Here is a 101935-nt window from a genome sequence, read left to right on the forward strand (position 1 = left end):
GTGAGAAAAGACTAGAGAGCAGCAAACCCTGCACCGAAAATAAAGGAAAAAAACACTCACACTTGAATGAGAACTGAAATCTTTTTCAAACTATAAATATTCCTCAAAAAATGTTTGAAAGTTGTTTTTGTCCGAATTCATGAGTTGTTTTTTTGCGTATTCTTTTTCCGCTACACAATAATCATTGTTAAATATTGAATATTCAAGACGGACCAACTCATTACGAAAAGTATTTGTCGAAAATACCTTGCAGTGGGTGTATATACATTTATCATATAATTCTTTGCCAAAAATGTTGCACATGAAATTTTGTAATTTTGCTTAAAATTATGAATAATTTCTGTGTCGGAATTTGACATCGTTGTAAGAGGGGAGACTATTTCAATTCTGTTGGCATTTATCATAATTCTCTTTGTCAGCATTATAGATTTGATAAATTCTCGACAAATCGCTACAACACGAATTTCATAATGCACTCGTATTTGCAATCGTATTTGTATTGGATTTTAGCATTGAAACCTAAAGATTTTCGCATCGCATTGCTCTGAAGGACGCCGACTACATTGATTTGATGTGGCATTTCTCTGTCTATCTATCTATATCTAAAGTATCTCTTCAACTATGTGTTTTATTTCGTTTTTTTTGCGTGCATTGCAATTGCTTGCATGTTCTAGCCCATCTATGTTATTTTGAAGTTCACATCATTACTTTTGGCGGACATGTGCTTGCTATGGCCGATCCTTAGGCTAGATAGATCATCAATCATTAACTCAAAGGATCGGGTTTTTTCGTTCTACAACTGAACGATGACCAAACGAATGTTTGTAGCCATTGATAGCATACGATCGGTCTTCTCGAACAGCTGTTTAGCCACTGATCGTAAAGTGATCGCAGATTAGGAGGAAAACCACATAGCGCCGCCTGATCGCAAGCATTCCCCCTGTATTCCACCCACATTGGTGCCAGATCGGATTGGCATTGAGGTGACCAAAAACCAAAACCAGAACAAAAAGCGAAAAATGATCACCGAGAAAAACAAATAAAGATCCCACCATGCCATGCCATACACACATGTGTGCGTCTAGAAATGATATGTGAAATAAGTAAAAAGAAAGCTCCCCTTGGAAAGAGCGAGGGATTCCGGCGGAGAAGAATTGCCTCACGGCGGAAAAGTTGTCATTGAAATGAATTTTACTATTTGACTAATGGGAGAATTGCGAGAGAGCCTACGCAATGGCAATCGTCGGAGAAGGAGCTTTCCGCTCTCGATTCCGCAACGATCCTGATTGCATCATATGCTCACACATATACCATATCCACCATCCCGCAATCCCCCATAGAAATGCCCACTTGCTAGAGAAGAGGAATAGGAATCAGAGCAGCCAAGTGCTAGACCGAAAAAGGGAGCAAGAAAAACCGAAACAGAAACAGCGCCACGCACACCGATCGTCGAATCGAAAAGCTTTCGGGGTCTTACGGGATCCATGGGTATCAAGTTGCCCCGTATAAAAGGCAAGTTTACCGGTTGCACGGTTCAGAACGGCTTTCGAGCGCGTAAGTGCAACACCTTTGATGTGCGATCTCTGATTTTTGGATATTACCACCCAGCAGCAGTAGCGGTAGCAGCAGCATCAGCGGCAGCAGCAACAATTTGACCTTTTGGTCAAAAAGCATAAAACTAAAATAATTATTACTACCTATATATATTTATATATGCAACAAAATCGAGAAATTTAAAAAAGTGTGTGTGTGGTGCTTTAACTACGATCCGAGCGAAAACGGATCTATTAAAACTCTGTGACAATCAGAACAGTGAACCGGAATACCTCGGATTATCGTATCGAATTGGATTACAAATAACAATCTTTTCTTAGGAAGTACATCAGTTACTTAACATAACCTATAGGCGTTAATTTGTTTTCTGAGAAGTATGCAACTATCTTCAACTTCTTGTGTAACAAATCTTTGACTTTCGATCATATCAGCGAAAAAATCTGAAAGTGAAGTAACAAGGATATAAGGAAACTTCTTTCTTACTTTTAGGACTCTCACAAAAAACTAGTTTATCCTTTCTCGCCCAAGAATTTTGGAATAAAAGACTTTCATCGTTCTAAATTTCGACTACTTAAAAAATTCTAAAGCAAATAGATCATTTAAATGTCAGAAAGAGACAGCCAGCTGTTACTTCATCAAATGAAAAATTCGTGTTTCGATGTGAGTTCGAAATGCTGTAATAGCCATTTCGAATTACTGGCGAAATGATTTCATACACAAATACCTGTGTGGCCGAGACATATGCGTATGCATACTATAGAAAATAGATTTAGAATACTCGAATTCGTTGTCGGCTCATATACATGGGCGAAATAATTTCGAATATGTTTTAAAAATAACCAAAGACATTAGAAAGAGATCGCCAATACTTATACATTATGTCTATGTGTGCCATGTGGTAGCATGAGCCAAAAAGCTTCTCGAAATTACGAATTACATATAGACGAATATGTATGTGACTTTAGTTTCGAAATAATTTCGAGAATTTTAAAAATAACGCATTCGTTAAAAGTTCGCGTCAATTCGAATCGAATTTTCGATTGTCGATTTAGTGTGGATTGTCGAAAATCGTTCCGCCTTCGAAGTTTACTGAAAGGAATCATTGCGATCTCGTGAATTGCTTGTATGAGAACACGCCACCATATCGAGATACCTGTTCAAAATATCGAAATCGCGTTCCAAACGGTAGTAGTTACCAGTTGAGTGAGTTGTGGTGACAGTTTAACCTCTCTACATTTGTAATAATAAGCATTGTTTTGGCGTATCAATAGTCTGTAGATTTTTTCACAAAGAAACCTGGAGAAATGTACACAAATATCTAAATGAAAATTGGCGTTACGTAACAAATACCAACGCCCCGAAAATCCGTATATATGCAAAGCATTCTGATATATATATATATAAGTGGTATACATATACATATTCGTATCGGATCCGTGATCTATATTTAGGCGACAACCCACACAATTCACTTGTTGTCTGTTTATAACAAAAACAACAACACAAGCACCGACCAGGCCTAATTAACTTTGAGGTGTGAGATAAAATCAAAGCCACACATAAATAAATATCCGGTTACGGTAACGGGAATTTCGAAAGCGCGAAACGGGAAAAATGTTCATATTTGGAAATCGAAATTAAATTTCGAAATCCTATCCACGCACACACGCGTAGAACTGTTATAGTGTCCGCTATTGCTGCTGCTGTCAAAATGGGTCAAAAGCATAAAATCCATAAAAGAATCAGACTTCGAAACAAAATTCCAAAAATAGTATGCTTTTCTGAGAACCATATAATAAATATTATTTTTCTTTTGTATATTTACAGGGAAGTTTTGGGCTCACGACGCGATTAACAAAGAAATTTTGAAAAGTCCCAATATTATTTTTCGAGTTTTTAAGTTTCTAAACGAAATTTAAGCAAGATGCCGAAGCCAGTCGCAAATCAGGAGGATGAGGATCCCACCCCATACCTGTTCGTGTCTTTGGAGCAAAGGCGTATCGATCAATCGAAACCCTATGACTCGAAGAAGTCTTGCTGGATCCCCGACGAGAAGGAGGGTTATCTCCTTGGTGAGATCAAGGCCACCAAGGGCGATATCGTCTCCGTTGGTCTGCAGGGTGGAGAGGTAAAGTCATCGTCTACACGAGGCTTCAGCATAAAAAAAAAAAAAAAAAAGCTATTGAAGAGTCTTATGGTCGACCTAAAGTGTTAGTCAATTGTTACCCAATGGGAAAATCTTCTTGGTACTACTACTACTACTACAAGAAGGGTTTTTCAATGGATAGCATAAGACTGGGACTTTGTCATGACCTCATACACTTCAATAGCTTATAATGTAGCCACAAAATTAGAATGAAACTATAGATTTCGCCTACATATACGATTAGGTACGAGATATCAAATCCGAGAAGGTGGAAAAAGTCAATCCACCAAAATTCGAAAAAATTGAAGATATGGCCGACATGACCGTGCTTAACACTCCTTGCGTTTTGCACAATCTGCGTCAGCGTTACTATGCTAAGCTCATCTACGTAAGTGTTGTACTGCCAGAAACTCACTAATGTATGGGTATCTCTTCTCTCTCTCTCTCAATCTCAAAAACGAACTGCTAACCCAACGTCTAACCAACAAATGTTGTACAAAAACTAAACATAACCAATCGAACTGAATCCGACAAACCGAACGAAAATGATAAACAGACACGAGACTTAAAGAAAGATCTGCTCCAGCAAGTGAACCCCCCGAAATACGAAAAAGCCGAGGATATGTCCAACTTGACATACCTTAACGATGCCTCTGTGCTCCATAACTTGAGACAGAGATACTACAACAAGCTGATCTACGTAAGTAATTGCCGATCAAGGGTGGCACACAAGTATGCGTTCTATGTTCTTACCCAACCGCTTATCTACCGCCAATCACTCACACTTATGAAAAAAAGAAAAACATCCCAAAATTTTTCAAAATTCGATTAGAGCTGCAACTAGTCTCCGAAGCTTTGAAGTATTTAACGCAATTGAGTAGACTGCTAACCTTAGTCATTCGCTCCTTTTTCGGACTTATGAAACTCATTTTATTAAGCCCTATGAAAAAAAAAACATAACCCCAGCTAATTCCTCATTTCCTGTGACGTATGCACTAATCCAGCTTGTATTAAAACGAATCTTGGCCGTCCAGTCGGATGAACCGCACAACTGGAAAGAAAACGGTTCTACACACAGCACACACACCACACAATCAAAGCCACAAGAATTGGTTCTCAACGCACAATGAAAGTCGAGCTGAAAACCCCCAAGCAGACCATCAATCATTACCCCAATCCAACCAGAAAAAAACTTTAAACAAGTATCCTGAAACATCGTAGTTAGTTTTTTTTTTTAAATTACTTATAACACAAAACCGAACACCAAAAAACTGGTAGACCAAAAGACAACCGAAACTGTTACTAAAAATCGTAATTATAAGAAAAACTTATTTGAAACTTTCCTCTGTCTATGGAGCGATTACGAGCACTCGGAAAACTGAAAACTTAAAACCGAAACAGTTGCTAAAAACTACAAAAGACAACTGGAGTGGCTCTGAATCGCCCGATACAAAAACTAACTTTCCAACGATTCTAACATATATGAATTTATGCAAAGATCTTCACGATATTAACAAGCAACTTCTCTCCCATCTTTCTTGGCCAAAAAAACAGACCTACTCCGGTCTTTTCTGCGTTGCCATCAATCCTTACAAGCGTTACCCCGTGTATACCAACCGTTGCGCTAAGATGTACCGTGGCAAGCGCCGTAATGAGGTGCCACCCCATATTTTCGCCATCTCTGACGGTGCCTACGTCGACATGTTGACCAACCACGTGAATCAATCTATGTTGATCACCGGTGAGTCTGGTGCCGGAAAGACTGAGAACACCAAGAAGGTCATTGCGTACTTCGCCACTGTTGGTGCCTCCAAGAAGACCGATGAGGCCGCCAAGAGCAAGGGCTCCCTGGAAGATCAGGTTGTGCAGACCAACCCTGTGCTTGAGGCCTTCGGTAACGCCAAGACCGTGCGTAACGATAACTCCTCTCGTTTCGTAAGTAGTCCCGCACTCGATAGATCACCATGTTGGAACTGAACTAATTTGAACTTATCCCCTTGCAAACCAGGGTAAATTCATCCGTATCCACTTCGGACCCACTGGTAAACTGGCTGGTGCTGATATTGAGACCTGTAAGTTGTCACTTTAATACGTTGTGAATATTGATCCGGATCCTAATGTCATACTCTTACCATTACAGATCTGCTGGAGAAGGCTCGTGTCATCTCCCAGCAGTCCCTGGAGCGTTCCTACCACATCTTCTACCAGATCATGTCTGGCTCCGTTCCCGGTGTTAAAGGTATACAATCGTCTCACTTACTCATCCATACATCCTTCATTCAGAGAATCATCGAACTATCTAGTTCTTTTTAAATCTCTTTTAGTTGTGGTTTAGGTTCAAGACACACACACGAACACAAAACACAACCCACACAAACCCATTCAAAATTGATTTCATAGATTAATCGATGTACTTTCTATATACACACTATCTGTCTAGACATTTGTCTGTTGACCGATAACATCTACGATTACCACATTGTCTCCCAGGGCAAGGTCACTGTAGCCAGTATCGATGATGCTGAGGAGTTCTCCCTCACCGATGTAATTGCCCTCTCCTTATTTGATTCTAAATTTCGTTTTTATATTGTTGATTGACACTTAGATACTTATAATTTATTTGGCTAAACTACTACTATTTGATCTATCGTAATCTATTTTAGAGCAATTTATAGCTAGTTGGTTAACTATTGCGTACCGCTATCGTATCGTAAATGGATTAGGCCACTCCCCTATATCCGCTTAGCTGTAGCCCAATACTATGCCATGAAACATCCCAAGGAACGGATATTTGGATACTCATAGTAGAAAGCTTTCACTGAGACCCCCAGCCCTCCCCCCACCCAACACCAAAGTAGTACTAACCCATTTCATATCCAACTAACTTAGATTCAAACCCCTTCAATAAGATCATTATTGAACAAATTTCTTTCTACCTCTTCCACATACCTTCCACCAAATACCTCAACATACAACTACACCCTTCATAACAATCGTACAATGTTGTTCGCATATATATCGTGTATATGACATATAAAGAATACTGTCTGCTCTCGAACAACATTTACGACTATCGCATTGTCTCGCAAGGCAAAACGACCATACCCAGCGTCAACGATGGCGAGGAATGGGTCGCCGTGGATGTAAGGCCATACAAAAATGGTTACTTATCTGCATTATCGTACTACCCACGAAAACATAACATAACCCACACAGTGCATAACTCCTAACTTCCTTCTGTGTTGTACACTCAATGTTGTCCAATATGATTATTCATGTACATATATATATATGTACGTTTTTCCATGTCCTAAATTTCATGTCCTGGTCTTATTCTAAATTCACAAAGCTTGCCAAGCTAGCAAAAAACTATAACTCTTAACCTTATATAGAACCTAATCAACTTAATCCAAATAATGTGACTTAGACCGATTTTATGATAATAGGTAGGGTTACTTTCACACAAAAACACATATCCCTTTACTTAAGTTATATGATGACATATCATCGAGTCTTTTTGTTCGCGTAAATTAGAGATGGTATTTCTGGGCCAACATATTGGTGATTATCCCGGCATTTGCCAGGGCAAAACACGGATACCCGGTGTCAACGATGGGGAAGAATTTGAGTTAACTGACGTAAGTTGAAGTGCAGGTCCAGTGTGTGTTCCCAAAGCAAATCCTACTCCAGCTCGGAACTGTTGTAAAAAGATATCTTCTTAACCAGTGTTACGTATTCAATTTTTTTTTTCTTTTTAAACTCCACTGATGATGTTTGATAATGATCCGAGCACGATCATATTGATCTTTCGCTCTATGTAGTGACGGCTATGACATCTGTGTACATATGGTTAACTTTCAAGTGTTATTCCGGAATTATCTTGAGTTACTGCTCTCTCTCTCTATCTCTCTCTCTCTCTATCTATATATTCTTATTAGTTTTTTTTTTCCCACGTAGTCTTGCATCATAATCCAAAATTCCGCTTGTACCATACACAAAACCGAAGCCACTTAATAGACCCGAATCCCTCAGCTGGGAGCAGGAATGATCTCTGTTGACCTAGCACTGAATCTGTACAGTTGAACCCTCTCTCTATTCGATTTCTCACTTGACACCGGGTTGTAATTGATTGTCATAAAATGATTGAACGAGATGAAAGCCTGCTCCTGGCAAAGAAAAAGTGCACAAAGATAATGCCCAAGTCGAAGACACATACACACACACACACACTGCAAACACTTCACACACCACAACACAAAGCATTAAGCATATGGCACATGTGCATTGAGGATGTGAAACCCTAGGCTTAGAGCATAAGTTATGTTCTTCTTGCTAAACCAAAGAAAAACCTCTTTTCCAACTATGTGTATGTAGAGATGTGCTTCCTCTCCGATAACATTTACGACTACTATAACGTATCCCAGGGTAAAGTAACTGTACCCAACATGGATGACGGTGAGGAATTCCAGCTTGCAGATGTAAGTGGTCGCCAAACCAAGCACACACTACCCCAAAAACCCACACAACAACTGCACCTCACCCACACACACACACACACACACACAGACACACTATATAGACACTTTTCGTATATATATATGCATCCAATATCGGTAATGTCTGAACGACAAGGAACCCACGAACCGATGAGCTATGCCAAACACACCGAAACCAACAAATATATTTTGAGTGTTTTGTGATTATCTTTTCTTCCATGTTTTTTTTTCCGTTACCCAAGTTCCGTTTCAAAATCCGATCCCAAAAATGGAACTTATAGAGAATAAGAATGATGGAATGGCGAATGTCGCAACCCTTGCCCGAAAAAGCATCCTAAGAATCGGTCTTTAAGCCGATGTCCTGTCAATTTCTTTGTACCTGTACCTAATACGAATGTCCTGACTACGACGATTCTGTTTTACTCGACTTTGACTTTTATGCCTGGAATGTCATTGCATCATGTTATCCTAAGATATTCATAATTATAGATAGAAAAAAGAGCGCGTGTGTGTGAATACCCCTGTAATTTGTACCTGCAAACGACACTTTGTACAAATTCAAGTTTGTATTCCTTGTGTCTATGATAGTTTAAGTGTGTAACGGCTAAAGACTGACCCAAAAGCCGTCCTCACCAACTGGTTGAGAAATATAGCACGTAAACCTCACAAAAAAAAAAAAAAACAACTAGTATGTCCCACAGAAAGTTTATATTTTCATCTGCCTTGTTTGAGTTTAAGCAACCCGGCAAATCACGCGTTTCCCAATGATTCCGGAATACTTAAGCCACCTGGTAAACCTAGCTATCCGTAGCACCCGTAGGTCTACTAACCATAACGCTGTTCGATACGAAATTATTTGTAGTCTATAGTAAAATCGTTAAAGCATGTTGTGCATGATCTACTAGATGTAAGCTACACTGATCCACAGAAAAAAATGCTCAAAAACAAACCCAAAAAAATAATGCCTATAAATGCTGATTAACCAAAGGATGTTAAATGACACCATACTAAAGCTCCGCAATTTTTCGCCCCGAAACCTTTATACCAACAGCAAGCCTTCGACATCTTGGGCTTCACCAAGCAGGAGAAGGAGGACGTGTACAGGATCACCGCCGCTGTCATGCACATGGGTGGCATGAAGTTCAAGCAACGTGGTCGCGAGGAGCAGGCTGAGCAGGACGGCGAGGAGGAGGGTGGCCGTGTGTCGAAGCTGTTCGGTTGCGATACCGCCGAGCTGTACAAGAACTTGCTGAAGCCCCGCATCAAGGTCGGCAACGAGTTCGTCACCCAGGGCCGTAACGTCCAGCAGGTCACCAACTCGATCGGTGCCCTCTGCAAGGGTGTGTTCGATCGTCTGTTCAAGTGGCTGGTGAAGAAGTGTAACGAGACTCTGGATACCCAGCAGAAGCGTCAGCACTTCATTGGTGTACTGGATATTGCTGGTTTTGAGATCTTCGAGGTGAGTATCGGACGGATCGGGGACTTGGTCTGAGTGAAATCCTCCCAGGGTGCTCACTTGTGGCTCACTCTGAGGGATTTTAGTCAGATGTAGCTGGTGATGACTTAGCCCAAATCATTTTTATGACTGGGTTACCCCATCACCAGTCGACCTGCTAACACACGTCTCTTAAAGATTTAGATAGGGATTCAGACTCCGATTCAGAATCACTCGGGGAACAACATATGTAGGTGCAACCTATCTTCGCACTAAAACGCCCACCAAACAACACAAAGATACACTGCAGCACTATCCGTAGAGTTACCTTGATAGATCACTATTATAAATTGTAAATATTCCCAACTCCAATGTAGTACAACGGCTTCGAGCAATTGTGTATTAACTTCACCAATGAGAAACTGCAGCAGTTCTTTAACCATATCATGTTCGTCATGGAGCAAGAGGAATACAAGAAGGAGGGTATTAACTGGGACTTTATCGATTTCGGTATGGACTTGCTGGCCTGTATCGATCTGATTGAAAAGGTGCTTAATAGATTCAAATTACTCCATGTTTTCTCTTTGCGTACTTTGAATTGTGTGCACATGAAAAATGCACTGAATTATTTTCGTTTGTTATGTCATGTCTTAGCACTTTCAATGTGAATCGAAATCTGCGGATGGGTTTCCGCCACAGTGATCTCAGGTAATCTGTAAAATGAGTGTGTTCTGAATGTCAGGGAATTTTGTTGGCATGCCCCATCCAAGCACTGGTTTTAAATATTTTGAATATATACTCATCCCATCAATCCGCACCATTTCCCCCTAAAAAAAATATGATATCTAGTACAACGGTTTCGAGCAACTGTGTATTAACTTCACCAACGAGAAGTTGCAACAATTCTTCAACCATCACATGTTCGTTTTGGAGCAAGAAGAATACAAGAGGGAAGGCATTGACTGGGCCTTCATCGATTTCGGTATGGACTTGTTGGCCTGTATCGATCTGATTGAAAAGGTTCGTCTCCTCCCAACCAACCTTCCTAGCCAAAAATTATCCGCCATCGCTCGTTGTTCTGTCAACATATATGAATAAGTTTATTTATAAAGTTTTCGGCACCCTGAATGGCAAATCATCTAAAACTGATGATCCCAGTTGGGGGTAGCGTATATATACAATATTTATTGTTTCAGTCATGCGGAGAAGTGCGCCCATAAGCGTTTTCTAGCTCCATTATATATATATATATATACTATAAGCACACAAACCCACATCCATGTCATGCCTCTCCAGAATGAAGAATCCCCAGAAAGAGTTCGAGGGAAAACCGAGAGTAACTAACCCAACGAAATCAAACATTGAAAGCCACATCCAAATTAACACCGCTTTATCTTTATGTTACATATTGTTCCGTTCCTCGATCTAGTACAACGGTTTCGAACAATTGTGCATCAATTTCACTAACGAAAAACTGCAACAATTCTTCAATCATCATATGTTCGTTTTGGAACAAGAAGAATACCAACGCGAGGGCATCGAATGGACCTTCATTGATTTCGGCATGGATCTGCAATTGTGTATTGATCTGATCGAAAAGGTACAGACACGGCCATAACTATCTATCAGAGCAGATAGCCCAAGCTGACCATTACACAATAATACACAATTGCGATTAAAGTGCACCTTGAAGAATGATCTAATATAATATAATCTAATCGATATTAATTTCCGTTAACCTAGTTATAAGATCGCCTTAAGCTAAACAAGCACCAACAGTTAATGCATTTGCAACTTTACGACTCACCACTAAAATTGTAAGGGGTAAGTCCTATGTACTAATGTGTTTTTGTAAGTCGTCTTAGTGAAGCGATATGCCGCTTACATAAAATGTTTAAAAGTTACTTTAGTTTAAATGCGTGCTTTTACTAGAAAACAAAAAAAATATGTAACTAGCCCCACAGATGCATCTTGGAAGAAACTAACGAGTGAATCTTCGCTTTTTCTTACCACTAGCCCATGGGTATCTTGTCCATCCTGGAGGAAGAGTCTATGTTCCCCAAGGCCACCGATCAGACCTTCTCGGAGAAGCTGACCAACACCCATTTGGGCAAGTCGGCTCCATTCCAGAAGCCCAAGCCTCCAAAGCCCGGTCAGCAGGCTGCCCACTTCGCCATTGCCCATTATGCTGGTTGTGTGTCCTACAACATCACCGGTTGGTTGGAGAAGAACAAGGATCCTCTGAACGACACCGTTGTCGACCAGTTCAAGAAGTCGCAGAACAAGCTGCTGATCGAAATCTTCGCCGATCACGCCGGTCAGTCGGGTGGCGGTGAACAGGCCAAGGGAGGTCGTGGCAAGAAGGGCGGTGGCTTCGCTACCGTCTCGTCGGCCTACAAGGAGCAGTTGAACAGCTTGATGACCACTCTGCGTTCGACCCAGCCTCACTTCGTCCGTTGCATCATTCCCAACGAAATGAAGCAGCCTGGCGTGGTTGATGCCCACTTGGTCATGCACCAGCTGACCTGTAACGGTGTGCTTGAAGGTATCCGTATTTGCCGTAAGGGCTTCCCCAACAGGATGATGTACCCTGACTTCAAGATGCGGTAAGTATCGGTTGCAATGGGTTCTTAGGTATTATATACAACATAATTAATACACTAGCACTTAGACACTTAGTTCAAGTTCAGTTAGAGTACAGCACTTTCGGTCACTTGTACATGCACCAGTTAGATTTATGAGTAATCTATTTATTATGATCGATTATTAACGTGTGAATTGTAATACTCAACTATAGTTACATGATTCTGGCTCCTGCCATCATGGCGGCCGAAAAGGTGGCCAAGAATGCTGCCGGAAAGTGCTTGGAAGCCGTCGGACTGGATCCCGATATGTACCGCATTGGTCACACCAAGGCACGCACGCAAAAAAATTTTCCTTTTTATATCCACCTTGTGTATGCAAGCGAATGTACTCACTCCAATTGTATGACTAGTGTATCTTTCAATTGAATCCCCACACGTTGATCCTCGTTGTATGTACCATGTACCGTACCAGAAATCAATTCCAGTTTCAGTGCTGTGTTTAGGTGTATCTCCGTCTTAAGGCTTACTGTGTGTATCACGATTTTTTCTGAGTATGGAATCAAAAACGAACTCTACATCCTGACAGGTACCAGATCCTGAACCCCCGTGGCATTAAGGACCTCGATTGTCCCAAGAAAGCCTCCAAGGTTCTGATTGAGTCCACCGAGCTGAACGAAGACCTTTACCGTCTGGGTCACACCAAGGCATGAGAAAGATATTTATTTAACTAAGCTTAATCTGGCACAAGAACTTCAAAATTTTTGCAAAAGCAGACACTTATGAGTGGATGGCTCAATAGAATTTTTATGTAGTCAATAATATTTGATACGGTGCTCAAGAAAACCTCAACGGGAGAGCTCCCCAATACAATATACCCATATATACATTCACACTTTACACACAGAAACCAGGTTGATAAGTCAAAAAATGTTCCGGGTGGGAACGATGGTATAAATATTTCCATATTGCAGCTATCAAATCCTGAACCCAGCTGGCATTGTTGGCGTCGATGATCCCAAAAAGTGTGGATCCATCATTTTGGAATCCACCGCATTGGATCCCGATATGTATCGCATTGGACACACCAAGGCATATAAACGTTTCAATCCGTTTAGAATTTTCATGCATTTTGGACTTATTTCTTTCTTCTGCTCCTTCCCACAATTAGTAGATTTGAAATATATCCCTTTCACACTTGACGAATACCACACAGCTCGTATTCGAATCCAATTCTTTCAATACAAAACAATTGAACTTCACTCGTATCTCAAATGCCAGTCAGAGGCGATACGAGTCAAAAGCATCCACAAATGAAATACAAAACCAATACAGCATCCAACAGATTTTAGGCGCCCTTTAGGTAAACAGCAACATAACTCTACTAAGGGCGCTCAGTTCAGCACTTCTCTCCCCAATCCCGGAAATGATATGATATGAAATCCCACTCCAACACGCACACACACATGTAGACACGAACACCTAAACACTCTTAAAACCCCAAAGCATGGGTTCGAAAGTATTATTGTAGAAGTTCCTTTTTGAAAGACTTTCTTGTTAAGATCAACTGTAACTAACACTAAGGTATAAGCTAGAAGTACTAAACCATAAATCGATACTTAGAATACTGTAGTATCATTTAATGTTGATTATCATCATCTATATGTGACCATATAGCTACCAAATCCTGAACCCCAAGGGTATCAAGGGTATTGAGGATCCCAAGAAATGCACGAAGGTTCTGATCGAGTCGACCGAACTGAACGATGATCAGTACCGTTTGGGTAACACAAAGGCACGCACAATCAAACATTCTATATACACTTGATTACTTCAAAAACTCCTTTTGTCAATGTCTCCAAAACTGATGTCCAGACATACATTTACACTTTGCATCAACAAACTGAAAACATCCATGGAGTCGGACCATGTCGAGATGGAAACTAAGCAAAAAGCTTAGACTCTTGACCGGGGACACTCTGTTCGCATGTCTTTTTTCTCTATCTCTCTGTCTGTATAAGTTAATAGAAGGACACACACACATACATCAATCCAGATCCTTCCCAAACACCCAAAAATCCTTCCCAAAAGATAATCCCAACCCCACAACCACCAAACCCAAAAGTTCATTGGTGTATCCGTATTAGTAGTAACTTACCTAGACGTAACTCTACTATTTCCTAGTCATTAGTTGATTAATCTAACCCCACCAAAACCAATACAAAATTAGTTAGTATGTATGCCATCTTACACTAACCAAATCGTTTGAAACTAATTAATACAATACCTTCAAACTACAAACCCCCATACAGCTACAAGATCATGTGCCCCAAGCTATTGCAGGGCGTTGAGAAAGACAAAAAGGCCACTGAAATTATCATTAAGTTTATCGATTTGCCCGAAGATCAGTACCGTTTGGGTAACACAAAGGTATATGACTGACAATATATCTTAAACATTCATTCACAAACTACATCATCTGCACTCTATTGTTTGAATCTGGACAATGTTTCCCAGTCCGCTTAACTTGACTCAAGCACCATCGAATTTCACAATTCGTCAGGGTTTGATTGAGGTTTAGGCCAATCGGTAGATATTATCAAGACTCACTTCACACTTCTGCACACTTGCACAAGATATATAACTTCCGGTTCTGCCATTCCTAGCCCAATCATGACTTTTCCAGCTGCTAGTACACAGCTTTAGTCAATGATTTGGCAAGGGATTGTTTGATCTGGACTTCTATATTGACTTTCTTGGTCTCATCTGAGTGTTTTCATCTGCCTGTATTCTAATCCCATTTGCATCCGTATACTAAATAAATATATGTTTTGTTTGTATGTGTGAGTTTATGTACCTTTCTGTTCTGTTCTTGTTTGTACCATCCATCCCTCTATCTATCCCAGTTCAACCTGTCCAAAAGTGTTTTTGAAGAACCGCTTAAGCATAAGCAAAAAAAGAAAAAATGAAAAAATGAATGAACCTACGCCGTCTGAATGAGTTTCCCCAGAAGCTCCCAGAACAGTGTTGGTTCCGCTTAGTGCACGCGCTCTTCAGTAGATGGAACCAACAGAAATCTAACCTATTTTCTTTCCCCCCACCCAATCCAAAATCTGAATACGGAAAAAAAACAGGTGTTCTTCCGCGCCGGTGTCCTGGGTCAGATGGAGGAGTTCCGTGATGAGCGTCTGGGCAAGATCATGTCCTGGATGCAGGCATGGGCCCGTGGTTACCTGTCCCGTAAGGGCTTCAAGAAGCTCCAGGAACAGCGCGTCGCCCTCAAGGTTGTCCAGCGCAATCTGCGCAAGTACCTGCAGCTCCGTACCTGGCCCTGGTACAAACTGTGGCAGAAGGTCAAGCCCCTCCTCAACGTCAGCCGCATCGAGGATGAGATTGCCGTGAGTATTCCCCCAGAACGAATGAGAACGAGACCAGCCTGGGTCTGGGGACTTAGTGGTCTTTGGTGATTCGATGCGGATGAACTTGGACAGTACAGTTGCTGGTGGCAATCATTTGGTGACCGCAACACGTTGATGTAGCCATAGCCCTGGTGTGTCCATTCCATTTGGTCACTGTCTGGGGTAATTGGATGAGCTGGGGCAGCTGCAAGCAGCAATCAAATCCCCAACTCAATCTTATTTTAGCCAATGGTCATAAACATTGTTTCGATGCGAAATTCTTGCGCTTAATTAAGCACACATCTTAAGCACCTGCAGCAGGGGCGAATGAGAGGGAGAACCACCACCCACCCACTACCAGCTGCCCAAACATATCGATACGATCTGATTCCAATCGCTGGGCTAGCCAAAAATAGACGCTGTCATAATCTTTTCGCACTTTCGGGCCAAATGTGGCCTCTATGTGTGTGCCCCAGGCGAATCATTTCGCTGGAATCCAACAACTCTTCACCTCTCACATTTTCATACACCCAAACCCTCCCCCCCATACGTACAATGTACATATGTATTTAGGTATGAATATTTTTCGAAAGTTATGACTTATAGTCTTGGGATCTATTCTTGGCACTGCCATATAGCTGGGGATTTTTTAAAGAGCCACAATTAGTTTGCCAATTAGCTTGCTAATTAAATAATAAAAAATGCCCGAGGATGCCCACGTATAGTTCCGATCCCCGATGAGTAATTTACCATGCATATGTACATCCATACGCACGATATTTCTAACCGATCTATATATACCTAAGATGGTACACCTGCTGGTCCCGCCGCACAAGTGCGACTTGATAGGCCCCATACCGACGCAATATAGCATTATAGCAATGCCAGCAATTCGTGAATTATGATGGCTACCTCCTAACCAAGGCGATTACACACATGCCAAGTGGCAGCAGCTGCCATTTCGCTGCTCTGCTCTGCTCTGCTCTGGTGCCGTTCTGCTCGCATCGGGGCGTTTTTGCTAATTTTATAGCCAAAGTGGCCCAGTGCATTTGCAGCAGCCATTCCAGTTGTATTTGACCAGTCGCCGTCGCGGTAACGCGTACCACAAAAAATCGAACCCCTAACGAAGAACCAATCGATCTGAGCAAAAGAGCCACATTGGGCCACAGAGCATCTTGACTGGCATCAAGATAACGAATTCAAATTGAAATTGTATTGTAGTTGACAATTGTGAAAAGCCCCTTTTCCGAGAGAGTTTCACATTTAATTAGGAGTTATTGAAAGTGATTTATCATCAATATGGCCGATGAAAAGAAAGCCAAGAAAACGAAAAAGTCCACCGAATCGACCACACCCAGTGCCACTGAGGAAGCAGCTCCAGCCGAAGCTGCTCCACCAGCAGAGACTGCAGAAGCTGCTCCTCAGCCCGAATCGACCGCCGTCGAACCACCACCAAATCCCCAACCAGCTGACGAGATCGGCTCCGGCAACAACCCTTCTAACCCATCAAATGCCTCTAATGACTTACAGCGTCTGGAGGAGAAGGCCAAGAAGGCTGAGGAACTGCATGCCGCTGAAGTGAAGGTGCGCAAGGAGCTCGAGGCCCTCAACGCCAAGCTTTTGGCTGAGAAGACCGCTCTGCTGGACTCCCTGTCCGGCGAGAAGGGTGCCCTGCAGGACTACCAGGAGCGCAACGCCAAGTTGACCGCCCAGAAGAACGACCTCGAGAACCAGCTGCGCGTAAGTATCCCATTAATCCCATACACTAAATCCCATTTATGCGATGGCATAAATCCAAGTGCCACGAAAGCGGAAAACGCGAAATTGATCAGAGGCAATCGAGCATGAAAGTTGCTCGGCTATTTCTGGGCTCTGGCGCACTTGGCTAAATTTAGGAGTGACCCATCGCCAACTTACTCAGCCACTTAACACGCCCACACAATTTTGTTCAATTCCAATAGGATATCCAAGAGCGCCTGACTCAGGAGGAGGATGCCCGCAACCAGCTGTTCCAGCAGAAGAAGAAGGCCGATCAGGAGATCTCTGGCCTGAAGAAGGACATCGAGGATCTGGAATTGAACGTCCAGAAGGCCGAGCAGGACAAGGCCACCAAGGATCACCAGATCCGCAACTTGAACGACGAGATCGCCCACCAGGATGAGCTCATCAACAAGTTGAACAAGGAGAAGAAGATGCAGGGAGAGACCAACCAGAAGACCGGTGAGGAGCTCCAGGCCGCCGAGGACAAGATCAACCACTTGAACAAGGTTAAGGCCAAGCTCGAGCAGACCCTCGATGAACTGGAGGATTCGCTGGAGCGCGAGAAGAAGGTGCGCGGCGATGTTGAGAAGTCCAAGCGCAAGGTTGAGGGCGACCTCAAGCTCACCCAGGAGGCTGTTGCCGATCTGGAGCGCAACAAGAAGGAGCTCGAGCAGACCATCCAGCGCAAGGACAAGGAGCTGTCCTCCATCACCGCCAAGCTCGAGGACGAGCAGGTCGTTGTTCTGAAGCACCAGCGCCAGATCAAGGAACTGCAGGCCCGCATCGAGGAGCTCGAGGAAGAGGTCGAGGCTGAGCGCCAGGCCCGCGCCAAGGCTGAGAAGCAGCGCGCCGATCTGGCCCGCGAACTCGAGGAATTGGGCGAGCGTCTGGAGGAGGCTGGCGGTGCCACCTCTGCCCAGATTGAGCTCAACAAGAAGCGTGAGGCTGAGTTGAGCAAACTGCGTCGCGATCTTGAGGAGGCCAACATCCAGCACGAGTCCACCCTGGCTAACCTGCGCAAGAAGCACAACGATGCCGTCGCCGAGATGGCCGAGCAGGTTGATCAGCTCAACAAGCTGAAGGCTAAGTAAGTATTGCGAATATTATTAGACTTCTGGCTAGCTTTTTCAGGTGCCAACGCTATCGAGATAGAGAGATCTTGAAGGATCTACAGTTTACAGTCTTCTTTCGAAGAGCTTTGGTTGCCGAACCCAACATAATAGATATTTTGCTCTTTTTTACCCATTTGCTAATCCAGGGCTGAACACGATCGCCAGACTTGCCACAACGAGCTGAATCAGACTCGTACCGCCTGCGATCAGCTGGGTCGCGATAAGGTAATATGTCGTGATAACTGGCGCCCGAGCAGGGACGTCCAGCGATTCATACATATACAGATCCATACACTGAACACAGCATGTTCCAACCAACAAATAAAAAAAAAATGCTACCACACAACTACGTACAAACGAACTACGTCTGTGTGTCCCTCTATCTCTCTCTCTCTCTGTCTAATGAAATTGAAGGTTATTTGGAAAAAAGGTTCAACGCAAGGAAAGCAATTCTCTCGCTTCTCGCCTCTGTATTTGTCTCTGTCTCTGTCTTTATCCCCCACAAAACATGAACTAACCCGTGAAATACGAACCTCTGTGTCTCTATCTATCTGTCTAAACCAGGGCTGAGAAGGAGAAGAACGAGTACTACGGCCAGTTGAACGATCTGCGCGCCGGTGTCGACCACATTACCAACGAGAAGGTATTGAATTTGATCTCTACACATATTATTGCTCTCATCGCGATGCTGTAAATTTATATGCTGAAAGTTCTAGTTTAGCCACGTCTACTACATCTGTGTATAGTATCAACGTAGTTGCAACGCAACCACACCGAAACTCCAAAAGAAAATTTGATTATGTAAAAACTAAAACGACCCACCACCACTAAAGTAATATCCAAGCTTGATCTACTAAACCCCAAATGCCTTGTACAGCCACTTGACACGAAACCAAAATGCCACACTTACAATCAATTATGAATGTTCCCAATCCCCATCGTGAAACTAATGAACATCCATTGCTTAAATCACTAATAGGCTGCCCAGGAGAAGATCGCCAAGCAGCTGCAGCACACCCTCAACGAGGTGCAGTCGAAACTGGACGAGACCAACAGGACTCTGAACGACTTCGATGCCAGCAAGAAGAAGCTGTCCATTGAGAACTCCGATCTGCTCCGCCAGCTGGAGGAGGCCGAGTCCCAGGTGTCTCAGCTGTCCAAGATCAAGATCTCTCTGACCACCCAGTTGGAGGACACCAAGCGTCTGGCCGACGAGGAGTCGCGCGAGCGTGCCACCCTTTTGGGCAAGTTCCGCAACTTGGAGCACGACCTGGACAATCTGCGCGAGCAGGTTGAGGAGGAGGCTGAGGGCAAGGCCGATCTGCAGCGCCAGCTGAGCAAGGCCAACGCTGAGGCCCAGGTGTGGCGCAGCAAGTACGAGTCCGATGGCGTTGCCCGCTCTGAGGAGCTGGAGGAAGCCAAGAGGAAGCTGCAGGCCCGTTTGGCCGAGGCCGAGGAGACCATCGAGTCCCTCAACCAGAAGTGCATTGGCCTGGAGAAGACCAAGCAGCGTCTGTCCACCGAGGTGGAGGATCTGCAGCTGGAGGTCGACCGTGCCAACGCCATTGCCAACGCTGCCGAGAAGAAGCAGAAGGCCTTCGACAAGATCATCGGCGAGTGGAAGCTCAAGGTCGACGATCTGGCTGCTGAGCTGGATGCCTCCCAGAAGGAGTGCCGCAACTACTCCACCGAGCTGTTCCGTCTTAAGGGCGCCTACGAGGAGGGCCAGGAGCAGTTGGAGGCTGTGCGTCGTGAGAACAAGAACCTGGCCGATGAGGTCAAGGATCTGCTCGACCAGATCGGTGAGGGTGGCCGCAACATCCATGAGATCGAGAAGGCCCGCAAGCGCCTGGAAGCCGAGAAGGACGAGCTCCAGGCTGCCCTCGAGGAGGCTGAGGCCGCTCTTGAGCAGGAGGAGAACAAGGTGCTCCGCGCTCAGCTTGAGCTGTCCCAGGTGCGCCAGGAGATCGACCGCCGCATCCAGGAGAAGGAGGAGGAGTTCGAGAACACCCGCAAGAACCACCAGCGTGCCCTCGACTCCATGCAGGCTTCCCTCGAAGCCGAGGCCAAGGGCAAGGCTGAGGCCCTGCGCATGAAGAAGAAGCTGGAGGCTGACATCAACGAGCTTGAGATTGCTCTGGATCACGCCAACAAGGTAGGTTCAACCACTGATGCCTAGGCACACCGAAACGACTAACCCTAATTCTTATCCTTTCCTTTAGGCTAACGCCGAGGCCCAGAAGAACATCAAGCGTTACCAGCAGCAGCTGAAGGACATCCAGACTGCCCTCGAGGAGGAGCAGCGCGCCCGCGACGATGCCCGCGAACAGCTGGGTATCTCCGAGCGTCGTGCAAACGCCCTCCAGAACGAACTGGAGGAGTCTCGCACTCTGCTGGAACAGGCCGACCGTGGCCGTCGCCAGGCCGAACAGGAGCTGGCCGATGCCCACGAGCAGCTGAACGAAGTGTCCGCCCAGAACGCCTCCATCTCCGCTGCCAAGAGGAAGCTGGAGTCCGAGCTGCAGACCCTGCACTCCGACCTGGACGAACTCCTGAACGAAGCCAAGAACTCCGAGGAGAAGGCCAAGAAGGCTATGGTCGATGCCGCCCGCCTGGCCGATGAGCTCCGCGCTGAGCAGGATCATGCCCAGACCCAGGAGAAATTGAGGAAGGCCCTCGAGCAGCAGATCAAGGAGCTGCAGGTCCGTCTGGACGAGGCTGAGGCCAACGCCCTCAAGGGAGGCAAGAAGGCCATTCAGAAGCTTGAGCAGCGCGTCCGCGAGCTCGAGAACGAGCTGGATGGTGAGCAGAGGAGGCACGCCGATGCCCAGAAGAACCTGCGCAAGTCCGAGCGTCGCGTCAAGGAGCTGAGCTTCCAGTCCGAGGAGGACCGCAAGAACCACGAGCGCATGCAGGATCTGGTCGACAAGCTGCAACAGAAGATCAAGACATACAAGAGGCAGATCGAGGAGGCTGAGGAAATCGCCGCCCTCAACTTGGCCAAATTCCGCAAGGCTCAGCAGGAGCTTGAGGAGGCCGAGGAGCGCGCCGATCTGGCCGAGCAGGCCATCAGCAAATTCCGCGCCAAGGGACGTGCCGGTTCTGTCGGTCGTGGTGCCAGCCCAGCGGTAAGTTATTGAACAATGGCATCAAATGCCTTCATCATCACTACCCTTTAGCCCTTAAGACCCCACAATGACCTTACCCACTCAGAGAAAAAAGTAAATATGAAAGCCCATTTGAACTTCTCTCAATCGAACACTTCTGAGCCTTCATTTTGCTGCATCAGCGCCATCTCCATTCACGTTATTTCTGGATCAGTTATTGAATAATGTGTATATTCTTCCCTTTCATATTGCTCGCGTATGCTCTGCTTCCACTTACGAAAACAGATCTAAGCCTGAGGCATCACCATCGAATAAAAAATCTATATAGCGATCCAATTATGGTTCATTTACGATAATGAGAGAACAAAAACCATGCAAAGAGAATTATAGCTTATAAGAATTATTATAAAATAAATACTAATAACAATAATATAGATGCATCACATGACATTCGCTAGCAGACAAAAATGTATAAATTAGAGGCCACCCCAATCAAAAATCAATGGATCAATTCATCGAATACCAACCAAGAATGCGTTCATTTTGACAGAAAACCAGACAAAAAGCCAAAAAAATATTGCAAATAAAAAAGCAAGCAACCAACGCAGCACCAGGCTAAATCAATCGAAATGCTTTCTTTACCACTATTTACAAAAAAGAGAAAAAACAATACTATTCTTCCACTATATTATTATAAACTGTATTTGTACATGTGTACTGCAGCCGACAGCGTCAAAGGGCCGCAAGAGCGCGCTGCTGGAGCAGTAGAAACTTTCTTGAAACATTTGTAAGTGGACGTGTTCGTGCACGTCTTGACCCGTTCTTGTTGTGTCGGAACTCATCCCTCCCACTCCCGCACACGCACACCAGTCAGTCAATCAACCGCAGCTCATCTAGTTGTCTCGCTCACTCGTTCGTTGTCGTTGCTCATAGTATCCGTATCGTCTCGCTGTCGTACTCGTCAAGCGTTCTCGCTCCACTCTCATTCGACACAAGCAAGACACTCTATCTCTCGCTCGAAGAGCATTTACGTACCTCAGTTACCGTTCTTTCACCGCGCCACTCGCTGGCACTACAAAACGTGTTCAGGGAGTGCTAGTCGTACTCGTTATCGTTCTATCCCGTGCAGTCGATCCAACATGGCGACTTGTCCCATCCCCGGCATGTTTAAATATACTAATTATTCTTGAACTAATTTTAATCAACCGATTTATCTCTCTTCCGCAGCCCCGTGCGACGTCCGTTAGGCCACAATTCGACGGATTGGCCTTCCCACCAAGATTCGACCTTGCTCCTGAAAACGAATTCTAAATGCCATTTCATTTTTTAATTTATTTTAAATGATATTTCATAATGATTATGTTTATGATTTTAATTTAATTTCTTAATTTAAAAACAAAATAATAAAACTATAACAAAATAAATATCGAAAACGACGGGAGGCAAACCACCAACAACGCCAGATGCACTTAGGCAAAAAAATAAAATCATATAACAACAATCGATCACCATCGATTAGCATACATAATACATAAGTGATCAGTAACAGGCTATTGTGTAAGCGCGACATTTGCCATGGGGACACTGCTCGCTGGACCTGTATTTGTATTTGTATTTATATATTTTTATACAACTTTCGAAATGCATTCAACCAACTAACTATGAAAGAACCATCGACTCTCAACCGAACAACATGAGAATAATCGCGAAACGTGAGCCCCGTCAAAATGAAGGCCCCGCGGAGGTGTCCGCCGGTAAATGTCGCCCGCAGTTCGAATATTTTGCTCTATATGTACTCCCAATATTGTTTGTCATGCAGACCAGACAAGACTTACGGACGACACGAGCTACACACTGCGCTTATGTTTATGTTTAACTCTGACTCTATCTAACAATGATAGGGAGATAAGATCATCACTTGACACTAAATGAAAAGTATACAAAAAAGGAACAAAATAAATGTAAATCAATTTAACAAATGTGTATTATTTTCCGTGATCAAATCATTCGACTGGGACATATTCATTCATATTTACTGGCCATACGTGTTAAGAAATTGTCACAGGTCTTTTGTAAACTAATAAGATGTTGTGGATATATTTATTTACTTTTACTTAAGCCCCATACAAATTAAGTCCTACTTTCCCGCCCCAGGAGCCCTGGGATTGGGCTCGATGCGCAATAGTTGCTTGTGCTGGCCAATCATGTGCTCGATGTGGTTGCACTCGCGGAGATGACCCTTGAACTCATCGAGAGTCTGGTAAAGCACCGGATAGAGGGCGGGCAGGAGGCCATGATCCAGGGTCGGGAAGAGATGGTGGAGCACATGGTCACCAAAGTGGGTGAGCACCAGGAACTGCGACCACTTGAGATCACCGCGGTCGATAATCGTGTCCACCTGGAAGAGACCCCAGTCACGATCCTCACGATTGGCATCACCCTCGTGATAGATTTCCGGATCGTGATGCGCCGCATTCAGACCAATCAAGCAGAAGCTAAAGCTGGCTATCGACGTCATCGCGAGCCACTGGCGCACGCAGATCCAAATGCCTAAAGATCCCCCGGTTCCCAGGTATATGGCAATGGGTATAGTCAGTGGCAGTAGGTCGTGCCAGTAGAGGATGTTGGTGTGGCGCAGCGAATAGAAAATACTGCAATATCAATCAATCAAAAGATCACTGATTAGACTTTGTTTACGATCACCGCCTCGATCACACACTCACCGAGTGCCCATTTGTATGAAGAAGGCGAGGGCATAGGCCACCGGCTCCGTGACCCAGGACACATAACGCATCAACTTGCTCTTGATGTGCGGATTGGGCACCCAGCACAGCAAGGGTTCGAACATCGAGAGTTCCAGATCGAAATACGAATTCGGATAGATGTGGTGGGACAGAGCATGGGACACACGCCAGGCGGCAAAGTTCATCATGCCCAGATTAAAGGCGTACATCTGCCAGTTGTCCCGACGATGAAAGTAGTTGTGGGACACGATCACCGTCCAGCAGAGGGCCACACTCGCCAAGACCAAAGCCAAAAGGCTGTTGTATTTGGCACTGGCAATGCCCAACAGGTAGAGCGACACAACGAGACCCAGGTGAATGAGCTAAAAGAAATGTATATTAATATATTATAAATATAATGATAAATTTTAAAGTTATCATATTAATTAGGGTTTCAGCGTGCAAATAATTAAATAATATAATCACACAGGCCGCCGAATACAAGTGGGGGCATAATATTAGGGCTGCGACACGTGAAATGTAAGATTAGATGTTTTTAGTTAGTAATAAATTTATTTATGAGCCGGCAGGTTCAACTTCCTATCAATAAGTAACTGATAAGAATTACTTAACTGATATGAAATGAAATCTAAGGCACGCCCATTTTCAATAAGGTATTTTTTTTTGCAGATTAACACTCACATCACTCTTCTTTTTCGGCCGCTTGTCTATGGTCTTTAGTTGCTCGCGGACTCGCTCCTTTAGCGTCTTGTAGAATCCGCCCTCCTCCAAGGTCAGTGTGTAGATTCTGGGTTCAGCCGCATCCCTCACCTTGTATTTGGCGATCATCTTTTCGGGAGCCGTGGTCAGATGATGTGCCTCAAAGGCTTCGGTGATGTCGGTGCCCTTGGTCTCACGAATCCAGAAGGGACCGCCAGGATGCTTGTCAATGAACGAGGTGAAGTCATAGATGCCATCGTTGATGCGCCACAGTCCTTCGGCTCCATCGTCCTGCCGTTTACCCTTTTGCCAGCTGTGTGTGGTGATTAGGGCCGAATTTCGGTATGTTGGAAACTTGGTGGCAATGCCACTCTTTTTCCACTCCTCGATTACCATATTGCCGAGTCCTTTTGATCCTTGACGTCTGTGGCACAAACTTTACCGATCCGAGCACCTTTCCGCTGGGATTCCAACGACTAACTGAAAGGCACCGGCAGTGGTCCGTTTATTTTATGTGTAGCGCAAATCTCTTTTGATTATATAAACCGAAAATCGAGATTTCCAAACAAAACGTTTCCATTTTGATAAGGCGCCGGTGTTATCAGGAGAGCAGCGCAGCTGCCGCCTTTTAACTATTACGTCTATTTAATTCTCACATATTTTTAGCAGTATGTTCTAATCGCTAATTCATTTGGTGAAATCTCAAGCAGTGGGCATGTCTAAGCACCACATGGGCGGTTCGAGCAGACTTCGGCGACAATAGGTCAGTGCGGTGGCCATAACAATGTTATGGTATCGCGGCAGTTTGAGGCTTCGCTTGGCTGGCGTGGGTCTAGCCGAAAGCAATCAGCTTTTGAGATTGTTGGGGGTAGTCTTATCTCTAAGAGCTCCAATAAAATAAAATAATTTGATAGGAATAAATTCAGCGATTTACTAGGGTTTATTAGCATGGCTACACGTTGAGTTCACTTTTCTTTTGCTTGGTAAGCATAGGTAATCCTTGTACAACTTACTTAATATGAAGCTAAGGATATAAGTATAAGTATAAGTAAGTAATATAAGTGTAAGTATTTATACTTATACTTTTCTTTTAAACAAAGTTCTGACTTATGGGAAAATAATGCAATGCACACACTACTCTAGATCGCAATGCTGGCGCCCTTCAATGTAAGTATGCTTTGAATCTCATTTACATACTGTTACTTTTTCCTGATAAGAAGTGAGAGCCACTGAGAGGAAAGCTTTCAATCGGCGATACTCTCAGAGCTTTACTAATTGATCGAGCGAGTGCGATACGAAAACAAAAGCCGAGCGCCGCTCCAATAAAAGTTCAGTTGGCGCTACGTAAACAAACTTTGCGGTTAGTCTGCATCTGGGGTGTCCAGAACGACCGGTTCTTTCGTTAGGCACTAAGATGAACTTGGGAATCAAACGGCTAGTTATCAGCAACGATTAAGCACTAGCGTTCAAGGTACTTCTGGGGTTAAAATAAACTCCATTTATCAGTGTACATCGATTAACAAACAGTGCACAAAATGACGCCCAATGTTAAGGACGATGGTGACTGGAGAGTATCCGGAATATCCAGAAATTACCCGAGCTATCGCCAGCATCGACCGATTACCAGTGAAAGGTTTGCATCGAATATACCCATAAATTTCAAATTAATTAAATAAAACTACATATTTACATTTTCTCTTGCTCAGCTGGCTGGAGGGGAAAAATGTAGATGACGAGGCCGAAGGTCTTTGGCGAATTAACGATACGCTCTACGACTTAAGCGACTTTGCCGCTCGCCATCCGGGTGGTTCATCTTGGATTGAGTGCACCAGGGGAACGGATATCACCGAGCCCTTCGAGTCACATCATATCGAGGAGCGAGCTCGAGGAATGCTAAGCAAATTCGAGGTGCGAAAGGCTGCAAGGCCAAGGAACTACAAGTTCACTCTTGAAGAGAATGGTTTCTATATGACACTGAAGCGGAGAGTGCGTGAAAAGCTGAGAAAGATCGATTACTCTCCCACTAAGAAAACCGAGGTATTGTTGCGATCTTGACAAGTTACTAAAGTTCCGTCGAACGTAATATGCTTGTTCCCTATGATATACTTATTGTTCTACAATATAATCTTGCAGTTTCTCCATCTTGGCATCTTGGTGTCCGTCTTCCTCTTCAGTTGGGCAGGCACCGTTCTGGACTCATTGATCTTCAAGGGTCTAGCTGGATTGGCACTTTGCTGGGTGGCAACCTCAACCCACAATTATTTTCATCAACGGGACAGTTGGCGGATGTACACTTTCAATCTGACCATGATGAACTTCCGAAACTGGCGAATTTCTCACGCCCTATCACACCATGTTTATGCTAATTCTCTGCACGACCTGGAGATGTCCATGTTTGAGCCGTTCCTATGCTGGATTCCGGATAGTCATTATGCCAGTAAACCTCAACGATTGATCTCAGTGGTTATCAGCCCCGTGGTATATGTGGTCTTGTTCCAAGGGCAGTTTCTCATACGGTGAGTGGCCAAAATAGTTTTCTCTGTATTGTACTAATAGGTTGCATTATATTTTAGCCTGGTCCTTTCCCTGACCAAAAGAAACGTTCTGTGCTGGGATGATCTCATTGGCTTCAGTCTGCCCATTTTTATATATTTATCCACTGGTGTTAGCCTGTTGAGTGCACTTTTAAGCTGGGAAATAATTATATCGGTTGGGAGCTTTATCTTCGGACTTGTTGGTCTCACTGCTGCCCACCATGATCCACGTATTCTACACGATGGAGATGCCCAGCGACAGGACTTCGATTGGGGTCTTTACCAGGTGGACACGATTATAGATCGCGGAGACATCAAGTGGTCGGATCTTCTGGTGCTCACACACTTTGGTGAGCATGCTTTGCATCACCTATTTCCCACACTGGATCATGGAGTGCTAAAGCATCTGTATCCTGAGTTAAGGAAAACCATGAAAGAGTTCGACGTGGAACTGCGGGAGATCAATCACTGGAGTCACATAAAGGGACAGAATCAGCAATTGCTAAGAACAGAGAAGAATCCAATTCCGCCGGGTAGTAAAAAGTTGATGTAGGTGGGTTTTGGAATTGTAGTGATAATTGGGGAGGGTAATGGTTATTCTGGAAAAAGGTTATAATAAAGAATAATATTGGGTAAATTATGCAAAAATGTATATATTAAATACAATGTGACTTAACAGACATTGGTTTTCTTTTATAAAGCATTTTGTTTACCTGTCTAAACAAAACGTGCTCTTAACAAAAGAGCTTTCTTCGATTCTCTTTTTGTTTGCAAAGGTTTGTTAAGAGCACTATAATCATTGTCGCTTTTTTAAGTCGTTTGTTACGCATAATTACAATTATATTTTATAGTTCGGCTTATGAGGTGCTTAAGCAGATCACTTAAAACTACATTAATATTTTAAGAGGTGAGAGTTTGGTGGGTGTTACGAAAATTGGTGAACTACACGAAATATATTTTGATAGTGGGTTTTTGCTGACTCATCTTGACAAAGCAATTGAAAAACGAAAATAGATTTTATAATTAAATTAATTATAAAACTGCTGCCACGGAGTAATCAGGATATGGATTGACCTTTAAAGAAAACTGTTTTAAAAGGAATACAATAAAGTTGCGTTTATGTAAATTAAATAAATTTTTTTATTACTTTCATTTTATTTTTTAATAACCTTTATATATTTCTCTGATAAAATTTATTTAATTTTTATTTTGAACGTTTGAAACGCGTTAGAAAAAAAGTTAGAAAAGAGCGGAGTTGTATATCAAAGAGCAGGTAAATAAGAGTATCAAGAGAATGAAATGTTACCGTCTCTCATCAAGGTATTTTTCGGAATCGAGGGGAGTTGATAAGCAAATCCAATGACTGGCACCAGTTTTTTCACCCATAAATAGGTTTCCGCTTGCCCATTTCTCTTTAGTTTCTATTTCGACAGTGGCCGGACAGGTCATACCAAAAACTAATCAAATGATCGGAGTTCACTTCGTGTTTTTGTTGCTTCTCGGCGTGGTTGCCTCCACCCAGGGAGCTAACATTTTGGGGCTCTTCAGCAGTCACAGTCCGTCGCATCTGATAATCCACATGTCGGTGGCCAAGGCACTGGTCAAAGCTGGACACAATGTGACCGTGGTGTCCATGCTGAAGCCCAAGGTGACGCACAAGGACATCCACCTGATTGTGGTGCCTATGAAGGAGGAGCAAGAACGCATCATGGAAGACCAAATGACCGAAATGGCCGGGCAAAAGAACTCACTGGTCAGCACTATGTATCGCCTTCTAACCAGCATGGATGTTATGATCAATGCCCAGGCGGAACTCCTATCCGACCCTCGGTTTCAGCGCATTTACGAGACCAAATTTGATTTGATGATTTTGGGTTACTTCATCAACGACTTTCAACTGGGTGTCGCCCATAAGCTAAAGGTGCCGGTAATTATTAATTGGATGTCGGCACCTGTTCCGGCAATCGATAAGTATACGGGTAATCCCTCGGAGTTATCCTATGTGCCCCTCATGGGAACTGTGGCCACGCAACCAATGGGCTTCCTCAAACGAACTGAAAACGCTCTCAAATCCCTGCTCTTCGAATTCATTTTTGTTGTGTTTGATTACAAATTGACACGCATTTATAATGACGTCTTTCCGGAACAAGATATGCCCACACTGAAGGAGTTGAGGAAGAATATCTCCATGGCCTTTGTCGGCTCCCACTTAATCAGTGAAGGACCTATTCGACCCCTGGTGCCAGCGCTAATCGAAATCGGAGGAATACAAGTAAAGGATAAGCCGGATCCTCTGCCCAAGGATATCGATCAGTTCATAAGCAATGCCAAGCAAGGTGCTGTCTTCCTGTCACTCGGCTCCAATGTCAAGAGTTCCACTGTAAGGCCAGAAATCGTACAGATCATCTTTAAGGTCCTGTCCGAACTGAAGGAGAACGTAATCTGGAAATGGGAGGATTTGGAGAACACACCCGGTAACTCCTCCAATATTCTTTATAAGAACTGGCTGCCCCAAGACGATATACTGGCCCATCCGAATACCAAACTCTTTATCACACACGCTGGAAAGGGCGGCATTACGGAGGCACAATACCACGGAGTGCCAATGGTGGCACTGCCGATATTCGGAGATCAGCCCGGAAACGCGGCACTGATGGAGAAATCTGGATATGGCCTGGCTCTGGATTTGCTGTCCATAACGGAGGACAGTCTAAGGGATGCCCTGAAAGAGGTTCTGGAAAATCAAAAGTACAAACAAGCTATTGGCCAATTCTCTACCCTGTACAGAGATCGACCCATGACCGCCAAGCAGTCGGTGGTTTTCTGGACTGAATACATCCTGAGACATCAAGGAGCACCCAACTTACAGAGTCCGTCGGTGCACATGAATTTCATTCAGCTTAACAATCTTGATATTTACGCATTAATTGTGACGATTCTGGTCTTATTTGTGCTCCTTACCCGACTGGTTGCGAAAATCGTATGGAACAAATTTGGGGGAAAGGCGAAGATTTCTCAGACCAAAAAGAAACAATAAATTAAGTTAAATTAAGAAATAAATATTACCAAATTGTATTTCATAACTCGCATTCCTGATTACGAAATTTCTCATGCTACTGTATGACGCATGCATTGAGTTATCGATAGCGCCAAAAGATTACTTATTGGCCTAGTTACTTGTTGTTTGGGACAACTTTGAAAAGCCATTAATAGTTTAGCTCATATATTTAAGAAATCAGAAAAAAACTGAAATATTAAAATATTTATATGAACAATTAAAAATGAAATATGTTTTGTTTTTGATTTATTTATAACGTTAATCGACGAGTCGGAGGGCGGATGAGAAATTTGAAAATTAATTTAAAAATTGGCAAAAAGTGGGTGCGTGATTGCTTTAAGATTGAAGGCTCAGCAGGAGCTCAAGATAAGGTTCAGTAGTCCAAAAATATTAAAAAATCAAATGTCATTAAACTATGCAAAACTATTACATAAAGTCTTCATATTCATAATGTATTTAGCAATTTTGTTTACTGATTAGACAATAAATTTATGCTTAATTCTTTTTACCATTTAATCGTGACTCCGGGCTGCAGATACGCTGTTTGACAAAAAAAACCTTTGCGATAGCGATAATCTTATAGCAATTGACCAGTGTGTTTGAACAAACTCTAGGCAGACTTCCCCTATATGCCAAGTCACTACCGCACAGCGAAAGGTATTTTAATATGTTCCCTATTGATATTGCGTTTGCTATATAAGCTAGAACGCTAGAAATATATTATCTTAGTCGTTTACACTCAGTTCAATTGAAAGGTTAATTCAAAATGATTGAATATACTAAAATCGGATTTTTGATTGCATTCCTTCTGAGCACGATGACCCAAAGCAGTGGTGGAGCCAATATATTGGGAGTTTTCGGAACACACAGTCCTTCGCACGTGATCGTGCATATGGCTGTGATGAAAGCCCTTGCTGATCGAGGTCACAACATTACAGTGGTGACCCAGATGAAACCGAAATTGGCGACACATGAAAATATTACCGTGATCATTGCACCGCCGACGGAGGAGAGACAGAGATATATCAAAGAATATATGGCTGAGGTATCTAATGAGAAACCTTCGTTCTGGGAGACCATGGTCAAGGCGATCGTCCAATCTTCCAATCAACTGGAAGGACAATATGAGTTTATGACGCATCCCAATGTCAAAGAGATCTACGAGAATCCAAAGATCAAATTCGATTTGGTGTTTTTGGGATTGATGGCCAACACCTATCAGTTGGGCATTGCTGCCAAGTTGAAATGTCCGGTCATTATATCGTGGGTGGGCATTCCGCTGCCCTTCATGGACACCATTGTGGGTAATGTCAACGATCCATCGTATGTCCCGACCGTAAATGTAGCCCTTAATGCGGGTCAAAAGACCATGGACTTTGGCCTAAGATTTGTGAACTTTTTTAAATATGCCATCATGTGCGTTTTTGAGACAGTATTGGACTATAAGATGAACCAGTTTTACGAGTAAGTATACAACAAAAAACAGAGCTAGAAACAGCAATTGATTTATGAATTCTTTACAGGCGAGCTTTTGCTAATGAATTGGAGTTTCCAAACTATCATGAGATGAAGCGACGAGTTTCCTTGTTGTTCTATAATTACCATTCCGCCAGCGAAGGACCCATCAGACCGACAGTACCTCAATCGATTGAAATTGGCGGAATACAAGTAAAGGAGCAGGCCGATCCTCTGCCCAAGGAGTTGGCCAAGTTTCTTGATAAGGCTGATGAGGGCGCGATATTTTTCAGTCTAGGAACTAATGTGAATACGAATACCTTTCGACCCGATACCGTTGATATCCTGTACAAAGTGCTATCCAAGTTGCCACAGAGAGTTATTTGGAAGTGGGAGGACCTGAAAAACAAGCCAGGAAATGCCTCCAACATATTCTTCGGCAATTGGCTGCCCCAGGACGATATCTTGGCCCATCCGAATACGAAACTATTCATAACCCATGCGGGCAAGGGCGGTGTGGCAGAGGCTCAATATCATGGAGTTCCCATGGTCGCGCTACCGATCTTTGGCGATCAACAGGGAAATGCTGAAATCATGACAAAATCTGGCTTTGGCCGATGGTTGGATATTCTCACAATGACGGAGCATGAACTGGAGCAGACTATCCGTGAGGTCCTTGGGAATCCCGCGTATCGTGAGACGATTGGAAAGTTCTCCACCCTTTACAGGGATCGTCCGTTAACAGCCCGTCAATCGGTCATCTACTGGACCGAGTACGTATTGCGTCATCAAGGAGCCCTTCACCTGCAGAGTCCCCTCATTCACACAAAATTTGTGGCTCGAAACAATCTCGATGTCTATGGAGTAGTTCTCCTGGTCAGTCTTCTACTCATAGTCACTATTAAGTTTCTATTTCGCAAGATTTTAAATGTTGCGATTGGTTACGGTAGTCAGCGGAAAGCGGTGGCAAACAAGCTTAAAAATAATTAATTGGGATCTACAATACCATTAATGGATATGCGAAATTTCAGTTGATATGATGAAACACAAACGTTGTTGTTAAGAATCTTAAAAAAAAATATATAAAAAAAATTAAAGAAAAAGTAACTTATTCACTCTTTTCGTATTTCTTTTTTGCATCTCTTTCTTAAAAAACACTGATTATGGCGAAGACTACTATACAGATAAAAACATTTGCCGGAAAGCATGAGTTTGCACAAAACATCCATTACATATTGTTTATAGGCATGTACTTGAGACTTGTATTTGTGGGTAGATAAGGGGCGATTGCAAAATTGTTCCCTCGCAATCTTAAATCATTGTTAACCAAGTCAGAAACACTTTAAGAAGATGCCCCATACAAAAACCTAATACAAAATTCTGCACCTTAAGCAGAAAAGAAACCATTTATTATTTATACACTTGAACCTAACCTTTAGATACGAATTAGATGCCTTAACTAGGGTAATTAACTGTCGCCAGCCTTTGAAGTGCATGCATTTGTATATATATTATTTTTTTTTTCTTTAAGCTGATGTCATGCACCTTACACAACGTGACAGTTAATGAAATAGCAACAATGATTCCCAGACCTAGAACAACACTCGCTCAACAGGTTGCTTGAGCATTTCCATGTTCTCCCACAGCGAATAATTTTATTTTTAGAGGCCTCCCGCTCGGTTTTTTCTCTTCTCTCGAGAACTATCTCATCGGGTTAAATTCAAATCGGATCGAATTCAATTCTCAGTGATTCGAACGGCGTCGAGGCAGCGCGTGCCGAACGCGTATTGTTTTCCAAATTATTTCTTTATTATTCGAATGGCTCCTATGGGTGTCTCTATATAGACGAGGTATTTAAATATCTATCATAGTTGTTGTGTTAAAAGTCATCAAGAGAGAGCGAAAATTGATGAAATAATAGTTAACCTACAAGTTGACATTGACAATGCGACAAGGTTGCACTTTAACCTAAGTAATTGCAGCCGAAACATTTTAAAAATAGGCACAAGTTTTCTTTTAAAAAACCGCATTTTTCCGGGTTTCAGGAATTCATATATTACGAATAAAATTATTTGTATGTTTAATTTTATGCGTAATATATATAAACCAATGAACATCAATTATATTATATTATAATTATTTAATAATGACCAAATAATTGTACATATACAAATAATTAGTCTTGGAAATATACAAATTACAAGAGAATGTGTCGATTTTCGTCATAATTTAGATTATAAAAGTTTTTAGATTATAAAATATTTTGTTAAATCATATCGATTTGAAAGAAAGAACTTTAATCGCAGATAGAAGACAACGTGTTCCCCTCGTAGTAAATGATTACGAAATTTTTAATAAAATGTATGCTACTAAATAGCAATACACATGCATTTGCAGATTAAACGATCGAAGATATCTTATCAGTCCGCCGTTATCGCCCGAAACCCATTGTGTATAAGATAGTCGCCGGCTGCTTGGAACCATATCAGTTTCCATTCGTACTTGGACTTGAACGGAGCGAGTCATGACACAAAACCGGAGCACATGGATTGGATGCAGCTTGGGCGGCCTGTTGGTCGCTCTATTGGCCCTGCAAACGATGCCACAGGGCACTGAAGGAGCCAACATCCTGGGCGTCTTCACCAGCCACAGTCCGTCGCATTTCATTGTGCACATGTCCATCATGAAGACGCTGGCGGAGAAGGGTCACAATGTGACCGTCGTCTCCTCCGTTCCACCTAAAGTCACCCACAAGAGCATTAACCACATTGTGGTGCCAATGAGTGCCGAAGATGAGAAAGTGCTCAACGATGGTATGGCTGGAATGGTGAAGGAGAAGCCTTCGATTTGGAATACGATGAAATCGATCTTCAGCTCGTTAGCCCTGCTCATTGATAAGCAGGTGGACGTTTTGGAGGATCCGCGCTTCCAGGAACTCTATCTGAACAAGGGCAACAAATTCGACGTGGTCTTCGTGGGATTCTTCTTCAACACGTACCAGGTGGCGTTGGGTGCCCGGTTTAATTGCCCCGTTATAATATCCTGGTCGGGCCCACCCATGATGATGGTCAACGAGGTGCTGGGTAATCCCGAGCTATCCAGTGTTCCCCAAATGCACATTTCCGCGCCTCCCGGTCAGCCTATGAATTTCCAGCAGCGAATGCAGAACTTTGCCAGCACTTTGGGATTCAATGCTCTCAACATCTTCCTGAATCACAAATACAACAAGTTCTATGAGTGAGTACTTATCAATTGACTGACTGAACAAGATGTTTAAAAATATAATTAAATCTAATTCCAATATTTTGTTTTTCAGCCGTCTTTGGAGCAAAGACAAGTCAATGCCCACTTTTGCGCAGGCCAAGAGGAATGTCTCTTTGGCGTTTTGCAATGGCCATGGCATCAGCGAAGGTCCCATTCGTCCGAATGTGCCTGGAGTAATCGAAATTGGAGGCATCCAGGTGAAGAGCAAGCCCGATCCCCTGCCAGAGGACATACAGGAGTTTCTGGAGAAGGGCAAGCACGGAGCCATTCTCTTCAGTTTGGGTTCCAACTTAAAGGGCGAACATATCCAGCCCGAAGTGGTAAAGACCATATTCAAGGGATTGAGCAGCCTTAAGCAGCAGGTGATCTGGAAGTGGGAGGATCCCAAGAACACGCCCGGCAAGTCGGCTAATATACTCTACAAGAAGTGGCTGCCCCAGGACGATATCCTGGCGCATCCCAAGCTCAAGCTGTTCATCACGCATGCGGGCAAGGGAGGAGTGGCTGAGGCACAGTATCATGGAGTGCCCATGCTGGCGCTACCCGTGTTTGCCGATCAGCCGGGTAATGCCGATAAGCTGGTGGCCAGTGGATATGGCCTGCAGCTGCCATTGGCCACCCTGGATGTGGATGAATTCAAGGCAGCCATTAAGGAGGTCATCGAAAATCCCAAGTACGCAAAGACATTGAAGAGCTTCTCACAGCTCTATCGCGATCGTCCTTTGAGTCCTCAAGAATCGGTCGTCTACTGGACGGAGTATGTGATCCGTCATCATGGTGCCGCTCACATGCAGAGTCCCTTGGTGCACATGAATTTCATTGCCAGCAATAATTTGGACATATATATCATCGCCGCCCTGGTGCTCTACATTGTCTTCATCATCAACAAGATCGTGTGGAAATTTGTGTGGCGCAAGTTATTTGGCAAATCGAACAAAGTTTCCAAGGGAAAGAAGGTGAAGAAGCAGTAGGTTGGAAATATAGAAATTTTAACTAATTTATACTTAAAAGATTAAAAAAAAAAAAATAGTAAAACCACAAAAATGTCTTAAGTTATTTGTTAAATAGCTGAGTTAAGCACTCCTTCTGTGCACGAAATTCGGTTATCAATAACCAGCTCATAATCACCATTAACTGCCTATCTTATCCGTAAACTATTCTTATCACCGTTAAACCAGTTAAGTACAAGCAACGTCATTGAATTGAATTATATCAAATTGTAGTGTTGTAGAAACAGTGGCAACAAATTACAGTTGTTTGTTGTCTAGTGTGACAAAATCTCACTGAAAACGATTAGATATGAAACTATGTTTGATAACAATTTCAAATTCCAAATTCACCACAGCCTACCACAATTTTTGGTAAAGCTGTTTAAGCAGTGGTGAATTTGATCACTACTTTATAGCCTAGACACGAACCACTTAAAAGCCATATTTCACTCTTTAGACGCAGAGCGATTCGTTACAACGCAAAGTTATCAACTTAATTAAAATTTATTTTTGCTCGTTGAGCATTGTCGATTTCTTTAAAAACATCATAATCCGATCATGAAATTAGTGTTATGACACACCCTAAATTTCAATGCCGCATCAATCAATGATGTTTGACCTGGTCTTTCACCTCCTGCCGATTGATATCCAAACTTCTTCCACCCATGCTGATATCCTCCACCACCCGGCACGTCTCGCTGGCCAGCTCCTCGGGATCCTTGACTATATCCTGAACATTCTCGATCTGCTTTTGCAGATCTGAAACCTCGTTGCGATTGGCGAATTCACCGACTCCCAGTTCGGCGTGAATGGTGTCCATCAGATTGGCCAGCAGCAGACTCTCGTTGTGACTGAAGTCATCGCTCTCCGTGCTGCCCTTCAGAATACAGTTCCGCACTTCCTCCGCCTCGTAGCACATGCCCAGTCGATTGTGGTAGTGGGTGGGTGGCAATTGATCGCCACCCGGCAGCGGGAACTCGTAGTCCACCTCCTCGGTGATCAGACGCGTTGGACACCAGTAATTGTTCATCTTAAAGAAAAAATATACATAATACACGATTGTAAACTCTATGCAAAACCCACCTTAATGGACCCATCCTTGCCTTGAATAACAGCCTGGTTGCTCAGCTTCTTTTCGGAACTGACCTCGATGAGGGCTCTCTTTCCGCGCGTGAAACACAGTTCAATGTCGGCGGACACGTCCACATGCTCCGAGTTGACCCTGCCACTGACCTTGAGGCAGCGTGGTACTTCTCGAAACACCCACAATGCCAGCTGCATACCGTAGACACCAAAATCGTTGGTAACTCCGCCGTAAAGTCCTAGTCTCCTGCAAGTTTGCTGATGCAGTGTGTGCTAAATGTGTCATCTACGTTTAAAATCTTACCCCTGTGAAACGGGCAAGCCCAAAGTGCAATGGACTTGCTTTATCTCTCCCAAACGGTTTCGCAGTATCTGATGCCGCAGGTAATGATAGGCGGGCACGCATCTTGGCCACATTCCCTCCATGAGGAACAGGCCGCGCGCCCGCGCCTTCTCCAGCAGCTTGGTCACCTGCTCCTCCGTCATGCAGAGCGGCTTTTCGCACAGAACGTGCTTGTCGTGGTTCAACATCAGGTGGCACAGCTCCGAGTGTTGTGGATTCAGGGGAGAGATGTACACTACATCTGCGCTCGAATAAAGTTATCAGTAGGTAGATGCTTCACAGAATGTAATAGAATGTAATAAACTCACCGACATTTGGACACTTGGCCAGATCCTCGAAGCTGGTGTACACGTTCTCCACCTGATGGCGCTCGGCGAAGGCGAGCGCATGCGACTGATAGGCAGCCACGCAGGACACGATGCGATGGTGCTGCTCGGGCAGGACACTCAGCGCCGCGGCAAAGTCATCCGCCATCAGGCTGACGGGTGCGATGCCCCAGCGCAGCGTTGGACCCTCGTCCACCACCCAGACGCCCCTTTCGAGGATCCCCTTCGAGGCGGCCTTGGAGGAGGGAAACCGATTGATGTGCAGCTGGCGTGGTCGGTGTCGCCACATATTGTGGTCACCAATATCGCAGCCAACGAATCTGAATCTGCCCCGGCTGCCATCCGACTTGCCTGATGAACTTGTGCCATGACCTGTGGGCAGGTGATCTGCGGAGCGGTTAGTAGGAGGTATTACTCACTTCGACCAGAGAAAACTGCACTTAGAGAAAATATGTTAGCAAAGTGTTAACAATTGTTTAAAGTCACTTTTGAAGGATCCCAAATTAAGATTTAATATTGGTTTTAAAAAACTACTTAAGTCAGTAGCTATTCATTTTGTTGAATATTTCTATTTATATTGTATTAAGTTAGTATCATATTTTTCAAGTGTACAACTGCTGGTGACGATCGGTATCTACTTTGTCGCGTAAAACGCATTTCATTCATACAATCGAGCGCTTTTCCACGAATTGGCGAAATTGCGGGTGTTGGTTTTGGCCGCCGGCAACCGGTCCGAACTGCGCTCCATCCGTGGACATGGACCGTGGACCATCTACGTCGAAACCGAGACGACGGGCGCATTATGTGGCGCTGTTTAGTGCGTCAGTTCCTCCATAATTAGTCATATTTGTTTAGCATCACAACTTGTGAATGACTCGCTGCCGCTGGTTGCAGCTCAGTCAGGTTTTTAAGCCGCTTGTTTTTATGTTTGTTGTGTTGCTTTTCTTTTACATTTTGTTGGTGTCGATATTGTTGTTTTTTGTTGTTGCTGTTGTTGTCGTATTGGCCTGGTCCTGGCCAAGTTGGCCAAGTTGGGAGCTGCCTGGGCCGCGCACTTTGCGCTTCGTTCTGTCCGCATTCGAATTTCACTTTCTTTTTTAGAAACTAAACATCGGACTGCTTGTGTATTTATCACCGCACTGCCAGTCGAATGAGTCGCTGCACTTTGATAAATACATTGATAAATAATTTAAAAAAAACGCATCTAACCTAATCAAAATTCGATTAATTACCAGCTTAACAAGTACTTAAGATGATATTTAAGATACTATTTAAATTCAAAGTGCATTACAAATGTAGTAAACATATATTTGCCTTGCATATTTCTTCTATTCTTGTGTATGATAGAGCATATAAAATTCGGTTTTTTCCACAGCTCAACCTGCCACCTTTCGCGGCTTATTTCACTTTTCAATAACTCGAGTGCGTGCAACAATGTACGGCAGCGAGTGTCCGCTTCTGTGTGCGAGTGTCGATGGTGCGTCGCAACAAAAAGCAAAAATTTGTTTATCTAATTAGCAATGCGCCGGGCGACGTCTTTTCGGGGCGGCAGTGCTTTTCACCTAATTTTGCATGCATGGCAGGCGGTGCAAGTGGCAAGTCGATGGCCGTAGAAATTGCCCTAACCCCAAATGCAAAGCGATAAAAATATGTGCGAGCCGCGTCTTCGTTTGGCCAGTGAACGAAAGTGTTCTATGGGTGTGCAGACGCTCCAAAAAAAAAGGAAAAAAAAAAACTGCTGAAAACCAACCAAAGTCCAAAATGAGAAGAAAACACAAACCAACTCTCGCCCCGTGCCGGAAATGTCTTTGTATAAGTCATTGCAAGTGCGAGTGTGTGTGTGTGGGTGAAATTATGTGCCAGTGAAAGGTTGCCTAATTTCTGTCATTAAGCTACACGGGCACGAGCAGGACATAGAAATGCACTCAAAAACATTGAGACAACATTAGATCGATCAGAAAAATATATATATAAGTTATCTTGATTATGTTAAAGAATTTTATTGGAAGTTTTTAAAATAAGCCTTAATAAAGGATGAATTTATGTACGAAAGAAAATAATCCTAACCGCATCCAAATTTATTTATATTTAATTTATTTATTAATTAACTTCCTCGAAATGTTTGTTGTAACCAAGAGCCACTAAACTCCTGGAAAATATGTTTAACATTGATTGCATTCCTTTGCATATTGTTTATAGTGTAGCAGGAAGTGATGGGCGGGGGGTGGAGGGGTACGCGACAAGAGCTGACAGCCGGAGCACACAAATTTGCCATGCGTGTGTGTTTTGATGACTCTTTCCCGAGAGCGACGACACGGCGGAGACGACATGTTCATTAAAGCCGTAGCAGCGTCATCTTGGCCGCCATCAGTTGCCGGTTCCTCTGGTGCACCGACAAAGCAAATAAATACTAAAATTTGCATGCCTGCAACATAAATCGTCGCAAAATATTAAACAAGTCAGCAGCAACAGTTGAAATCAATAAATTTATTGATACAATTTACACGGCCGAGTGGGCTGCCAGATAGCTGGCCACATGCAACATTGGCCGCATGCAACAACACATGCGCTAATTAAGGGGGTTCCCACTTGCTGGCGGGGGTGTCTTGGCAAATGCTGCACTTGAGATGGCAAGATGGCCTTGCAAGTGGCCACTGAACAAGTTAACGAGCCTGGCCAAATGACCAACTGACTGAGGAAATCCAATTGGTGATTTCAAGGCGGGAGAAAAGGAGGAAAACAAATTACCGTGGGGGGATTTAGTGAGTTACATTACAGTGATTTGCGATGATTTGGTCCTTACTCTGACTCGATTTCGCATCGGAGAAAAACAACCGTAATAAATTAAAAGTCATTTGACTTTAATTGTTAACTAATTTCGATTGCATTTAGTAATGTGAAATTAATTAAGTTGGTTTTTCATTCCTGAAAATGGGCCAAAAGCGTTGAATTTACTTAGTTCTTGTCAAAGTTTTCAGCAAAAAGAAAACAAGGGAAAAAAGAAAGTGGAATGATTTGCAAACATTTAATGTTCTGTGACGACAGGTATTTAGGAGTGTGGCTAGATATTTGCGTGTTGTGCCATTCTAAGTTTCGAAAGTCATGCGTCAAGTTCGTTGCCAGAGTCTTTCGATTTGCCTTACGCTTTTTGTGCGATGTTTTTGCAACACTGCGCCTATTGACACCTTCAACATGTCGAAAGAAAAGGGGGACAAAGGGAGGCTCTGTGGCCAGAAAACAGCATAATCTTTCCGCAGCCGTTGCCATTGCTTTTTTTATTTTATTTTATTTCTTTATCATACTGACGAGTTTCGTATGCATGTCTGTCGGCTTACTCTAATCTTCCCCTCAACTACGCACACGCCCAGCAGCAACAGCAACGCCAATTGACAGCCAGTCATGTCATGACTATTGCCAATTGTTTTTGCTGCCCAAAGCTTTTAACATATTTTACGACCCGATTGCCAGTAGAAATTTATTTTGGATGTTTGCTTTTTATGCAACAAGTGGCAGCGAAAGTGTAAGTTTTAGGGTATAGAACTAAAATGATATATTCCTTTGGATTTTAGAAGGAACCTACTTCGATGTTGGCAATAGAATTTTATTTAGTCTTTTTTAAAATCGAAATTTCTGCAAATATCGAAAGATAATAAAATCAAACCTAATCAGAATTCTTGGCTAGCAGCGGTAACATGTTGCAGGTAGTGAAAAGTGAGTCTGCCTTTGGGCAACGACTACAAACAGGCAGCAACAAAAGCGAAAAGACGACAACTTTGGTGACGAAGTCGACGGCGCTGCCAACTGCGCTGGCGACGCGTGTCTTTATGGATTCGCTTTGGCCAAAAGCGTTGGTCAAAAGCGTTGCGACGGCGGCAACACCACGAAGACAAGTGCAGGCTCTTTGCTTTTCAGCTGGTTCGATGTACCTGAAAATCTCAGCCGAAGCCGAAGTCGAGTTGCTGCCTGCGTCGACGACGCTGCCGCTTTTAACAGTTTCGAATTTTAGTTTTGGCCAAGACCACGCGAAATCAGTTAACAAACGGACGCGTTTCGAAACGGATGCACTGGTTGGTGGCACTGGCAAAGCGAAGCGAAACCTGAAGCGCCTGAACCTCTGGCTCCTCCATAAAGATCCCAGGTTTTGTCCCAAAACCCGAGGCCGTGCGAATGTCTGTCGGTTTCGGCGGCAGAAGCTCGAAGAGCTGCTATCTTCATCGGTCGCGCTGGTCGCTTAAAAGTGAAATTTACTGAATGAAATGAAATGTCTTCTGGCCAGCCTCACTGTCTGGCCGATTGGCTTTGTGTTTGATTATTGATTTGTGACTATTGTCGGCAAGGAAGCGACTGCAAATTAGATTGCCGTTCCAAAAGGATTAAGAAATAACCTACTACGAGTACAAATTATAAAAGACTTGACTCGCGGAACCGCTAAAATATTTGTTCCTGTGCCAGTGACATTGTCGATTGGCCAGTCGATTGGCCGGGAAAAAGGTGATGTAAGATCCTGCATAGATTGTGTAAGCTTGTGAAAGTGAAAGAACAAAAGATGTGGACGATTATTTTGAACAAATTTAATAATATATAGAACTAGAAAAACTAATGGAAATCTTAACTTTCAAAGGAGAAAAAATGTTTTTTTCAGATACGTATGTATCTAATGGCTAATGAATATTTATATGACATACATGCCACTTTGCTCGATCGTTTGTTTAAATCGCCTAACATCTTATAATCCTACGTGTGATTTGAAGAAACCATGTACGACTATTTATTGCAATTGAGTTAAGCTTGAGTTTAGTCTTGATAATACTTGAGTACTCACTGAACACAGATCTATGAGGCTTAAAGTTACTTTACATTCGATGAGAACTTTACTTTCCAAACAAAAAACAAACACTTAGCTAACGATACTTTTCCCATAAGGTTCCAAGACTCCTTCAGATATAAAATTTCCCCAAAATTACTGCTCGTAATAAATCAAAGTACGGCCTATTTGTAGCCTTTTAGAATCTCTGAAGTAACATTTTACTAAAAAGACTTGGTCACGATACATTGTCGATGGACATTTTCCCGCATTTTCCATCCATCAACTCTCGGTTTTCAATGGTATAATCCGTGAGTGCGGATGTTGCACATAAAATCCACCTTTCTTCGCCAGCGAAATCGAGTGCTTTGTCTCTTTTACGATCTTGCATCTTTGCGCAAAGAATTAAGACGCTGAATGGCGTTAAAGCCGGCGCTTATGCCAACGAAAGGCAGACAAACAAACGGACATCACTCATACGCCGTGTGTACAGAATAAAAGAGGCGATGCAAGGCAAGGAGAGAAAGGGCGCACATACACTTGATTTTCCAGGCACTCCCGGGCCACTCGGCGCATTTATCTTTCACTTAAAGTGAAGATGACATTCTTTAAATGAAATTAACTGCCGGCAACAAAAAGCCTGAAGCTGCAACTGCAACTGGCGCTGCTGTTGTGCTGATGCATTTGTAGATGTTGCTGCTGCTGCTGCTGCTGCTAATGTTGCTGCTGTGGCAGTTGCTTCTGTTGGCAGTTGGCAGCTGCTTTGGCTGCAATTAGTATTTGTCTTTGGCTAATACGCTGCCATGTTGGTATGCATCTCAGTGCGCCAGTTTCTTGTTGCTCGTGTTGCTGCTACTACTGCTGCAGGTTGCAGGTTGCTGCGTTGCTGCTGCTGCTGCTGCTGCTGCTGCTGCTGGCATAAAAACTGTCGCGCACTTGAATGGGTATTTGGTCTCGGCTTCGGTTGTTTGTCTATTTATTGGTCTGTTTGCTTGCTCATCGGCTTTTTATAGCTGGCTTTTTTTTTACACACATTGGCTTAGCCGTCCACTTAACAGCTGTCGCTTTGAGTGCATCTCTCACTCCATCTCCATGTCTCAGTGATTTTTTTCCTAATCCCAGTGCCACACAGCGCCTTATGGATTTGACGGAGCCTTTGGGTTTGATTTTGTGGGCAGCTTTTGAGTGCCTGAGTGACCACTTTTATGATACACCGATCGCTAGTGCTTGGAATGCATTTATGTTCGGGGACCATGCAGTTTTGACATGGCGTGGGTTGCTCAATCAAAGGGGTCGAGATCCTGCGAATTACTGGAAAGTTGCGGAATAATCGGACTAGTTTTACTACAGCAGGTGGCGACATTGCTCCTTAGCCAATTGATAAGAAATATTGTAGTACAATTTAGCATGAAAAAACTACTTTTTAACTTTATGGTGGAGCTTTTGGTTGTAGCTTTTTTATATGTGAAGTCATAAAAAGCGACTTATATTTTTATAAAGCATTTAAAATTAATAGTATAATAATAAATAACTGATCGGACCAGACAAATTAACTTGTTTTAATAAAAAAGTAATCCTATTTTTTAATTGAAGCTATAGATCTTTTATATCATTCCAACCGGTACTCGTAAACTCGTCTGTCTGTACGTTATTCTATAAAATGTTTTTATTTTACTACAATATTATTATTGACATTTCCTCGCACTCGCCCTTAGTTGAGTAACGAGTTTCTATCAAATTGATATCATTATTGTTCTTTCTTGATTTTTTTTAAATTAAGTTCCTTTTAAATGTTAAATATTATATTTTGGTAAAAATAACATAAACAATTCACTTAAATTCCATTTAATTAGCATATGCGACAATCGCCTAATCATTAGCCGCACCACTCACTTAGCAATCGACACATTTCTCTTGTCATGTTAAGCTAATAAAGTTAAATAACACGGAAATTATGCGTAATTAAACGCATTATGCAAAACCGATGTAAGATAATAAAAACAATTAAATAACTCACACGAAACGAGAGTGTCAAAACAAGTTAGGCCTACCGCATAAAAATGCGATTGCTTTAATGAAGGAAGCGGGGGAAAATTGAGGGAAATTAGGAGCGATACTTGGAAAATGTATGGTCAAAAAGTTGGCCGGGATAAATTATTATCAATTGCAAGTCCATCATCACCCCCCCTTCCACTTTTCTTAGCCGTCGGCGAGTTTTATTTGATTTTAATTGCTGCCATAGCAAGATGTTTGCCATTTAATGGCTTTATTTATGCGTGTAGTAATCAAGTTAATTTTTACGATTGCCGCCGAGCGCGATGCACCAGCAACAACAACAACAACAACCGTAGCAGCATGCAGGCAACAACAAGAAACCCGTAGAGCTGCTGCGAAATATATGCAAATTTTCTTTTATGATCAAAAAGCACAAGTTTCACTTTCGATGGGAACGAATCGCCCGGCAAGCGCAAGCCGCAGAGAAATATTCACAAAACCGAAAAAAGAGACAAAGATGACATGCAACTTGGGGAGGGAGATGATGATAAGAAGCCCTTAGGACATATATTTTCGAGAGGAAATGCAGAAGAAAGAAAGCCAAAAAAAGCAAAACCGCCGCCCACCCAGGTCGTATACATCATCTGACCGCTGGTATTCAGTACCCGGTCTCCTGGGAGTCTTCGCTTTAATCACGTTGTCCGTTTGCCCTCTGCCGCAAAATGCCATAAATTATGAATTAATCGTATCAATCTTGGAGAAGCCTCTTTTATCAGACCGATGCATTGCTGCGTTCATTATAAAGGGTCTAATATTTAACTAAGAAGTTGCATAATTGCATCTCCTTTGAACGTTAAGTTTGTTGCTTAAGTCTTTTGTTTTCCCAAAAATTACATTAAAATTGGGAATAATCTCTATTTTCGTATTTTGTATTTTCCTTCTAAATATCACACAAACTAAATCACTTAAAAACAAATCATAAAAGATTTTAATTTAAATGGTTGTAATAGTTCGATAAGTTTGTGTCCTAAGTCTTTTGTTTCAGGACTTTTTACTTTGCTCAAATTTGGTAATTTAAATTAAAGCCTTATCGTTTAATAAATCTTCTCGTTTATTTTTCCCTCAATCAGCCTTGTTAAAATCAGATTTGTCAAAACAATTTACAATTTAATACCTTTTCATTAAGAAATCGAGCCAAGTGAAAGGTTAATTTTCTTTACTCTTTAGTCTATATTAAACTGGCATTCCACTTTATGCTCACAACTAAAAGGCTACCTGAATTTCATACCAGCTCTAAATTAACTGGCCAACAATCTGGATAACAACCTGTTAAGTGAGTCGAATGCAACCACCGCCAAACTTCCTCATTCACGTCCGTTGTTATCCAATAGTTAAGAATCAATTGCGGTGGCTGAAATTGCACAGATCAAGTTCGGCGAACACAATCGATGTTGGCTATTAAATCATCAGCGAGTCATAACCGAAACTGAACAATTTAACCAAATTCCAGATAAGACGAGAAGCAACAGAAAAAAAAACCCGAGAGACACCGATCAACGAACCAAGCCAGCCGCAAGATGATTAGTGAACGCCACAAGAGCCGCGATTTGGTTACGATACTTGGCCTGTTCCACCTCCTGCTCCTCGGATTCGCCTACGGCGACCATGTGGTCGAGGTCTTGGCTCAATCAACAACCGCATCCACATCACAGCCGCAGACTTTGGAGACGATTGGCAGCCAGGATGGGGCTGCTCTGACGCCCGGTGCGACAACAGGTGAGCGAACAACGAGCAACGTACAACAACCGCAGCGAAATGAAAAATATGAAAGATTTGCACTTTGATTTTGTTTCGCCAACATAATTGGGTGCCTGGGTGCGGAGAGCGGGCACTATTTTAATGGCCAGCATTAGGAGATCAAACAATTTTGAACGCAATCATGCGAGGCATATTAATGCGAATGAAAGTGAAAATCGTCTGGCAACATTGTTTCGTGGTCACAGGCAATTATGCAAGGATAAATGGGATACAGATGCATGTGCTCGATTGGCTGGGATTGGAGTGGCTCCGCTTAAGCCGAGCTACACATTGTAGGCAGAGCGCGCCCACCCATTATCAATGAAATGCAAAGGAAGGGCGAAACGACGCTGTGAATACCCTACAATATTAATAGGATTTTATCCCACCAATACAAAAGTAGATAAATATTATTGAATTCTAAGAAATCAGCCTGTTTTTTAATGTAATTAATTCATTTTCTGACAAAATCCTCTCAATGCGACATACTTTGTCTTCATGATGTGGACATATATTGTCATATTTAAATTATCAGACTAGCGAATCAATTGCCTTTCATGTAAGCCAATTGCCTTTCATGTAAGTTTGAAATGCCAATTGGTACAAGGAGATCAAGATGCCAGAGTGGCCATTTCCGCTTGTGTCAAGTGCATGTCCTCACGTCGAGGAGCTGGGAGCTTATAGCTCCGCATGCCTTTGCAACCGCTCAAATGGAAAGCGATTTGTCTGGTTTTAGCTAATAATTTATCAGGCCTCCGCATTCGCAGTCGTCGCCTTCGCCGCCTCTGCCATTTATTTTTCCTCAGCCCGTTGATCAGTCAATCAGGCAATGGCGAGCTAAAACCGAGCCGAAATCCAAGTCGACCCAAGTGGTTCCGATGAGTCTTTGTGTCTGTCTGGCTGTCTGTCTGTTTGCGGTGTTGATTGCCCGTGGTCGTGGCCCCCACTGATCAACGCCTGCCGGCGGAGGAGCCACCAAGTGTTGTCTGCCAGGTGGGCGTTGGGTATCACAGCTTATGGCGGCTTCACCTCTGACTTTGGCTTTATTAAGAGCCACATGGCGCGCAGATAAGCGGCTTGTGGCTGTGGTTTCGAATTCAAATGGAAGGCTCCCATCTAGCACTCTGTATGCAGGCATTAAAATCAATTTATGCAAAAATTACTTGAAAGCCATTTCAGTTAGATAGTCGCGAGAGAAGTTCGATGAGATAGGATGGGATTATTATTATTACTCCTTGGACCTCACCACTCTAGAAGGCACCATTAAACCACTTGCTTACTAAGGAATCCAATATTATCCAATACCAATTCTATCATCGCGATGCATGAAAATGCTAACAAAATAAATTCCTCTGGCTCCCCTCGCTATGAGCAACCAGGATGCCATCTTGGCCAAGTGACGGGACAAAAACATTTGTTAACACTTTAACGAGTTTGGCCATGGCCAATAACTCCGGGCTCTACGCTGAATCTCTAGCTTGAATGCCTACCGGCCAATTGGGGGGCAATTAAAGTTGCACTTGTAAAAGTAAATTGATATGGTGCTCAATCATCTACCCCTGCGTCTTCTCTTTCACAGCTCCACGACTGGACCCGAACAACAACAACGAGTGGCGTCCTCTTGGCCACGGGGATCCACTGCAAAAGGATCCCACCTACGACTACAGTCCGCCGGCCTTGGATCGAGTACGCTACTGGGCGGAGAACAACAGCACTGGTCAAAGTAATCCAGAGGCCAGGAAAAAGGAACTACCACCAGAGGTTCTTCGCAATAAAACGAAAAGTGAGGTACTGCTCCTTGGAGTGGCAAGTGATCGCGTTAGGGTACCCCACTCCCATTCGTATCCACCAGTTGGTGGCTTAGGCCATTATCAGCAGCACCACCAGCAGCAGCAACAGCAGCAGCACCAGCAACAAGCTAAATATGCGGCCATCCGGAGGAGCTACTATGCTCCCACCCAGCAACAACATAACCCACAAATGCCACAGCATACACATGCCCAGCAGCACATGCCGCCTACCCATTTGATGCCACCACCCATGATGATGATGAAATCAAGTGGTTCGTCCGTTCCTCCCATGGAATACAGGCACAGTATGATGGCCACGGGAGCGCCCACCTCTTACATGAGCCTCAACCATATGAGCTCTCCAACTACCAAACAAGCGATGACTTCCTCAGTGATTTACCATCAGCCACCAGCGATGAGCCACCACACCTCATTATCTTCTTCAACGCCTTGGATGACCAGTAGGCCACCATATCGTTTATCGTACTCAGATCCCCATCTGCAGGAATCCGTGCATACATACAGCTTTTCAAGGCCCCATCACCAGCAAACGATGATCTACTCGCCCAACTCTCTCCCAGGACATCAAAATGGATCAAAGACGGGTCTTAGGAAGCCGTGGCTCCATGAGCTACTCCAAAAAGAGGTGGTGGTAACGTCGAAGCCCAAGGTTAAGCCCACAATGCCAGCCACAAAATATTTGATGGGAACAACCAAGCCACATCAGCCACAACCATCTGTTGGCTTTGGCATGAGCTCCACCCGCCCTCCATTTACCTATGCACCCGTGACATTTGTGCCTGGTCCACCTACCATAGCCGTTCCGACTGTGGCCACTAGAAAAGAACCACAACCGGAAATCTATATCACACCCACGCCCCAAACAAGTAGCTCTGGTTTTAGACCCATGACGATGAGCAGCACTACCACCGTGGGAACCACTCAATCGACCATAACTACTCCTTTGTCCATTTATCAGCGAGCCAGCACAACCACCAGTAATCGTTTACTGATCCCCCAGACGAGCAATCTAGCGCAGAGACCCACAGTGGCTCCTGCTCCCAGTGAACCCACCACAGACTCTCTTTTCTCGCACTACAAGCAACCACCGAAACCGCTACTAGGACCCATGTACCTCATCATCGAGGGTCATTCGAAAGTGAAGACCTACGGTCAAAATGAATTGGATCCACATAGTCCGAAGATAGTGCCGGTTATCTCCAAGAGGGAACCAGTAGTTAGGATAGCCGATCCTAATGAGAAGAGGGGAACTGTGGAGTCCTATCAGGTAAAACATTTGCACACCAAAACAACACCAATGACAACGACAACCACGACTAATAAGCCCACTACCATGAAACCTACGACGACAAGGGCGCCTGAAAAAACTCCTATATATAGCACCACCACTAAGGCTCCAGTAGTAAGCACTAGCACTACAACCGTTGCCACCGCTACGAAAACCACAACTTCAACAACCACTAAAGTGCCCATAATCAGCACCACCCCTTTAATTCCACCACAACCCACTCCAGAAAAGCCAAGCGGTGTAAACGATCTGCTTAGTCTACTGGACAATATGTTTGCCGATGCCCAAAAGATGGGCTCATCCACTGATTTACCTTTGGTAGCAAGTTCTACTACCAGCACTGTGCTGAGGCCAGTTAGCACCAAGTTGTTGCCGCAGCAACCGGAACCTAGGATATCCAGTAAAGGGGCGGGCATAGAGAGTCTCCTTAAAGATGACACCCATGAAGATGACGAAGCTGGCGAAGGTCTGGGGTCAACGATTTCCACTGAAACACCACCTCGGGCAACACGTCAGGTATTTGACTATGATCAATTGCCTGAGTCACGGATTAAAGACGGGGTCACCACCAGTGATGATATTATGGAATACAATGATGAAGATGAGGAGGAGGGCATTGAGGATGATAATGAAACGGTTACTGAAAATGATGAGGATGAGGAGGAGGAGGAGGAGGCTGAAGAGCCAAACAATTTACTCAAACGAATCGATCAATTTGTGGATGATGTGGATGATGGGGAAGACGACTTGGAGGATCTTATCGAGGGTCTGGAGGAGGACGAGATCGACGAGAGGCGACAGCAGCATTAGCCCAAAACAAGCATTTTTCTTGAACTGCGCTCTATACCAAATCTATCAGAAACTTTTTCTCACGCCTAATACGTTCTTGTACATAAGTCAGCTTTAATTGAATCTGTATTTATTTGTTGTTAGTTGTTAGGCCCTGCTGGCGTCACAATGTGACTGCGTTCTATACCCAATGTAATTCGAGCAAAGAGTTTTCGTTGTGTAATTAAGCATTAAATTATTGAAATTTTTCTACGTTTTTTAGTTGTTAAGTGTGAAAATAAAAAAAAAACCAAAACGAAATACGATATACGATATACGAAAATAAAATACAATAGAGCCATCTATTGGGGAGATCAGTCGATTGCGCCACCTTGTGCGCGACAAGCGGGACCTGCACTAGAGAGTCTTTGTCTTTCTACACAAATATTAAAAAAGGGGTAAGTTAAAATACTGATGGATAATCCAAACATATTATCTCATTGAAAAGTATGTCTATACCCTTAATGCTCACTGGAAATAATTATACATTAATGAATAACACAGTCGTTTTTCTTTTCTATGAATAATAATAATTTTGCGTTTCAAATGTACCGCCAAATTTCCTTCCAGTAAATATCGATCGTTCACTGTTCGATACCGATAGCCAAAGTTTATCAGACAGTGCTGACATGTTAGCGGAAAATATGTAAGCAAAATTCAAATTGTTTCTGAGTATTCATTAATACAATATTATTACTTATTACTGTCTTTAGGATGAAAACTATTGACGATTGTAGCTCTTACTGTTTTATCATGAAAAAATCGTGAAAAAATCATTTTCCCGCTCAACTCCGGACATCACTGATGTCGAGCCTATTGCTTTGTTTATTTCCAGTTGTATTTTCCAAGCGTCAGTTGAGAACTCGTCGTTGAAGCGTGCGGTTTACGGTAAAAAGAGGCCGCTTCCAGTACGTGAAAATAAGTCTGCTCTTGTTGAAAGAAACAACAAAAACTTGCCAATTGGATTAAATTGTGTGCAAGGTGTGCTAAACTGAGTAGACAAATAATATATTATTAACTAGGTACAAACAATACAAGGCACACAAAGTTCCCAGAGTTCAAGTAAAAAATTAAACGATCAGTGTGATATTTTTTTGTGTGTTTGTTTACGCTTCTTCGGCGATCTTCGTTCTCTGTCTAACTCTCGCTTTTGTTTGAAGTTTTCGATGGCGGAGTAATGAACTTGAGCGAATAAGAAGAAGATCTGCAAGTGCAGTTGTTCCAATCGGTAATGTGTTTCTGGCACCCACTGAAAAGAAAACAAAAACAACAAGTGGCAAACACGTGCAGTGTGATTTGGTGACTCAAAGCCCATTAAAGCGGCTAAATTTTATGAGAACAGCAGCTAAGCAGATAAAAAACAAGATATACCTAACAACAAATCGTATATAGACGAATACGGAGGCTTTATTTTTGCATACCATATAGCCATCATAAATTAGTGAAACTATCTCCGCCTTCCCTTGAATTGAATGAGCGTTGATAATGTCTATATAACTAAATGTGTGAATGCGTGTGCATATATTTGACCAATGGCTGTATAACCTTGATCCGGGCATTGCGTCGCAAACTAAAAAAAAAAAAACAAAAAAAAAAACATTTCCGAAATGTGGCGGCGTCGTCTCCATCAAACAGAAAAAGCCAAACAGTAAAAACCAAACAAACTTCTATGCCAAAAAACCGGTTTATGCTGAAAACCCAAACAGAGAGCACTTCTGACCGGAGATAAAATGACCCAGCAAAAGAGAGAGCTTGTGTCTGGTTGGGAAAACAAATTCCATTCCACTTAGAAATTATCAGTGGCACGGCAAATGTCAGAATCCGGCTGATAAGAGCATTGTTGTTTCATTCTGATTAGAGGAAGCCGGCGAAATTTTTGTGTATTTTTCCTCTCGATAATTTGTAGGCTACAGTGAAGCTTGTCATGGTTAACTTCACATTACATTAAACTTAACATGGTGTCTTTAAAAATGCGGTTTATGTTTGAAATCAATTATAAATATTTCATTCTCCAAAGTTAGATTGATTCCAGCAAAAACGCCTCATAGAATTTCGACTCTAGCTGGTATGCATCCGTTTTACATGGTAAGGGGCAAGAAAATTGTGATTAGGGTGGCCCAGCCAGACATGTCTACCCTGGCAACATGATAACGTGGGTATTATGCAATCTCCGAGTTTATGAACCGCAGCTTGAGCAGCTTGATAACCTTTATCAATCGATGTTCCATTGGGCGGCGTTCGCCACTCAAGTTGATGAATCTACTTGAGTTACTGACCTACTTTTATCATCGCTATGGAAAGTTCTTCCTTATAAAGCCGCAACCGGTTCCGACAGTAATTATCCGTCCTACATGGACAACTAAAATGTTTGGAATATTTTCACCATTTTAAGTTCGCCCTAGGGCAGAGCACAAAATAAAGATCAACAGTGCTCAATAAATAGACGAAACTTTTCCAAGATCCATTATCATTCTGCTGCAGTTACCGCTGTACCGCCCCCACCTTCGATTGTTTAAATATAAACCGAAAGTTCAACAAACTAATCGTCAAACCGCAGAGAGCATTCAATTCAGGTTCGGTTTCCACATGCGGGTTGTATATGTGTGTTCTTACATATCTATTCAAACAGCAGAGGTCACAATTGTAGCGCATTTATAAATATATAACTCAAATGAAGCTAGACGTTGAAATATACATTTTTAATAAGAACCCACAATGAGTCGACTTTGCTTTCTTCTTTTACCTTGCACTTCAAAATATCTCTACAGTTCTATCCTGATTAACTTATTTGCACGGATTTATAATATGTATATTAATGGGTGCATATAATGCAATCTCTCTTTGAATGCTTCATGTACATCTCGGACTGCCTCGGTCCTCGATGCCTGTAAATTACTCATCATTCGGTTGATGGGCCATAACGAGCTCCGACTTGAAGTTCTGAATGACGTTGCGTCACGGTGACTCGACTGAAATCGTACTGAACTCCCCATGAACGAACATATGAGATTGGAGTATATGTCTTTGTTGCACTTGGATCAGTTCAACGCACTGAATAATTATGTAAAACTTTGTGTTTTCCGCCAGTGGAATACTAAATACACGCTGCGAGACAAAAATTGCTAAAATTCTTCATCTGTCCTTTTTTCAAAACCATAAATTATTTCAATCCTGAACTCGAATCGTATACATTACAACTTTCAAAAGCCATTACTGAAAAGGTTGGCATCCACGATCACTTAAATTGATTTTTCGGTTCATTAGCGATAAGCAGCGATAGTGATCGAACTTTGATGTCAAATAAACAAGGTATCAACAAACTACTCGCATAAAACAATTAGGTAAAAATGGTTGCCTTCGTAACATGACGTAGATTTTGTTACCTAAGATATCTTTTCAACAGATAACACACACAAATTTCGTCATTAATTTTAGTTGCATACATATATGTAGGTATTTCACTGATTTATAAATATTAAATAATTGCTGAGACAACAATTTCCTAATCGTATCTTGCTACTCGTTGTTTAACAAAAACAAGTTACGTGAACGCAAATCTATAACTTGAATCGCATTTGTATTCAAAAATAGAATCTGCACATATCAACCGTTTATTTGTTGATGATTCTTGAGTTCTATACAATTTTCATTGCAAAAGGTGGATGTGGATTTGAAACTTTGAGGCTTAACGGCGATAATGCCCTCCCATTTGGTTGACATGCGATCTTGACTGTGGGAGCTAATGTCAAGTACGATCGTAGCAGCTTTACAACTGGTTTTAAACGATTTAAGTGAGAAGCTGTTGGCTTAACCACATTATCAAATGCGGGCTCAATGTCTATGCAAATCGGTATCTGATTACTCAATCAGCAATCTCTCAGTCAGCTGAACTTTGACCTCAAGCCGCATTTTGCTTCTGGTTTTGTATGGATCTATTTATTCTCTAACATACATATAGCTCTGTTTACTAATAAACTAATATATGACCAGCTTCAGCAAGTAATAAAACGATTTTCATAAATAAAAAACAAGATATGTGCTTAAGACATCTTATTACTTAATTACCCTCATTATTTCTTATCTCAGTTGCGTATTTATTCAATAGATAAGCGACTCTGAAAATGCCTCCACTGTTTACAACCTCCTGGGATCCCATCTGAGTTATTTGTGTGTCAAAATAAAAGCACTCAAACATTTTATAAGGGGTACCAAAACAAATCTTATCTTTGCATTTCAACTGCAAACGGAATTTGCGATAAGCTAGAAGTAATCACTATAAATTGAAATTCTTTCAATATAGAGACCATCACCATGACCACCAATAAGGATCCCCAAGATAAGGAGCCCGGGAAAGCAGAACAACCGACCAAGAATAGCGGATCCAGCGGTGTGGGTATCATGAAGCGCTTGAGAAGATCGGCGTCCGCCACAGAGCATAATCTTAGCAGTCTGCGAAACCGCAAGTCAACACAAAATCTATTCGATCAGCACGGGAATCCCATAGATCTGCGACAGTATCGTAAAGTTTTGGATAAGGATGAAAATGGTAATGGAACCAACGGATCCGAGAAGAAGCTTAGATACAGGAGAACACAAAGTGTGACTCGTGCTGAGGAGATTTCCAATAAAGAGGAGAAGCAGAGAAGAGCTCAGCCTGGCAGACCGTAAGTAGGGAAATTAAACTACTTTAGCCCAAATACAGGGTTTCGCCTCTTTTAGAATCCATCGGCCAAGAGATTCTCTGTTTTCTTGGAGCTCTGGATTTACCAATTTTTCTGGACTGGTGAACTGGGGATTTCTACTGCTCTGCATTGGAGGTCTGCGTTTGGGCTTGGAGAATCTCCTAAAGTAACTACGATGATCTTGAGTAGAAATACAAGTTTTAGCTAATTCATTATTTTTTTAGGTATGGCATTCGCATCAATCCACTGGATTGGTTCTTCTTCATAAGCGGACACAACGAAGGCGAAGGACATAACGCCCTAATCCTGAGCATTTGTAAGCACGCACAAAATCAAGGATTACGCAAACGAAATTGATAACCTTCGTCTCACCATATTTTACAGACTCTTTAGTGCATATCTCGCTCTGTTTGGCTGTGGAGAAGGGTCTAGCCATGGTAAGTACTTACTTTGATAGCATCTCACGCCTATTTTCTTCGATCGTGACTTGAAATACGTTATTAGCTTGAACATGGCTTATATGATAAATTTCGAAATATCTAGTTAATTCTAAATTCACAATTTTGAAATTGAGTGAAGGGTGTTTGACAAGAAATGATTTGTTTATCAGAGAGAAAAGTATGAAATATTCAGAAGTTATCGCAGTTGAAACACACTAGTTTCGGAAAACATAATTTTTAATTGTTTACAAAACTTACATATATTAGATACAATTTTTAAATGACAATAAACTGGGCATGCAATGAGTGATCGAGTGCGTGTATGCATAAATTTTCGAATGTATGGCGAGGTTTGATTGCGATGAATGAGCTTAAAGTCGGTCGATTCCTTTAGGCAATGCGTACTCCAGCCTGATCACAATATTTCTGGAGTACTTGCTTGTACTCCGGCTCCAGGGGCGACAACAAAGTGGAAAATTCTCCTGCCCTAGCCTGGGCAAACTTAGAGAGCGAAGTTGCTAGAAACTGGCGAGCATCCTTAATCTCAGCCAGGTGATCCTGCTGGTTGGGCTGGGCATGAGTCAGTTGGGCAAATGCCACTTGATAGCCCGCATCGGGATCTTCGGCAACTCCAGCTGTCTCTCCTATTTCGAGACCCATCAATTTCTCTGGTGGTCGTTCAAAAAGATCGATTAGAGAATGCAGCAGTCGTGGCCAGAAAGTAGCGTACTGTTGCTGCAATATCTCAGGAGTTTCTGTAAGTAGCTTAGTGACACCCACGGCCACCATTTTGCGATCCTGTTCCTTGGGAATCTTGCCCATTTCGGTGATAAACACGCGGTCCAGCAGCATGCCAAATAGGTTAGGCTGAATCTCATCTATCAATTGAGCCATCTGACTGCCACTGAACTTAATCACATAAAAGCTAAAGAAGATAATGATGCCGCTTAAATACTTCGGAGTCTTTGAGAGAGACAATCGCTGGAAGAGCAGGCCAAAGATCTGACGAAGATTAGTTTGAATCTCAGCGGGAGGGTAGTAGGAAAGCAGATTCTGGAGAAGATAAAACCCTTCATGGTCATTAGCCTTGGAGGCAATCATCTTTTGGAATATTCCGAGGATACCGCTCTGAAATATATGTTGAAAAATGCATAAGATTGGACTCTGTAAAATAAAATTTGTGATGTATAATATAACTTACCAGTTTACCCAAGGCTTGAATCTGAGCAGATCCCTGCTTGATGAAAGCAGAAATCAGGCGAATTAATGGTGTGACATTGCCCGTCCTGTCCCACAGAGCTGGTGACAACAAGCAGGGGAACAAAGCCCAATAGGGTTCCGGTATGGTACCAGTGCCCTCGCGCATTTCCAACAGCACAGAAAGCATCTGGAAGACGTAGGGCATAAATTCGACAATGTCCTGCTGTAAGATGCCCTGGAAAACTGGGAACAATGCCTCCTCAAAGGAGCTCACAGCCGAGGAATCGGCGTGACAAACAATTCTAGGGAAAAAGAAAATTTGTTATTGCTCTTTACCACCAAAATGCATAACACTTACTTTATACACAGAGCCAGCGTTTCAAAAAGATAGTGGTTGAACTGCGGACGCGATGGATTCTTGGCCACTTGGGTGAGAATCTCGGTAAGCCGTGGAAGGGCGACGCCCATAAAGGGCATGGCGGCCGATTGCAAGACCGAAAAACTTCGCATAATGGCTAATAATAATAATTAGAGTTTTGTTAACATATTAGAAACGTATGAGATAGTCCCCCAAACTCACCTTTCATTACGTACTCATTTTCACCGGAACCTGGGAGTGAAAGGGTCGCAAATAACCCACTAATTAGTTCAGTTGTGTAAGGTGCTAAAATCTGAGGACCAAAAACGATCGCGTTGCTAGCATCCCGCATAGAAAGGATCTTCTCCACTGAACAAGCAGCATAGCTATGAACAACAGAGCTTTCGGCGGGGAGATGTCGAATTAGCTGGGGCAGGCAGCTTGCTAAGACTTGGGGACCCAAAATGCTGCGGAACACCATTACATACTTAATTGCAGCAGCCTTAAGAACAGGAAACTCGTTAACTGCAAAGAGCATTGGAAGAATGCAGATATAAGATGATCGAATTGGGAAAATGGTTATTTGGGCTTACTGTTGGGTCTTTCCAGTTCTGGAATAATTTGCTGGGCACAAAATTCGGGAAGTGGAACCAACTCCGAGGTCTGTGTGATGCCATGCTTTTGAGTTCCTCCTCGAGATGCCCACGAAGTAACCAAATAAATTGCCGTATCCTTTGACCTCCAATTGGTAGCCGGATTCTCCTTGTACTTGGTCAACAATCTCTCTAGATACTGGCCAAAAATGCCAAAGATCTTTTGTTCAAAGTTGATTGATAGAGTCTTCACCAGATCACATGCCGCCCGACGTCGTGTGTCAATGTCAGAGCCTTCAATATCCCTTCGAATGTACTCCTCCGGACTGTCCTCGAAAATTTCTTCATCTGAGGGCCGGATGTCTAGATTGGGAATGACAACTTTATCGCAGATCTGAGCAAGAATCTCTGGGTTCTCGAAAATGCTCTGATAATGCTGGCGGTCAGCCACCACAGAGAGGAACTGCAGAGCATGGGAGACCAACTGTGCGCAAAATAAGAATGGAAAAATTATAAAAATAATTATTAAGAAAGCGTATGGTTTCTGTTACTTACCGAATCGTACTTGGTGTGCAAACTTGTCTTGACCAGTAACTCCCAAACTGCAGTCACAAATTGCTCCATAAATGGCTTGAACTCCTCGTCGTACTTTTTTGCATAAAGGCAAATGTTCTCGCAGACTTGAGCACGCAGATGCTCTAGAACACCCGCATCCTCATCATCTGCAGTACGCAGGGATGGCACATCCGCAGCTAGTTGCTGAATAAACGCTCCCATCCACGTATTGATATTGTCCTCAAAGAACTCCGGCAAATCTTGGGAGTTGAGCGAGAAAAACACCTTGTTCACAAGGACCAATGAACCGTAGATGACCTTCAGGGCGCCGGCATTGTTCTCGTGCACCTTAGTCAACTGCATTGTGGCCTGGAGCAGGTCTGTCAGAGGTTTAGCCATACGATCCAGTACAAATTTGATCTCCTCCCACAAAGCCTGCGACTTGAACTCATAACGATAGCGCTTGAAAAGCGAGTGTGCGGTTTGCAAAACGCCGTTGATGACATTGAAATCACCAGAGGCAAATCTCTCCACCATCTCGTCGATAAGCTGCGGCCATTTTTTGGGAAAATCATATTTGCCTATGATGCTGACCGCGTCGCTTAGTTGTTTTTGCAATGCCACCGGTGAGTGGAGCATTAGCGTAACGATCAAGGTCTTAATTGTATTCCTGTCACTTTCGTGGATGCGATCCGGTCCGTCGCTGTCAAGGTGGGCTGCCCAATTCCGCTTAATATAGTTCTTAAAGGCAATGGCTCCCGCCACCCGCGTAGTCATGTCCATTTGGGCTTTGTCTATCAGATTGAGCAGTAGGATCGGGTAATTCTGCTGTAGTTCCGTGGACTCCAAAAGTTTTTCGGCTATAAAAGTAGAGAAGGAAATGGTGTGTTTGTTAGAACTATTGTACTTATGTAAATCGGATGTTGCAAATACAAATATATAAGGAACCGATAGGAGCTTACAGTGTTTCTCGTTAGACTAAACATATTTTCAATTCAAGCAATAAGTTTTTTATACAATATTTTCAAAAGCTTGGTTATGGTGGTGCGGAGTCTATAGGCTTGGTATGCCTTAAATAATCCTAAAACTAGGTCTATGGTTTTGAAAGGTGGCTTGGCAACAGTCATATCAAGATCAGCTAATCTCGATTCAATTAATAGAAAGCGTGACTGTATAAATTCTTTGACATAGGGAAAACTTGTAGACAACTTCAAATGGATTTAAAAACCGTATTTTTCTTTGGCGTCGCCAAAAACCATTTCCCGCGCACATACACATCAGCACCCCTGCACGCATGTGCAGTTGTGTGTGTGCACATGCATTCCTACACACACACACTCACCCGGCCGGCGGACATTGGGATCGGCGCTCAGCGTCTGCTGCAAATAACCGGCCAGCAGCTGTAAATTTGCCTCTGTCACTTCCATTTTGAGTATATTTTCTTTTCGATGGTCCTATTTGCTTTAATTTATATCACTCGTGGCTTGTTCCTCCACACTCTTGCAACATGAAATGAAATCGCAATTCGTTTTCGCACACAATGCTCGCCGATCTGGGGATGGAACTCAGGGCGAGTTTTCGATATCGATTGTTTATAGTTACTGTTACTAGGATTCGATGGTTTTAGATTTTAAATGTTCATATCAGAAATATCGCATATTGAACTTTACTAATTTAGTATCATTTGATATGATATCAATTCCTGTTTTTTTTTTTCAAAAACCAACTGAATGAATTAAAAATTAAAACAAATTTGTAATTCTTTTCCAGGAAATAATTGCAGAGGGCTTGGGCTTGTTCATCCAGATAGTGAACATTGTTGTCTTGGTTTGCCTACCGGTGGTAACAATTCACCTAAAAGGACATGCTTTTAGTTTGAGTGAGAAATTAACTTAGTTTAGGTGTATTTTAAAATATTTAATTATCTGTTAATCTTTAGTGGGCGCTTCAACAGTTTGCTTCTTTTACTCTGTGTTGTTCCTAAAACTATGGTCCTATGTGCAGACGAATATGTGGTGCCGTCAGACTTATTATCAAAAGAATCCGCGGGAGCGTCGACCAAGCATAACTTTGGCGGAACTAAGTATGTTGAGATCTCTCAACGGAATGTCATATATTAAAAATTCATCTTTCATCCAGAAAAAGGAGTTTTGAATGGAGGTGAAGAAGACGAGGACGTTTCCAAGCTGGTGCAATATCCTGATAATCTCACATACAAGGATCTCCTGTACTTCCTTTGCGCGCCCACTCTCTGCTATGAGTTGAATTTCCCGCGAACTTCTCGCGTGCGCAAACGCTTTTTGCTGAAGCGTTTATTGGAGGTGGTGATTGGAGTGAATGTGGTTATGGCCTTGTTTCAACAATGGATCATTCCATCGGTTCGGAACTCCCTGATTCCGTTCTCCAATATGGACGTGGCCTTAGCCACTGAGCGACTTCTTAAACTTGCGGTTGGTAGAGTGAAAATTATAAAACGTTTGAGTATTATTTAATAATTTTTCTTTAATTAGCTACCCAATCATCTTTGCTGGCTCTGCTTTTTCTATCTAATGTTCCACTCTTTTCTTAATGCGGTCGGCGAACTGCTGAATTTTGCAGATCGCAATTTTTATTGTGATTGGTGGAATGCGAATAACATTGACACCTTCTGGCGTACATGGAACATGCCAGTTCATAGGTGGTGCGTGCGTCATCTCTACATCCCTGTGGTCCAAATGGGATATTCCTCAAGACAGGCCTCTACTATTGTCTTTCTTTTCAGTGCCGTCTTCCATGAATATTTGGTATGAGGGTTGATATTTAGAATTTCAAATTTTGTACAATAATATAATTTATATTTTCAGGTTTCAGTTCCTTTGCAAATATACAAGATCTGGGCATTTATGGGCATGATGGGTCAGATTCCCCTATCGGCCATATCCAAATCCATTGAAAAGAAACTGGGTCCCCGAATGGGCAATATAATCGTGTGGGCTTCCATTATTCTTGGTCAGCCTCTGTGCATAATGGCCTATTATCACGATTATGTCGTCCAGCATTTCAAAAACTCGCTCAACGGCACCGACTACAGTAGTTAGGTTTCAAAAAAGGTTAACATTTAAAAATGGAGCAACACTGAAATATCTGCATCGGTCGGGTCCGTGTACTTTTCGTAATTTATAAGCCAGAATGCAAGTTAAGAAGGAAACTTGTGATTGCCAATTTACAAAGCATATTTTGTATGACTTTTGCACATGCATGTAGTACTGATTAACACAAATAGATTGTTATTGAATGCATTTGTTAATGAATTTAAGTGTCATGTAAATAAATCAAATTTTAAACTAAATAAAATGTTTTTAATTTTTAAATTATATGAAACGAAAAAAATGTAATTATTAAGCTCTTTGTTCGATAGTTCCTTCCCTAGAATACACGATCTATCGATTGTTTATGCGGCATATGGTCACACTTCATCGCTGCCCAAGCCAAAACAGACAATTTTTTTTCCTATATTTCAAGTAACATTTGTCGATCATATGTGAGCTTAATATAAGTAATATTTTCGTGTCAGTTGGCTCTACAAACTCGGCGTAACTGTGGCCCCACACTCGATCCGGCTATTGCGGTAAGATCCAATGATTCGCAAATTTCTGCGTCGGCTTCTTCGCAACGCCCGGCTCTGCACGCATACATATTCGCTGTTTGGCCAGTGTGTATATATGTGTCGCTGTCTGATTAGTTTGCGCCAGTGTGTGTGTGCAGCTCGTGCTGGGTCTGAAATTTTTTTCTACATCGCTTCTCGCATGAGGCAATAGTTAATTCTGAAAGGGAAACCAATTTTAAAGGGTGACAAAAATGTTATTAATTTCCAGAACCCTTTGGAGAAGTCATCAGCGCCTTCAGCTGCAACAGCAACTCGTGCACAGTGCATCCAGTGGAGGTTTCTTGGCGGATAGGCACATTCGGCATCGAAGCACCCCGGACTCGTTGTTCTCGGCGAAAGAACCGGCTGATTGCGGTCACGTAAGTTCTCGTGAATCACGAACTAGCCATTCGTGTTGTCCATGTCCAATCCTTAATCCATATGTTCGGTTTGCAGATCATGAGTGGCAGATATCGCGGTGGAGGCGGCGGTCGATTTGGTGGCCGTGGTGGCGGAGGCTATGCAGATGGTGGCGGCTACAATGACTTCGACAACTACCGTGGTGGCGGAGGACCAGGCTTCAATGACAACTTTGGACCAGGTCCCGGACCAAATCCTTTCAACAGTAAGTAGATAGCACTTAAAAGTAGCATCTTTAGTGGAATTGGTCCAACTGGTTATAAATATCTTGCATAACGAATAGACAGTTTACAAAAACACTTATTTATTTTTTTTTACTTACATAGATATATTACATAAAATATTATTTTCACTCTTACATTTCCAGTGGGTGGTCCCAACATTTCTGGCAATGAGTTAATGCAGCTGATGAGTGCCATGGCCAGCAACTTCAATATGAATTCACAGCCCCCGCAGCCAATGCGCCAGAGTTGCGGCGAGTTGCGCAATCACCATTGCGGATTATTTGTTGAGCTGTCCGGCAGGCTCATTAAGAAGCGGGTGAATCGGTTTGCGGAGCTGCGCGACCGCAATGGCGGTGCATGCCAGCTTGTGGTTCTGGAAGACAAGCATCCGCGAGTGGCACGGCGCATGAACAACATGCCAGAGAACACAACACTAACTATTGTGGGCCTGGTCATGCGGCGACCACACAATTCGTGCAATCAAACAATGCCAACGGGCGAGATCGAAGTGGAGGTGCAGGACATACTTAACATTCATTTCCCGGCAGGCGGTACCAAAAGAGCTGGTGACAAGCGCACATACAGCACAATGGTGCAGCAGCAGAGTAATCTTGGGATTACCAGCACCGAGTACAAGATAGCCAGTAAGTGGGAAAGTGTTTAAGTACTGGTTTATGAGTAACATAATATTTTTATTGTCTTTTACAGAGAACGAGAATATATTGAAGTATTTTGAAAACCGTGATCTCACCTGCAACGATCTAAGGCGCGACGATGTCGGAAAGACAGTGACTTTGGTTGGTTGGATTCCCTCTACCAAAAACAACAAATTCTTGCAGCTCAAAGATGGTTATGGCCAAACGCAACTAATGATCGAGGATCAGTCGGTAATGAACAAAACGATATGATAGTTTCATCAAATTGACTATTTTCAATGTTTATTTTCAGCTTAGCGACACATTTCTTTCAACACCTGAGCAGACAGTTATCCAAATAGTGGGCAAAGTTCTGGGGAGACCAAAAGCTAATGTTAATTTGGTAAGAACTTATAATATCCATCGATTTGTAAAATAAATCAATTAAATTCCCTTTAGAAATATGATACTGGTGAGGTGGAAGTCAGTGTAACTAGCGTAAAAGTTCTCAATCCGGACGATCCCTACGATGGTCCTATTAAGGCCAAAGAGAAGAAACAAAAGTTTTCCATTGATGATCTTGAGGCTGAGGAGGCTGCCGCCGAAGCATCCGCCAATCTTACCAGCAATAATGGAGAATCCACGGAAGACAGCGCGGAAGCAAGTACCACTGCTAATGCCTCTTTAATTGCCGAGCAACGAGCCAAGGTGGCCGATACCAACAAGTTTGCCGACCGCACTCATAACTGCGGGGAACTAACCTCCAATGATATCAACGAAAAAGTAGTCATATGCGGCTGGTTGGAGTTCCAGCGCATGAACAAATTCTTCATACTTCGGGATGCTTATGGACAAACTCAGGTACTGTTGTCACCGAAAACATATGGTTTGGAAGAATACGCAGAAACAGGCGTGCCCATTGAGTCAATTGTTCGAGTTGAGGGTACAGTGATTCCCCGTCCAGCGGCTACAATAAACCCCAAAATGCAAACTGGACATGTTGAGGTAGAAGCGGATAAAGTGGTTGTTCTCAATCCGGCAAAGAAAAATCTTCCGTTTGAGATCCGAAAGTTTAATCGTGCTGGCGAACGCTTGCGGCTTACTCATCGGTATCTGGATCTACGATTTAATGATATGCAGCATAATCTGCGCCTTCGATCGGCTGTTATAATGAAAATGCGAGAGTATCTTATAAACTATCTGGGTTTCGTCGAAGTGGAGACACCAACACTCTTCAGACGAACGCCAGGCGGAGCTCAGGAGTTTGTAGTACCCACTCGCAAAGCGGGCCACTTTTATTCGCTCGTACAGAGTCCGCAGCAATTCAAGCAGATGCTGATGTCCGGTGGAATTGACAGATACTTCCAGGTGGCCCGTTGCTACAGGGATGAAGCGACGCGTCCAGATCGTCAGCCGGAGTTCACCCAGTTGGATATTGAGCTATCATTTACCAGCAGGGATGATATCATGCAACTGATTGAGGAGACTCTGCGTTATTCCTGGCCCAAAGATTTTCCGCGTCTGCAAACACCGTTCCGTCGTATTACTTATGAGGAGGCAATGGAAAAGTACGGAAATGACAAGCCGGACACTCGGTTTGGTTTTCTGTTAAACAACGTGTCGGAAATCATCGAAAAGAGCGATGAATTCAAGGAAAAATACGATGATCTTGGCGCTTATGCCATTGTAGTGCGAGCCAGTGAAGCCTTTTGGAATGGAGCTGCCCGAAAGCATTACGAAAGCCTAGGCAAGGAGTTCAAGGGTACGTTGTTCGTGCGCAAATTTGGCCCAACAAAGGATGTGCAGGAGAAACTGGGAAAGCTACTAGGCGAAGATGTAGCTACAGAGGTCGCCGATAAGTTCGACCTTGAGGAGAACGATCTCCTTTTCTTGGGCATTGGATCAAAAGTGGAAACTGTAAGAAATTTTGTAGTAAATTAAGTAAAATGTATAATATTTGTTGTCTTAATCCACCTACAGCGCGAATTGTTGGGTCGCATCCGACTGGACTATCAAGACTTTCTGGTGGAAAATGCCAAAATAAAGAAGCCTAATGACTTCCGCTTCCTTTGGGTGATCGATTTCCCGTTGTTCGAGCGAAATCGTGAGACTAATCAGTTGGAGAGCGTTCACCACCCGTTTACCCTGCCACATAGTGATGATCTAGAAAATTTCGCCACTAGCTGCGAAAACTTGGAGAGCATACGCTCCCAGGCTTACGATTTGGTGCTGAACGGCCAGGAAGTCGGAGGCGGTTCAATTCGCATCCATGATCGAGACATGCAGCACTTTATATTGGAACAGATTCTGAAAATCCCGCATGATCATTTGTCGCACTTACTGAGCGCATTGGAGTCTGGATGCCCGCCTCATGGAGGCATTGCTTTGGGCTTGGATCGCTTGATTGCCATTTTATGCCGTGCGCGATCCATACGCGATGTGATTGCATTCCCCAAGTCACTCAATGGGCGTGATCCCCTTTCAAACGCACCAGTTCCCATTTCCGATGAGGAGATGAGGCTGTACCACCTTTCTGTGGTAGATGAGGAAGAGCCCAGCACAAATAACACGTCACACGAACAGGAGGACGACGATCCCGATCAAGAACGTGCTCCTCCATCCCCGATGTCGGCGACTAGCGAATCCGAGCAGCCGCAAATTAATGTAGATATTAAGCAGGAGCCCGAAGGTCTGAATGAGGATTTTGCTCCTGAATCCCCCGCAACCAAATCGACAGTAAAAGCTGATCCCGATGAACCCTCACCATCTAACCCCCTGGCATCGGAGGCTGCTACGCCGGCCAGAGCAAGAAGGACTGTTAAAAAGAAGGTATAGAGCGGCGACTTAGTAACATTACGGATAACGAATTAGCATTTTACGTGTAAGCTCTGTGGTCAGGACGGAGGATGGCAGCTGGCGTGGAAATTGGTCGGATATTCAGATAACACGACATTCGGGTCGGGTCAATTAACTAACGAATCCCATTTTATACACACAGTTGTATACCAAAAAGGTTAATATATATACCCACCATGGATCTTCACAACGGACTTCAATACACGAATACATCTTGAGCCGGAAGTCCACATTCTTAAAATCCATTTGAAATTATTATGGCAACAAATTTATTACAATTTACAAAATATACAAAACTGCTATTGTATTCGCAATTGTTTAATTATACAATGCTTGAATTACAGTTTCCATTTGTTTTGGATTTTTTGCTGATATTAATTGTTGTAACAGAACAGATTAAAATGAAATTGAAGTCAACCAAAAATCCTTACTTAAATTCACAAAAAAAATAACGTTCTGTATCACGGCTGTTTAATCTGCAAAAATTCAGCACAGGATGTACAGACATTTGTATCGTTTTCTGATTTTATGTTTGTTCAGTATAGTAAGCCTTTTTATGTTACAAAAACTCTATTTACCTATTTATTTAGCTGGATAAAAAATAAAACTCATAAAAAAGTTGGAATAATGCTAAACATATAGCTATCCAGATTTTGTAAAATATTAGGCATTAAACATAATTTATTTCGTTCGATTTGTATTTGTAACTATGAATATTAAACTAAGTGACTTATATATTAGTAAGGAATGGGGGCAAGGAAGGATTTTAAGTAGCTTAAAACATCGAATAGGGCTAATCCACTGTGGGCACAGAAAATATGTTATCCTCCATGAATCCATATGTAAGATTCCTTCTGTAATCCCACCAGCTTTGCGTGGGACGCGCCTCTGTACTTATCATCTGTCGGTCATCTGGCTCAATAAACTCCACTGGATCCTGCTCTTCAACAGAATCACCATCGCTATCGTTCTCTTTCTGTTCAGGACTGAAGCTCGTCCAATGCTCGTAGGGATCCTGCTCGGTGGGCCACATCTGAAGGTTGTTAAAGTTGGCTGCCAGTTTACCAAACTGATCGATGTGATGCAGTAGGGGATCCACACCTTGATTTGGAGGCGCCTTCAGTTTCTGGGTCGGAACTCGCCACTGTGGCTGCTTTGCGCCCAATGTGGGTAGATCCGTCCACTTGCCCAGGGCAAATGGCGAACTGTCATTGGTGTCTATCATAAACATTCCTCTCGTAGTGGGCCGTATATTTTCGCCAGCTTCAAGCAAAAAATTCGTTGGGGGACACATTCCCAGGAGGTAGGATATGTAGCCACTGCAGGCCCATCCCCAAAAACCCTTGGGTGACCGGATGGATTCTAGAAAGTACGCTGGAGCACGTTGGTGACTGCAAGCAAAGGAATCTGAAAGGTACAAATATTAATTAGAGCTTCCACCTAAAAATAGCAAGAAACGACATACTTATTTTCTGTCCATTGCATCCCGGCTGCATGATTCCACCGTTCATGTAAAAATCCGCATGACCACATCTCTCCATTTTCCCCTGGACCAATGCATTCGTGTGTATCACATCCACATAGCTGGCATCGCTGGGATCCAGTTTATCCGCCTTGCCGGAAGTGATAAAAAGAGGCATCGCTGGATCTAGTCCCGTAATCCTTGGCAGCATGAAAGAGCTTAAATTCCTGGCTATATAGTTGGGCACTTGAGCTCCCAATGAGAAGCCTATCACGTGGATATCCGTATTGCCCGTCTCCACCAGGCGCTCTACCAACTGGGCTGTGCAGGTTCCAGCGTGCTTGGTGTTATGAACGGCACTTATGTAGCAGGGTCCTGGCGAAAGGATACTCCAGTCCACATATATGATATTATAATCCGCTTTTGCCAGGTACTCTAAAAAAGAGGTAATTTCATTTAAAGGTAATTGTTCTGATGCTAATTTAAATATTTTTCATCAGTGATAGAAAATATGATTTATATATTTTATACTCATATCCTATAAAATTTGCTAGTATCAAAATTACTGGACTCACCCTCCCTCATCTGTTGCAGGGGATGTAGAAACATATCGGAGTTGTAGCCGTGGATGATAATCTTAGTGGGATATCGAGGGTTGAAGTAGGAGTCAGTCAGATTGGACTTCTCCAGTGACTCGTCTATGTGAAGGCACTGTCTGTCCATCGGATTGTGGCGCGTATAAATGTAATACTTGACATCCGGATCCGGACAACTTCGACCTATAGCCCATTTGCACGGACCGATGGTGATGTCCCTATTTGATGGTGTTGTTGTGCTGGTGGGTGTGGGATTAGTAGATCCCTCAGTGGAGCTCTCATCCTCATGTTGAATGGGAATAGGTTTTAGATTTAGAAATCTCTTTCCGATAGTCTCCCGGTTGAAGCTGGCTGAAGATAATCTTTGGCTAAATAAATACACTTATAAATCATCGGAATTACTCACCTAGAAGCAGCAAACCAATGACAAGTCGCCAGTGCATTTTGTAATCTAGAAACTTAAACCACATGCAGTTCCGATTAATTTGAAACGCTAGTTGAAAACAAATTCCTTGGCCAGATTCGTGAAGCGTTCGGTCTGAAAACGTTGGAGAAACTAAGAGCCGGCTGCTCGAGTCAATACGATTTTGGCCAAATTGTAATGAGATATGCAAATGAGTGAGTACTTTTGATGGTCCGATTGAGTATGGCTATAAAGTGAGAGTTGCGGGCGGAAAAGTGAAACCGAATTGAGAATTTAAGTTACAGAAAATAAGGTGTAATATGCAAGCTATCTGAAGAAGTTTCAATAGAATGTAATATTAGTTGTTCCGCCTCTTTCAGTGCCTTGTGAGTTTTCATATTTCTTTCTTTCATTTCTTTCATAAATTCAGAAGTTTTCGCTATTTGTTTATAATTTTTGAGAAAAACTCATAAATGCATTAACACAACACTTACTCACTCAACGATATGCACTCTCATAGACAATATGTACACTTGCCTACGTGATTGCGGTTTCAATTAGCAACGTTTACTGAATGAAAACTTTTTGATATTATCACCAGCGATCTTGGCTCACGTACAAAGGCGAATGTTCGCAGGTCTTTTGAATTTATAGGAATCAGGTCTTACGAAGAATCTTGAATTATTATTGACTCGGTCTAGTTCTGCAGACCCACATAGATAACTTGGAAGACTTCCTGACCCGGGTCAATGAAAACAAACTAGAATGATGTATGTAATTTCATTTAAGTGGCGAAAGAAACAGTATAAATATAAGTACATTAACTGGAGCTTTCTTTATGGCCGTTATGTGACTTGAGATCGAGCAACAAGCAATAAATATTTGCAAAGATTTTCGCAGCCGCAAATATTTGGTTTTCTGCTCTGGAATTGTTTTTGATGCCTTTGCGGTTTATTACCGGTACGTGTGTCTAGAACGCCCACAGATTTTCCTCACGAAAAATCCACTCGGAACCGACTCTTAATATATATATAATATTGATGATACATACATATGTGCATGCCAATTTGCTGCTATATGGAATGTCAAACAAAAATCGTATAAATGGCTAGATGGAAAGACATTTCCCGCCTGTGTCTTTAAATGACCGACATGTGGGCCATATTGTCAAATTCATTAAAATATGAATAGCTAATCTTCATATGTAAAAACTATAAACTATAAAACTTGTGGGCGGTTGAGTTTGTTTAAATCATTTTTTAATAGGCAACTTTTATAGTGAATGTTGATAACAAGTATATTTCCAATGACTAGGTAAATATAACAATACATTTTATTTTTTATCTCTAACATATCTTCATTAAAATGATTTTAAATTAAAATTTTAAAGTTGAAAACATCAAGTATGTGGCCTTTCACACATGTTGATCATGCATCTGGATGGGGGATTCATGGCCTTTTCGGCTCCGCACTTGAAAGCCTCCTGGAACTCGGGAAGATTCATATAGCCCCTATTCAATTGGGCAGCAAATATCTCCGTTTGGCGGTTACATAACTGCTGGGCCACCGCATAGAAGAGTACCCTGTGTGGATTCAATCCGAAGTAGTCCAGCACAAAGGTCTCGGCAAAGGCGAACCTTTCACCCTGAAGCCAAAAGTGATAGTCCGTGAGGGAATACTGAAAAGAGCGATAAAACTGGAAGATCTCGGCGATCTCGTGCGAACCAAGTGGTCTGTAAATTGGAGCCAATTTTGCATCGTAGTGTTGGAATGATTGCCGTTCTAGGCAATCCATGGCGGTATAGTGGCCATCGGTATCCAAGAGAAGTCGGGACTCCCTCCAAAGTTCCAAGCCGTGTGTGGCATAATAGTGATAAGTAGGGCGGTGCAAGGAAAGCAGTACAAAGTGAAGGAAGTGCCTCAAGAAATATGCTGGCTGATTTACATCTTCCTCGTCCACATAAGGCGATACGAAACTATGGCGCAGTTGAGCCCGTCTAAGGATCAGAAGATTTGCATAAAAGGAGTTCTTTTCCAATTTCAATCCTTCGTAGTTTTCATTTAGTTCAGTTATATTCAGATAGTTTTCTGCATGATTTTGGAGGATGCGTGCCACCTGAAGCTCCTTCTTCTCCACAGAAGCTGGCCACAGGTGCCCATACCAATCTCTTCTGGACAACTTGGATCTCCTTAGTTTTTGGAAGCGAGTGGTATGAAGTTGATATGATGCCAGAGCGACTTCCCTGCTCAGATGGCGTCTCAAAACATGCCATTGCCAGTATTCAGCGTGCAGTAGTCTCTCGAATTCCTCAGATACCCTATAGCAGTCCGGATATCGAAGCTGCTCCCTGGCCTGCCACATCACATAGTTGTACACTATGCGAGTTTCCGTATGTCTGAGAACTTCCCAGGCTTGAGTGATCTTCTCGACATCGAGAGGAAACTTGCGTGCTCCCACCAGCCGTTCCTCGGAGAAGTTAAGTGCGGCAAAATACTGCTGAAAATAATCCATGGTGTTTTCATCCAGAAGAAGCTGTTCTTCACCTGGTCTGGAGGTGTTGGTTCTGGTATTCTGGCTCAAACTTCTTACGAGCGGAAGTTCTCCTCTCATTTCGCGACACAGAACCCTCATCTCATGTGATATTATACGGGATACTTGATGATGTCTACCTTCCAAGACATCAGACAGGCTAGATTGAAAGTCCGCGATACTAGGACAGGGCAGCTCCTCCATGGGACTCACATAAATCGTATCCAAGGCAAAGTAGATATGAAGTAAAGTGGGTAGGCCATGGGCTGCCAGTTGTGCTGACAGAACTATCCAATTCAGCTGCCCATAAAGGCGCCTTCGCTCCCATTGATGTTTAAGGAAAGGCCAGGAAGAGAGCACCTCTTTATGCCTGGCCAGGAATGGGATCTCATCGAGCATACGTTCCCAGTGAGAAGTCAATCGAGTAGGGGTGAAAACATTTCGTTCTTCCCTCTTTCGGCATTCCGTATAAAGTTGAGAAATCAATCGTCCTGGTATAGTTTCAAAATTTCCAACCTCAGCTGTGAAGAAGTTCATTCTGTCCTGTTTGTTATACAGATAGGGTGGAAGAAAATCATCGGAATTTTCCTCCTTCGTTTGATCGAAGTTTCCACAAGCATGTGCATAGAAGTCATCACACGGATCCATTGAGTCATTCTTAATTTTCACCAACTGTTGCAAGTTGCTCTTGTACAAATGGCTAAAAAACTGGCCCGATTCTACCTCGGAATCCATTTCCACTTCCGTATCTGAATCCGAATCTTCTCCATTCTGGGACCTCACTATTTGAATTATAGCGAATAAAACAAACTGAAGCTTCCAGCGCATTTAGTTTATATTTTATTGTGATCCGCTCGTTTGTTTTGTTCCACAAAAACTGCGCAAAATTGTGCTCGGAATTCCTCCCTAATGACTTGATAAGCCACGGAAGCAGTGGATTAAGCTATATATTCTCGATTCTATCAAAGTTCCCAGTTCTCTTTGCGCTCTTTATTGGAACTCGCCTTGAACTTAAAGATCTTTGCATTCCGTTTTGCCCTACATCGCCTATTAATGAAGTTATGTCATAATGATTAAGCTTTATACATGCATGTAAAAACGGATTTAACAAGTTAAAGTATATGAATTTTAAATAAAAACCCATATGAGTGTAGTGTGCTTGGAAAAATATTTGAAAAACTTATCCCAAAAATTACCCATTAGTGCTTAAAAAATATCGCGCATACGCAATGTGGCCACAGCTGCAATAGCTCAAGCAACAAACCTGATTCTATCAGGTCGATTTTTATTGTTTCTTTTGATTTCATGAATGTGCTATGCAGAGGAATAAAAATTCATTGATTTTTTTATAATTATCTTGGTCATTATTTATATATATTCTTGTGTCAAGCCATTTTGTTTTTATGCCATTTGCGCATTGCATTTTCAAATTGACTTAATGACAAGTGTCAGCTTAGGGAAAGTGTGTGTTTTTTTTTAGAAAAGTCAAGGACCCGAAATGTGTGACAGTTGTTTATGAACATTTTGGCTGGTATTTATATGTCAACAGACGATATGATTGGAGAAGTAAAGGAGGTGTGGCGTTGAAGAAAACTCTTTGTGATTTCGCTAAGAAGGTATTACGTAGAAAGGATTAAGTTGAATTCTATTCATATATTTGAAAGAAAATATATATTAACAACATAAACATCCCGTGCTATTTCGAAATCAAGCGAAAAAACTTGTAGATCCCATGCCCAATTCGAACCTCATGTTTTGAGTTCCTTTGCACTTGCGGAAATTCCAAAATGCTGTCAATAATTTCGAGGCAAATGTTTTGCAAAATGGAACAAGCCATATACTAGATGCCAAAATTATTTTTAATGAGCGTATTGTTATTGTTGGTAATTTGGCTTCAGATCCGGCCAACGGCTGCTCAAAAACTGTCAAAAGGCGCGCAGCAAATTTATTTTATTTATTTTCGATGTTATTTCTACGCGACTTTCCAAAAAGTCTGCACTTTCTGCTCTGGTAGTGGCGTCTCATTTTGGCCAATGGGACAAAATATTTCGCTATATGTACATACATATATCCAAAAGCACAAATACACGCCCACCAATCTATATCCATTTGTCAGATATGCTCAAACTGCGTGTGTATGGATGCTTGCAGAACACTAAGTATTTCATCTATATCCCAATTCGTGGACGGGCCAACGGTTTTAGTTGAGCCAAAGGCTTTCACCAGTTAATAGCACAAAATTGTGTCTTTCCCCAGCGAACAAAAAAACCAAGGTAAATCCGGTAGAGAAGTGAAGTGACCTGAAGACCCCAGACGAATGATAAAAAATTGTGGGAGTTAACAATTCGAATTCAAGTGTGCCGTGTTCATAAATATTTCCACACCAGAGATCTTTTCCATTTTTTTTTTTCGTTTGGAACTGGTCCAATCTATAAAACTGGAATTATTTCAATCTATATAGACATGCGGTTCTTTGACTGCTCTATCAGAAAATCAAAGAGCACAGAAATATCAAATAGATATAGCCAGACGACGACGAAAGCAAAGAAAAATTTAATATTTTCCATATGGCTTTGATATCTGTCGACTTTATATAAAATTTTTTTTTACTTATACCATTGAATTTTATTTGATTAGATTATTTTAAAACAAAACAATATGTGTTCCGCGAAAATTTATTGCCGCCTTTTTTATGTTTATATGAAGATAAACTTCTCACGCGCCAAATAAAAAATATTTCGTATATAAGTAATTCGAAAATAGGGAAAACTATTTAAATCTTTCCGTTCTAACCGAATAATAAATAAATATTTTATTTGCAGCAAATTCAATCAAGATGAGCGAAGCCCGCAACTTGTTCACCACCTTTGGCATCCTGGCCATCCTGCTTTTCTTCCTCTACCTCATCTATGCCGTATTGTAAAATGTTTCCGGCAAGTAGATGGTCCTTAGGGCAGGACCAAAGGTAAGATAAAGATTTAGCTTATAAATACAATAATATGGGAAAAATCTAAATCTAAAATCGTAGTAAAAGTAAAATTTGTTTCAATGCACACAATTTCGATTGGGTAAATGGGGTACCCATTGAATTTAATCGAGATAAATCCGCATCAATCACGAACCTTGAAATGGTAATTGAGGCCAAAATGTGCCATAAACTCAATGAGGACTACGTGATTATTCAAGATTCTTTCAATATTTAAAAACGTTTTAAGGCTTGGCTAGATGTACACGTTTTCAGCCTAAAGTAAATAAATATGTTAATCAAACACACGACTGGAGAGGAAAACATCTTTCCCAACGAAAAAACCAAAAAAGAAATAAACAAAACATTTTTCAAATGACAAGGTCCAGTCGGAATAAGCAATTTGTCTAGGTGCAGTCCAGCAGATGAATAATGTTCAAAGAACACAGAAAGTTGGCTAGAATCGCATGGAATTCGAAATCATATATATATATTTCTAATATGCAGACCGATCTACATACTCGTACACACATATGTAGATATACAGATCTAGAAAATATTTGTGCCGCGTCAAAAATATTACCAACAACTGGACTCACATACAACCAAATAGCCGGTGATATACACGGTATACATATATAAATATAAATGAATTTTTTATATATCGTCTATCTAATCGGATCAACATATGTATGTGGATGGGTGCGTGCGCCCAGGCAATGGCCATAATTCCAAGCGCTGGCCAACTTTTTGTGGAGAAGTAGAATTCAGATCGGGAAATTCAGTTATTGCGCGCCTTTAGCTACGAACGGTTGGAAATCCTCCAAGCAATTAAGAAAACCCAATCCCACAAGTGTGTGATTTGCGCCTGTCGATCGATCAATCGCATACCTAATTCCGTATTATCCCTTTAGCCAGCAGCCAAATCGAATCAATCAAAATGAATGAGGCAAAAAGTTTGTTCACCACCTTCCTCATCCTGGCCTTCCTGCTGTTCCTGCTCTATGCCTTCTACGAAGCCGCCTTCTAGGCCCACAGCCTCAAGTCACCCATGACCATCACCAACCACCACCCACCAACCACCCATCAGGATAGCTTACATGTTGAATTTCAATTCCAAGCCGCCGGCCATGCCATCATCTTGTGGTCCGGTGGAGCTTCTAGGACCCTACGCGTTTAAGATGTTTAGCATTTAATGGATTTCTACTAGTAACCTAAGCCAGGTGAGCACGAACACCACCCCATCCACCCCCTGCCAATTAAATCAATTATCAAACACACACATCAAACAAATTAACGAAACACTCCCTCAACACTCCCTACCCAAGAAGAAAAAAAAAACATAAACCTTGAATACATTTTTTGGCAGCCATTTGGCTCGCTCGCGTTAATAAATAGATTTTCCGTTTCTATTTTTTAACGACAAGATTTCGACATGGCCCACTAAACACCTTCCTGTCGTCACAGCCCCCCGTCATTTGGGAGCATTAAAAATCATTTTCATATGGCATTTTCCAAATGTCGCAACTTTGTGATTCAAGATTATTTTCGCCCGAAAAATCACAAAAATGTTCAAAGCGACAGTTTTTTATGGCCTGAATTTATGATTGGCTAAGGTGGAAATTATAATTAATTTTCATTAAATGTTTTTGAATATCACAAGCGCTGCTAATAAATATTCGAGTATAGATTGCTATTTTCAAAAAAAAAAAATCCGATGCTGCTTTTTCGCAATCCCTCCATAAGTTATTTCAAAGAACCTAAAATAAATCTCTAAGAAGCTTATGTTCTTCGAAACAAACAAATGCCAGCTATTGTTTATGCCAATGTGGCCACTAGAACCAACAAAAAAAAAAACGAAAATAATACGTTTTATCAATTGCAGCGACTTTGCGTCAGACAAAAATGATTCTTCTTTTGCAATCAATAAATCGAACAGTGCTATTAAATAAATTTCTCAAATAAATTCTCATCTAATGCATATTGCAGATGACGTCAATGCCACCAGTTGCCAAAATCGAAGGCTCGGCGATCAGGATGAGCACTTTGATGGGTAACCCCTGCCATGTGGTAAGTACCATTTATTCGGATCCCCTGGGATGCGCTTCAATATACATATTTATACGTTTGTTTTTTTTCCCAGTGCTCTGCCACATTTCATTCATCTTTGAGGCGCTGCAGGATCGATTTATTTTGAAAACTGTGCTGCCGGCCTTGGCGTCATCTGCTCTAATCATAAATATAGTTTTGTGATCTTTTTTTATTATTTTTGTTCGGCAATGGAATCTACTTAGTTTGCAATTCATAGACCATGATGTACAGTATAAGCAAATTAAGAACAACATCAGCAATCAATGTGCACCACCGATATTATTTCATTGTTAAACAGCCACGTTTATTTCGCACTCGTACATATTAAGACATGCATAATGTGTAACTGCATTTTACTCGACTTTTCTTAAATAACTTGTGAATAACAACCGCAAAGAACAGCAACAACAAACTGCAGGAATAAAAACACAAAAAACCAAACTATTTATTTCCTTTTTATTTTGTGTTTGAAACTAGATGGTACGTGTAATATTAAAAAAATCAATTGAGTGATATTTAAATTATGTATTTTACATAAGTTCATACAAATGTAGATTGACTTTTTGGGTAGATTTGAGGACTATTATTATTTCAGGCATACTTTTAGGCTTGTTCCAAACTTAAATCGGTAAAAATACTATTTTAAGTATTGCTGTGTTTTTTCATAAAAAACTACAAAGTACGCAAATATTTTTGGAATTTAAGCCAAAAAGCAGAAGGTAAGTGTTTAAAAAAGACATATGAAAACGGTATTTATAAAATTTTAAAAAATACAATGACATTTCTCCAAGACTATTTTGTGTAACTGATTGTTTTGAAACGGATTAAAGAGTTTTATTTAAAGAACATTTTTCTTCAAGTTTATAATTAACTAATAACAACGAAAACTCAATTTATTTTAGTGGACCCAATTAAAACTTCTGCCGACAGAAAGGTGTAATTTAACTTGCATAGTCTAAGTTTCCATTCAAAATTTAAATTCATGTATTTGTGTGCAGTTCTTCGAGAGATCTTAAAAGTACTTTATCTTTATTTGCATGTGGCATATGCATGTGCAAATTGAGGCCTTTAACAACTGGACAACAAGTTAAAAAAACAAACAAAACATAAATGAACGGTATAGTCGACTTTGAAATACCTGTTACTCAGCTAGAGAACTTGTTTCGAAATGTTTTGGGCATATCTTTAGACATTTTCAATGCAAATAATAATATTACAAAAAACACTTTTCATAAGTGTAGACGTCACAGTTTTGGGTGGCCCGTGGGCGTGGCAATCCTCTGAAGCAAAGGCACTACATGGTTGTTCTTAACTTTTAAGGTTTTATAGTTTACAGTGTTTATACGGACGGGCAGACGAACATGACTAGATCAACTGCTACTATCTGTTAAAAAACGAATCTAGTACACCCTTTTTTTCTACGAGTAACGGCTATACAGTCTATAATACAAGCTAAAAGTGCGAGCAATGATGCGGATACCCAGTCATCGCTGGTCTTCTGGCGGCTTCCGACTGCAGTTGGCCACTTTGCCATTTTGTCGGTCAGTAGTTTCGCGCGCTGGCCAACCGGTTTCACGGCTAAAACCGTCCGAAAGCCAACCCCCTCCACTCCTTGGCCAAATTGCAGCTCTTATGCAATCCGGCAGTGCATTTTGGGAATTGATTTAGCCAGCCGGTTTTGCGAATGTGCCTTTTATCTTTTGTTTTATCTGTTGTTTTATATTTTGTATTTTTTCATGGCTTTGTGTGTTTTTTTTTTTTTCTAGTTAATAGTTTAAGCCTTATGACTAAGAACCAAATATTTACATGACTCCTAACCTAGCTTAACAACCTAAGTAAGCTTCAGTTTCTTTTGCTTTTGCTCGAGGGCCTCGATTCTCAGTCGTTTGAACAGTTGGTGTCCCAAGTATGTGCGGATCGGCAGGGGAGCCAATTTCATAATGGCATACTGTAAAATAAAAGATTTTAATTAATAAGGTAAGATTTTAAGGCGTTAAGAAACTTTAAATCAGGGAATTAAGTGGTATTGCATCTTGAAAAAAATCCCTAATCGCCAAATTACTAACCTGAATGCCATGGGTCCAGAAACCGTTGGTCTCGCTCGTTTTTCCCAGTGTAAATACGGCGGACCGGGCAAAAGTGTATGCGTTCGGGAAAAACAGACCTCCCTGCATTACCCGATCGGTGTAGGCATTCATTTTGGTCACCACAAAGTTGGGCATCACCAGCTGCACGTGGATATTGTGCTCCGCCACCTCCAGTTCCAGGGCCTTGGAGAAGTAGGTGACAAACTTCTTGCTCGCAGCATAGACGGTCATGTTGGGCAGTGGCTGGAGCTCAGAGGAGGATCCCAGATTGACAATGGCGCCCTTTCGGCGACCAATCATCTGGGGCAGGATCTTGCGGGTGAGCATGGTAACCGATCCCATGTTGACGGTAAGAAGGTTCCAAAGAAGATCCTCTGAGACCAGGTCCAGACTCTCGGGGTGCTCATACATCATGCCCACGTTGTTGACTATATGAATAAATTAATAATAATTCGTATTACAACCATAACGGTTCAAGCAAGGCAATAATGGCAACACCATATTTATAACAGCTCATATCAAATGGCAGTGGCTTTAAATTACGCTGGCCAAGATCCAATGTCAACTCTTATCAGCCAAACATTTTATTAATGCCGCCTTGAGAAGTTCGCAAGGTTGTCGAAATGTAAATTGCTGAAGCGTTTATGAGTCTCGTTGGCCGAATAAAAGTAAAACCCCCAACAACAGCGCTTCGCCATCGTACTTGAACATCGCCTAAGCCACTCTTCGCCTCGCCAATAGACCAAAAAAAAAAAGAGTCATTATAATTGCACGCAATTATCATTGTTTGACATTGGCAGCCGCGCAAGAAAAATAGTCACAAAATATAAAGCGTAAGTAAGCAGCTGCTGCTGTTGACAATGATGAATGTGTGAATGATACAATATCGTATAATAAAAACGCTAATATCTGTAGTAAGTGCCAAATGTTGTTAATGTTTGATTTGAATATAAATATCGAATCATAATTATTTACCCAAAATGCCAACGTCTATGCCCGCCAGTTCCTTTTCGATCTGATCGTACACCTCACGTCCCTTGGCGAAATCCGCTGCAATCCACTTGGTCTTCACTTTGTACTGGCTCTCTGCGAAATAAAAAAAACGTGTTCTAAATATATAAAACCAAGTACTAAGCAACACTTACCAATCTCATTGGTAACCGCAATGAGCTTCTCCTTCGTCCGCGAGATGAGCACCAGGTTGATACCCTGGCGAGCCAGCTCCCTGGCGTACTCCTTGCCAATGCCATCGGTGGCTCCAGTCACCACTAAGTGAAAGGAATCGAAGGAAAACGTGATGAGTACAGGCACAGGTTGCCGAAAGGGAACCACATTTTTTCAATTTTGCATGCAGACAAAAAAACACGAAATATTGAAGACTACACTATACAACAAGCTTTAGAATTTGTTACGAAAATGTATGTATAGTAGTTTCGTTGTTATTGAGTATTAAGTATTATTTGTGTAAGTGTAGATTAGGTTTATATTTAATATATAATTATTAATTATTAAAGTTATTAGAGTCTATAAGTTTTGGCTTTCCAAAGCTAGCTGCATTTTTATGGTATTATGGTATAATAATTTAGTATGAGGACTTGAATCCATGTTAAACTAAACTATTTACTTTCCAAGACCCATTTCGTCACTTTTTGTTGTGTACCTATAGTTTTAGCAACTGAATAATGCCACGACCTCCTTGAAAGACCTTTTCGAAACTAGCATTTGCCTGCTAATTAGCCCACTGCATTCGGCTGAGCCTCTTTAAATCACATCGCCACATCGGTTGTTGGTTGTCGAAACGTCAGCAAATATCATGAATGGAATCGGCCGCAAAGAAGCGATTAGAAGCAAACCGGCTAGAGTGGCAATTGCTGCAATGTTGCCACAGGCAGCTGGTTTATTGGTTGCCAAATATTTGTGCAACGGAAACGTGAAACACGGCAGCAAAACTTGGCAATCGATTGTTGCGCTTGCGTGTTGCCCGAAAATTATGACTGCTATAGTTTGGCAAAGATTTTGCACTTTGATTGGTGGGCAATAAAAGCAGTTGTATAAAATCCATAATTCAATTTGGAAAATTGTAACGATCTCACACCTAAGGTCACCCATTAATTAAGCAATAAACTCAAGAAGCGATAGTTAAATTTATAACTGTTTGACTACGAAGAGCAGCACGAGACTCTAGTCAATGGAATCGAATTAATTAGTTAATAAAGCAAAAACAAAGCGATCGCAATGTGCGAAACAAGCGAGAAAATCGCAAGCCGGTTTACGAGTTGAATGACTTTGTCTGGTCCATAAATGAAATTGTAAACAAATCAAGTTGTTTGAATAATTTAGTTATTGGATGCCAAATTATAATGAATCAGCAGACAATTTGAAAATAAATTATATTTATTTTATTTTATTTAGGGATTTGTGGAATAAGTTAAACCTTTTTTAATTCATAATATTGAACTTAACAATTGAACATAAATTGTATTGGATAATTTAGCAAGAATATCTTTTATAGTCTGATATTATTTTTTATGATTCACAAATATGTGAATTCATTTAATATCTAAGCTTAACTAAAAATAACCATCAGCAATACGCTCAATAACACTCAGATAAGAAATACAATTTTGTTCATTTCGGTGGTATAAATAATAATGGAAATTCATAATTGTAACCGGTTTCTTATCTTATCATAAATGGATTTTGTAACCGCTTTTCCCAAACCTGATAACTTTAGATTCTATCGCTCAACGATTTATTTGATCATAAACTTGGTAATGTAGTACATGATTAACGTATAAATCAATAATTTAATTTAGAACACAAAATTCATGTGCTTCAACGCTCAAATTTATAAGGCTAACATGTAAAGAAAGTCAATATACTCTCATTAAAGCCTAATTTATTTTGTGAAATTATTCGAATTTATAGAATTATTAGGCAAATCGTGATATATAACTATTATGGGGACCTGAGATAGCTGATGTCATTCAATTCTGAGAAAAGCTGGATATGCTGCCTGCATATAGCAAAAACACTCCTTAAGAAAATAGGTAAACAATTTGCATTTGCGACAGTGAATCAACCGAAAACGCATACCTTAAATATTGACAGACCCCTGAGGTTAAAGTATGCAAATACGGGATTGAATAACATGGAAACATTCGGTGAATAAAGCGAAACTCATGGATATAATGGGCCTTGCGATCGAAACACTCACCTGCCCACTGTCCGAACTTATCCACCAATGTCCTTGGCAAGTGGGGCTGGAAGTAGGGTTCCAGGACGGCCTTGATTATGCTGACCAATGACTTCAGGTTGTCGTACAGAAACACACCGATGGTGAGCAGTCCTACGAGGTAGATGGCCGCCGAGATCAGCTGCCAAATGAACGCCATCTTCAGCAGGGTGTAAATGCTCACTTCCAGAACTGGCTGCATGGTTAAGAGAGTGCTCTTTAAATACTCCAAATAGGCCGATTTTCGGTTGATATTGTGGAACTTGTTCTTATCACTAACACGACCGGGCTGATTATTTATTGCTCCGTAGAGAATTACTATTGTACCGACATGCGTATAATCGCCCGACTCTCGCACTATCGCGCTGTCTGTCTGCCACTTTTTTCCGGGGGCACAAGTTGCAGGTTTGAGCGCCGATCACGCACTGAAAACTTGGAGTCGCGACTTCGCTTTTTCGGCCTTTCGGTTTCGGATTTTCAGTTTCGGATCTGGTCTTCAACAAGCAACAGTTGTAAAATGAATGAATATCAGCGACTTAAAGCGGAAAGGCCACTGCAGTTGGGGCTCTTTTCCGCGGTTTTTACTCAGCTCTTTGTCGGTTGATTATTTCATAAAATTGTAAACTTCATTTTGTTGCCTTTTACTGCGGCCTGTAGGTGTTGAAAATCTACGTGTCTGGGTGCCGGGTGAATTATTTGACTCTTAATTGCCGCTAAAGAAATGACCCTCTTACCATCTCGAATTACTCGGTATTTTCACTAGCCAGTCGGTCAGTTGTCGTAGTTTTGAAATTTTTGCTAAGTGCATAATCGGCTTACTAGTGGTGTAGAACTAATTGCAAACAATTAGGCGAAAGATGCGTTAAATTGTCTTTTGTCATGCAATGACCCCTGTCATCTGAGACAGTTTATTTGTACAGATATTCATCTACCTGTTTTTCCTTTTGCATGTGGCTAAATACTCTAGGAGTGATTTAGTTTTGGAAAAATAATTACTGCATTAAAATATGACAAGCTTACTATGAAACTTACTCTTTCTTTTACTTACATATTTTTTAATTTATACATGATAATTACATATTCAACACAGCTCCAAAACGTTGTTATCTATTGTATTTAATTTATCTGTTTCCCTAACAAATACATTTTATGGCTTCTGGATTTTTCACAGATAATTGCATGAAGTTGTTTTTACATGCTCTGTCTTTATTTAATAAGACTGTATAATGCATTTTCCTTCACTATCTTTTACAACACCATAAGTTGCGCTTATCAGCATGGCAAAAAGCATTTCCCTACAAGCGAGAAAAAAAACGTATTAGTGCACTTTTGTGACACAACAAAAAAAAAAAAAAAAATAACATTGCAACAAAGTATTAAACGCGACTTCTTTCGCAAAGTATTCAAAATAATGGTAATCGATGGTAATTTGGGCAAATGTCTAACTAATGCATGTAGCAATTAAGTAAACTTTGGATGATGATAGTATTACAGGTAAATGACAATAGGAAATGTCCCAAAAACCACTAATGGGTGAAAAACTAATGAGAATTCTGAATTGTGATTAATGGCGTTTTATTCAAAAGTCTAATCATTTTTTTTATGGCATGCTAAATCAAATTTTTATTGCCATCTATATCATAATATTACGTGTGTCAGTGAAAAGGTCATTCTGGTCATCGCCCAAAAAAATTCAATTTCCACTTGTTGCTCAATTGTAAATGCCGAAATACTTTCATTAGATAAATAAACAGCCCTTTTACTTAATTTAAAGCAAGGTTCCACTATCCGAGTAAAAAAGCATTTATTTGGAAACGATTTTTGAACTTACATGCTGTCAGCGAACAAAACAGTACGAGTTTTCAAACGCTATAAATATAAATCGATATTGTATGAGTGAAGGGCTATTAGTAACCTCCTGCCAAGCCGAATATTTATTTCAGACTGACGGGAAAAGTTCAAAGAGGAAGTCCACAAGCTTTTCCCAAACGTTCTAAATAGTAAATAGTGTTGTCGTAATAGCCGTTTTTAAGCTAAATTGGGTTTTATCATGCTACGTCTTCTGTGCCCACAATTCCTAAATAACACATGCAATTATTTTACTTACAACTTGTTCTAAATTATCGAAAGTTTTTAACGGTATAAAACCCCACAAAAATAGAAAGTTTATTAAGCCAATATTTAAACTTGAAAATTTGTGACTTAGCAAAGTCACGAACCAATACCAACCAATACATGAACCCGTCAATAAGTGTAATATATTTTATTTTCAGCATAACATATTCTCAAAAATTTAAAATATTATTTCCACTGTTAAAAACTGCCGTAAACTCTAAGGTATTTATTTTGCCAAATATTTACATGGCTGCTAGGAACCTAAGAAAGTTTTTGGTTTTTCAGTCTGTGCTCCATGGCCTCGATTCTCATTCGTTTAAAGAGTTGGTATCCGAAGTAAGTACGAATATCCATGGGAGCCAACTTCATGAAGGCGTACTGTAATTAAAGAAGGTACATTTATTAAATAGAATTTACTCGTATGGTTAGTTTACCCCTTAGATAAATTATCTGGGGAACTATTATTTTTAGTATATTAAATTGGATTTATTACAGCTGTAAGACTACGCACCTGTAATCCATGAACCCAGAAACCGTTGGTCTCGCTCGTCTTTCCCAGTGTAAAGACTGCGGACCGGGCATAGGAATAAGCGTTGGGGAAAAGCAGTCCTCCTTGCCTCACTTTATCGGAATAGGAATTCATATTGGTGGCCACAAAGGCTGGCATAACCAACTGCACATGGATATTGTGTTCGGCCACCTCATATTCTAAACCTTTAGTAAAATGGGTAACGAACTTCTTGGTAGCCGCATAAGCAGTCAAATTGGGATGGGGCTGGAGTTCGGAGGAGGATCCGAGGTTAACAATTGCTCCCTTTCGACGACTAATCATCTGGGGCAGGATCTTGCGGGTGAGCATGGTAACCGATCCCACGTTGACGGTGAGAAGGTCCCACAACATGTCCTCCGATACCTTGTCAAGGCTTTCCGGGTCGTGAATCGTGCCCACATTGTTGACTGTTAAAATGAAAGGCATTTAATTTTTTTAACAATCAAATAATCGTATCTTCGTAAGCAGTAAACTATAAACTATATGTTAATGACCAGTATATTTGTTATATATATTAATCATGTATTTCTATGCCAATTCACATATTTACCCAAAATTCCAACTTCGATTCCATTCAGTTCCTTTTCGATATGAGCGTACACCTCGCGTCCCTTTGCAAAGTCCGCAACAATCCACTTGATTTTCACATTATATTGGCTCCCTAAATAATCGTTTCGAAATGGAATAAAACACTTTTATCTTTTAGTTGAATAACATTGCCTACCAATCTCGTTGGTGACTGCAATCAGCTTTTCCTCTTTCCGCGAAACGAGCACCAGGTTAAGACCCTGACGAGCCAACTCCCTGGCATATTCCTTTCCGATTCCATCGGTCGCACCGGTCACCACTTAAATTAGATAAATAAATTTAGTTTTTGTTAGATTTTAGATTTATTACATAGATTTATATATTATATATATATTAATATATTTAAATCTCCACAACCTGAAACGGATTAAATATTTTATAGTGCTATATTATCGCTATTGGAAACCAGAAAAGCCCCAATCGATAGATAAATTTAATGAAAACTACTACTCATGCTGACAATTCAAATTGTGATCTAGAGTCACAATGATTGAGATATTTTTAATCTGTTCTAATAAGGTCAAAAAGCCGAGTCCGTAATTAATTTTGATCCATTTTCTAGTTCTTTTCTTTAGTACCGTCACACTTTCATCGTGTGCCTCGTCACAAAGTGGACGTCAACCGCGGTTATCAGTTGGAAATCGGAAAATATCGAAAGATAAGTAAGTTCATGCTGACAACGGTAGTTTAAACAGAAAGTCAGAATGATTAGCACATTGGTTTCTTATCGAAAAATATATTTAAGGCAATAAATTTCCTTCACTGGTTGGTTAAACAACTATCATATTACAAATTTTCAAAAATACTGTCCAATCTTTTTAAGACTAAAAAGTCCATAAGTTATAATTTATTTTATAATAAGAAAATATTTTTCTATTTATTTTTCAACTATTATGACTGCTATAGTTTGGCAAAGATTTTGCACTTTGTGATTGGTGAGCAATAAAAGCAGTTGTATAAAATCCATAATTCAATTTGGTAAATTGTAGCGATCTCACACCTAAGGTCACCCATTAATTAAGCAATAAACTCAAGAAGCGATAGTTAAATTTATAACTGTTTGACCACGAAGAGCAGCACGAGACTCTAGTCAATGAAAGCGAATTAATTAGTTAATAAAGCAAAAACAAAGCGATCGCAATGTGCGAAACAAACGAGAAAATCGCAAGCCGGTTTACGAGTTGAATGACTTTGTCTGGTCCATAAATGAAATTGTAAACAAATCAAGTTGTTTGAATAATTTAGTTATTGGATGCCAAATTATAATGAATCAGCAGACAATTTGAAAATAAATTATATTTATTTTATTTTATTTAGGGATTTGTGGAATAAGTTAAACCTTTTTTAATTCATAATATTGAACTTAACAATTGAACATAAATTGTATTGGATAATTTAGCAAGAATATCTTTTATAGTCTGATATTATTTTTTATGATTCACAAATATGTGAATTCATTTAATATCTAAGCTTAACTAAAAATAACCATCAGCAATACGCTCAATAACACTCAGATAAGAAATACAATTTTGTTCATTTCGTTGGTATAAATAATAATGGAAATTCATAATTGTAACGGGTTTCTTATCTTATCATAAATGGATTTTGTAACCGCTTTTCCCAAACCCGGTAACTATAGATTCTATCGCTCAACAATTAATTTGATCATAAACTTGGTAATGTAGTACATGAGGTGAAATTAACGTATAAATCGATAATTTAATTTATCATAAAAAAATATATATGCTCAAATTATTATTACTCAAATTTATTATGCTAACATGTAAAGAAAGTCAATATACTCTCATTAAAGCCTAATTTATATTGAAATTATTGGCATTTAAAGAATTATCAGGCAAATCGTGATATATAGCTATTATGGGGACCTGAGATAGCTGTTGTCATTCAATTCTGAGAAAAGCTGGATGCTGCCTGGATATAGCAAAAACACTCCTTAAGAAATAAGGTAAACAATTTGCATTCGCGACAGTGAATCAACCGAAAACACATGCCTCAAATATTGACAGACCCCTGGGGTTAAAGTATGCAAATACCGGATTGAATAACATGGAAACATTCGGTGAATAAAGCGAAACTCATGGATATAATGGGCCTTGCGATCGAAACACTCACCTGCCCAATTTCCGAATTTCTCCGCCAAAGTCTTTGGCAAATTCGGCCTGAAGAACGGTTCCACAACAGACTTGATAATGCTGAACAAGGACTTTAAGTTTTCGTAGAGATAAGCGACGATGCTAAGAGAACCCACTATGTAGATTCCTGTAGAAATCACTTGCAAAATAAGAGCCATGTTTCACTTAATATAATTTCTTCTTTTAAGAACTGACTGCGTGCCGAAAAGAGTTCTCTTTATATAGGAACGAATAAGCGAACTTTTGACTGGGTGATAAGAGCGTACTCAAGAGATTGTGTACACGGCCATGACTAAACTGGCTTTAAATGATAAGGCCAGTGCAGTTGGAAGGCGATATTTATTTCTCTTATTACCACAAAATGCAGTCTGTCTCTTTAACAATTAACTATTTTCTTTATTAAATTAAAAAAAAAAAATTTATTTAAAATCATATGTGAATAGAATAGTAATAAGTACATCGAATAGTAATAGAATAGAAATAAGTACATAAGTACATCGAAGTCTATATGTTTTTTGTTCCCATAGTACAATAAAAGTCTAATTTTGCAACACAGTGTAATATAAATTGCAAACTTTTTAGCGAAGCTTCAAACCAGTTGTCGGCTCAAAAACCCGCCAAAAGGTGTGCTATATTTTGTTGTCTAAGTATATGTTTAAATTTTAATTTTATTTATTTTTTTATAATGGGATTTGAAGCAAATTTTGTCAATTGAGACAGTTTATTTGTACAGATAGTCCTCTACCTGTTTTTCCTTTTGCATTTAGCTAAATACTCTAGGAGTGATTTTGGAAAAATAATTACTGCGCTAAAATATGACAAGCTTGCTATGAAACTTATTTTTTTTTACTTACATATTTTTTAATTTATAAATGATAATTGCATATTCAACACAGCTCTAATACGTTGTTATCTATTTAATTTATCTGTTTCAAGAACAAATACATTTTATGGCTTCTAGATTTTTCACAGATAATTGCATGAAGTTGTTTTTACATGCTCTGCCTTTATTTAATAAAACTGTATAATGCATTTTCCTTCACTATCTTTTACAACACCATAAGTTGCGCTTATCAGCATGGCAAAAAGCATTTCCCTACAAGCAAGCAAAAAAACAGTGTGACACAACAAAAACATAACATTTATTTGGAAACGATTTTTGAACTTACATGCTGTCAGCGAACAAAACAGTACGAGTTTTCAAACGCTATAAATATAAATCGATATTGTATGAGTGGAAGGGCTATTAGTAACCTCCTGCCAAGCCGAATATTTATTTCAGACTGACGGGAAAAGTTCAAAGAGGAAGTCCACAAGCTTTTCTCAAACGTTCTAAATAGTAAATAGTTTTGTTGTATTAGCCGTTTTTAAGCTAAATCGAGTTTTATTATGCTACGTCTTCTGTAGCCACGAACCAATAGCAACCAATACATGAACCCGTCAATAAGTGTAATATATTTTATTTTCATCATAACATATTCTCAAAAATTTAAAATATTATTTCCACTGTTACAAACTGCGTAAACTCTAAGGTATTTATTTTGCCAAATATTTACATGGCTGCTAGGAACCTAAGAAAGTTTTTGGTTTTTCAGTCTGTGCTCCATGGCCTCGATTCTCATTCGCTTAAAGAGTTGGTATACAAAGTAAGTACGAATCTCCATGGGAAACAACTTCATGAGGGCGTACTGTAATTAAAGAAGGTACATTTATTAATCAGAAAGTTAGATTTATTAGATTTATTATATTAGATTTATTTCAGCTGTAAGACTACGCACCTGTAATCCATGAACCCAGAAACCGTTGGTCTCGCTCGTCTTTCCCAGTGTAAAGACTGCGGACCGGGCATAGGAATAAGCGTTGGGGAAAAGCAGTCCTCCTTGCCTCACTTTATCGGAATAGGAATTCATATTGGTGGCCACAAAGGCTGGCATAACCAACTGCACATGGATATTGTGTTCGGCCACCTCATATTCTAAACCTTTAGTAAAATGGGTAACGAACTTCTTGGTAGCCGCATAAGCAGTCAAATTGGGATGGGGCTGGAGTTCGGAGGAGGATCCGAGGTTAACAATTGCTCCCTTTCGACGACTAATCATCTGGGGCAGGATCTTGCGGGTGAGCATGGTAACCGATCCCACGTTGACGGTGAGAAGGTCCCACAACATGTCCTCCGATACCTTGTCAAGGCTTTCCGGGTCGTGAATCGTGCCCACATTGTTGACTGTTAAAATGAAAGGCATTTAATTTTTTTAACAATCAAATAATCGTATCTTCGTAAGCAGTAAACTATAAACTATATGTTAATGACCAGTATATTTGTTATATATATTAATCATGTATTTCTATGCCAATTCACATATTTACCCAAAATTCCAACTTCGATTCCATTCAGTTCCTTTTCGATATGAGCGTACACCTCGCGTCCCTTTGCAAAGTCCGCAACAATCCACTTGATTTTCACATTATATTGGCTCCCTAAATAATCGTTTCGAAATGGAATAAAACACTTTTATCTTTTAGTTGAATAACATTGCCTACCAATCTCGTTGGTGACTGCAATCAGCTTTTCCTCTTTCCGCGAAACGAGCACCAGGTTAAGACCCTGACGAGCCAACTCCCTGGCATATTCCTTTCCGATTCCATCGGTCGCACCGGTCACCACTTAAATTAGATAAATAAATTAAGTTTTTTTAGACATTTGGAATTTACATATACGGGTAAACATATATATGTATATATTTATATACTTTAATCTATACAACCTGAAACAGATGAAATATTCTATAGTGCTATATTATCGTTCAATTCTCAATTAATGAGAATCGATTTATGGAATTCTTTTGCACCCTTGGGGATCAATTTTTTGCTGCGGGCAACTACAACGCCCAACTAGTAAATCCTAAACAGCTGCAATATACTGCAATTATCCATCCGATAAATAGGTTGAACTTTCAATCACCTGGGAAACCCACATACTGACCTACAGACCCCCGAAAACTACCAGATCTGATTGATTTTGCGATCGTAAGAAAAATTCCTTTAGTGCTTCTTAACGCTGTAACACTGAAGATCTGTCATCCGAAAACTCAACCGTACTCTGAAACATTTTTCGGCACCCAGAAATTAAAGAAAGGCCGCGTCATTACAACATTAGCCTCAAACTTGTTAAAGTATAAAGTGTATTGAAAATTCTGTAAAGACATTTGAGTCGATAATAACAAAAGCTGTTAGTATCTGCAACACCTCAAATGAATTTTAAATCGAGAACTTTGTGCTAGAAAAACGACGTCTCCGACGAGAGTGGCAAACCCAAAGATCACCAGCCACAAAGTAACGGCTGAAGACGGCAACACGCGGCCAAAAGAAATATCCTAAGAATGAGAAGGATAACGAACATCGCAGGTATACTGAGAAACTATCGCCGACAAACACAAGGCAGTCATTGTGGAAGGCAAATCTTTGCCTAAGTATGCCTATGGAAGCAGAGATGCCTATTCGGGATAACACTGGGAAACGGGCCCGTAGTGATGCAGAAAAGGCAAATGTATTTGCTGCTCATCTGCAAAAGGTGTTTCAGCCGAACCCACCGTCAATTGGCTTTACGCTCCCGCACGTCTCCGATCCACTGATCCATGACTTAATATCTCCAAAAATAATTATGGAGCTACCAAACTGTGCTGTACGATGTATCAGCATATTTTTTAATGCCATAGCTAAAAACAATTATTTGCCCATCCAATGGAAAAAATCCACCATAATTATGAATTCAGTGCCAGGAAAAGATAGAACGCAGCCATCATTCTACAGACCAATGAGTCTTCTTTCATGTATCTCTAAGATCTTTGAAAAATTACTCATCATTCGTATACAAGCACACCTACAAACTCGTAACACAGTTCCATTGTATCAATTTGGATTACGTCAAAATCATGGAACATCAATATCAACAGAGATCATAACTTCTTTTGAGCACAAGGAATATTGCACAGCCGTATTCAAGCAATCGACCGAGTGTGGTTGGGAGGGCCTTATGTATAAAATAAAAACACTCCTTTAACCAAATACACACAAGCTGCTTAAGTCTTATCTTTTAAAAAAAAAAGTTTGCTGTAAGGTGCAATGCGAATACCTCCGAGGACCTTGTCATCGAAGCGGGAGTCCCTCAGGGTAGAGTTCTTGGTCCGACACTGTATCTCCTATACACAGCTGACATCCCTACAAGTGATCGAACAACACTATGAACTTTTACTAATAACACCGCTATTCTCAGCCGATCGAAATGCCCTCTGCAAGCATCAGCGCACCTGGCTGGTCACCTAACTGTTGTGGAGAATTGGCTGGCTAACTGGCGTATTGCAATCAACGAGCAGAATTGCAAACATGTCACATTTACGCTCAATAGGCGTAGCTGTCCCCCTGTAACTCTAAATAACGTCCAAATTCCACGAAGTGATTCCGTCATTTACCTCGGAGTTCACTTAGACAGAAGATTAACTTGGCGTAAGCACATTAAAACGAAAAAAACGAATTTGAAGCTGAAAGCCAGTAGGTTTTACTGGCTTTTCAACTCACGCTCTCCACTATGTTTGGACTTTAAGGTGCTGTTATACAACACAGTTCTAAAACCAATATGGACATATAGATGTCAACTATGGGCCACTGCATGCAACAGCAACATTGAAATAATACAACGAGGACAATTAAAAATCCTCCGAACATTCACCAGTAAATTTCAGTAAAAACTGAAATTGTCCAGCAGAAGGCTAAATACCTAAAGGGACTTGTAACGAATCCAAATCAATTGGCCAAATCACTTATAGAAGTGAATAATAACACGCACCTCCAACATAACGATTCACCTGCCCAGATGCCAAAACTTACGGCCATTCAGAATAACTGTTTAATTAAGTGAGTAGATTAAGATTTGTAAACTTATTGTTAGTCTCTATATACCAAGAGAAGATTCAATATAATTTCGCCACTCCATTAAGAAAAAAAATTATCGCTATTGGAAATCAGAAAAGCCCCAATCGATAGGTAAATTTCATGAAAACTACTAATCATGCTGGCAATTCAAATTGTGATCTAGAGTCACAATGATTGAGATATTGTTAATCTGTTGTAATAACAAGTCCGTAACGTCAACCGCGCTATGTAAGTTCATGCTGACAACGGTAGTTTAAACAGAAAGTCAGAATGACTAGCAGATTGGTTTCACTCAATGAAATTTGTTAGTGACGCAAAAACAAAGCGATCGCAATGTGCGAAACAAGTGAGAAAACCCGGTTTACGTGTTGAATTAATGAATCAGCAGGCAATTCGAAAATAAATAATATGTTTGCTCTTAATGGATTTGTTGAATATTCTTAACCATTTTTAATTCTTTATATTTAACCTAAGAATTGAACATAAATTGTATTGTGTAATTGAACAAGAATACCAGTCAATGCTACTATTTATTATGATACCCAAATATGTGAATTCATTTAATATCTAAGCTCAACTAAAAATAACCAGCAGCAATACGTTCAATAACACTCAATAATAGATAATAGATCAACACACAATAACAGATAAGAAATACCATTTTGTTCATTTCTTTGTTATAACCGCTTTTCCCAAACGTGCTAACTTTAGATTCTATCGCTCAACGATTTATTTGATCATAAACTTGGTAAATGTAGTACATGAGGTGAAATGAATGTATAAATCAATAACTTCATTTATCAGAAAGCCAAATACATGTGATTCAATACTCAACACTCTCTTCTCTTCTCTTCATTTCTCTTCTCTTCTTTTGCCTTCTCTTCTCTTCTCTTAAAAAAGTCAAGAAATTCAAAATACATTAAAGCAAATTTAATATAGTATAATTATTGGCATTTATAGAATTATTAGGCAATATCATGATATATAAATATTATGGGGACTTAAGTTAGCTGATGTCATTCAATTCTGAGAAGAGCAGGTAGCATCCTGCGTATAGCAGGTAAGAAATAATAAGTCAAATATTCACAGACCCCTGTGGTTAAAGTATGCAAATACTGGATTGAATAACATGGAATAATAACGGTGAATGAAGCGAATCTCATGAATATATTGGTCCTACCGATCGAAACACTCACCTGCCCAATTTCCGAATTTTTCCGCCAAAGTCTTTGGCAAATTCGGCCTGAAGAACGGTTCCACAACAGACTTGATAATGCTGAACAAGGACTTTAAGTTTTCGTAGAGAAAAGCGGCGATGCTAAGAGAACCCACTATGTAGATAAGACCCATGTTTCACTTAATATAATTTCTTCTTTTAAGAACTGACTGCGTTCCGAAAGGAGTTCTCTTTATTTAGGAACGAATAAGCGAACTTCTGACTTGGTAATAGGAGCGTACTCAAGAGCTTGTGAACACGGCCATGACTAAACTGGCTTTAAATAATAAAGCCAGTCCGACATTTCATTCTCTTATTACCACAAAAGGCAGTCTGTCTCTTTAACAATTAATTATTCTCTTTAATATATTTAAAAAAATGTTAGTGTGCGCTCCGTGACAGTTCAACGACGACTGACTCTTTGTTTATTCAGCACGTGTGTATATCAGAGAACTGCAGCACGGCACTGGCACTCTAATTACACCCGCTAAACACTGGCACCCTAGGCACCCGTGTGTTTTTTGACACCCTATTCGCGGCAATAAAAAATATCCGAGTGTTGTGCCGAAGTGTTGTTATTGGTACGAGTAAAAAAACACCCGGTGCCGGTGCATCTAATGTCTTAACAAATAACAATCTTATATATTATTAGATAATACTTATACTTAATTATTTAATTGTTTTTTTGCTTGTTTATTTTTATTTTTTTAAAAATAAAAATTATACATTTATATAAAAAAAAACAGAACGGAAGCAAATAATAAAAACTAATTATATAAAATATATAAGAAGGAAAAAAAAGGATGACGAAATTAACAGCCGACACACTCGACCAAAGACACAAGCACTCACGTTACGTATCGTGTCTTTGACTCTACGAGACACCCAAGTATTTTTGGAAACACCCAGTTGTTTAACGGGAAACCCATGTTTTGCCTATTATTTAGACACATGTCTTTTTCTGATTGTTTGTCTTCTCTATCCTCCGTTATGAGTGGCGAGTATGATCGGTATGAGTGCCGTATTGATTCGGGTGCGCGCACAACCGGGTGCTTGCCTGCACATGCAGGTTTTTTACTGGGTGTTTGTAACTACCCGCGATGTGAGTGGTGAGTGGCAACCGCACTCAAAATTGTTGAGTGTGAGTCGAGTGGCAAAAAATTCCACTCTTTCAGTTCTCTACTATTTACATTCGCGACTCTTATAATTAGTTCTTACATTCTAATATTGCAATGGGGCTTATACTACATATACTACATATATACAATACAATTACTACTACAATTATTAGGTATATTATTATATTATTGTATTACTACAATTACTACTACTACAACAAAATTTTGTTTTATTAAAAATCATATGTGAATAGAATAGTAATAAGTACATAAGTACATCGAAATCTATATGTTTTTTGTTCCCATAGTACAACTGTATAAATTTAAATAAAAGTCTAATTTTGCAACACAGTGTAATATAAACTGCAAACTTTCTAGCGAAGCTTCAAACCAGTTGTCGGCTCAAAAAACCCGCCAAAAGGTGTGCTATATTTTGTTGTCTAAGTATATGTTTAATTTTTAATTTTATTTATTTGTTTATAATGGGATTTGAAGCAAATACAAAATTGAAAGCAAATTAAGGGCAAAAATGCCCTTAACCAACGTAAAAATAACATTTCATTTATTAACAATATTTAATTTAGGTTTTTTGGCTTGTGATTTGTATTTTTATTGTTTTTAAAATGTTATTTCAGCTATATATTGTCGGATATTTTGTTGAACAATTTACAGGCGACATAGGTTCGCACTCGCCAGGTGAAGGCGGTGGCCACAGCGTTTTGGACATGGTGCCACAGGTAACCAGGAGTCTCGTCCACTTCGTCCCGCAGCTGATTAACCGCACTCTTGGCATAAGCCGACGCCGATGGGATTAGGAGACCACCCTTCATGATCTGCCTGGAGTACGAGTTGATTTTGGTAACCACAAAGTTCGGGGACAACATCTGCACATGGATGCCATAAGGCTTCGCCTCGTGGTACAAGGCCAGGGTTAAACTACGGGTGTACGCCTTGGAGGCGGCATAGTAGGCTCCATTGGGAAGTGGCTGCAGTTCCGTGCCGGAACCAACATTCACAATGGCTCCCTTCAATTTAGACGCCTTCATGCGCTGGAAGAAGATGCGAGACAGCTGGGAAACGGCCACCACGTTGGTGTCGATGATGTTTTGCGTTTCTTCCTGGTTATATTTCAGCAAGGATTTCGGCGTGGCGATTCCAACGTTGTTTACTGCGATAAGGTGAAATTGTTTATGCAAGTGAAATAAATACCACTTACATAAGTAAATGCTACTTACCAAGTATGGAAATGGGTATATTGGCAGTTTCCTTTTCTATGTGCTCATAGACCTGCGAGCCCTTGGTAAAATCAGCTATCACTATTTTGGTCTGAACACCGGCACCGCAATCCGCTAAAAACAAACAAAATGAATCGAAAAAAATGTATGTTACCAAAATTAGATGTCAATCGGCATATACTTCCGAATAAAAATCCATTGCATGGCTTTCAATCATAATTTCGACAAGTGCTTTGCGTGTTCTTTAAAAATGTCAGTCTGTTGTAACGGAAACAATCCAAACTACAGTCTTTAAATGCAGTTAACCAAAATTTAAAGCTATTGAACTTGTTTGTTTAATTACTGGTATTTACTGGTATGGTAAGATTACATAACGATTAACAACTGTATTATCTTTTAACGATTATACAAAATAACTGTTGATAAGTCGTATTTGGCATTTTTAATCTCTCCACACCTTGACTTACCGATTTCCTTGGCAACCGCCTGGAGTTTCTCCTCGGTTCTAGCGATTAGGACCACATTGATGTTCTGGCGGGCCAGCTCCTTGGCATATTCCTTGCCAATTCCATCGCTGGCACCCGTGACAGCGGCCCAATCTCCGAAACGCTCCTTCAGAGTTGGCCTAGTCCCACTGAAATACCTGATTTTGATTAATTTGTACGGCGTTCTTAACTGCTCGTAGAGATAAGAGGACAGGGCATAGACACCAACGAATGTGAGGAATGCTGATAGGGCACAGAACATTTTGTCGATTTATTTAGTAATTTTAATCGACTGCGCTACAGCGGAAAGTACGTGTGTGTTATACGGTCGACACACTTGAACGGACTGTAAAAAAATTGTAAGCAAAATTGCACAGTATTCGCCGGGCAGGGCGCTGAATTTAAATGGCTTGAATTAATAGAACTCGGTGCTATTAAAAGGTGTTCGACTTGCCGTTAAAAATAGCCCGAAAAATTGTATTCATAATACAACTTTGCCTATTCAATTATGGTTTGCCTAATGGTTTGACTTGCTGTTGGCCTGGAAATGGTCAAATTAAATAGGCACATCCATTAACAAATATGATTGCATTACACTGGAAATGTGTGAGAAAAGTCGTGTTGGCGAGGGATTTGTGCAATTAATGCATGGGGGTAAAAGAGCAGGCAACCTTATTAGAACAAGTGAAAGTGGCTAATGGATTAAGCTATTATATAAACTGCCTATTTCATGCACACTGACAGCTTTTTGTCAACGGTTAAAAATATTTGGCTTTTGTTTAAATTTTTAGCAGTCATTGAAGTCATTGGAAAGTATGCTCCTTCAAGCTTAGGACAAATTGAAAAATAATTTAGATGTGTGTATTTCACCATCAGGCATCCTTGGAGTCAGTCACCTTCTAATCCGCAACTGCATCCCCAGATGACATCATTGTCCGTTGGCCGTTGTCCTTTGTTCGCCGAAAGTGCACTTCACACACACAGCACCACACTCGCACATCACAATTACCGCCTTGAAGCGGCATTCATAAATTAGGGAGGGCCCAGAAAATGGCATTTTACAAAATGCTAAGTACACACACGCCTCCCAACCAGCCGGGAATCCCCTTGATATCCTCCTCCGAACATCCTCGCTGACTTCGGGGTAAGGAAATCAGGAAACGCTGTGAATCGAACTGCGGAACAAGAGCACGACATGGGTTATATATCAACCATGTGTGTCGACACCCGGACGCAAGGGAATGGGCCTTTTGGCTGCCAGCAAATCCATTTTGAAAAATATATATGTTTCCAACCATTTTTCCTCGTTTTTGGCTGCCGCAAAACCGCATTTATTCAAGTGTCAAATAAATTCATAGTTTTTCGTTCCAAAAAATGAGAAAAACAGCTATCGACGGGGGCGTCGACTGCTGGCGTCGGCCAACTAATTAAGTCGAATGGTTTTAGGGCCAAAGCCAGAAAACCGCCAGAACCCGTACGAACCTAATGTCAGCCGCCTGAAAGTATTCAGCGATTTTTGCGCCAAAAAGTATTTAACAATTTTTGGAAAATATATGGTATTTTCCTGTTGCGAGTGAGAAGCAAACTTATGCTAATCACATTTAATTGCTTTTTAAGCGCACTTTCTGGCAGTTTAGCTAATTAATGTGACTCACACGCATTGTTACTACAGAGTGAGAGAACCTTAAATTTGCACAGACTGCAGTGTAGCTCTTTAATTTATAGCTTAGTTCTAGAAAAATATTGCAGGCGAATGGCGCCAGTTTTCAGTTCATGGAACATATGCCAAGATAAGAAGGCTATCCGGAGGTTTTTTTTTTTTTTGTAAGGCATTGGGAGGACAAACTGGCGCAGTCATTGTCAAAAAGTCAAACAATTTGAATTATGCCTTGCAATTTGTACATCCGTTTCGAGTTGGCCCACAGCACAGCGAGTCCTTCGCCCACTCCTCGAGTCCTTTTTATATATGAGGGAAATTATTGTTTGCTTTGTTTCGCGTTTGCCGCTGGCGGTTATTCTATTTTCATTCATATGAGACCAGCTCATGTAATGCTCATTTTTACAGATTTTTATTGTGGTTATTATTGCATTTATTTTGGGCAGGGGTGTGGTAAGTGAACTTAATAATCGCTAAAGAACAGAAACAGCAGAGAAAAGCAATTGTTATGAGTGATAAAATATATGTACGATGATGGTCATATACGAAATGGTATATAAATAAATGTCTTGTAATATATATTTCGTTTTTAAATGACTTAAAAGCAATAAAACGCATTATATTGGGATTGATCGCCTGTGGTGTCTTCATATTTTCTTTTAAAAATCCCTAGAAAAGTTATAATAAAACTACTTTTAAGATATCAAATCAATGCCTATCCTATATACCCGTTCTACTCCGTAGTTCTTAATGTAATTCCCCCAATTAATTGGCCCAACATTCATTTGTAACGCTCTCTAATCTCTGACATATCGTTAAAGCGCATTGCTGGCACTCTCGACTGCCGACTGTTGACTAGCAAGGATGCTTAAGGATGTTTATGCCAGGCACTGAATTTTAAGTAGCTCCAAAGGAGGCTTCGCTTGTCGCATTGGTAAAAAAAACAACGTTTGCAGAGCAGAAAAGAGTTGTCAAGTGAATTCGTGACAGGCGAGATGGAGAAGAGATTTCCCTTTTATCTCAGCGAAAGAATTCGCCCCTTAAATGGCGCATGAAAATTAGCAAGTTGTCTGTCGGCTGCCATTATGCGGCACACTTTGAATGGCATTTTCGACGATTTGCCCAGTTTTTTGCAGCCTTCTATTTGATGGTTAGCCATTTAAGGCTAAAGGATTAAACCGTTCTTCTTGTTAGTCAACAGTTAATTAGCAGTTTGCGGTGGTTATCGCAAAAAATGTGGACTGTTCTCCGCAGGAGCAACTTTTGGCCATAAAAGTGCAATCAGCGGTTAAGTTATGTCCAGAATGTGGGTTCATATGTCCGGACGGCACCTGCAGGCGAAACACTGGCCATAAAAAATGACTAACGATTAAGCCAAAAAAGCGACAGAAGCAGGACCAAAAGCCAGGACAACCAGCAAGTGTCGTTTTGAAAAATTCAAATCTCGTTGCCAATAAAAGCCAATAAAACTCGTAAAATAACTCAAACAAAAAAGTTTGGGGTGGTGGCAGAACTGCTGGTGATGCTGCTGGTTCAAGTGCTTTGTGCCGCAATGTTGCGGGTGGCCATAACCATTCACTTCCGATTCTTGCGGGTTAAAGTTGAGTTCTGCGGAGTTTTGCAGATGCATTTAGTTGCCTCTCCAGCTGCACATCGCCACAAATATTTACATACACATATTTATAGCGCCCAGTCGGAATAGGAGGAGCACAACAGCGATGTCATCGTTCCCATGACCGAAAATAGCTTTGCAATTGGATGTGGCGTCTACACCTGTTGGGAATATGTCGTCGCTGCAAATGCTGACTGGCGCAGTCTTTTTTCATTATTAAGTTGTACGCTGTAAGTGCGCTTGACTTGCGTGTACTTTAAGTTCTTTTTGGGTCTAACAAGTTGGTGATTAAGCGAAAGCATATGGTGTCACAGGTGATAGAATACACACAAAAGAGAGTGCATTAGTCTTGTTGCTCGACTATAGGATACCCAGTACTCGCACTACGGAAATGTGCAGCAGCAAAGCAACAGTTTTAGAGATTTTACACGAGCTTATAAGTTTTTAATGAATTCTCATTTTAACTACTTTACACCTACATATATTCCTGTGATTGAAATAAAGGAATAAAATAGTCAGCAAGAAAAGAAAAATACCCAACAAGAGGAGCAAAAAGAAGAATATTATAACATAAAAAGTTACAAAAATCACATCCAAGAGCCCAATTCCTTAAGACCTATCACAGATACATCTGTCTAACTTTTAATTTGACTTTCACTTATTAGCTTTGTCTATATAAATTTAATAATGGTTTCATTGACCCATTCATAAATAGTTTTGTAATCATGCAACCAGGATTTGCATCAATCACTTGGCATTTTGCTGCCGTTTGCCAGGTGGGGCACAAATCACAGCATTGACAACGGTGAAACTTTCTCGGCAAGACAAGTCCGCAACTTTGCCCTGGTTTCAAAGAACCAAAACTATTCAACTTTTATCAGAATCTAATGAAAAAATCAAAGAAAATCCCAACGAGGCCCACTTGAATGCAAATGACGAATGTTTTCGCGTACTTATGTGATTTTCCACTGCCTTTCTGCACTGCATAAAAACGCATTTCGAATGCAGACGAGACGGCTGACCGACCGAGTCAACAAGGCAAATTAAATTAATATGCGAATGGTGTTCGTCTAAGCTGAGGTTCTTCAATCTTCCGTAGAGGGGGGAAACTCCAGCTTAGCCCCACTCTGTCGACTCGATGGCCGATATCTGAATTGCATTTTCTGGTGCTGGGCAGACAATTCCTGGCGCTATCGCGATGCCAAATACGCGGCCATGCAAAAAATCGCCGACAGCGACAAAACAGAATAAATATATATATGTATATAAATGTGGAGACAGAAAAAGGATACAATGTTCTGGGCAGAGGAAGGAATATTCAAACGTTTTCGCATCCTGTCAGAGAGGATGCCAGCAAGGGGCAAAAACAATTTCGTACATTTAAATGGCAACGGAACGGGATGATTCCTTCTTTATGGCATCCTCATACTCGCATTGCAGCCTTTTTCCCCAAAAGAAAAATATTGTCTAAAACGAAATGTCGCTTTTGTCTTGCCCTGCGTTCAAAACACATAAATCTCAGCATATGTGCATTAAATTGTTATCCAAGTTCGGCTTAAATATTCTCCTCGGCGCAGGGGACAAACTTTAATTGCCACTTCAATTTTCAATTGTTTTTCTATTCGCTTAACTTACACATTCCTTGGCTTTTCTGTTCGCTATGTTTTCCATCGCCCGTCTGTGGGCAAACTTAATGACCTGAAAACAATACGATAATGTGGGTGACTCTTCATTGTCTCCGCTCGGCAGTTTGTGCGGGCTTAGGAAATTATCAACTCAACGCCTTTGGCAAAAAAGCGAAAAACGGATGAAAGGTAATTTCCAGGAAAACGATTAGAAATTCCTGTCGGTATTCGAGTAAATAAAAGAAAAACCATCGGTTTTCGGGGCTTAAAGGGCTTATAAAAAAGGAGTGCAGATAAGGCTAACAGACTAACATATTTGGCCAAGTCGAAAAGTGTTTAAATGGTTCGGTGAGGGATTTAATCCCATGCTAGCAGCCCTAAGAATCTTAATATTTTATATAGCTTAATCATATATAGCTTGGATTTATAATGAACGTAGAAGAATAACTTTAATAATAGTGATTCAATTGAATCAGTTATTTTACCCCAACTTCAGGTTCTTTCCCTCTGTTCATTCCCATACAATGTCCTTGGTTACCAATAAAAAAAATACTGCGGTTTTTTCCAGCCAAGAAAACTTAACCCTTCCCAACGACCCCCTCCGCTGGTGTCCAGCAATTTGGCAAAAGCCAAGTGGAGGCCACGTGACTAACATAACCAAATACAGTTATAGCCACCGCCGTCTCGGTGAGCAAGTGCTCGAAAAATGTTTTGTTTGGCAAAAATCAAGATGTGTGGCGACCTTTCGCTTTTTTCCTCTCAGCCTGGATTCCCTGCCCACATATCAATGGGCTTTTACTGCCCAGTTAGAAGAACTGTTGGCAGCAGTGAAGAGATGCTTAGTGAGCAGGGATATGTGTACACTAGGGTGGACTTAGAAAAATGGTATAAGAACATTGTCCGATTAGTTTTTAAAATAAGAAATAGTAAATACCATTTAACTTGCAAGCAAACAAGGAATGAAATTGCACATACGACATGTAGGACATGCAAATGTAATGTCTAGTATGTGGTTACACATACATTATATATACATTATTATATATATATTATATATACATTATATATTCTGCTGATAACTTCACA

The 101935-nt window shown here is 41.2% G+C and overlaps 19 protein-coding genes and 1 long non-coding RNA gene across 63 annotated transcripts, besides 6 other annotated features; 11 read left to right on the forward strand and 9 right to left on the reverse strand.

Annotated features, from left to right (window-relative positions):
• Window positions 1–1363: 1363 nt before the first annotated feature.
• Mhc (Myosin heavy chain) lies at window positions 1364–23564 on the forward strand. 21 transcript variants are annotated; one of them, NM_165190.4, is made up of 19 exons: window positions 1364–1554; window positions 3382–3682; window positions 4257–4400; window positions 5255–5635; window positions 5709–5772; window positions 5841–5939; window positions 8075–8178; window positions 9248–9655; window positions 10009–10179; window positions 11648–12237; window positions 12429–12546; window positions 15348–15611; window positions 17142–17351; window positions 17573–18459; window positions 18631–18709; window positions 19464–20639; window positions 20707–21612; window positions 21877–22378; window positions 22819–23564. In NM_165190.4, the coding sequence occupies exons 2-18, from the start codon at window positions 3479–3481 to the stop codon at window positions 21880–21882; spliced, it is 5811 nt and encodes a 1936-aa protein (NP_724008.1). In that variant the 5' UTR covers window positions 1364–1554; window positions 3382–3478; the 3' UTR covers window positions 21883–22378; window positions 22819–23564. The 21 variants fall into 21 exon arrangements, with proteins under 21 accessions (NP_724008.1, NP_001162990.1, NP_724009.1 ...); NM_001169519.2 differs by lacking the exons at window positions 8075–8178; window positions 10009–10179; window positions 12429–12546; window positions 18631–18709 and adding exons at window positions 6141–6244; window positions 10481–10651; window positions 14526–14643; window positions 19049–19127 and having other exon boundaries at window positions 1532–1554; window positions 22315–22378; NM_165191.3 differs by lacking the exon at window positions 12429–12546 and adding an exon at window positions 13188–13305 and having other exon boundaries at window positions 1532–1554.
• Window positions 23565–23571: 7 nt separating this feature from the next.
• Cyt-b5-r (Cytochrome b5-related) lies at window positions 23572–25519 on the reverse strand. Of its 2 annotated transcripts, none has more exons than NM_001273585.1 (3): window positions 25017–25519; window positions 24315–24697; window positions 23572–24242 (listed from the first exon to the last, which is right to left on the reverse strand). In NM_001273585.1, the coding sequence occupies exons 1-3, from the start codon at window positions 25428–25430 to the stop codon at window positions 23729–23731; spliced, it is 1311 nt and encodes a 436-aa protein (NP_001260514.1). In that variant the 5' UTR covers window positions 25431–25519; the 3' UTR covers window positions 23572–23728. The 2 variants fall into 2 exon arrangements, with proteins under 2 accessions (NP_001260514.1, NP_477154.1); NM_057806.5 differs by having other exon boundaries at window positions 23664–24242.
• An 846-nt stretch (window positions 25520–26365) lies between these two features.
• On the forward strand, window positions 26366–28242 carry CG17928 (uncharacterized protein). 2 transcript variants are annotated; one of them, NM_001273586.1, is made up of 5 exons: window positions 26366–26505; window positions 26562–26667; window positions 26741–27071; window positions 27168–27550; window positions 27608–28242. In NM_001273586.1, exons 2-5 carry the CDS (start codon window positions 26570–26572, stop codon window positions 28119–28121), a joined length of 1326 nt encoding a protein of 441 aa, NP_001260515.1. In that variant the 5' UTR covers window positions 26366–26505; window positions 26562–26569; the 3' UTR covers window positions 28122–28242. The 2 variants fall into 2 exon arrangements, with proteins under 2 accessions (NP_001260515.1, NP_609810.1); NM_135966.4 differs by having other exon boundaries at window positions 26366–26667.
• Window positions 28243–29008: 766 nt separating this feature from the next.
• Ugt37C2 (UDP-glycosyltransferase family 37 member C2) lies at window positions 29009–30807 on the forward strand. 2 transcript variants are annotated; one of them, NM_001273587.1, is made up of 1 exon: window positions 29009–30807. In NM_001273587.1, the coding sequence occupies exon 1, from the start codon at window positions 29034–29036 to the stop codon at window positions 30603–30605; it is 1572 nt and encodes a 523-aa protein (NP_001260516.1). In that variant the 5' UTR covers window positions 29009–29033; the 3' UTR covers window positions 30606–30807. The 2 variants fall into 2 exon arrangements, with proteins under 2 accessions (NP_001260516.1, NP_652629.1); NM_144372.2 differs by having other exon boundaries at window positions 29009–30625.
• A 585-nt stretch (window positions 30808–31392) lies between these two features.
• On the forward strand, window positions 31393–33071 carry Ugt37E1 (UDP-glycosyltransferase family 37 member E1; the record flags this gene model as incomplete). The annotated part of the gene is made up of 2 exons (NM_144371.2): window positions 31393–32090; window positions 32150–33071. The coding sequence occupies 2 exons, from the start codon at window positions 31393–31395 to the stop codon at window positions 33069–33071; spliced, it is 1620 nt and encodes a 539-aa protein (NP_652628.2).
• Window positions 33072–33822: 751 nt separating this feature from the next.
• Window positions 33823–36382, forward strand: Ugt37D1 (UDP-glycosyltransferase family 37 member D1). 3 transcript variants are annotated; one of them, NM_165193.2, is made up of 3 exons: window positions 33823–33931; window positions 34459–35318; window positions 35398–36382. In NM_165193.2, the coding sequence occupies exons 2-3, from the start codon at window positions 34606–34608 to the stop codon at window positions 36314–36316; spliced, it is 1632 nt and encodes a 543-aa protein (NP_724013.1). In that variant the 5' UTR covers window positions 33823–33931; window positions 34459–34605; the 3' UTR covers window positions 36317–36382. The 3 variants fall into 3 exon arrangements, with proteins under 3 accessions (NP_724013.1, NP_652627.2, NP_001285989.1); NM_144370.3 differs by having other exon boundaries at window positions 34479–35318; NM_001299060.1 differs by lacking the exon at window positions 33823–33931 and having other exon boundaries at window positions 34566–35318.
• Window positions 36383–36823: 441 nt separating this feature from the next.
• Window positions 36824–55891, reverse strand: CG13280 (uncharacterized protein). Of its 2 annotated transcripts, none has more exons than NM_135968.2 (5): window positions 55741–55891; window positions 38069–38473; window positions 37722–38001; window positions 37418–37664; window positions 36824–37364 (listed from the first exon to the last, which is right to left on the reverse strand). In NM_135968.2, exons 1-5 carry the CDS (start codon window positions 55802–55804, stop codon window positions 36939–36941), a joined length of 1422 nt encoding a protein of 473 aa, NP_609812.1. In that variant the 5' UTR covers window positions 55805–55891; the 3' UTR covers window positions 36824–36938. The 2 variants fall into 2 exon arrangements, with proteins under 2 accessions (NP_609812.1, NP_001260517.1); NM_001273588.2 differs by lacking the exon at window positions 55741–55891 and adding an exon at window positions 38755–38875.
• CG13272 (uncharacterized protein) lies at window positions 39682–50867 on the forward strand. 2 transcript variants are annotated; one of them, NM_001273589.1, is made up of 3 exons: window positions 39682–40060; window positions 46396–46661; window positions 48262–50867. In NM_001273589.1, exons 2-3 carry the CDS (start codon window positions 46463–46465, stop codon window positions 50589–50591), a joined length of 2529 nt encoding a protein of 842 aa, NP_001260518.1. In that variant the 5' UTR covers window positions 39682–40060; window positions 46396–46462; the 3' UTR covers window positions 50592–50867. The 2 variants fall into 2 exon arrangements, with proteins under 2 accessions (NP_001260518.1, NP_609811.1); NM_135967.3 differs by lacking the exon at window positions 39682–40060 and adding an exon at window positions 42114–42577.
• Window positions 51458–61762, forward strand: mdy (midway). Of its 4 annotated transcripts, none has more exons than NM_165195.3 (10): window positions 51458–51837; window positions 54910–55273; window positions 55329–55457; window positions 55516–55607; window positions 55676–55728; window positions 60208–60316; window positions 60377–60520; window positions 60577–60887; window positions 60948–61220; window positions 61281–61762. In NM_165195.3, exons 2-10 carry the CDS (start codon window positions 54921–54923, stop codon window positions 61512–61514), a joined length of 1698 nt encoding a protein of 565 aa, NP_724017.1. In that variant the 5' UTR covers window positions 51458–51837; window positions 54910–54920; the 3' UTR covers window positions 61515–61762. The 4 variants fall into 4 exon arrangements, with proteins under 4 accessions (NP_724017.1, NP_609813.1, NP_724016.1 ...); NM_135969.4 differs by having other exon boundaries at window positions 51458–51590; NM_165194.3 differs by having other exon boundaries at window positions 51458–51517.
• On the reverse strand, window positions 55954–60005 carry Cse1 (Chromosome segregation 1). Its single transcript, NM_078864.3, has 7 exons — window positions 59780–60005; window positions 58438–59297; window positions 57883–58366; window positions 57512–57814; window positions 57290–57446; window positions 56933–57233; window positions 55954–56859 (listed from the first exon to the last, which is right to left on the reverse strand). The coding sequence occupies exons 1-7, from the start codon at window positions 59862–59864 to the stop codon at window positions 56122–56124; spliced, it is 2928 nt and encodes a 975-aa protein (NP_523588.2). The 5' UTR covers window positions 59865–60005; the 3' UTR covers window positions 55954–56121.
• Window positions 61763–61875: 113 nt separating the features above from the next.
• AspRS-m (Aspartyl-tRNA synthetase, mitochondrial) lies at window positions 61876–66891 on the forward strand. Of its 3 annotated transcripts, none has more exons than NM_165196.2 (8): window positions 61876–62044; window positions 62292–62442; window positions 62519–62687; window positions 62850–63350; window positions 63415–63593; window positions 63655–63744; window positions 63801–65258; window positions 65322–66503. In NM_165196.2, exons 3-8 carry the CDS (start codon window positions 62522–62524, stop codon window positions 66174–66176), a joined length of 3249 nt encoding a protein of 1082 aa, NP_724018.1. In that variant the 5' UTR covers window positions 61876–62044; window positions 62292–62442; window positions 62519–62521; the 3' UTR covers window positions 66177–66503. The 3 variants fall into 3 exon arrangements, with proteins under 3 accessions (NP_724018.1, NP_001260519.1, NP_001260520.2); NM_001273590.1 differs by lacking the exon at window positions 61876–62044 and adding an exon at window positions 62157–62191 and having other exon boundaries at window positions 65322–66891; NM_001273591.1 differs by lacking the exon at window positions 61876–62044 and having other exon boundaries at window positions 62157–62442.
• CG13282 (uncharacterized protein) lies at window positions 66863–69300 on the reverse strand. Of its 2 annotated transcripts, NM_001273592.1 has the most exons (5): window positions 69153–69300; window positions 68662–68811; window positions 68235–68606; window positions 67663–68094; window positions 66863–67604 (listed from the first exon to the last, which is right to left on the reverse strand). In NM_001273592.1, the coding sequence occupies exons 2-5, from the start codon at window positions 68696–68698 to the stop codon at window positions 66991–66993; spliced, it is 1455 nt and encodes a 484-aa protein (NP_001260521.1). In that variant the 5' UTR covers window positions 68699–68811; window positions 69153–69300; the 3' UTR covers window positions 66863–66990. The 2 variants fall into 2 exon arrangements, with proteins under 2 accessions (NP_001260521.1, NP_609814.1); NM_135970.2 differs by lacking the exon at window positions 69153–69300 and having other exon boundaries at window positions 68662–68796.
• A 633-nt stretch (window positions 69301–69933) lies between these two features.
• Nepl9 (Neprilysin-like 9) lies at window positions 69934–72056 on the reverse strand. Its single transcript, NM_135971.2, has one exon. It carries the CDS (start codon window positions 72014–72016, stop codon window positions 70058–70060), a length of 1959 nt encoding a protein of 652 aa, NP_609815.1. The 5' UTR covers window positions 72017–72056; the 3' UTR covers window positions 69934–70057.
• A 713-nt stretch (window positions 72057–72769) lies between these two features.
• Window positions 72770–76682, forward strand: SclA (Sarcolamban A). 3 transcript variants are annotated; one of them, NM_001299066.1, is made up of 5 exons: window positions 72770–72804; window positions 74011–74153; window positions 75068–75376; window positions 76143–76223; window positions 76297–76682. In NM_001299066.1, the coding sequence occupies exon 2, from the start codon at window positions 74025–74027 to the stop codon at window positions 74109–74111; it is 87 nt and encodes a 28-aa protein (NP_001285995.1). In that variant the 5' UTR covers window positions 72770–72804; window positions 74011–74024; the 3' UTR covers window positions 74112–74153; window positions 75068–75376; window positions 76143–76223; window positions 76297–76682. The 3 variants fall into 3 exon arrangements, with proteins under 3 accessions (NP_001285995.1, NP_001285994.1, NP_001285996.1); NM_001299065.1 differs by lacking the exon at window positions 72770–72804 and adding an exon at window positions 73389–73461; NM_001299067.1 differs by lacking the exons at window positions 72770–72804; window positions 75068–75376 and adding an exon at window positions 73389–73461.
• SclB (Sarcolamban B) lies at window positions 72770–76682 on the forward strand. Of its 4 annotated transcripts, none has more exons than NM_001299063.1 (5): window positions 72770–72804; window positions 74011–74153; window positions 75068–75376; window positions 76143–76223; window positions 76297–76682. In NM_001299063.1, the coding sequence occupies exon 3, from the start codon at window positions 75094–75096 to the stop codon at window positions 75181–75183; it is 90 nt and encodes a 29-aa protein (NP_001285992.1). In that variant the 5' UTR covers window positions 72770–72804; window positions 74011–74153; window positions 75068–75093; the 3' UTR covers window positions 75184–75376; window positions 76143–76223; window positions 76297–76682. The 4 variants fall into 4 exon arrangements, with proteins under 4 accessions (NP_001285992.1, NP_001285991.1, NP_001285990.1 ...); NM_001299062.1 differs by lacking the exon at window positions 72770–72804 and adding an exon at window positions 73389–73461; NM_001299061.1 differs by lacking the exons at window positions 72770–72804; window positions 74011–74153 and adding an exon at window positions 74935–75006.
• Window positions 76683–77097: 415 nt separating this feature from the next.
• Window positions 77098–83514, reverse strand: CG13284 (uncharacterized protein). 5 transcript variants are annotated; one of them, NM_001273593.1, is made up of 8 exons: window positions 83398–83514; window positions 82615–82861; window positions 82301–82529; window positions 81549–81762; window positions 79477–79599; window positions 79307–79417; window positions 78311–78759; window positions 78007–78192 (listed from the first exon to the last, which is right to left on the reverse strand). In NM_001273593.1, exons 3-8 carry the CDS (start codon window positions 82301–82303, stop codon window positions 78076–78078), a joined length of 1017 nt encoding a protein of 338 aa, NP_001260522.1. In that variant the 5' UTR covers window positions 82304–82529; window positions 82615–82861; window positions 83398–83514; the 3' UTR covers window positions 78007–78075. The 5 variants fall into 5 exon arrangements, with proteins under 5 accessions (NP_001285997.1, NP_001260523.1, NP_001260522.1 ...); NM_001299068.1 differs by lacking the exons at window positions 82301–82529; window positions 82615–82861 and having other exon boundaries at window positions 77098–78192; NM_135972.3 differs by lacking the exons at window positions 82301–82529; window positions 82615–82861.
• A 301-nt stretch (window positions 83515–83815) lies between these two features.
• Window positions 83816–87166, reverse strand: CG31810 (uncharacterized protein). The gene is made up of 5 exons (NM_165198.2): window positions 86953–87166; window positions 84956–85078; window positions 84782–84892; window positions 84193–84638; window positions 83816–84059 (listed from the first exon to the last, which is right to left on the reverse strand). The coding sequence occupies exons 1-5, from the start codon at window positions 87128–87130 to the stop codon at window positions 83943–83945; spliced, it is 975 nt and encodes a 324-aa protein (NP_724023.1). The 5' UTR covers window positions 87131–87166; the 3' UTR covers window positions 83816–83942.
• A 1251-nt stretch (window positions 87167–88417) lies between these two features.
• Window positions 88418–93512, reverse strand: CG31809 (uncharacterized protein). 2 transcript variants are annotated; one of them, NM_001103698.2, is made up of 5 exons: window positions 93098–93512; window positions 89514–89636; window positions 89340–89450; window positions 88751–89196; window positions 88418–88660 (listed from the first exon to the last, which is right to left on the reverse strand). In NM_001103698.2, exons 1-5 carry the CDS (start codon window positions 93249–93251, stop codon window positions 88544–88546), a joined length of 951 nt encoding a protein of 316 aa, NP_001097168.1. In that variant the 5' UTR covers window positions 93252–93512; the 3' UTR covers window positions 88418–88543. The 2 variants fall into 2 exon arrangements, with proteins under 2 accessions (NP_001097168.1, NP_001285998.1); NM_001299069.1 differs by having other exon boundaries at window positions 93098–93360.
• Window positions 89792–89861: a mobile genetic element.
• Window positions 89866–90013: a mobile genetic element.
• Window positions 90233–90559: a mobile genetic element.
• Window positions 90596–91752: a mobile genetic element.
• Window positions 91876–91974: a mobile genetic element.
• Window positions 93513–93563: 51 nt separating the features above from the next.
• Window positions 93564–94298: a mobile genetic element.
• Window positions 94299–94826: 528 nt separating this feature from the next.
• On the reverse strand, window positions 94827–96287 carry CG6012 (uncharacterized protein). The gene is made up of 3 exons (NM_135973.2): window positions 95938–96287; window positions 95471–95584; window positions 94827–95403 (listed from the first exon to the last, which is right to left on the reverse strand). The coding sequence occupies exons 1-3, from the start codon at window positions 96215–96217 to the stop codon at window positions 94871–94873; spliced, it is 927 nt and encodes a 308-aa protein (NP_609817.1). The 5' UTR covers window positions 96218–96287; the 3' UTR covers window positions 94827–94870.
• Window positions 96288–96294: 7 nt separating this feature from the next.
• Window positions 96295–97229, forward strand: lncRNA:CR43858 (long non-coding RNA:CR43858). The gene is made up of 2 exons (NR_073793.1): window positions 96295–96314; window positions 96832–97229. It is a non-coding gene; the product is annotated as a long non-coding RNA:CR43858 (long non-coding RNA).
• The last annotated feature ends 4706 nt before the right edge of the window (window positions 97230–101935 follow it).

The sequence above is a fragment of the Drosophila melanogaster genome, chromosome 2L (genome assembly GCF_000001215.4).
Source record: "Drosophila melanogaster chromosome 2L".
Lineage (NCBI taxonomy): Eukaryota > Metazoa > Arthropoda > Insecta > Diptera > Drosophilidae > Drosophila > Drosophila melanogaster.

Excerpts from the sequence above, each read along its gene's own strand:
- CG13282 (NM_001273592.1), bottom strand. The coding sequence starts at position 68,698 with ATGCACTGGCGACTTGTCATTGGTTTGCTGCTTCTAG. Across the intron at positions 68,607-68,661 it reads CATTGGTTTGCTGCTTCTAG|CCAGCTTCAACCGGGAGACT; the intron begins GTGAGTAATTCC and ends GATTATCTTCAG. Across the intron at positions 67,605-67,662 it reads ATGCAATGGACAGAAAATAA|ATTCCTTTGCTTGCAGTCAC; the intron begins GTATGTCGTTTC and ends TGTACCTTTCAG.
- Ugt37C2 (NM_001273587.1), top strand. The coding sequence starts at position 29,034 with ATGATCGGAGTTCACTTCGTGTTTTTGTTGCTTCTCGGCGTGGTTGCC.
- Cyt-b5-r (NM_001273585.1), bottom strand. The coding sequence starts at position 25,430 with ATGGTAATCGAGGAGTGGAAAAAGAGTGGCATTGCCACCAAGTTTCCA. Across the intron at positions 24,698-25,016 it reads GGCCGAAAAAGAAGAGTGAT|CTCATTCACCTGGGTCTCGT; the intron begins GTGAGTGTTAAT and ends CATTTCTTTTAG. Across the intron at positions 24,243-24,314 it reads TTCATACAAATGGGCACTCG|TATTTTCTATTCGCTGCGCC; the intron begins GTGAGTGTGTGA and ends TTGATATTGCAG.
- Nepl9 (NM_135971.2), bottom strand. The coding sequence starts at position 72,016 with ATGCGCTGGAAGCTTCAGTTTGTTTTATTCGCTATAATTCAAATAGTG.
- CG13272 (NM_001273589.1), top strand. The coding sequence starts at position 46,463 with ATGATTAGTGAACGCCACAAGAGCCGCGATTTGGTTACGATACTTGGC. Across the intron at positions 46,662-48,261 it reads GACGCCCGGTGCGACAACAG|CTCCACGACTGGACCCGAAC; the intron begins GTGAGCGAACAA and ends TCTCTTTCACAG.
- CG17928 (NM_135966.4), top strand. The coding sequence starts at position 26,570 with ATGACGCCCAATGTTAAGGACGATGGTGACTGGAGAGTATCCGGAATA. Across the intron at positions 26,668-26,740 it reads CGACCGATTACCAGTGAAAG|CTGGCTGGAGGGGAAAAATG; the intron begins GTTTGCATCGAA and ends TCTCTTGCTCAG. Across the intron at positions 27,551-27,607 it reads CAAGGGCAGTTTCTCATACG|CCTGGTCCTTTCCCTGACCA; the intron begins GTGAGTGGCCAA and ends ATTATATTTTAG.
- CG13284 (NM_001273594.1), bottom strand. The coding sequence starts at position 81,768 with ATGCAGCCAGTTCTGGAAGTGAGCATTTACACCCTGCTGAAGATGGCG. Across the intron at positions 79,600-81,548 it reads TAAGTTCGGACAGTGGGCAG|TGGTGACTGGAGCCACCGAT; the intron begins GTGAGTGTTTCG and ends CCTTTCACTTAG. Across the intron at positions 79,418-79,476 it reads TGCGGTTACCAATGAGATTG|AGAGCCAGTACAAAGTGAAG; the intron begins GTAAGTGTTGCT and ends TTTATTTCGCAG.
- CG31809 (NM_001103698.2), bottom strand. The coding sequence starts at position 93,251 with ATGGGTCTTATCTACATAGTGGGTTCTCTTAGCATCGCCGCTTTTCTC. Across the intron at positions 89,451-89,513 it reads TGCAGTCACCAACGAGATTG|GGAGCCAATATAATGTGAAA; the intron begins GTAGGCAATGTT and ends ACGATTATTTAG. Across the intron at positions 88,661-88,750 it reads TCTGGGTTCATGGATTACAG|TACGCCCTCATGAAGTTGTT; the intron begins GTGCGTAGTCTT and ends CTTTAATTACAG.
- Ugt37D1 (NM_165193.2), top strand. The coding sequence starts at position 34,606 with ATGACACAAAACCGGAGCACATGGATTGGATGCAGCTTGGGCGGCCTG. Across the intron at positions 35,319-35,397 it reads AAATACAACAAGTTCTATGA|CCGTCTTTGGAGCAAAGACA; the intron begins GTGAGTACTTAT and ends TTTGTTTTTCAG.
- CG31810 (NM_165198.2), bottom strand. The coding sequence starts at position 87,130 with ATGGCTCTTATTTTGCAAGTGATTTCTACAGGAATCTACATAGTGGGT. Across the intron at positions 84,893-84,955 it reads TGCAGTCACCAACGAGATTG|GGAGCCAATATAATGTGAAA; the intron begins GTAGGCAATGTT and ends ACGATTATTTAG. Across the intron at positions 84,060-84,192 it reads TCTGGGTTCATGGATTACAG|TACGCCTTCATGAAGTTGGC; the intron begins GTGCGTAGTCTT and ends CTTTAATTACAG.
- CG6012 (NM_135973.2), bottom strand. The coding sequence starts at position 96,217 with ATGTTCTGTGCCCTATCAGCATTCCTCACATTCGTTGGTGTCTATGCC. Across the intron at positions 95,585-95,937 it reads GGCGGTTGCCAAGGAAATCG|CGGATTGCGGTGCCGGTGTT; the intron begins GTAAGTCAAGGT and ends GTTTGTTTTTAG. Across the intron at positions 95,404-95,470 it reads TATACCCATTTCCATACTTG|TAAACAACGTTGGAATCGCC; the intron begins GTAAGTAGCATT and ends ACCTTATCGCAG.
- Cse1 (NM_078864.3), bottom strand. The coding sequence starts at position 59,864 with ATGGAAGTGACAGAGGCAAATTTACAGCTGCTGGCCGGTTATTTGCAG. Across the intron at positions 57,815-57,882 it reads AGAACTGGAAAGACCCAACA|TTAACGAGTTTCCTGTTCTT; the intron begins GTAAGCCCAAAT and ends TGCTCTTTGCAG. Across the intron at positions 57,447-57,511 it reads AAATGAGTACGTAATGAAAG|CCATTATGCGAAGTTTTTCG; the intron begins GTGAGTTTGGGG and ends TATTATTATTAG.
- Mhc (NM_165181.3), top strand. The coding sequence starts at position 3,479 with ATGCCGAAGCCAGTCGCAAATCAGGAGGATGAGGATCCCACCCCATAC. Across the intron at positions 6,245-9,247 it reads AGGAGTTCTCCCTCACCGAT|CAAGCCTTCGACATCTTGGG; the intron begins GTAATTGCCCTC and ends TTATACCAACAG. Across the intron at positions 19,128-19,463 it reads ACCACATTACCAACGAGAAG|GCTGCCCAGGAGAAGATCGC; the intron begins GTATTGAATTTG and ends AATCACTAATAG.
- CG13280 (NM_135968.2), bottom strand. The coding sequence starts at position 55,804 with ATGTTCAAGCTAATAACGTATTTCAAGTCACGATCGAAGAAAATAGGC. Across the intron at positions 38,474-55,740 it reads AGGCGTGAGATGCTATCAAA|ATCACCTGCCCACAGGTCAT; the intron begins GTAAGTACTTAC and ends ACCGCTCCGCAG. Across the intron at positions 37,665-37,721 it reads GGCTTGCCCGTTTCACAGGG|GAGACTAGGACTTTACGGCG; the intron begins GTAAGATTTTAA and ends GCAAACTTGCAG.
- mdy (NM_165195.3), top strand. The coding sequence starts at position 54,921 with ATGACCACCAATAAGGATCCCCAAGATAAGGAGCCCGGGAAAGCAGAA. Across the intron at positions 55,274-55,328 it reads AGAGCTCAGCCTGGCAGACC|AATCCATCGGCCAAGAGATT; the intron begins GTAAGTAGGGAA and ends CGCCTCTTTTAG. Across the intron at positions 60,888-60,947 it reads AGCGACTTCTTAAACTTGCG|CTACCCAATCATCTTTGCTG; the intron begins GTTGGTAGAGTG and ends TTCTTTAATTAG.
- AspRS-m (NM_001273591.1), top strand. The coding sequence starts at position 62,275 with ATGTTATTAATTTCCAGAACCCTTTGGAGAAGTCATCAGCGCCTTCAG. Across the intron at positions 63,351-63,414 it reads CACCGAGTACAAGATAGCCA|AGAACGAGAATATATTGAAG; the intron begins GTAAGTGGGAAA and ends TGTCTTTTACAG. Across the intron at positions 63,745-63,800 it reads CAAAAGCTAATGTTAATTTG|AAATATGATACTGGTGAGGT; the intron begins GTAAGAACTTAT and ends AATTCCCTTTAG.